Consider the following 144,179-nt stretch of genomic DNA (forward strand, 5'->3'; position numbering starts at 1 on the left):
GAAAAAAAGAAAATGAAATGAAATGGGGTGAGATGGTCCGATCGGACCCCTTTGGAGGGTGGGGTGGGACCCACATCTTCATTTTAAGCCACATATTCAGATTCTCGTAATCTGGATAATGTTTTGGATAATCTGGTTCAGTTCATTTTTAGGTTAAACGTTTAATTCGGCTTAAAACGAGGCTAAAACGGTCGTTTTTCGGCTTAAAAATGAAATTTATATAAAACCGATTTAAAACTTAAACCATGACATTTATTAACTTAAAACGTCATATTATTAATTATTACGCATCTTTTTCGGCTTGATCGATCGTCTCTTGCTCGGTTTGGTATTAAAGGTTTCGTTTAACGTACCGACGTACTATTAAATCGAAATCCTTTTTCGGTGCTTTAATCCACTTATCCCGAAGCTTTAATACTTCGTAACATCACTAAATATCATATATCTCGTCTATAATTGAACCCTCGATTCATTCGGGTTTCAATAACTATCGATCGTTTGATCGCATATTCAATACGGTGAATTATATATTCACGTACAATCAATACAATGAACCATGTATTCTCGTATAATTACCATGGTAACTCATGTACCCGACATTACATATGACGTAACTAACGTCAACCGGTTAGGGTATACCTGGTTTCGTCGGAATCGTTACATATTCCGGGCAGATTTTTTTTTTTTTTTTTTTTTTGGAAACTTCTGGATATTTACGTATCACCGGAACATCTTCTATATGTTTTCTTAACATAATACCGTACACTTTTCTCTGTATCTAATCGCTTCCTCGTCCGAAAGAGAGCTTCTAATCATCTTCTTTTCATATTTGATTTCAGCTTCATGTTGAGTTAGCCAATCCATGTTAACTATTACGTCAAAACTTCTTAACTTTACTTGTCGTAGGTCAATAAGGAAAGGTTAATCGTTCAGAATAATAGGACAATTCCGAACAATTTAGTTAACCATTAGGGATTTACCGTTAGCGATTCTTCAGTATAGGGTTCTATAGTTTCACTAATCGGTATCTTTCCAAATGGTAGGAGGTTAACAGGAACTAACTTCTATCGGCGACCGTAAAAATATCACAGAAGCCTATTGATTTAAAACTACAACATACTTAGTACCACCTTTGGATCATGACGTGCTTTATTCGAATTACTCACAAAAGCACGGCTCCTTGCTTGATCAGAGGTTGATGCTTGTCATGAGGTTCGTCTTCCAACGACACCTTGGTTCAACTTTGGGCAATTTCTCTTGAAACGTTCTGTATTGCCACATTCATAGCAAGTACAACTGTTTGGCATAATTCGATTTCTTTGGATAGATTGTTATTGAAGTTGTTGGGTTCGGATTGGTTGTACACGAATGGGTTGGGGTTGCCGGTTCGCATGCCTTCAATTGGTTCTACAATTGGGGCATTACGTCCATCTTTACCACACCTGTGGCCTACTATCACTCGACATTCTTCTTCGTGCCGATAACCATATTTTCCACATTTAGGGAAGGACCCTTCATGCGGTTCATGTTTTCACACCAGAACTAGTCTTAGTATAATTCTGGGTTGTAGGACATACCTACTTATTCAAAAGCCTATCTCGCCCTATACCTTTATCATTTCTCTTCTTTAACACTCGACGTCTCACCTAACGTCCTTCCAGTCCGCTTCCCATAGAGTCAAATATATCAATACTGGCTTGTGACACAACTCTTCCAAAGGTTGTATATTTTACAGGATTGACTATACTCCTTATCGATGGAGTTAGTCCCAAATATAGCGCTCACTTCGCTTAGTTTCAGGAGTAATTAGCCATGTTACCAGACATGACAATTCCTTCAAACGATTAGCTTGTTCTAAGTGATCAGCACACAACATTTCTATCTTCCATAGCTCAGTTTCCAATCTCTGAACTTAATTACTCGAATAAAAGTGCTCTGGCACAAGAATTTTAAATTCTGACCATAACATCTGAGTAATAATTTTTCTAACTATAATTTTGTACCATCGTGTTCCATCACGATACATCATAATCTACCAACATATCTGTAGCATATTTCACTACACAATGTTCTAGACTCTTACCAATATCCTTAACCATTTCAATCTTTTCTATCCACTCGCTAATCTATTCCTCCCTTTACCCTCAGTAAACTATTAATAATTTCCTTAACACAACCAACAAACATATCCTTCATACCGGATCTAATTCATTACGACTACTATTCATGTTTAGTTTATAACTAATACTTGTAGTCATAATAGTATTCGGTGGGACATTATCACTCTTAGTAATACCACTAAGAATTGAAATATTCATATTCATGTGATTGCTCGATCTATAATTCTGCGATCACATTTGCATCAACACTAGCAGTGATCTGTGATACGACATTCGGTATCATCATCTGCTATCTTTGAGCAATCAACTGAATCATATCAATCTCCATCATTGGAGATACTCTTTTTATGTCATTCTGCCGTACCCATCCCGTACGCAGTAATCAATACTAATCTCACCGTATAACTCGTTACCAGCTCAATCATAACAGCAGGTACACATACACACCAAATATTATCATACATATTACACATACCAGTATCTAGTATATATGTCCCACAAATATAATAACATATGTACTTAACCTGACGTCGATTAACGTTTAAATATGTTTCATAACCCTTGTCACCAACTGACATATAGATCTTTCTCAACAAAGATTAATCTTTAATATGCTTGATTTCAATATCCTTCTGCATGTCAGCATAACCGATACATGCTCACCGTGAGCACCAAACGATTACGTACCACTGAGTTACAATATCCGTGTCTATTTGTATATCCGGCATACACGGTATACCACCTACGAACGAACAACCGACTATGCTATAATGATTCCAACACCTCTTTGTGTATGGGTAATCATTCTATTCGAGTATACATGGGTATAGGCATCTAACGGATGTAAGGATAACATAGGGAGTTGCAAGGTTCAAGGTAATCGCGCAACGCATGTTGCCTTCAAATATTATCAATTACTATTATGGGAAACTCTATCACTTGCTCAGTCAATGTCCTCAGGCGTTCTAGGTTCGCTAAAATCGGTAATTCTCGATCTGGAGGTGGTATGTCTCATATGTTTGAGAGTGAGAATACGCATATATATTTCTATATATTATTTTTATCTGCTCATTTATTATCAAATTTATTATTATTATTATTATTATTTTTTTACCTTAATGGAATAAGAATGGGTTCAGGTACAGGTCCGTCCGTACGTGAGGGTCGTCGGTTCGGGTGAACATAGGGGGTTATTAAGATATACGGTACCGGTGTTGGTAGGGTAAGAGATTTATCAATTTTGGTTGGGAGTGACGGTTACTAGATATTTCTGGTTAATGTCAAACGGGAGATCTAACTTGGTACTATCATAACTATGGCACGATAAGTCAGACTTATGATCAACCGATGGTCTAGAAATTTCAGCATCCTCGGTACTTTTATTATTTCATCCCCCGGTTCCTTATCCGGGTCCTATTTCTCAATACATGTACCCACAAGATATGAACATATATATATATATATATATACACACATTAGCACGCATAAATAATATTATATACTTTACACATATGTTGCCATTTTTACCTATTAATGTACCCAGTGACTTCCCCTGAATTCCCTCGTGCAGACAAGTCTGTTATTATGTTCCGGACCATAATAACTCACTTGTCCGACCGAGTTCATCCCTATACTCGTCACCATATATTATTAGTTGATATTAAGATCCTATTATACTTGAGCTACTGGTTATATTTTAATTATCTTTCAAAGACATCCTAATTCTTTATAACCAATAGCTCTGATACCAACTTCTGTAACACCCCGTAACCGCAGCGGAAACGTAAACGGGATGCAACAGACACCTCTGATATCAACCACATTGTTTATAAAGAAAACTGAATACATTAATATACTTCAAATTACATTATCTCATATTTCATTACCGTCTAGGTGATACACGCATCATACAATACGATACATAATTCTATTTAATATAATGTATCATAACATCCCGCACGCAAATCTTACACACATCAAGCACTTATAACGTAAGCAATCACTTCATCTTAATCGTACCTGAAAAGCATGTGAGAAAACGGGTCAACTACGAATAGTTGGTGAGTTTCACAATTTGAGTAAACCATGATAAATCAATATCATAATATTATATTATCGATGTAATTATGCTGAGCCCACAAGTGAAACCTCTGACTATCCACATACAACCCCGTGGCATACTCCGCCCACGGACCTGCCCCAAACCGCTATGCCTAACATTACGTAGCAAAAATATATAACAACAAAATAGACATGTGCAACTGGCTGGGAAACATCAGCAAATCCATGCCGGACCAGTTGGGTTTGTCAGACCAATAGTACTATTCACACTCTACCGGCTTTTAGCTAATCACTCGTGTTGCGGGGCCTTACAATGTTAGTAACTCAGACAATTACCATCTTAGTAAATTTCCGTACGATTCCCGTACAATGAAATATATATAAATACACGCAAATCCATGCGTTCAGTATGTAATTAAACATTTCAATAGTAACATGCTTTCCGCCCCGGGAAAATATTTAAAAACAATTCAAAAAAAGGGACTCGTGAAACTCACCTGATTCTCGAACGTAAGCTAGATAATTCAAAAGTCCAAGTCTCGTCCTACGAATGCCCTATAACATGCAAGGACAATTTAACTCTAATGTTTCATTTCTAACACTTAAGCGTTTCATGAACGCGCTTCACCCAACTAGTTACATGTGTTTCAATAGTGTACCAATTTACTAAACGTGATTCGACCACTCGTTGGTGTAAGTTTTGTGACTCTTATTTATATAAACTTTATATAAATATTAATATATCATTTTTGCCTCATAACAATAGGTCGGTTTTAATAGTTGAACACGCTCGCTTTTATCATTAAAATATGTACAAATTATATATTTTTGTTTCTAGAGATTCACAAGTCTCGAAATATAATATAGAATTATATTTATAATTTCCGAAATATTGTTTTTGTTCGTTTTTCATAATTTATTATTTCCTTTAAACCATTATATATATATATATATATATATATATATATATATATATATATATATGCAATTATGCGTACCTTTTTTATGTACTTACATATTTCCAACTTTGTTTTTAAATTTGCATTCACATGATATAATTTAATTAATTTTAGACCTTGAATAACTAAGTTTTAGACATCAAAAGAACGTTTCCAAAAGCACCATCTTTTAAATGGGTTTATATATTTTATCAACTAATTAACAAAATCACCCATGTAACATGTAGAGCACAACACCAGTTTTAAGTGAAACCTTTTTAATAAGTTTATTTATGTGCTAGTTTCATAAATTTATCAAGTCTTCGACACAAAATAACTACTTGGGTAAGTATCTAGGCATAAACAATTTGTAACTTTATAAGAACGAGCTTAGTGGAGTTATACTTACTTTGTGACAACAATGTTTGATGAGAGAAAATAAGAGTTTTGTAATCTTAGGCTTCCTAACCATTGCGTGAACTTGAAACGTTCTAGAGATGGATGTGTGTGTATTTGTTTTCAAGAAGAGGAGCCGAGAGAGACACAGATAGAGAAAGTGAAAGGGTTATGTGTTTTCTTTTTTTTTTCCTTATTTGCAACCCTACAGTTTATTTATATTACTAATGATACATGGCTTTGCAAGATTTCTCCTATACCATATATAAAAGAATATGAAGTATGGGATCAATTGAGTGTGGAAGAAGTTGACTAGGTATGGTAAGGGGTGATGTTTTGGTCAAGATGGAGTGACGTGAAGTGTGTCTTTAAATATTGTCTCTCAAAGTCTAATTATTAATTAGATCATGGCATGAATTTGGTTGTTTCTTTTCTTTTATTTATTTTCTTTTTTTGTTTTTTTAAAAAAAAAACACAAAATGAAATCTCATGTTAACAAGTATATGTCGTGCATACATATTATAAAGAAATATTTCAAAGGAGTTTTTGTAAATTAATAATCTTCTTTAACACATACACGTATTCATATGTTGATATTATATTAACTCTTAATATAATGTTAAGTATTGTTTTTATGAGTAATAATTTCTTATATTAATTAATTTTGTTTTGTTTACCAATGTTCGTTTTTCGGTTAAATGTTTAATTCAGCTTAAAACGAGGCTAAAACGGTCGTTTTCGGGTTAAAAATGAAATTTATATAAAACCGATTTAAAAACTTTAAAAACTTAAACCATGACATTTATTAACTTAAAACATCATATTATTAATAATTGCGCATCTTTTTCGGCTTGATCGATCGTCTCTTGCTCGGTTTGGTATTGAAGGTTTCGTTTAACGTACCGACGTACCATTAAATCGAAAATTCTTTTTCTGTGCTTTAATTCACTTATCCCGAAGCTTTAATACTTCGTAAACATCACTAAATATTATATATATCGTCTATAATTGAACCCTCGATTCGTTCGGGTTTCAATAACTATCGATCGATTAATCGCATATTCAATACGATGAATTATATATTCACGTACAATCAATACAGTGAACCATGTATTCTCGTATAATTACTATGGTAATTCATGTACCCGACCTTAAATATAACGTAACTATTGTCTACCGGTTTGGGTATACCTGGTTTCGTCGGAATCGTTACATAATGAAACTGCATCAACTGCAAGATTTCAAGATCTATTTTTAAGACTAAACTTAGAAAACAATGGTGCATCTACTTCAGAACAAAATAATGATGAAGCACCAGAATTTCATGATGCAGAAGATGATTTGATCATTGAAGATCCAGAACTCAATGAAACAAATCTTGACACAAGCATGTCTACAGAGATGATTGTACAAACTCCTTATGTGGAAAAGAATCATCCTTCTGAAAACATCATTGGTGATTTGCATGAAAGAGTGTGACATTCGTGACAAAACAAGGTATACCTTATTCATTACATAGCGAGTAAACGATAAATCGGTTAATTCGTAGTGCTTAACCGAGTAATCGACCGATACTAATTATGTCCCGTATATATACTGAGGGATCATATACTAATTATATATATATTATAGTGGCTAACATATTGATATTTAAGCCCCAGTACGTTTAAAACCATTTAAACAAAAAAGGTTTCGTTTATTGATACGATATGAGTTTAAACGCAATCGTTAATATCAAAACGAGCATTGTAGCATCCGTCAAGCCGAAAAAGATTTATAAAACACTTATATGACATGTTCTAGGCAATCCGTGAAAATATTTTGGATTTTTAAAACGAGTCAGTACGTTTTTCTTATTTTACAAAAATGGGCTGAACAACACTCGTTTTAGCGCTATTTTTCGCACTCAAACTAGTTTTCTTGCGAAAAACCGAACCCGAATTAAATTTTGGACCGACTTTTAAGCGTGGCACGAAAAACGAGGCACCAATGGGCCAAAAGGAGGCCCAATGGGCCCCATTCATGAGCCGGCCGCAAATAAGGGTATATCCCTTTTGTTTCTAGCTTGTTGTATAAGTTAAAAAAATTGGATATTTTAACACACAAACCAACCAAGATCAAGATCAGATGATTTCTTGCATCTTCCAGCCAAAACCTCCAAGGTAACAATCAAAACTCATGAGATTTTTACTTGATTAACAAAGTTTAACCATGAAAAATTAAGTCTTGATTAGTTTTAAACATGTGTAACCATCCAAAAACCCTAAAAATCACCTAAAATCATTTTTTGATGTCAAACATGTTTACAAGTCAGTACCATGTGGATTTTTGGCAAAAAACACGGATTAGAACATGAATATGTCGTTTTTACGGTTCGAAAGTTCGGTTTGAAACCAAAACCGAAACCCTAATTAACAAGGCTGTTATATGGATGATTTATGCTTGGTTTGATGTTGTATGATATGTAGATACACTGAGTTTGTGACCCAAGACCTGGAGAGTTGTTTAAATCATCAAAACTCATCGAAAACCGACAAGGTAAACCCGTAACACTCGTTTAGGGGCTGTTTAGTGTTAGGTTATGACTTTCTTATTGTTAGCTTGTGAAAATTTTCAGGGACATTAGGGATCATTTAAATGAGTCCCTGTTTAAATTTGGTAATTTTCTGATAAACAGAGAATATTTGGCGAATTTATTACCGTTTATTGGCGTTTATTCGGGAAAAATAGTTAAACTTCATCAAAAATTATGAAATTTGGTTTGGTACCCATAAGTGTTATGTGAATATCACTGGAAACGTTTGAGGACATTTGGAGATGTTTAGGTATTTTTTGTGCAATTGTGTTGTAATCGAGTTTTAACAGCCGAAAAACACGCAAAAAAGCATTTTGGCCAAAGAGTTAGGTTCTGGAGATTTTTCAGGAGCTATGTGATGATATTGAGACCACTTGGAAAAATTATCGGATTTTTCAGATGTTGTTTGTTATAAACGGGATATTTATTACTTAATTATAACACATTTAATGAATTTTTATAAATAGATAATTAATCATAAAATTTCTGAAAGTATTTTTATAAAATTATCCATATTTTAATGTATTTTTACAAAAATTTCCATAATTTATATATAAGTGCATAATTAGTTATGAATAATCAAAGATTTAAACTATATTTGTTTTAACGAACCGGCAGTTTAGTGTTTAACGGACTGACTGGTATGTCAAAATGTCAAAAGTGGTCAAATATCACAGTTTTAGGTGAATTTGATAAAAAAGAACTTTTTACGAGAATTCCGGACAATTCGGATGAATTGTACGCGCTTCGTATAATCAAAACCGTAAGAAAACGGAAACGAAACCTGTGATCAATCCAGATACCGAAACCTTAAAATTCTTTTATAAATCAAATCATTTTATCAATCAATATGTTTACATTAGTTTACATGATCTTACCTATTTTCGAAACGCATAAACGATCAACTTGGCTAGGCTCGGAAAACGGTGAAACCGAGCCAAATCCAGTTTTAAACATTTCATAGTATACAACGTCACAATCTAAGACTATGGTCATGTTTTGGGCCTAACAGCTATAACCAGACTAGTTATACAGCCCGATTTGGTTTAAACACTATACTAGTATTAACAGTACGATACCGATTATAGGATACGAGTTATAATCGAGGCATAACACTTATTGACGTATATTACCTGCTCGAACTACAATAAGGTGAGATTCAACCCCACTTTCTAAACTGTTTTACGAACTTTTGGGGTGGAAAGCATGTTTACATATACTTATACACTTGAAAATGTGTGGTGATGTGAATTATCTAAGTACAAACACTTGAAAGTCCCCACAAACACAAGTGATTAACTTCTTGCCAGTGACGTGTGGATATTACTATCGGTTTGACAAACCCAACTGAAGGCGCCGGTGGGGTATGCCGGATATACTTGTTTACGCAGTTGCACATTGTCATTTATACTGATTATATTCTGCTATGTGGTGTTAGACATAGTACATACTTGGGGCAAAGTGGCTGTTAAATGCCAACGGGAGTACATGGGCAAGGGTGGCCATGCAGTGCGAGCTGTCTCGGTTTCGCTTGTGGCTTAGTATAATACATCATACACATACTTATATACATACGTACTGTGAACTTTACGAACTCGTATACTGATATTGTTCGAACTCGTGAAACTTGAAACTCACCAACTAGACGTAGTTGACCCGTTTTAACATGCTTTTCAGGTAAGCCGAAGTTGGAATGATTTTCTTACGTGCTTGGTGTTAGAAGGAAAGTTGAATAGCTGCGAATAGATGCAAATACGTACTAATGAATAAGGAATCGAGAACTGGTTATGTGTTTTTCATCTAGTTTGTAAACATAGTACCTACCAATGTAATATGATGTAAATTAGTTGTTGAATTTCTTTATAAACAATGTGGTTGATACCAGTGTTATCTGTTACATTCCCGTATTACGCTTTCGCAACTACCTAGTCGGGGTGTGACAAAGAGTTACAAGAAGTCATTCCGAAATTGCAAACATCTGTCTTTACTCTTGTTTTCTGCCCCAAATAGAACTAAAGAACATAGCACAAGCATTAAAAGACAATAGTTGGGTGGAAGCAATGCAAGAGGAATTGGCATAATTTAGAGACCTGCATTTGTGGGATCTTGTTGATAAGCCATTTAACAGATATGCAATTGGAACCAAATGGGTTTTTAGAAACAAAAGGGATGAAAGGGGTTTAGTGATTAAGAATAAAGCTAGACTTGTAGCACTGGGATGTCTTCAAGAAGAAGGAATAGACTTTGAGGAAGTCTTTGCACCTGTTGCAAGACTTGAAGCTATCATGATTTTTCTTGCATATGCTGCCTCAAAGAACATTAGAGTGTTCCAGCTTGATGTTAAGTATGCATTTCTAAATGGAAAGATTGATGAAGAGGTGTATGTTGCTCAACCTCCAGGTTTTGAGGATCCAATGTATCCAAACAGGGTGTATAAGTTAAACAAAGCCCTTTATAGATTGCATCAGGCTCCTAGAGCATGGTATGATGAGATGTCAAATCATCTTCTTGAAAATGGTTTCAAAAGAGGAGCCATTGACAAGACACTCTTCTACAAAAGAAAGGGATCAGACTTGCTTCTGTTACAAGTGTATGTGGATGACATCATCTTTGGTTCTACAAATGAACAAATGTGTATGGAGTTTGAAGGGGTAATGAAGTCCAAATACAGCATGAGTTCTATGGGAGAAATGAACTTCTTTCTAGGACTGCAAGTTCAACAGAAGGCTAAGGGGATTTTCATTCATCAAAACAAATATGTGTAGGACATCTTGAACAAGTTCAACTGTCAAGAGTACAAGACTGCTTCAACTCCAATGGACACCAAAGAAAAGATGATTGCAGATGAAAAGGGGGAGCCTATAGATGAACATGAATATAGAGCCAAAATTGGCTCTCTGATGTATCTGACTGCAACAAGACCAGATATCATGTTTGCTGTATGTGTGTGTGCAAGATTCCAATCAAGTCCAAAAGTCTCCCACATGAATGCTGTTAAAAGAATATTCAGATATTTGAAGGGAAGACCAGACCTAGGGATTTGGTATCCAAAGAATCAATCTTTTGATCTGATTGCATATACAGACAGTGATTATGATGGATGTAACATAAGCAGAAAGTCAACCTCAGGAGGATGTCAATTTTTGGGTGGTAGGCTAGTGTCATGGCAATGCAAAAAACCTACTACAGTCTCAATCTCTACTGCAGAAGCTGAATATGTTGCTGCATCCGCCTGCTGTGCACAAGTTCTATGGATTCAAAATCAGATGCTGGACTAAGGTTTGAATTTCTTGAATACCCCTATTCTTATTGACAACACTGCTGCATATTTTACTGTTAAAAATCCAGTTCAACATTCCAAAACTAAGCACATTGAAATCATACATCATTTCATTAGAGTCTGCAGTGAAAAATGTTTTATTGAAATGCAAAGAGTTGATATAAGTGACAATTTGGCTGACCTTTTCACCAAACCACTTGAAATAACCAGGTTCAACTTTCTTCTGAAAGCCCTGGGAATGATCAACTCTGATGAAATCTGATTAAGGATGTGTGCCTGGTTGTGTGTCTCTCTGTGATAACTGATTATTTTGTTAGAGATTACACTTATTGAATGTTTAGTGAATATGCTTGATTATGTTACTTAAGTATGATATTTGAATATGCTACTGAATATGTTAACTGTTATGTGCTTTAACTGTGTATGTATGCAAAATTTGACATGTTTGATCTGATTGATAGGTTTGCATGATTATCAGTTGATGTGCATTTGTGATGTTAGAATAAGTGTCTGTGTTATGATTTACCTGTGAGAGTAAGCTTATTTGACATCACTGCTTTATTGCTTGACTATGTGTTTTATCTGATCATCTGATGTTGATAGGATAGGCTTACACGTGAATGTTGTTAAATGTTTGCTTGTGCTGATAATATTGAGTGTCATTCAGATTTAATTATGTACTGCAACTGTTTATGTCAAAATTAAGTGATTTAATGAAATTTCAAATGAATTTTGCATAAATACTTTATTTTGATCAAAACATGAGCATGTTGTTAATGGTGCAGAGATATGATAAGATTATTCAGTTCAAGGTTTAAAAGAAGCTTAAAAGAAGGATTTTTTAAGAAAAGTCTCAAGTATTGTTTTTGCTGAAAACTATGTCATTTGCCAAATTGGAAGGACATGCACCCGTGTATGTTTGGTCCTTAAATCTCTACAGATTCAAAGGATAGCCATTGACCTGAAAACTGAATGCATTTGGAGCAATAATAACTTGTTTCTTATTCCTTCACTTAAAACTATGTCAATAGCTCTAACTTTGAAAGGACATATATTCACATGTATGTTTGGTCCTGTTGACCACTTTTGGTCAAACAGGATACCCTAATAGATATTGGGGTGATTGAATATTAAACTGTGTTTATTGGGAAATGATAGTACATTGACTACTTAGCTGATCATATGGAATTAATAGGCTAAAAAGACCTTAGTATAGTTATTAACATGTATGGTTACTTTCCCATGATGATGTAAAACCTAAGGTGATATAAACATAATGAATATGCTAATCTTTATGTGGAGATACATAGTTGTCTTTGCATGTCTCAAGATAAATCTTTCCAAATGATAGGCAGAAAAGTGATTACCCAGTCATACACGAGCCTGTTGTTATTTGGTCAACCAAAAATGAAACATCTTTAAATATGACAAAGAACATGTTTTAAGAAAATTTGAGAAAATATCAAAAACAAGTGGAAGAATGAATAAATCAACCAAAAGTTGATATGTGTTTTAAATATTTTATCAAATAAGAGGGTTACAACTAAGAACTACAAAGATGTTGACAAAATCAGTCTCATCTTAAATGAAAGGCATGTTATTAACAGTAAATCCAACGTTCAACCTCTATATATGTTTGAATCTATAAAAAATACAAAAATACAATAAGTTCTGTCATACAAAAAAAACAAGTTTTTGACCAAATACAGGAGGTTGGAGTCAAATTGGGGTGATTTGGGGAAAGCCAAATAAGCTTTGAGAAGAGATATGAGGCATCATAGCACAGTGTTAACCATTAATGCATTATGCTTAAATTTAACCTTAAAAATATCACCAAAGAAATGAAATTCATGCTAAGTTTATACCTGCTGTTAACCTATCTATGTTGTCATAATAATGCTGAGAGTGAAGTATTGAGATAGCTACTTAGTCAATATGATCCCATTCTTGAGGTCTTTTCAGAAAATGGAAGAGAAATATAACTGAAATTTGATCTCTAAATGCACCATTTGCTCTTAAACTATGATCTGAAATGAAAAATATATTTTAACAAAGTGGTTTAAGTCAAAAAGTGTTGCATTTTGCCTTTAATTGGCTGAATATGTAAGTTCGTGTAAGGTTTAATGTTTTATAACCTTTCCGGGCACAAAACAGTTGAATATGTTTGAATATGATATTTCAGGTAAGGTTTGATGATTTATGACCTTTCCGAGTAAGCTTAGTCATTTTTGACTAACTTTATGATTTTCGGGCATGCTTTGAAGTGTTTACACTTTCCGGGTAGAGTACACTGTTGTATTCATTTCCCGAGCAAGCTTGAAGTCTTGAGGTGATTATGTGTTGTTATAGCTAGCTTTTAACAAGAAATTCTTGTTTCGGGCAAGCTATGCATGTTATATGCTGATTGTGATTTCAAGCAAACTTTATGAACTTAGTCAAGTACATCAAGTAAGCTTTGTGATTTGTGTGAATATGTTGTTAGGAAAGGTTTGTTAATCTTTCCGGGCATGCTTAGATATTACTATTTAAGTTTGTCATTTTTCGGGTATGGTTTGGCATGTTGAAATCCCTCGGGTAAGGGCATACCTGATAATTGAATATGTTTATCCTAGCAAGCTTAGTGCTAACATAGGATTTTCGGGCAAGCTCTTTGAAATTTTAGACTATAGCACACTTAAATGTTTATGTGTTTTAATTTCATTCCGAGCATGCTCTGTGATATGTGTGTTTATGATTTCATTGAAATTACAAGTGTTTTCGGGCAAACTTTGTTTTCCGGGCACACTTTATATTTCGGGTACACTTTTGTTCCCTCAATATACTTGGTAATTTCCAAACTTAACTTTCCGAGAACACTGTCTGCTAGAATTCCTTTCCGGGCACACTTTGTACTATATGAAGGTTATTCGGGTATACTTTGCATTAGAATGGTGTTCGGGCACACTATTCTCTTGAATGATTGCTCGGGCACACTATGTTTTCTATTATGCTTGATTGAATATGTTATTTAATATGATAAAATTGATTATGATTCTTATTAGGGTTTATGCTAGATAAGTTTTAATTTGAAATTGAGAAATCTATATGGGTGTCTTGATTGATTCCTAGTAAGGATGTTTATTTGATGTTTATACTTGATTATTTGCCTTGTGATTAATTTCTCATGAAATCTAGTATTTCGGGTAAGCTTTCTTCATTATGTCTTAACTTTAAATTAATTAGCTTGATCGAGCAAGGTTTATAAAAAGAAGGATTCGGGCAAACTTTGTATATTCAAAAATGAAAATTTTCCAAGCAAAGTTTTACCGGGTAAGCTTTGTAAGTGGATGTATACCGAGTAGACTTTGAAAAGAATAATTCCGAATAAGGTTTTACTACCTCAAAAGATAAATATTGTTTTTAATATATCAAGTGGATAATGTTACTGTTTGACAGCTAATAATTCACAAAATGACAAAAAGCATTAAAACCCACTTTCAAAAGGTATATAAGAGGGAGTTAGGCAAAATTTTCAACATTTTTTCTCTCTCTCTCCTTCCACTGCAAACTGCTTACTCTCAAAGAAACCTAACAGACTTATCGCATTCAACTTTAATCCAAACCCTAACTTGAATTAGCCCTCTAATTCCGACTCGGTAAGCAACATTAATGTGTTTTTCGACCACGTTTAGACTATAATGGGCTTTGATTATGTATCTGATTACTAATACTCTGTTTATGTGTTTAGGTTATAAATTTTTCGAAGAATAGGTTCTTGATGATTTTTCTTACTTTTCTTTCTTCTTCATTTTTATACCTTGAAATTATCTAAAAGTACTGAACTTTATAACTAATTTCACTTTGAATATGTTTGTTTATGTGATTCAGATATGGCAGACGATGAACCCAAGTATGTCTTCGAACCAAAACATAATATGTGTGCACTTCTACAAGTCACACCTGACAATGAGCCGATGGCTAGGATGTTAACTTGGATGGCTCGGTCCAATGTCAGTTTCGCATTCACTGAAAGCCCTGTTTACAGAAATCACTCATTTGATTTCTTGAGATCTGCAGAACTGGTTGAGGACATAAATGGTAAAAGAATCGAGGCAACCGTGGCTAGACAAGAGATACATATTACAGGGAGAATGATAAGAAGATGTCTCCGTTTGAATGATGGTGATCACAACTCAATAAACTTCAGCACACCCCACGTGATGAAAATATTTGAAGAGACAATGGGTTATCAAGGAAATGTTCATGATGGACGGTTTCAGAAGGGCATGTTTCTTATGCTGTACAGATTTCTTATTCACCATGTAATACACGGATTTGCTCCAAGAAAGGGATCATGGACCTTGATGAGTCACGACTTGGCAAATGCCACAGTTGGGATTATATATGATCTGCCCTTCAATTTCTCTAAGATGATATTTGAAGGATTAGTAGGAAATCTGAAGAAGCCTGAAAGAAAAAGATTTTTACAATATCCACGATTCCTATAGATAATCTTCAATAGTGAGCTTCAAGATCTACCCACTGTTGGAACTACACACCAACTGCAAGACCCTGACACATATAGAAGAATCAAAAATCCAGGTGTCTCAAATACATACAACTCAAATGTTCCATTTGAGATATTGCCATGGTTATTGGACCATGACTTGCAAGTGATGCCTGTACCTGAGTTAAGCTCAGAGGAGGAAGGAAGAGAGGATGATGACAGTGATGATGATGGAAACTCTGATGATAGAGATGGTAATGGAGATGAAGGAGTAGACGAAGTGAATATTGAAGTTTTTGCACCTATTCAGGGGGGAGCAACTTGAGCACATTGAACAACCAATTATTCCATCACCACCACAAACTCCACCACACCAGATCACTCACACACAACCACAAATCCTAACCTTAAGCCAACCAGAAACATCTACACATACATCCCCACCACCACAAACACCACCATCCATATTTCAGTCCCACATTTCAAACCAAGAACAACCTGATTATGAACATTTCACCACATCACCACCTACAACACCACAAACTGATAGTGACCTTTTGACCTTATTAAAAGAAAATGCTGAACTGAGAAGAAGAAATGAGGAAGTAACTGAGGAAAATGTTATGTTGTTGAAGAGACTAGTAGAAACAAATTTGAGAATTCAAACCCTGGAGCAGGAGGTTGAGAAGACCTCAGCTGCCCTAAAACAGGGGGAGAATGTATCTATGCCAACTGTCTCAGGTGGAAATGATGAAGAAAATGTAACAGTAGCAGAGACTGCTAATTCTTTAAAGTTGATTGTGAATGTGTATGATGATGGAGAGGAAAACTCTGATGAAAGGAGGATTGATGATGATGATGAGTATGAAGGAGATATGTCTGAGGGTGCAGAACAAGACTATGATTACGTTGATGAAAGAAGAGATGAAGAGAAATTGAAAAGATAAATGTTGAAGAGCAGGTTGAGACAGAGGAAAGGATTGAAGAGATAAATACAGAAGAAAATGTGGCTATCACTGATATGGCCACTGATACTCCTACTACTGATGTCTTGATTGACATACTTACAGAAGTAGACACTGAAGTGATGAATGATGAAGATACTGCTACTGAGGAGATTGTGCTCACTGAACCAGAAAATGAACAAGCAGAATGCTCCAAGACAGTAGAGTTTGATGAAGAGATGGATGAGCTAGAAAGAGATATTGATAATTTTCCACCAGAAAGTGAAGAAGATTTAAAGAAAAGGCTGGAAAAGGGAAAAGCCAAAGTTACAGAAGAAGAGCCTGTTAAGGCATGTCCTGAAAAGGATGTACTGTTCAAAGATTATGATGTTGCTGCTGCTGCTGCTCTAAGGGAACAAGAAAACATTCTGAGAGAAACAAGGGACAGAGAGATACTGGCCCAAACTATAGGCCCTGTAGAGTTAGCAGGGCAGGAAACCTTGATCAATCAAGCCAAATTTGCAAAGGAGATCATTGAAGATGTGGCTGATCAGGAGATGATTGAAGAATTTATTATGATGAATAGAGCTGAGGAAGTTGACAATTCCCTAGCTATGGTGGTTAGCAAGTTCTAGTCTCAAAGTCAACAATCAGAAACTGCTAAACCAACCAACTTGAATACTGGTCTGATTATTGAAGAAGAAATTGGTGAGTCCATTGCTTCAATGGCTGCCAAGAAATGGACTGAACAGGTAAAAGAAGATCTGAAGAATAATCCCACTGACAGTTGGTCGGAAAGGGTAAATGTGCCTGAGCCTTATGAAACACTCAATCAGAAAAGAGAAAGGCTTTCTAAACTAAAAGAAGAATTTGCTGAGAAAGTCAACAGATTTGCCAAAATTTATACGAGAAGAAAGAGGGCAGCTGAGCAAACTGAACAAAAAAGATCTGCTAAAAGAGGAAAGTGGGATGATAAAAACCAATATTTTGTTGAAACACCAGATGATGAAGCAAGTCCCATAAGGGCAATTCCTTTGCAGACACTATGACCAAGACAAAAGATCCCAGGTGTCCCTGATGTGCCAACCAAAAATGAACCAGATCATCCACCTTCTGATGAACCAAAAATTGATGCCATGAATGATTTAACTGAAGAAGAGGATGAATCTGAGGATTCTGATGATAATGATGATGATCCTGAGAATGATCAAGGAAAGAATGTCAAAGCTGCCAATGTTGTGTCCCCACGGGTGGAAATGACTGAGGAACATAGGGCAAACATTGAGCTGAGTGTGTTGGAAGCTAAAAAGAAAAATCCATTGGTGATAAAGTTAAGAAGATTTGGTATAAGCTTTGAAACTCTGGCTGCTATGAATGATGATGAATTGAAGCAAAGATTAGAAGAAGAAAATAATACTCTCAAAAAGCTTATGCAACAAAAGAATAGAGATGCCCAGAAATACAGAGATTATCTCAGAAGGCACAACTATCCTGAAAAGGATTTGTCTCACTTTACTTTTGATAAACTCCAAGAACTCTATAACAGTGAAAGAAAAAAGGCGATTGAAAAATGTGTGAAAGAAAATGAGAAACTGGAAAAGATGGAGGAGTTGAAGAAAAAGTTTGAAGGGATGTGTGGTTATTTACTGGAAAGAGGTATGAAGCCTGAGATTGTTGAACATTTATCCAGAGAATCAGTGTTGGACCAATACAACAAACTGAAAAGAAAAGAAAAATTAAAAAGGGTCCAAGCTGAGAGCTCTACCAAACAGGCTGAAGCAACTTATGAACCCCAAGCTAAAAGAAGAAGAATTCAAACTCTGAGGGAGAAGGAAAAAGAACAAGACAGATCAGCTGAAACCTCTGCTCCTCCAGATGCGAAACCTGAACCTGAGGATGAACCATTTATCCCTTGGGAAAATGAAGAAATGATAAACATTCTAAGAAACATAATGATAAATCAAAGAGGAATGACTGAAGCAGACGAAATGTCTTGGAAAAGGAGGATTTGAAATACCTCTTTTATATTAAAAAGGATGAATGGGAGAAAGCCTTAAGGGAAGGAGAGAACCCAAGATATTATGCTGATGGTAGGTTTGTACCTGCTGGATTGGCAAGATCTCCTGGCATGGATAAAATGTTAAATGAACTTAAAGCAGCAGGACACAATGTTGTTGAACTTGCCAATCTACCAACAGAGATGGTTGAGGCTATATACATTAATTTCTTTAACTTGAGGCCTGCAAAACCAAAGAAGTCCATTCCCTTCAGACCTCCTATTTCAAGAAGATTTCCACAAGGAGGAAGAGGTCAAGGAGGAAGAGGTGAGTCAAGCAGTTCTACACAACAAAGAACAAAAAGACCACAGTCTGATGTGGATCTTCCTAGGGAACTGTACTTTGACTCTGTTACTGAATCATTAAAGGTGATTATGGAAAGTAGATTAACAGAAGCAGATTGGCAGGTAGACAGATGAATGATCTGTCAAAATACTTGTATGAAGAAGCTGGAAAATGATTCAAATTCTTAAAAGAAAAGAGGAGTTGGAGGTTGATTCAGTCTCACAAGTAAAAAAGGACTGCAAAGCTGAAAAGAATGGACATAGCTGAAAGAGACTTTCAGATGACCTTCAGAGATGAGAATCCATTGTCCAACTTGAATACATGTATAATTCTGGGAAGAAGAATGAGACGTCCCAATTACACAGTACAAAAAAATGGGATTATAGCTGACATTGAATTCAAAGAGAATGATAATCATTTTGTACTGAGAAATTCGGATGGAAAAATATTGGGGATCATTAAAAAGGATGAAGACTTGACCTGCCTGCACAATGAAGATCTAATGGATATAAGGGACTTGGCTATACCCAAAAAGTCACACTCACTACCAAGCCCTTAATATGTTGAAAATGAAAGCTGCTTCAGAGATAATCAATCAATGACAAGCCATTCATAATGCAAGAAAGAGACAAGATCAATAGAATAGGCTTTGTTTTGTAATGTCTTCGGACAACTTTCTGATTATGTAATTTGCTTATGTTATTTGAATATGTAATTTTGATTTTTGATTTGATGTGTATTTTTGCTAAGTGTAAGTAACCATAGAAATGTTTTGGGTCAGCTGAGGTGTTCCAATCTAGGGGGAGATTGTTGAGTCAAACAATTGACCTAAGGGGGAGATTGTTGAGTCAAAGATTTGACCAGAATGAAGTATATGGAAGATTGGAATCTTCTCAACCTCCTCAGAATTCACTAAGTATGGATCCGGGCACACCTTAGACATCCGAGCAAGGTTTTCTTAGCCGGGTATGATATTTTGTCTATCGGGCAAGGTTTACTTCAAGAAGTCTTCTTTAGTGGATATCCGAGCAGGGTTTGCAAATTAGTGCATTGCCGAGCAAGGTACACTAGTTTATGTAAATCCGGGCAATGTTCACTTTATCTAGCAAGTCTGTTCTTCAGAGCCAAGTATATTACTCTTCCGAATAAGGTTTGGTTAACCAAGTCCAAGAAGCCAAGTGATTGGAAGATCGGGCAAGGTATTCATTAATAAGTATGGTCCAAGTATGCTTGATGATCTAAAGGAATATATCTAAGTAATATTGGGCAAGGTTCAGCTCAAGCAAGGAACAGTACTCCCGAGTACACTTTGCTAATAACTTATTTTATAGCAAAGAGCTGAAATGGATCATTGAAGAACAAGGTTGCTCGTAAGGATTTGTCGGGCAAAGTTTGACAAAGCCAAGAAGACTGAAGTCTACCCGGTGAGTATTTTACTTGGTAAAATACTCTTCAAGTAAAGTTACCCGGAAACTGATTTCGAGTACACTTCTATGTTACCAAGTCCTGAAGGATGGTAGAGTACACAGCGTACTCGGAAAATGAAGATTTATGAAAAGCCTACCCGGAAGACTTGTTTTACACTTAGTTTATTTTGAATATGTAATTTGAATATGTGTGATTGTATTTAGGGTTTCTAGAAGGAATGACAGCTGTCCTAGGTTGGCAGGCCTATAAATAGAATGTTTAGGGAACGCCGCCAAAGAGGGCACAATAAGGATGGACAGACACATTTATTGAGATAGAATATATCGTGTGACGGCTATCCTAGGATTCCTAAAACCCTAAATCGACTATCCACTTTGTATGATGAAAATTATATAGATGGAAATATTTTGAGTGAATCCTGTGTGTGCTTTCTACCTTTGATTATTCATTGCAACCGTATGTTTGTTATTGATTCCGCCTTTAACAAACGGATATCTTTCTAAATATAGAAACCCGTCATTAACTCTCTTGTCGGCACATTAATCTGTGTGAGTTATGACATGATTAAGTAAGATCCAGCTGAAATCGAGGGGCCTGACATAAAAGGGAGTTAAAAATATTTTTCAACATTACTTTTCCCTCTCTCTCCTTCCACTGCAACTGCTTAATCACAAAGAAACCTAAACCGACTTATCACATTCGTCTCTAATCCAAACCCTAATTTTAATTAGCCCTCTAATTCCTACTTGGTAAGCAATAATAATGTGTTTTCCGATTACGATTAGACTAGAATGGGCTTTGATTATGTATTTGATTACTAATACTCTGTTTTTGTGTTTAGGTTATAAACTTGTTGAAGAACAGGTTCTTGAGGATTTTTCTCTCTTTCTTCTTCATTTTTATAACTTGAAATTACTTAAATTAGTGAACTTTATGACTAATTTCACTTTGAATATGTTTGATTGTGTTGTTCAGATATGGCAGAAGAAGAAGTTCAACCGAAATATTTCTTTGAAAAGATACACAACATTTGTGCATTGTTACAAGTCACACCTGATAACGAGCAGGTGGCAAGAATGATTACATGGATGGCTAGATTGAATATCAGTTTTGCTTTAACAGAGAGCCCAGTAATTTATAGAAATCATTCCCTTGATTTCTGGCGATCTGCAAGACTTGTGGATGACATAAATGGTCGAAGAATCGAAGCTACTGTTGCAAGCCATGAAATACATGTGACAGAGAGAATGATAAGAAGATGCTTGGAGTTACATGATGATGACCATAACTCTATAAATTTCAATACAGCTCACCTGATGAGGATCTTTGAACAAACAATGGGATATCAGGGAACTTTACATGATGGACAATTCCAAAAGGGAATGTTCCATATGTTGTATAGATTCTTAATTCACCATGTGATACAGGGGTTTGCTCCAAGAAAAGGATCATGGACTCTAATGAGTCGTGATTTAGCAAATGCCACTGTTGGTATTATATATAACCTACCATTCAATTTCTCCAAGATGATCTTTGAAGGATTGGTAGCGAATTAGAAGAAGGCAGAGGTGGATAGATTCCTGCAATACCCCAGATTCTTACAGATAATCTTCAACAGGGAATTACAAGACTTACCCACACTTGGCATTACACATCTGCTGCAGAATCCCGACATGTATAGAAGAATTCCAAATCCGGGTGCTGCCAACAGATTTAATTCCAACATTCCTTTTGAGATTTTACCATGGTTGTTGAACCATGATTTGGAGATAATGCCGGTTCCTGAGCTGAGCTCAGAGGTGGATGAGGAGATTGATGAGTTGGATGATGAAGATGATAATGATGATGATGGAGATGAAGGAGGGGCTGGAGTAGCCATGGATGTTGGTGCACTTGATCAGGGGGAGCAACCTGAGGAACCAGAACAACCTATTCCAACACCACCACCCATTGACCAACCCATTATACCATCACCACCACAAACTCCACCACACCAAACCACTCAATCCCCACCCCAAAACTTAACCATGAGCCAGCCTAAAACATCAACTCATATATCCCCAACACCACAAACAACACCAACCACTAGCCCACTTCACTCAGATCCATTTATTCCAAGCCCACCTCATACACAATCACCACCACAATCCATTATCCAAACTCAAATCCCAAACCTAGAACAATCAGAACCTGAGCACTTCACTACATCACCACCTACAACACCACACAATGACACAGACTTATTCCAAAGAAATTTAAACTTGTTGAAAGAGAATGATGAATTGAGAAAGAGGAATGAGGAGGTCACCATGGAAAATGTTATGTTGTTGGAAAAGTTGGCTCAAGCTGAAATGAGAATTCAAGCCCTGGAGCAGGAGGTTGAGAAGACCTCAGCTGCCCCAAAGCAGGGGGAGAATGTAAAGATGCCAACTGACTCTATGGTGAATATTGAGACTGAGATGGAAACAATTGTAGAGACTGTGAATGGTTTGAAATTGATTTTGAATGCATATGATGATGAGGAGGAAGATAGTGAGGAAAGGAGATTGGAGGATGATGAGTATAAAGCTGATAAATCAGATGTAGGAGAACAGGATTATGATGTGAATGATGAGATTATGAATGTTGTATGGAATGAAGAGAATGTAGAGGAGACAGTGGATGAGATTGAAAGGATAAATGATGAAGAGATAGTGGCTACCACTGATGTGGTCACTAATGTGTTGTAACGATTCCGACGAAACCAGGTATACTCTAACCGGTAGACAATAGTTACGTTATATTTAACGTAGGGTACATGAATTACCATAGTAATTATACGAGAATACATGGTTCACTGTATTGATTGTACGTGAATATATAAATCATCGTAGTGAACATGCGATTAATCGATCGATAGTTATTGAAACCCGAACGAATCGAGGGTTCAATTATAGACGATATCTATGATATTTAGTGATGTTTACGAAGCATTAAAGCTTCGGGATAAGTGAATTAAAGCACAGAAAAGAATTTTCGATTTAATGGTACATCGGTACGTTAAACGAAACCTTTAATACCAAACCGAGCAAGAGACGATCGATCAAGCCGAAAAAGATGCGCAACTATTAATAATATGATGTTTCAAGCTAATAAATGTTATGGTTTAAGTTTTTAAAGTTTTTTAAGTTGGTTTTATATAAACTTCATTTTTAGGCCGAAAACGACCGTTTTAGCCTCGTTTTAAGCCGAATTAAACATTTAACCGAAAAACGAAATGAACCAGATTATCCAAATCATTATCCAGATTGCCGAAATCTGAATGAGTTGCCAAGAATGGAGAGGTGGGTCCCACCCCACCCCCTTTACCCATCCGATCGGCATAAGGGGATAACCCCCATTGCCTTGTTATTTTTTTTTGACAACAAATCTTCAAGATCTTTGTGTTATCTCCACATTTCCACTCAAAAACCCGGAATTTTAGCAAGAGAAACAAGGTAAAGGTCGAGTTATTTACGTTTCCATCTTCGTTTCTTGAGTTTATTTGCAAGAAAATGAGGTTTCAAGGATGAAAACCGATTCTTGCATGATCAAGTGATGTAAATAGAATTATGTATCGTAATGCATGATGTGTGTATCACCTAGACGGTAATGAAATACGAGATAATGTAATTTGAAGTATATTAATGTATTCAGTTTTCTTTATTAACAATGTGGTTGATATCAGAGGTGTCTGTTGCATCCCGTTTACGTTTCCGCTGCGGTTACGGGGTGTTACAGAACTTGGTATCAGAGCCATTGGTTATAAAGATTTAGGATGTCTTTAAAAGATACCTAAAATATAACCAGTAGCTCAAGTATTATAGGATCTGAATATCAACTAATAATATATAGTGACGAGATCTGGATGAACTTGGATGGACAAGTGAGTTATTATGGTCCGGAACATAATAACAGACTTGTCCGCACGAGGGAATTCAGGGGAAGTCACGGGGTACATTAATAGGTAAAAATGACAACATATGTGTAAAGTATATAATATTATTTATACGTGCTAATGTGTATATATATATATGTACATATCTTGTGGGTACATGTATTGAGAAATAGGACCCGGATAGGGAACCGGGGGATGAAATTATTGCTGAAAATTTCTAGAGCATCGGTTGATGATAAGTCTAACTTATCGGGCCATAGTTACGATAGTACCAAGTTAGATCTCCCGTTTGACATTAACCAGAAATATCTAGTAACCGTCACTCCCAACAAAAATTGATGAATCCCTTACCCTACCAACACCGGTACCGTATATTCTAATAACCCCCTATGTTCACCCGAACCGCCGACCCTCACGTACGGACGGACCTGTACCTGAACCCATTCTTATACCATTAAGGTAAATAAATAAATAAATAAAATAAATAATAATAATAAATTTGATAATAAATGAGCAGATAAAAATAATATATGGAAATATATATATGTATTTCTCACTCTCAAACATATGAGACATACCACCTTCAGATCGAGAATTACCGATTTTAGCGAACCTAGAACGCCGGAGGACATTGACTGAGCAAGCGATAGAGTTTCCCATAATAGTAATTGATAGTATTTGTAGGCAACCCATGTTGCACGATTACCTTGAACCTTGCAGCTCCCTATGTTATCCTTACATCCGTTAGATGCCTATACCCATGTATACTCGAATAGAATGATTACCCATACACAAAGAGGTGTTGGAATCATTATAGCATAGTTGGTTGTTCGTTCGTAGGTGGTATACCGTGTATGCCGGATATACGAATAGACACGGATATTATAACTCCGTGGTACGTAATCGTTTGGTGCTCACGGTGAGCATGTATCGGTTATGCTGACATGCAGAAGGATATTGAAATCAAGCATATTAAACATTAATATTTGTTAAGAAAGATCTATATGTCAGTTGGTGACAAGGGTTATGAAACATATTTAAACGTTAACCGACGTCAGGTTAAGTCCATATGTTATTATATTGGTGGGACATATATACTAGATACTGGTATGTGTAATATGTATGATAATATTTGATGTGTATGTGTACCTGCTGTTATGATTGAGCTGGTAACGAGTTATACGGTGAGAATAGTATTGATTACTGCGTACGGGATGGGTACGACAGAATGACATAAAAAGAGTAACTCCAATGATGGAGATTGATATGATTCAGTTGATTGCTCAAAGATAGCAGATGATGATACCGAATGTCGTATCACAGATCACTGCTAGTGTTGATGCAAATGTGATCGCAGAATTATAGATCGAGCAATCACATGATTATGAATATTTCAATTCTTAGTGTTATTACTAAGAGTGATAATGTCTCACCGAATACTATTATGACTACAAGTATTAGTTATAAACTAAACATGAATAGTAGTCGTAATGGATTAGATCCGGTATGAAGGATATGTTTGTTGGTGGTGTTAAGGAAATTATTAATAGTTTACTGATGGTAAAGGGAGGAATAGATTAGCGAGTGGATAGAAAAGATCGAAATGGTTAAGGATATTGGTAAGAGTCTAGAACATTGTGTAGTGAAATATGCTACAGATGTGTTGGTAGATTATGTTGTATCGTGATGGAACACGATGGTACAAAATTATAGTTAGAAAATTATTACTCAGATGATATGGTCAGAATTTAAAATTCTTGTGCTAGAGCACTTTTATTCGAGTAATTAAGTTCAGAGATTGGAAACTGAGCTATGGAAGATAGAAATGTTGTGTGCTGATCCCTTAGAACACGCTAATTGTTTGAAGGAATTGTCATGTCTGGTAACATGGCTAATTACTCCTGAAACTAAGCGAAGTGAGCGCTATATTGGGGACTAACTCCATCGATAAGGAGTATAGTCAATCCTGTAAAATGTACAACCTTTGGAAGGGTTGTGTCACAAGCCAGCATTGATATATTTGACTCTATGGGAAGTGGACTGGAAGGACGTTAGATGAGACGTCGAGTGTTAAAGAAGAGAAATGATAAAGGTATAGTGCAAGATAGGCTTTTGAGTAAGTAGGTATGTCCTACAACCCAGAATTATACTAAGACTAGTTCTGGTGTGAAAACATGAACCGCATGAAGGGTCCTTCCCTAAATGTGGAAAATATGGTTATCGGCGGGAAGAAGAATGTCGAGTGATAGTAGGCCACAGGTATGGTAAAGATGGACGTAATGCCCCAATTGTAGAACCAATTGAAGTCTTGTGAACCGGCAACCCCAACCCATTCGTGTACAACCACTCCGAACCCAACAGTTTCAATAACAATCCATCCAAAGAAATCAAATTATGCCAAACGGTTGTACTTGCTATGAATGTGGCAGTACAGAACGTTTCAAGAGAAATTGCCCAAAGTTGAACCAAGGTGTCGTTGGAAGACGAACCTCATGACAAGCATCACCCCCTGATCAAGCAAGGAGCCATGCTTTTGTGAGTAATTCGAATAAAGCACGTCATGATCCAAAGATGGTATTGAGTATGTTGTAGTTTTAAACCAATAGGCTTCAGTGATATTTTTACGTTCGTCGATAGAAGTTAGTTCCTATTGACCTCCTATCATTTGGAAAGATACCGATTAGTGAAACTATAGAACCCTACACTGTAGAATCGCTAACGGTAAATCCCTAATGGTTAACTAAATTGTTTGGAATTGTCCTATTATTCTGAACGATTAACCTTTCCTTATTGACCTACGACCAGTAAAGTTAAGAGGTTTTGACGTAATAGTTAACATGGATTGGCTAACTCAACATGAAGCTGAAATCAAATATGAAAAGAAGCTCTCTTTCGGACGATGAAGCGATTAGATACAGAGAAAAGTGTACTATTTAAAAGAAAACATATAGAAGACGTTTCGGTGTTACGTAAATATCCAGAAGTTTTCCCAGAAGAACTTCCTGAATTACCGCCAACCCGACGGGTCGAATTCAGAATCGATATAATGCCTCAAGCTGACCCTGTTGCTAAAGCACCCTACCGACTTACACCAACTGAAATGCAAGAATTATTGGATAAGGTTTTATACGACCTAGTTAGTCACCATGGGGTGCACCAGTGTTATTTGGGAAATGAAGGACGGAAGTGTTAGGATATGTATTGATTAGGGAGAATTGAATAAAGTGACGATCAAGAATAGGTATTCACTTCTTCGAAGTAAATGATCTATTTAACCAACTGCAAGGGGCGATTTATTTTTAGAAAATTGATCTTAGATATAGCTATCACCAAATGAAAAATCCAAGAGGAGGACGTTGCAACAACAGCGTTTCGGACTCGTTACGGCCATTATGAATTCTTATTTATGCCTTTCGGGCTAACAAATGCGCCGGCAGTGTTCATGAACCTCATGAATCGAGTCTGTAAACCTTACTTTGACAAATTTGTCATAGCATTCATTGATGATATTTTGATATATTTGCAACGTAAAGAAGAGCACGAACGACGTTTAAGGAAAATTATGGAAGTGTTAAAGCAAGAGGAGTTGTATGCGAAGTTTTCGAAATGTGATTTTGAATACAGAAAGCATAATTCCTCGGTCACGCTGTAAACCATCAAGGAATACACGTTGATCCGAGTAAGGTAGAAACCATTAAAATTGGCAGTCACCCAAGGCGCCAAAGGAAATGCGCCAATTTTTAGGACTAGCCGGAGACTATCAGCTGTTTATTAAAGAATTTTTAGCATTACCCAACTCATAATCCTTTGTACGACGCAAATGCACAAATTTTATAGATGATAAGAGACCGCAATGTCATACTCAACAAAGATGGGTCGAGTTGTTGAGCGATTATGACTGTGACATCCGTTATCACCCCGGCAAGGCTAACGTCATAGCCGATGTCTTGAGTAGGAAAGATCGGGTTAAGCCATTGCGAGTGCGAGCGCTGGGGATGATAGTCCAGTCGAACTTTTCGGACCTGACTCGAGTCGCTCAACGTGAGGCGTTGAAAGAGGAACAATTGGAAAAGGAGGGACTTTACGGCAATGAGAAGAATTTCGAACAGCGCGTGGACGAAATTCCTTATTTCAAAAATCGGATTTGGATCCCGACCCTCCATGACCTTCGTGAATTAATCATGGACGAAACGCATAGATCGAAATATTCCATACATCTGGGATCGGATTAGACCAATTGATGATACGAATATCTGAAAGGATTTTATTAATGGCCGAATTTGGAGAAAGATATGGTTACGTATGTTGGCGAATATTTAAGTTATGCAAGAGATAAGGCTGCACACCGAAAACCCTAGGGAACGCCACTACGACAGAAAATTCGCCAATGATAGTGGGAATAAATTACAATGGATTTCGGGACGCAAATTCCCAAGATATATCAAAGGCATTATGTAAATTGGGTAATCGCGGATCGATTAACCAATCCTCGCATTTCATCCCAATCTATGACGATTACCACAATGAACTGGTAAGGCCCCGTTACCGGTGACCCTACTTTCGTGTTGGATTTACTCATAAACACAGTTCAAAATATCAGAGTTAATTAAAACATTTATGCGGAATATAAAACTTTCAATAAACATTACATAAGTTATAACTTGTCTCAAAACATTTATTGTCTTTCACATTAAAGCATTAAAATTAACACATCATAGGTCTTCAGATGCCAGATTCTTGTTCAGTGCCATGTGTCTCCTCAAGCGATTTGCCTCATCCTACTCACCTGCGTGCATACTAAAAGTCAGTTACGCTGAGTGAGTTCTAGTTAATCACATAATCATACAATACATTCTTACATTCCATACTTAATCTCTTAACTTTCTTTCATATACACCTAAGTGCTTTTACTTTCATTTTTTACTTTCATACTTTCTTTACATACATAATCGTACGTTCATTCTTACCTTCATACTTTCCTTACATACATAATCATACTTCCTAAAGAGCCTTTCCCCTATAACCTCACAGATATTATAAGGGTCTGGTCCCTAGTTTTCAAATATTAGAAGGGTTCGATTTCCTACCATCACAGATATTATAAGGGTCTGGTCCCTATCATCACAGATATTATGAGGGTCTGGTCCCTAGTTTTCGAATATTAGAAGGGTTCGATTCCCTAACATCACAGATATTATAAGGGTCTGGTCCCTATCATCACAGATATTATAAGGGTCTGGTCCCTAGTTTTCGAATATTAGAAGGGTTCGATTCCCTAACATCACAGATATTATAAGGGTCTGGTCCCTATCATCACAGATATTATAAGGGTCTGGTCCCTAGTTTTCGAATATTAGAAGGGTTCGATTCCCTAACATCACATATATTATAAGGGTCTGGTCCCTATCATCACAGATATTATAAGGGTCTGGTCCCTAGTTTTCGAATATTAGAAGGGTTCGATTCCCTCTTCGTTACCATACAACCATACATCATACCTCGAGTATTATTAGGGCTCGGTACCCTTTTCGTAACCATACAACCATACATCATTATTTCCTTCTTTTATTAACTTTATCACATTTATACGCATGAGCATACATATCATACTTACCTTATACTTAACATTACAACCTGACGGTACGTGCAATATCCGAAGATCGTTCACATACCATCAAGCAATCATTCATACATATCACATATATCACATAGGGCATACACTTATCACTTAGGATAAATGTATTAACAACACATCAAGTATGCACACAGCCCCGAAAACATAACAAGGAATGGGGCTAGAAACTCACCTGAACACGGTTACGTTCTCCGTTGATCGTAATCCCTTTCTTCAGTTGTGCACGGCTGACTGTATAACAAGTATACATATCAATTTAACTATCACTACTTATAATGTATTTCTATCTTTATATGACCCACAACGAACGGGGGTCCGGGGGCAGCGCCTCTGGCAGCGGGGTCTAGGGGCGGCAGCCCCTAGCAGGGTCCAAGGGGCAGAGCCCCTGGCTGGGGTCGAGCTGACAGGTCAGCTTGGAAAAATTTTATTTCCATTAATTGTCTTAACACATTTCTCATTAGATTTTTAATTTATTTTCTAATCGAACTTGACTTTAGGCGAAGTTAACCTTAGGCGAACTTAGCTTTAGGCGAAGTTACCAGCTAGGCGAACTTAGCTTTACAGCGAAGTTGCCATCAGGCGAACTTGGCTTCAGGCAAAGTTGTCATCAGGCGAACTTGGCCTCAGGCGAAGTTACCAGTTAGGCGAACTTAACTTTACAGCGAAGTTGCCATCAGGCGAACTTGGCTTCAGGCGAAGTTACCAGTTAGGCGAACTTAACTTTACAGCGAAGTTGCCATCAGGCGAACTTAGCTTCAGGCGAAGTTGTCATCAGGCGAACTTGGCCTCAGGCGAAGTTACCAGTTAGGCGAACTTAACTTTACAGCGAAGTTGCCATCAGGCGAACTTAGCTTGCAGGCGAAGTTCATCAGGCGAACTTAGCTTGCAGGCGAAGTTCATCAGGCGAACTTAGCTTGCAGGCGAAGTTCGTTGCTTTGAAGGCGAAGTTGCCCAGATGAAGGCGAAGTTGCCCAGACAGCCGCTGTTTTAGCTTCTGATCGGCATTTCGAGCGATTTTAACACCCTTGCTATGGTTCAATATCACCCACTACGCTACCCGGCCATTTTCGGTCGTTTATACACTAAAAAGCTTGGATCTTTAAACTTCAAAGATCAAGAACCATACCTTTTTGGGCTTGTTTGGATCTCGTTTACTTGCTTAATCACAACCAACGGCTCTCTCTTTCTCGGACCTCGCTCTCCCTCTCCTCGGCTGCCGCCGGCGGTTGTAGGTGGTGTGTATGTTATGGAGTGTTTTTAGGAAAATGATGAAATGAAGGTATTTTGGGGTTTTGGGGGTATTTATATCCCTGAAATCCCATTCTCATTTAACCCATCCCAATTAATCCAAGTCCAAGACCCGCTCCTTACCCGATATTAATTAATTACGCGAATCACTAAACATAACTTCCTTTATTCATCATTAAAGTTTTAGGATGTTACAAGTCTCCCCTCCTTAAAGAGGTTTCGTCCCCGAAACCTAACTATTACATAAACAAACTAGGGTAAAATTTGCGCATCTCATCCTCGGCTTCCCAAGTAGCATCTGATCCCTTGCGGTGTTTCCATATCACTTTTACCAAGGGTATAATCTTGTGACGAAGCTGCTTCTCCTTGCGATCAACGATCTCTATCGGTTGCTCGATGTAGTTCAATTGTTCATCAACCTCAATGTCCATTAATGGCACGTGAAACGTGTTATCAGCTAGACACTTCCTCAGATGAGAAACATGGAAGGTTGAATGAATTCTTTCTAACTCATCGGGTAAATCCAGTTTATAAGCTACTTCACCCACACGACCTACAATCTTGAACGGTCCAATGTACCTCGGACTCAACTTTCCTCTTTTCCTAAAACGAATAATTCCTTTCCAAGGCGAGACCTTAAGCATCACATTGTCACCAACGTTAAACTCAATTGGTCGTCGCCGCTTATCTGCATAAGACTTTTGTCTGTCTTGCGCGGCTTTCATTCTTGCTTTGATCTGATCGAACTTTGAAGACGTTTCTTGAACCACTTCTAGGCTTCCCATTTCTTTCTGACCAATCTCACCCCAACACACCGGGGTTCTACATCGTCTACCGTAAAGCATCTCAAACGGTGGCATACCAATACTTGAATGGTAACTGTTGTTATAGGAGAACTCTTCCAGATGCAGATGATCATCCCAACTTCCACCAAAATCTAAAACACAAGCACGTAGCATATCCTCAAGGGTTTGGATCGTCCTTTCAGACTGTCCATCGGTTTGAGGATGATACGCCGTACCGATGTTCAACCTCGTCCCCATAGCTTCATGGAATTTCTTCCAGAACCTCGAAGTAAACCGTGTATCTCTATCAGACACGATCGATAACGGTACTCCATGCTTGGTTACAACTTCTTTGATGAACAAGCTTGTTAACGTTTCTGACGAGATGGTCTCTCGTATGGGCAGAAAGTGAGCACTCTTGGTCAAGCGGTCCACAATCACCCAGATGGTATCATGTTGCTTAGCTGTACGAGGTAGCTTAGTTATGAAATCCATGGTGATGTGTTCCCATTTCCACTCAGGTATCTCTAGCGGTTGCATTTTCCCATAAGGCTTTTGGTGCTCGGCTTTGACTTGTAAGCAAGTTAAGCACTTGCTAACATAATCCACTACATCATTCTTCATTCCTGGCCACCAGTAATCACTCTTCAAGTCTTGGTACATCTTTGTAGCTCCAGGATGGATTGAGTACCTTGACTTATGAGCTTCATCTAAGATTCGACTTCTAAGATCACCATGGTGTGGGATCCACATACGGTCGAACCTAGATTTAACTCCATGAGTGTTTTCCATCAACTCGTCTTACTGGCCATAAATCCTTTCTTTCTTTACTAACCCTTCATCTACTAACACCTCTGACTGTACCTTGATGATTTCTTCAAAAAGACTCGGGTTCATGATCAACTTGTATGACTTCACTGTTGCAAGGACTTCCTCATTCTTACGACTTAACGCATCAGCGACCACGTTAGCTTTACCGGGGTAATACTTAATCTCACAGTCGTAATCCTTTATCAATTCTAACCATCTTCTCTGCCTCATGTTTAATTCTTTCTGCTCGAAGAAGTACTTTAAACTCTTATGATCTGTATAGATAGCGCACTTAGTAACGTACAGATAATGCCTCCATATCTTAAGAGCATGCACTACAGCTGCTAACTCCAAATCGTGCGTTGGATAAGTGCTTTCATGGACCTTCAACTGTCTAGACGCGTAAGCTATCACCTTCCCTCGTTGCATCAACACGCAACCTAATCCTTGATGCGAAGCATCAGCACAAACAACGAAATCCTCGTCACCATCGGGTAGAGTAAGGATTGGAGCTTGCGTGAGTCTCTTCTTTAATTCTTCAAAGGCTTCTTCTTGAAACTTTCCCCAACTGAATACTATCGACTTTCGGGTCATACCGGTCAGCGGTGCGGCTATCTTGGAGAAACCTTCGATGAATCTCCTATAGTAGCCAGCTAACCCTAGGAAGCCTCGTATATCAGTCGGATTCTACGGAGTCTTCCAATTCGTTATCGCTTCAATCTTAGCTGGGTCCACGGTAATTCCTTCCTGATTAATCACGTGACCTAAAAATTGCACTTCTCTTACCAGAACGCGCACTTCGAAAACTTGGCGTACAACTTCTCTTTCTTCAGAACTTCCAATACCTCTCTCAGATGCTCGGCATGGTCAGACTCACTCTTTGAATAAATCAATATATCGTCAATGAAGACGATAACCGACTTATCCAACATCGGCCGACACACCCTATTCATCATGTCCATAAATGCTGCAGGAGCATTTGTTAGACCGAATGACATTACGAGGAACTCGTAGTGTCCATACCGCGTTCGGAACGCTGTCTTAGGGATGTCTGCCTCTTTCACCTTCAGCTGATGGTAGCCTGATCTGAGATCTATTCGTGAGAACCAACTTGAACCTTGCAGTTGATCAAACAGATCATCAATCCTTGGCAAAGGATATCTGTTCTTTACCGTAAGCTTATTCAACTCACGATAGTCTATGCACATTCTCATACTTCCATCCTTCTTTTTCACGAACAAAACTGGTGCGCCCCACGGGGAAACACTTGGTCTTATGAAACCTTTGTCGAGGAGTTCTTGCAGTTGGGACATCAATTCTCTCATCTCCGACGGTGCTAGACGGTAAGGCGCTTTCGCGACAGGTTGGGCTCCTGGTATTAAATCTATCTGAAATTCTATCTCTCGCTCCGGTGGCAACCCCGGAAGATCCTCAGGAAATACTTCTGGGTAGTCGCGTACAATAGGAACATCCCTCATTTCTTTCGTCTCGGCCGCAGCGTTGACGACATACGCCAGGTAGGCACGACACCCTCGCCTTAGCAAACCCTCGGCTTTTATCATCGAAATGACACTAAGCCCAGAACTTTCCTTATCACCATAAACCGTTACCGCACTACCATCCAATGACTTTAACCTTATCATCCTACTCTTACATACTATCTGAGCCTCAAACTCAGACAACCAATCCATACCCAAAACCACATCGAACCCTCCCAAGGTCATGACGTACAAGGTAACCGGAAACTCATGTCCTTCCAATTCTATCTTACAGTTCTTAACCATTTTTGTTATTTTAACCGAAGTGTCACTGGCGGTTTCTACTACAAAAGTCTCAGACACTCGGCAACATTTCATTTTAGCTAGTTTACTAAATGGTGTGGCTACGAAACTTTTGTTTGCGCCCGAATCAAATAATACAGAAGCGGAAACACCGTTCACTAGAAACGTACCTGTGACGACATCCGGAATCTGCTTGGCTTGCTCTTGGGTCAGCATGTAGGCTCTAGTTCTTGGCCTAGCTTGATCGGCATCCTTCCTTCCACTACCTCCAGCTTCACCATCTGTGCACTCTCTCGCCATGTGGCCTGTCTTGCCACATTTGTAACATGCTGTCTTTGCACTGCACTCATCGGCATAATGCCCTACCTTCCCACACTTATAACACACATTAGACCCCATCCGGCATTCCCCACCGTGAGCCTTTCCACATTTGAGACAAACACCAGAACTTTTACCCCACTTGCACTCACCACCATGCATCTTTCCGCAGGTCTTACACGATCTCTTCTCCCACACTCTCTATTTCTTATCTTTGGGGTTCCATAACTGAGTACCGAGTCGTTTAGCAGGAGCGGCCCATTTCTTCTCTTTCTTCCCGTCTCCCACCACCACATCATCCGCAGCCAGGTCTGCATAGACCATCTCTGCGAGTTCGACAGCAGAATCGAAAGTAGCAGGTTTACTTGTCCTGACTAACATGCGGACTCTCTGTGGTAATCCCCTCACATAACACTTGATTCTCTTAGCCTCAGTGCTGACCATATCGGGTACCAACCTAGACATTCGATTGAACTCTGTCGTGTACTCACGATGTGTCATCGTCCCAGCTTTCAAGTTTAGGAACTTCATCTCCGCCCTTTCAACCTCGGCGTCAGCACAGAACTTCTTCATTACTAACTCCTTCAGATCGTCCCACTTCATCTCTTTGATCTCTTCTCGGGTCTTCCTCTGCTCCACACTCTCCCACCAATACATAGCCTCATCTTCAAATGATTGGGTGGCATAACCGACAGCTTGGTCAGGACGACACTCGCTGATTCGGATAATTTTGTCCATGGCGGTTATCCACTGAAGAGTAGCGATTGCGTCTCCTAAACCAGTCAGCTTAGGCGGGTCGCAACCTTTGAAGGACTTATAGTTGCAACCGCCTCGGCCCCTCTTCCTATCATCATCTTTCACATACCTTACCTCACTTGAGTCACCCCTTTCCCTCTCGTCATCCTTCCTACCATTACCACCTGCCCCTTCAACAGTTCTTTCACGGCTTCCAGCAGACCTTCCCGGGGTAATATTCTTCACAGCAGTGGCTACAGCTTGAACAATAGCTGCTTGAATTGCAGGATCCAGTTGAACTCCTTCATTGTTTTCCGGGTTCCTTCCCGCTGCGCTTCCTTCAGCTTCAGTGTTGGAAGCGGTCTCAACCGAAGGTTGCTGGACACGACGAGGCCTGCCGCGTCGTCCAGTGCGACCTCCAGCTCCAACAATGTCTCCGGCTCCAGCCATCGTATTCTAAAAGGGAAAACACAAACATCATCATTCAAGGAACTATTTAGTACAAGGATAGCAAGGCTAACAGGTAATAACAGTGGCCAGCTGTGACTAGCTGATCACATTGCTTTCCGTGTCCTATACACTTCCCATTATGAGTCTATTTGTGCTGGTTCTACTTAAGCAATTAGTCAAATCAACAATCAATTATTCCTATCCCTTTTGTTCACATATATTTTCTTTCTCATTATCATATATCATTTAATCATACAATTTACCTTTACTGATCTTGCTTGAGCGACACATGGCATTCTTGGTCTGGCATCTTCTTTCATTTCTTACTTATATCCCATACTCTGTTTCAGTCTAAGCATGTAGGATGCTTAAATCTCTCGAACTTTGCTCTGATACCAACTTGTAAGGCCCCGTTACCGGTGACCCTACTTTCGTGTTGGATTTACTCATAAACACAGTTCTAAATATCAGAGTTAATTAAAACATTTATGCGGAATATAAAACTTTCAATAAACATTACATAAGTTATAACTTGTCTCAAAACATTTATTGTCTTTCACATTAAATCATTAAAATTAACACATCATAGGTCTTCAGTTGCCAGATTCTTGTTCAGTGCCATGTGTCTCCTCAAGCGATTTGCCTCATCCTACTCACCTGCGTGCATACTAAAAGTCAGCTACGCTGAGTGAGTTCTAGTTAATCACATAATCATACAATACATTCTAACATTCCATACTTAATCTCTTAACTTTCTTTCATATACACCTAAGTGCTTTTACTTTCATTTTTTACTTTCATACTTTCTTTACATACATAATCGTACGTTCATTCTTACCTTCATACTTTCCTTACATACATAATCATACTTTTTAAAGAGCCTTTCCCCTATAACCTCACAGATATTATAAGGGTCTGGTCCCTAGTTTTCGAATATTAGATGGGTTCGATTCCCTACCATCACAGATATTATAAGGGTCTGGTCCCTATCATCACAGATATTATGAGGGTCTGGTCCCTAGTTTTCGAATATTAGAAGGGTTCGATTCCCTAACATCACAGATATTATAAGGGTCTGGTCCCTAGTTTTCGAATATTAGAAGGGTTCGATTCCCTAACATCACAGATATTATAAGGGTCTGGTCCCTATCATCACAGATATTATAAGGGTATGGTCCCTAGTTTTCGAATATTAGAAGGGTTCGATTCCCTAACATCACAGATATTATAAGGGTCTGGTCCCTATCATCACAGATATTATAAGGGTCTGGTCCCTAGTTTTCGAATATTAGAAGGGTTCGATTCCCTCTTTGTTACCATACAACCATACATCATACCCCGAGTATTATTAGGGCTCGGTACCCTTTTCGTAACCATACAACCATACATCATTATTTCCTTCTTTTATTAACTTTATCACATTTATACGCATGAGCATACATATCATACTTACCTTATACTTAACATTACAACCTGACGGTACGTGCAATATCCGAAGATCGTTCACGTACCATCAAGCAATCATTCATACATATCACATATATCACATAGGGCATACACTTATCACTTAGGTTAAATGTATTAACAACACATCAAGTATGCACACAGCCCCGAAAACATAACAAGGAATGGGGCTAGAAACTCACCTGAACACGGTTACGTTCTCCGTTGATCGTAATCCCTTTCTTCAGTTGTGCACGGCTGACTGTATAACAAGTATACATATCAATTTAACTATCACTACTTATAATGTATTTCTATCTTTATATGACCCACAACGAACGGGGGTCCGGGGGCAGCGCCTCTGGCAGCGGGGTCTAGGGGCGGCAGCCCCTAGCAGGGTCCAAGGGGCAGAGCCCCTGGCTGGGGTCGAGCTGACAGGTCAGCTTGGAAAAATTTTATTTCCATTAACTGTCTTAACACATTTCTCATTAGATTTTTAATTTATTTTCTAATCGAACTTGACTTTAGGCGAAGTTAACCTTAGGCGAACTTAGCTTTAAGCGAAGTTACCAGCTAGGCGAACTTAGCTTTATAGCGAAGTTGCCATCAGGCGAACTTGGCTTCAGGCGAAGTTGTCATCAGGCGAACTTGGCCTCAGGCGAAGTTACCAGTTAGGCGAACTTAACTTTACAGCGAAGTTGCCATCAGGCGAACTTGGCTTCAGGCGAAGTTACCAGTTAGGCGAACTTAACTTTACAGCGAAGTTGCCATCAGGCGAACTTAGCTTCAGGCGAAGTTGTCATCAGGCGAACTTGGCCTCAGGCGAAGTTACCAGTTAGGCGAACTTAACTTTACAGCGAAGTTGCCATCAGGCGAACTTAGCTTGCCGGCGAAGTTCATCAGGCGAACTTAGCTTGCAGGCGAAGTTCATCAGGCGAACTTAGCTTGCAGGCGAAGTTGCCCAGATGAAGGCGAAGTTGCCCAGACAGCCGCTGATTTAGCTTCTGATCGGCATTTCGAGCGATTTTAACACCCTTGCTATGGTTCAATATCACCCACTACGCTACCCGGCCATTTTCGGTCGTTTATACACTAAAAAGCTTGGATCTTTAAACTTCAAAGATCAAGAACCATACCTTTTTGGGCTTGTTTGGATCTCGTTTACTTGCTTAATCACAATCAACCGCTCTCTCTTTCTTGGACCTCGCTCTCCCTCTCCTCGGCTGCCGCCGGCGGTTGTAGGTGGTGTGTATGTTATGGAGTGTTTTTAGGAAAATGATGAAATGAAGGTATTTTGGGGTTTTGGGGGTATTTATATCCCTGAAATCCCATTCTCATTTAACCCATCCCAATTAATCCAAGTCCAAGACCCGCTCCTTACCCGATATTAATTAATTACGCAAAATCACTAAACATAACTTCCTTTATTCATCATTAAAATTTTAGGATGTTACAGAACTCTCGCCCAAATTCATGATGGTGAAATGGTATCTCGTCGTGGAGTACCATTTTCCATTATCTCAGATCGAAATAGTCATCCTACTTCCATTATTGGAAGGCGGGGAAGGAAGCATCGAGAGCTTGAAGCTTTCTATGGGTGAAGTAATTATCACCAATTTGTTAAATTGAAAATGGGCATCACTCAAGCCATAATATTTGAATTGATTCGAGAAACAACCAATCGGATTTATAATATTTAAGATAAGTTGAAAGCAGCGCGAGATTGGTAAAGGATTTATGCCAACATTCAAAGGAAACCATTGTCGTTGGAAAGAGGCGACAAGGTATTTTTAAGGCATCACCTTAGAGAGGTCATATGAGGTTTGGCAAAACCGAAAATAGCTCCTTAATATATTAGACCTCATGAGACTATCGCCATGATTGGTCATTTAGCTTATCGATTAAAGTACTCCAGGGGCTAAGTACTATACTTGATGTTTTGCCATATATACGGATTGAAAAGTACCTAAGCGACGAGGCAACGAAAGTACCGGTAATTGAGGTACTCATAGAAGACATGCCTGATATCATAAATAATTCCGTAGAGATAGTAAACGGGAAAACTAAACAGTTTGGACATACCAAGCTTTATTGATTAAGATTAAGTGGAATTCACAGCGAGGACCAGATTATACCTGGTAACGCGAGGGTGAATTCTGAAGGAAAAACCCCCACCTTTCTCTCGAAAGGGGATAGTGGGCGTGTAAAATTTCGAGGACGAAATTTCTTAACGGGGGGAGAATGTAACGATTCCGACGAAACCAGGTATACTCTAACCGGTAGACAATAGTTACGTTATATTTAACTTTGGGTACATGAATTACCATAGTAATTATACGAGAATACATGGTTCACTGTATTGATTGTACGTGAATATATAATTCATCGTAGTGAACATGCGATTAATCGATCGATAGTTATTGAAACCCGAACGAATCGAGGGTTCAATTATAGACGATATCTATGATATTTAGTGATGTTTACGAAATATTAAAGCTTCGGGATAAGTGAATTAAAGCACAGAAAAGAATTTTCGATTTAATGGTACATCGGTACGTTAAACGAAACCTTTAATACCAAACCGAGCAAGAGACGATCGATCAAGCCAAAAAACATGCGCAACTATTAATAATATGATGTTTCAAGCTAATAAATGTTATGGCTTAAGTTTTTAAAGTTTTTTAAGTTGGTTTTATATAAACTTCATTTTTAGGCCGAAAACGACCGTTTTAGCCTCGTTTTAAGCCGAATTAAACATTTAACCGAAAAACGAAATGAACCAGATTATCCAAACATTATCCAGATTGCCGAAATCTGAATGAGTGGCCAAGAATGGAGAGGTGGGTCCCACCCCACCCCCTTTACCCATCCGATCGGCATAAGGGGATAACCCCCATTGCCTTGTTATTTTTTTTTAACAACAAATCTTCAAGATCTTTGTGTTCTCTCCACATTTCCACTCAAAAACCCGGAATTTAACAAGAGAAACATGGTAAAAGTCGAGTTATTTACGTTTCCATCTTCGTTTCTTGAGTTTATTTGCAAGAAAATGAGGTTTCAAGGATGAAAACCGATTCTTGCATGATCAAGTGATGTATACGGGTTATACAAGGGATCTTGGTCCAAGAAAGGAGTTAAACGAACCAAAAACGAATTTTTACGGTTTAAACTTTAGTTTTGAAACAATAACCGAAACTATAGTGTAAGAGGCTTGATCGTGAGTGTAACTTGCTTGGTATTGTGGTATGTTGATTGTAGGATCTCTGTTTAATGGTAGATAAAGCGGAAAGACGAGTTTGTAGCTTGTAGTGGCGGAAAACAAAAGGTATATTCGGTTTATGTTCGGTTATGGATTTTTGGACAGATTGTGGATGGTTTAGAGTTAGGTCATGAAATTTTACATAGGTGTTAAATACATGAGAATATGAGTTCTGTGAAATTTTGGTAATTTTTGGACAAAGAATGAATATTTGGTGAATTTAATGCTCGGTTTTGGCCAAAAATGGTGAAAAATAGTTAAATATCATGAAAAATTCTGGAAAATTTCAGATAAGCTTTTTATAACATGTAAAAGTAACACACAAAATTTTAGGTCAGTTGGAGAAGTCTAAGTAGGCTTTCCTGTTAAACGAGTTCTAGTGTTTTCTAGCTCGGTTTTAATGAAAATGGCATGTAAAAGAAGATTTTGGTTCTAGAAAAATTACAGGGGACTATGTGGATGGCAGGGAACATCCAGGAAAAATTTGGGATTTTTCTAAGTTTCTTTGGTATTTACGACATATTTAGTGTTTAAATGGTGTTTAAAAATAGATAAATAAATATTTAGTATAAAAATTAATTCTGGAAATATTTTTATAAAATTCCCCACTGTCAAAAAGTGATTCGTGCAAAATTTCAAGATCCGAGATTAAACGGATAATTATTTGTGCTAAAAAGAAAATAAAAACAAACTTTTAAAGTTTAAAACGCATAAACCGGTAAGGTTCGCCTAAACGAACTGACCGGTGTATAAAAACCCTGAAAATGGACTATTTTCATATAATTAAGTTAAACAAGTAAAAATAAATCATCCGAAAATAATTCGGATGATTTGAGTAATTTTATCCGATAAAACAGTTTCCGGTGCACTAAAGACGGAAACGGGTCCCGCGGCCAATCTGGGCGTCTAAACCGAGCTCTAATTTCACAACTTTAATTAAATTATCAGTCAACGACTATTTTCATGTCGTGTGTGACCAAACTCAATTTTGGAACATAAAAACGGATAACCGTGCTAGGCACGCAAAACGGGGAAAACAAACTAATATTAATTGTGACCATGGAACTCTAAACGATATCCCAATCTGAGTCCGGAGAAGTGTTTCTGGGTTAACATTGCCCCCGTAATGGGTACAGTACTGGGTTAACAGTGTCCCCTGATGTACCGGTTGATACGGTTAAAGATTATATAAACAATAATTGTATAATAACGATCGTAGGGATCATAATACAGATTGGACGTGTTAACTGATAATGATTGTTGTTACCTGCTTGCATGTGCTAAGGTGAGTTTCACGAGCCCCTTTTTTTCTGAATTGTTTTTAAATATTTTCCCGGGGCGGAAGCATGTTACTACTGAAATGTTTAAGTACATACTGAACGCATGGATTTGCGTGTATTTATAAATATTTGATTGTACGGGAATCGTACGGAATGGGTACAGTACTGGGTTAACAGTGTCTCCAGATGTCCCTAGAAGTGTTTCTGGGTTAACATTGCCCCCGAAATGGGTACAGTACTGGGTTAACAGTGCCCCAGATGTCCCTAGAAGTGTTTCTGGGTTAACATTGCCCCTGGAATGGGTACAGTACTGGGTTAACAGTGTCCCCAGATGTCGCTAGAAGTGTTTCTGGGTTAACATTGCCCCCGGAACAGGTACAGTACTGGTTTAACAGAGGTTTCACTTGGGGGCTCAGCATAATTACATCGATAATATTATATTTTGATAATGATTTATCATGGTTTACTCAAATTGTGAAATTCACCAACTATTCGTAGTTGACCTGTTTTCTCACATGCTTTTCAGGTACAATTAAGATGAAGTGATTGCTTACGTGCTAAGTGCTTGATGTGTGTAAGATTTGCGTGCGGGATGTTAGGATACATTATAATAAATAGAATTATGTATCGTAATGCATGATGTGTGTATCACCTAGACGGTAATGAAATACGAGATAATGTAATTTGAAGTATATTAATGTATTCAGTTTTCTATATAAACAATGTGGTTGATATCAGAGGTGTCTGTTGCATCCCGTTTACGTTTCCGCTGCGGTTACGGGGTGTTACATGTGTTACTAGAAACTCAAAGTGATGAAATTAATGAAGGGAATACTGCTACTATTAATATTATATTTCAGCATAAATAGCTCAGTTCACGTATAACTCTAACAGCGTATCACATTCTCAAATGGTTAGGTACAACATCCGTATAAGATTTTAACCATATAAGAATACAAACGGATAAGTTTGTTGATCTTATACCCCGCATAAGTTAAAAACTAACGCGCCGTATAATCTCATCAAGCTTATACGCTAGTCAGAAAACTAAGTCAAAAACACAATTAAACAATTCAGACAAAGTCAGACCAGAAATTATGGACAAATAAATTTGGAATAACATTGAATATCAATCCCAAAACAAACCCCTAGGAATAGCAAACATATTAGGTTCATTTCAGTCCAAAACTTAAAAGTCACTGTTCATTGCGATAAACACTTCACAGATCTTTCAAAACAGCAAGAAATTATACCTTGAATGATTTTTGTAGTGCGTGAATCAACCACAAATACAATGAGCACACAAAACACAGATTTAAGAATCAAAAAATTGAACAAGAATCGGCCGTGTAAGTCTCAAGAAAGATATGCGTTTAAATAATAAAGAGACTTAGCCGTATAACAACCCTTTTATACTTACACTTATACGTCCGTAACTTACCTTGACTTATACGTCCATATAAGTCATTTGACTTTTGACATTTTTCATTTAAAACCCATTTAAAACAAATTTTCACACATGACTCAAATCATGTCTAAATTAATGACCTTGAATAATCTTTTAACAAGAATTGATGTGTTAGACCTAGAAATACGCACGAGCCTTTGGCTTTGAAACCAATTATTAAATTTTGATTAGAATATAACAAGGTCCAAGTTAATGACTTCGATCAATTCTATAAAGCATTTAAATCCCAATATTGAAAAATTTTGTCAGGAAACAAACTCTCGATTCTGATTTTTGGATATCCAGACCCGAATTACCTTTCACCAATGTCAAAAATAACTCAGAATTTTTTTTAAAGAGCATGTAATAAAAAAAATATAAATCAAAAAGACAAATAATACTGAAACACATATTTTTGTGAGTTGAGTAAGGAATCATATTGATCAATCAATTCTTCCATCAAAGCTTTCAGTTTTATTATGTATGATGTTAAGTCGGTTATGGATATTGTTGTCCACTTAAACTTTTGTTACAAAAGATTCAGAGACATCAATGATATGATTATGGTTCAATTAGGCACATAATATCAGAACATGATCAGTTTCTAATCTTGATTCAGGCTTACTTTGATTTTTACCATGTCACCCCAATTTGACTTAAACCTTAGAACCAAAAGATCAAATCTTTTTTAACAATTTTAACTTTTGGCAATCATAGAAATGGCTTTCCACAACAAGGCATACCCCCGTTATCAAGCAATACACCAAGCTTCCTTTGCCAAGGATGATTATGCACGATTTCTTCTATCGGCTAACATACATCGTATTCCCCTGGTTTCCGTTTTTTAATGGAATTAAGACGCGCGCTAGGGAGGAACAAATGTATGGCTAACACTTTTGATCAAGTCAGTAGTGAAATTTTGTACATTTGTACATAGTGATGAAGTTTAATGACTTATCAAGGGTTCGCTCGCTTGAGCAGGATTTGAAATATTTTCTCGAATACCAAGATGAAAACAGCATAAAGACCTCATGGCTTCAGAAACCTAATGCATCCCATCAATACATGATTGAAGGCCATAAAACCATACACCATTGAAGTACAGACCATGTACCCGACGCTTAAAACACTTTATTAACAATTTATTTTTGCGATCTATTGAAACACCAGGCTTGAGTATGACAGGCTATTACATTTCTGCCTTCATTACCAAGACTTTTGTTAGAATACTAACCCATCTTTCAACATGACAATTTATGTTTATATCACTTATTCCCTTACTTGTTTGTTCAAAAGCCTACCCATACACCGAACATTAAGAAATAGACTTGCATTCTTAAATTTACCGGATTTGGAATATGACAATCAATGTACTATCATTTTCTTTTTATTCTTCAAAACTCATTATGAAGAGCAATTTTCTATTGTTTTTCAATTTTTCACATTTTTCAATGTTTTTGAAATTTTTTACCAAACGCCTCAGTTACTTTCCATTCTTAGGTAAATGGCTCTCCCGAATATTTACAAGTAAATATCAGGTCAAACATATACAAATATATGTCCTTTGAATAAAAGAAACTGACATAATTTTTAACGAGAGGTCATATTTGAATGTTTTTGGTTTTAATCCATACAAACTGAAATCACAATTTTTTCCCAAACCTATTTCTCCCCCTAAAATCAAACCATTTAAAGAAACTATTTACAAATAAAATGTGACTCGGAGAAGGATTACTCAAAGGTCGGAATCCATAACCTCGGTATCACTGTCTTTCCCACCGCCATAGAGTTTATACCATTAAGCCCCAACAAATACAAAAATATGTTTTTATCGAAAGCTTTAGTAAAAAGATATGCTTTTTTCTCATCGGTGTGAATTTTATCCACGGTAATCAACTTCTTATCAAAACAGTCACGGATGAAGTGATACAGGATATCAATATGTTTTGTTTTCTGAGTGACTTACCGGGTTCTTAGTTATGGAAATGGCAGCAGTATTTTCTACAAATATTAGGAGTATTAAGAACATTCGAACTGTAGTCGCACATTTGTTGTTGTATCCACACAACCTGAGAACAACAACTGGAAGCAGCTACATATTCGGCTTCACAAGTGGATAGCGACACAGTGGTCTATTTAATACATTGCCGTGTCACCAGCTTACTACCAAAGAATTGACAGCCGACGGTGGTAGATTTGGCATTCAGCTTGCAACTACCATAATCCGAATCCGAAAAAGCTCTCAGCTCAAATACATCGTCTTGAGGATACCAAAGACCGACTCATGGATTCCCAAAGTTAGGTAGGAGACCCTTGGACGGGATTGATATCGGACACAAAGACAAGTCAGATACATGATGTATGGCCTAGACGCAGTAAGATACATGAGGGAACCAATCATGGAATGTTAGAGTGTTTCATCGACCTTTTCCCCGGTAGGATTAGTACCAATTCCATGATTCACGGCAATAGGAGTGCTACTCAGCGATGAGTTAGCCATGTTGAACTTTTCAAGGATTTCATTAACATATTTTGTCTAGAGAATAAAGATTCCATCATATGCTTGTTTGATTTGCAAACCTAAGAAAAACTTCAACTCTCCCATAATGCTCATTTTGAATTTTGATCACATAACCTCCTCAAAATCTCTGCACAGAACATCATTCGTTGACCCAAAAACTATATCGTCCACATAGACCTGGACTATCGGCAAATGTCCATCCACCTCCTTAGTGAAGAGTGTACAGTCCACGGTGCCACGACAAAAACCTTTGTCTAAGAAGTGTTAAGACAAGGTATCATACCAAGCTCTCGGGGATTTATGAAGACTGTATAAAGCTTTATCAAGTAGGTACACTTTGTCTTTGAAAATAGGATCGACAAACCCCGTTGGTTGTCCAACAAAGACTTCTTTACCTAGTTTACCATTCAGGAAGGCAGACTTCACATCCAAGTGATAGACCTTGAATCCCTTCCAGGATGCAAAAGCTAAGAAAATTAAACTTGCTTCAAGTCTAGCAATGGGAGCGTAGACCTTATTAAAATCAATTCCTTCTCTTTGTTTATAACCCAAAACCACTAATTGAGCCTTGTTCCTGACAATTATGCCATTTTCATCTCGTTTGCATTTGAACACCCACTTTGTGCTAATGCACCTTTTACCCTCTGGTAAATCTACAAGCTTCCAAACTCCAAGCCTTTCCAATTCAACAATTCCTCTTGCATTGCATTGACCCAACTCTCCTCAGTTAATGCTTGCTTGTATGTTTTCGATTCTATTTGTGAAATAAAACACTTAGATGAGAACCGGTTTTGAAGAGGGGCAACATGAGAGTAATAACAGCTTAAACCTTCATACAGTTGACTTCGAGTACCAACACCAGTGTTTAGATCTCCAATGATATTGTCTTCTGGTTGATATGATAAAGTTCGAGGCATAACATCACCAAGAACTATCACATCATCCGGGAGATTCGTGACATTTTCATCAGTGATCACCTCATCAGAAAGTACATGAGTGGTAACCATAGGATCAGAAATAACAGGATCAGATGATGTTTGAATTAACGAATCAATTACATCAGTATGATCTTCACCATCATCATCAAAAGAAGGTGTTACCAGTGTATCATCCACATGAGCATTTCCATCAATACTCGGATCTTCATTAAAGATTGGAACTTATTGTTCACTAGAAATATGTTGAAATAGTGATGTGGCCATGTCATCAGAAATTTCTTCTTCAGGAAAAGAGAAGCAGTTCCACAAAATATCATAGTCAAACATCCAGGAATCACCCTTTCTTTGAATAGATGTTGCATATCTTTGACAATCCACATGTTGTACTTGCACAATACGGTTGATGCTATGTAAAAATACTCTTCTTAAAGGACTAGCATAACCCACGGAGAAACCTTTCACAGACTTTGAATCAAATTTACCATTAGGATCCAGAACAATGTAATGGGATCCAAACGGCTCAAGCCACTTCAATGTTGGCTTACGTTTATAAAGTAGCTCAAAACAGTTTTATCATACTTCTTTACAGTGAGGTCACAATTAAGAGTGTAACAAGCAGAGGCAACAACTTAACACCAGAAACTCATAGGTAGCTTCGAATCCACAACATCACCCTAGCTGTTTCAATCGGAGTGTGATTCTTTCGTTCAGCAACACCATTTTGTCGTGGTGTATAAGGAGATCTAAACTCATGAAGAATACCCCGATCATTAGAATATTGAAGCATACGGTTGTTCCTGAATTCGATACCATTATCGCTTCTAATTCTTCGTATTGGCAAGTTGCATAACATTTCAAGCTTTTTGAATAAGATCATCAAATTGTCAAACGTTTCATCCTTTGACTCAAGAAACATTACCCATGAGAAAGGGGAACAATCATCAGTGACCACCAAGCAGTACAGTTCCCTAGTGATACCTTTCACATTCACAGGCCCAAATAAATCCATAGAACCCTCTCAAACGGTAAGTTGATTGTATTGATAGTTTTTGTCGGGTGTGACTTTTTCTTTGCTTACCCTTCTTGTAACTCAAACACTCCAAACTCAAATGAAAACCTGTAAGATTCATTCCATCAACTAATTAATTATGAACAAGAAAGTCCATTTTCCAAACATTTATGTGACCCATACGACGATGCCATTGAACAGATTCCTTTTCAGATGCTTTGATTATAAAACACTGAACAGTGCCTTGTGTTGATGATGCAACATTCATGTTCAACACATAAAGATCATTTTCTCTTGGTGACTTCATTAAAATCCACTCATCTGGAATTTTATACCCTGGTTTGAGAATCAAACAGTCTTGATTTGGGAAATGAGTTAAAAATCCTTTATCACAGATTTGAGATATGCTCAGTAGGTTATTCTCTAACTCAGTGATGTAGTTTACGTTTTCAAACATTACTTTCCCATTTGATAACGTCCCTTCTCAAAATTTTGACCTCCTTGATTTCCTGCAAATCCCACATACCCTCCACGAATTGAATGTACTTTCTTTAAAAGATGAAGAGTACCAGTCATGTGGCGAGAGGCTCCACTATCCATTATCCAAAGAGAACTATTTTATCTTGAGAGCCCCAATAGAAATAAGAAGTTAGTGAAACAAGGAAACCCAAGACATCTTGGTCTTGGGTTGTTTAATTTTTTCATTCAAAACATCCTAAAAATTATCATATTCAATATCAAACAATAAATCATCAGACGAATAGGAACTGGATGAAACAACTTGTTCCTCAAGATGATTAACTTCCACATTTAAAGACCCATCAGATTGTTCAACCACTTGATCCTTTATAAACACAGAACCTTGATTAGGTGAATTAACAACTTGTTTATCAGGTGAGTTAACAATTTGTTCATTAGTTTTAACCTTTACCACCCAAATTTGACCAACAGAACCTTTCTTTTTATAAAAACTATCATTTTTCTTGGCATTTGAAGATTCACCCACTTCAAAAATCTTTTTAACCACTTCCATGTCTACACCTCTCTTTAAAATATTAACAGGTGGAGGTGTAGGCTTAACGGCTTAACCACAGGAACTTTAACATAAGGTTTTTTATTCACCACATATTTACCCTCTTGATAAAATCTTTTAGGATGCGAATAAAACAAGTGTCCTTCTTCATTGCAACAGAAACACTTTCTCATATTAACTAATTTGTTAACAGAATAACCATGAATCTCTTGATTTTCTCTTTCAGTCTTAATTTTGTAAAATTCATCATTTGATTGTCTTGTAAAGATAGCCTCTTTTTGTGCTTTATAGGTCTCACCTTTCACAAACACAATCTTTTGAAAACCATTTTGTGGTTTTTCAATCTTTTGGTTATCCTCTTTGAACCCAATACCCTTTCGTTTATAATAAAAACTGTTTTAGCAAATCTTGAATTTTGATTATCATTTCTACCAGTTTTACCATTTGATTTGGGTTTTAGTTTCTCAGATTGATTATCACTTTTAACACTTTTTTAGATAAACTTTCAAATTAATCTAGCACAAATTCAGCAGCTTTCTTACCAATCTTACTATTACACTCAGAACTATGAACACATTTATCACCATGTTCATCACTCATAGTATCATGTTGTGGTGAATCAGTCACCACATTCAACGCCTTGATGAATCCTTCGGGTTCTTTTGGAACATAAGAACTCCAGATAGGAGGCGGAACCACATGATATTTTGGAATCTCTTTTGGAATAATGTGAACATATCTAGAAGCTAAATAACTTGTCATCTTTGTTTCAACACGTTCAACTTCAATTTTAATCAATTACAATTCTCTTTTTAATTCCGCTTTTTCATCCACATGCCTATTAATGGCAATTTGCTTGTCATTAACAATGTGAGTGAGCATAGTAATAGTTTTTTCATCTTGCAAAATTTTGCTTTACAAATTTTTTTCACACATTTGAAGGTTGTCATAAGCCTATTTAACAGTTTGAAAATCAAGAACATTTTGTCATAATTATTTTTAAGCAAATTAAAATCTGTTATCAATGAATTAATGTAACACCCCGTAACCGCAGCGGAAACGTAAACGGGATGCAACAGACACATCTGATATCAACAGCATTGCGTATAAAGAAAACACCACTACATTAATTTACACCATATTACATTGTTCCGAGTTTAGTTATCGTCTAGGCGATAGCACATAAGTTTTACCAACAGTACATTAACATATTTAATACAAAAAGATCATTAAGCTTCCACAAAAAGCACGCATCGTCAAGCATGTAGCAATTATTCCAGTTTGGGAGTACCTAGAAAGCATGTAAAGAAAACGGGTCAACTACGAATAGTTGGTGAGTTTCACTAATTTAAACAACAGTGACAAATCATTATAATAATCATATATTAGCGATGTAATTATGCTGAGCCCACAAGTGAAACCTTTGACTATCCACATACAACCCCGTGGCATACTCCGCCCACGAACCTGCCCCAAACCGCTATGCCTAACATTACATAGCAAAATAAATAACAACAAAATAGACATGTGCAACTGGCTGGGAAACATCAGCAAATCCATGCCGGACCAGTTGGGTTTGTCAGACCAATAATACTATTCACACTCTACCGGCTTTTAGTTAATCACTCGTGTTGCGGGGCCTTACAATGTTAGCAACTCAGACAATTACCATCTTAGTACATTTCCGTACGATTCCCGTACAATAAAATATATATAAATACACGCAAATCCATGCGTTCAGTATGTACTTAAACATTTCAATAATAACATGCTTTCCGCCCCGGGAAAATATTTAAAAACAATTCAGAAAAAGGGGCTCGTGAAACTCACCTGATTCCCAAACGTGCGTTAGATAATATAAAAGTCCAAGTCTCTACCTACAAGTGCCCTATAGCATGGAATGCCAATTTAGATCTAATGTTTCATTTTCGATATCTAAGTGTTTCAGTCGCGTTTCACCCAACTAGTTAAACGTGTTTCAATAACGTGACAACTTAGGTGTGGTTCAACTACCCGTTGGTGATATGTTTCGTTTCCCTGAAAGTATATAATTTATATAAAGTAATTATTATAAGTATCGTATGCGCGTTCATGAGTTCTTAAGATTTTGTGTCAACTTTGAGTCCTTTTTATAAAATAATATATTTAGTACCATCTCGAGTATGCATGATAAACATGCATTATTTATATACGAGTAAAATCCTTATTCATTTGATTAGGTTATAGTTTAAACCAAATATGTATGCATCTTCAAAATAGATATTAATGTAGTCTTTTCTAAAAGTAGACTTTCATTTGACTATTATAATCTTTTGTTTTTCCTGTAGCATAGATGATTCCTAAGCTTCTGAAGTGTTATATTTTCTTTTCTTTATTATTATTATTTTTTTTTATGATGTTCACAAATAACATATTCATATAATTAACCAAATCCGTCCTTACAACGAAAATTTTCCTCTAAACTTATACTAGTTTCTTTGTTTCTTATATTTGCAACACCACCTTATTTTTATCAAATTATGTCAAGTTTCGTGTGACACAAGTTTAATTTGTCAAATCTTGAGTATGTTCACAAAGTATAAATACGTTCTCAAATCTTGAGTATGTTTTCAATACATATCATACAAATTTTATTTTGCAATTATTCTAAATCCCTTTCACATACCACTACTTATGAAATACTAGTGTTCATGTTTATATAAATGTCCATAATTTCCACCACTTATTAAAATGTCCAACCTTTAACCTTAAAAAGCATTTTCATAAATAAAACAAGTTTATAAATAGGTGGTTTGTATATTTTTAAGAGTTTTGAGTCACGTTAACTACTTGGGTGAGCTGTGAGCATAACTATCTCAAAATACTTTATAGAAACCAAAGTTAAGAAGATTTAAATGCTTACTTTAAACAAGAATTGATGGATTTAGAGGTGATGAGAAAATGAAGAGATATTTAAGCTCAATTTCCCAGAAACTCCAACATGAAACTCTTGTGATTGTTTGAACTTGGAAGACTAGTTGGTTGATTGAATGTGTAGGGTGTTTGGCTACAAGAGAGAACCGAGAGGGGGTGAAGGATAAGTGGGGATGTGGTATATTTCATTTGTTTCTAAATATAGGAGATTTGAATGAGTTTTAACCACAACTTATACTTATTATTTATTTATTAAGTAGGATATGTATGTTTTCAGTGTATAAATAATAAAATTGGAATGATAAAAGGTGTGGGTCGGTTGGGGTGATCCGAAAAAGAGGGAGATGAGGTAAGGTGAGTTGGTGATTGCTACCAAACGGTATGGGGTTAAATATTAGTTTTGATAGGTTGTACTCCTCATGTCATCACGTTTAGTTTAGTCAGCAAAGAAAGAAATCAAGGAAGTATGGGTTTAAAAGTCAATGAGGTAAAATCTTGGGTAAAGGAGTATGGATCGAGAAGATCATGTACCCGACATGTTTAGTTTAGTCAGCAAAGAAAGAAACCATGTATTCTCGTATAATTACTATGGTAATTCATGTACCCGACATTAAATATAACGTAACTATTGTCTACCGGTTAGGGTATACCTGATTTTGCCGGAATCGTTACATTCTCCCCCGTAAAAGAAATTTCGTCCTCGAAATTTTACGCGTCGACTACTCCTTTTTGAGGAAATAGATAGGGGTATTTCTTCCGGAATTCGTCCTTTCGTTCCCATGTATATTCTGGGCCTCGTTGCGAATTCCATCTAACTTTGACCAACGAAATCTTATTGTGTCTAAGTTGCTTGATTTTCCCGTCTACTATTTCTATGGGTTCCTCTACGAAATTGAGCTTATCACTTATTTGGACACCGTCTAAAGGTAACACCAATGTCTCATCCGCCAGACATCTTTTCAAGTTCGATACGTGAAACACGTTGTGAACTGCACTCAGTTCATCGGGTACTTCTAATCGGTATGCTACGGGACCGATTTTTGCAGTAATATTGAATGGTCCAATATATCTCGGGGCTAACTTCCCCGCCTTTCCAAATCTGACTACACCCTTCCAAGGTGATACCTTCAAATACACTTTATCACCTTTCTCAAACGACAACGGTTTTCTACGGGTATCGGCATAACTCTTCTGCCGATCCCGCGCGGCCTTCAGATTGTTCCTAATTTCGTGGATTTTGCTGGTCGTTTCCTGGACCAGGTCTGATCTAATAACCTGAGTGTCGCCCACTTCAGTCCAGCAGAGTGGAGATCGGCACTTCCGACCATACAATGCTTCGTAAGGCGCTGCCTTTATACTACTATGGTAACTGTTATTATAGGAAATTTCAACGAGTAGGAGATGTTGATCCCAATTTCCCTTAAAATCCAGTACGCATGCACGAAGCAAATCCTCCAGGGTTTGGATGGTCCTCTCAGACTGACCATCGGTCTGAGGGTGGTAAGCTGTGCTTAGATCAATGATTGTTCCCAGCGCTTCTTGCACAGCTTGCCAAAGATTGGAGGTGAAATGGCTATCCCGATCGGAGATGATTGAGATGGGTATCCCATGACGAGACACAATTTCATTTATATAAATCTGCGCAAGTCTCTCAGTGTTATAATTATTCATAATCGGGATAAAATGTGCCGATTTGGTTAATCGATCCATGATTACCCAAATCGCATCATGTCCTCGGGACATCTTAGGGAGATGTGTCACAAAATCCATCGTGATCTGCTCCCACTTCCATTCGGGAATTTCCGGTTGTTGTAACATCCCCGAGGGTTTCTGGTGCTCCGCCTTAACTCTCGCACAAGTCGTACACTTACCGACGTACGTTGCTATATCCTTTTTCATACCCGGCCACCAGTAGAACTCCTTCACATCCTTGTACATCTTATCCGATCCCGGATGTATGGAATATTTCGATCAATGCGCTTCGTCCATGATTAATTCACGAAGGTCATGGAGGGTCGGGATCCAAACCCGATTTTTGAAATAGAGAATTTCGTCCACGCGCTGTTCGAAATTCTTCTCATTGCCGCAAAGTCCCTCCTTTTCCAATTGTTCCTCTTTCAACGCCTCACGTTGAGCGACTCGAATCATGTCCGAAAGGTTCGACCGGACAATCATCCCCAGTGCTCGCACTCGCAATGGCTTAACCCGATCTTTCCTACTCAAGGCATCGGCTACGACGTTAGCCTTGCCTGGGTGATAACGGATGTCACAGTCATAATCGCTTAACAACTCGATCCATCTTCGTTGCCTCATATTCAGTTCTTTCTAATCGAATATGTGCTGCAAACTTTTATGATCGGTGAAGATGGTGCACTTCGTACCGTAGAGATAATGTCTCCAGATTTTAAGTGCGAAGATAACCGCTCCCAGTTCTAAGTCATGAGTAGTGTAATTTTTCTCGTGTACTTTTAACTGTCGGGAAGCATAGGCTATAACCTTATTATTCTGCATCAACACGCATCCTAACCCTCTACGCGATGCGTCACAATACGCGACAAAACCATCGTCTCCATCGGGGAGACTTAAAATCGGCGCTTGACACAATTTTTGCTTTAACGTTTGAAACGCCGTTTCCTGCTCTTCTCCCCATTCATACTTTCGATCCTTTTGAGTCAGGAGAGTTAAAGGTTGGGCGATGCTGGAAAAGTTATCTATAAATCGACGATAATATCCAGCTAAGACTAAGAATTGGCGGATTTCCTTTGGCGATTTAGGCGCTTGCCAATTCTTAATTGCTTCAATCTTACTCGGATCAACGTGTATTCCTTGATGGTTTACAACGTGACCGAGGAATTGCACTTCTTGTAACCAGAAGTTACACATGGAGAATTTTGCATACAACTTCTCCTGATTCAGAAGCTCTAACATTATTCTTAAGTGTTGCTCGTGCTCTTCTTTACTTTTCGAGTAGATCAAAATATCGTCAATAAACACGATGACGAATTTGTCGAGGTAGGGTTTACAGACTCGATTCATGAGGTCCATGAACACTGCCGGCGCATTTGTTAGCCCGAAAGGCATAACTAAGAACTCGTAATGGCCGTAGCGAGTCCAAAATGCGGTTTTTGGGATATCTTCTTCCTGAATTCTAACCTAATGGTATCCCGATCTAAGATCGATTTTTGAGAAATAGCTCGCACCCTGCAGCTGGTCAAACAGATCATCAATTCGGGGAAGAGGGTACCTATTTTTGATTGTTAACTTGTTCAACTCCCTGTAATCAATGCACATTCTAAGGCTCCCGTCCTTCTTTTTCACGAATAATACAGGTGCACCCCACGGGGAATGACTAGGACGTATGAATCCTTTATCCAACAATTCTTGTAACTGATTGGATAATTCTTGCATCTCGGACGGTGCAAGTCGGTAGGGTGCTTTAGCAACAGGGCCAGCTTGAGGTATTAAATCGATTCTGAATTCGATCTGTCGGGTTGGCGGTAATCCAGGAAGTTCTTCTGGGAAAACTTGTGGAAATTCGCGTACCACCGGGATATCATCCACCCGTTTCTGCTCAAAATCCGTGGCCGTCAAGCTCGCTAGATACGCCACGCATCCCTGGCGTATATATTTTAACACCTTGATATGGGATATAAATGGTATCATTGTGCCCGACTTCTCTCCTTGCACTAACACCTCTTCGTCATCCGACACCCGGATCTTGACGATTTTCTTTTCATAGTTTATTTCCACTTTGTTACGTGCTAACCAATCCATTCCCACTATTACGTCAAAACTACCTAATTCTACCGGTAATAAGTCAATCAGGAAGGATTGATCGTTCAGAATAAAAGGGCAATTCCGAACTATCTGATTAACTATCATGGTTTTACCGTTAGCGACTTCTACGGTATAACGTTCTATGGTTTCACTAATCGGAAGGTTTGCTATCGATAGAAAGTTAGCGGAGACAAAACTTCTATCGGCGCCCGTATCAAATAATACAGAAGCGTAATGATCAGAGACGAGGAATGTACCTGTCACTACGCTGGGGTCCTGGCGTGCTTCGTTCGCCCCCATCACAAATGCTCGGCCTCTCGCCGGATTGGACGACGATGCCTGACCCACGGTTTGCCTCCCATTTCCCCCCTGGTTCAGTTTCGGACAGTATCTCTTGAAGTGATCTGTGCTGCCGCATTCAAAGCAAGCACGGCTGGTGGTCATCATTTGGTTTCCTTGCGGGTTTTGTTGTCGGGCTGGTTGGGTCCTATATGGCTGCGCCCAGATAGGTTGCGGTTGTCGGTTCAGATTGTTTAGGTTTGTCCTATAACTCGGTGCGTAGTGCCCATTCCTGCCACACCGGTGGCACACTACTCCCTTGCACTCACCACCATGCTGGTAACCGCATCTCCCACACTTAGGGAACGTCACTTTCTGCGATTCCTGCCTTCCGCCTGAACTAGTCATGGCGTAGTTCTGGGCAGCGGGCCTAGCACGTTTATTTTGCTGCTTCTCCTGGATCCTATTGTCATACGTACCTCGCTTTCCCCCAGCAGACTCTCCTGCCACCTTCAGTGACCCACTCCTCACGAAATCGTATGTGACGATACCAGCTTGCGTCACCGCACCCTCAAACGTCTTGTGTCCCCCAGCGTTGACTATACTCCTTACTACTGGAGTTAGTCCCCATATATTACGCTCAACCCTCTTTGACTCTGGGGTGACCAACCATGGCACTAATCGCGACAACTCATTAAATCGGTTTGTATAACCCAAGTGGTCTGCCCCCTGCATCTCCAGGTTCCACAATTCCTTTTCTAATTTCTGCAGTTCATTTTTCGGGCAGAAATGCTCCAGTACAAGGGCCTTGAGCTCTGCCCAGGTCATGCGGTTTGTCGCTGCCCGACCGCGAGTTTGCACTATTGTGTTCCACCATGTCAAGGCATGGTCCGTGAACGTGCAGGTAGCATACTTAACAACGTAATCCTCAGGGCAATTGCTGATGTTCACAACAGACTCTATTTTCTCAATCCACTTAACCAACCCATTTGGTCCCTCAGACCCGCTAAATTCTAGGGGCTTGCACAACATAAAATCTTAAATTGAACATCCCCTTGTTGCAGGAGTCGGTTCAGTGCGGTTCGTTTCTACACTAGGTATAGGGCCATTACTGTCTGTAACGACCACCCTAGGGGTGCGTCATTACTCGGAATCGGGTTACCGTTCGGTGGAGGGTTAACATTTTGTTCCCCATCATTATTGGTGGTCGTTTGATTGCTCGCAGGTGCTGGATTGGTCGTATTATTAATACTGGCGGCGATGCGCGATACTATATCCGGTATCGCCGCCTCTAACTGTCGAGCAATCAGACGATCCACATCCACTTCTGACATTCGAGCTGACCGTTTTGGTGCCATTCTACACAACATTAAGAAAATACATATAATTAATACAAATTCCAATCTCGATACACAACACATATTCCATTCATTAATAAACATCAGTACATATTACATAAACATCAGTACACATTACATAAACATCAGCCCATAGATTAAGTTTTCATACATCAGTCCTACATCGGCATCATTTCGACATAACCCGCTATGGGTCAGTGCTTGAATGATACACCAAAAGTATCTACAATGATATTCCCAAAAAGAGCCCCCTATGGGCTAGTGGTTGTACTATAACTACCCAAGATTTACTCTATGTTAGCATCGCCACTAACTGCTTACACAGAGTATCAAAAAACGGACCCTGACTACTACCACCCTAACATAACTAAACATGGTGGTATACCAACCACACCAACACAGCCACCATCACCACCAACACCGCCATCAAACCCCGGATCCGTGTCTCCATCCGGTCAATCATCCACTGGGAGTATGCGCCCTCCCTCCTCAGCTGGCCAATTGCGTACTGGCTGTCCAGTACGCAGTCCGCCAAGTGTCTCCTCCTCTGGATCCCCACCGTCAAGGCGGTGGTGTGCTCAATCACCTGCTCGGTGAGCACTCGGAGCCATGCAGCCTCGGTGGAGGGACGCTCATCCCTCTCCAGCCTAGGGGTACCCCACACGGGTGGAGGCACAGGCTCGGGCTGGGGGCGGGAGGACTCGCCCCTGTGGAAAGTAGGTCTGGGTGGGGTAAAGGTAGGTGGGACATAGGGAACACTGAACCGCGTCGTGAGGCGGGGACCGGGTCTGGGAGGGGTAGGGGTGGCCTGTGGTGCGGGTGGGGTGGGGGATCTGGCAACCCTAGTAGCGGAGGACATGCTAGTACTCCTACGGCTAGTCTCACTAGGCTCAGTGCTGGATGCTAAGCGTAAGCTCCTAGAGTCCCCGGAACTGGTCTCCTCCGGGTCCTCCTCCACTGACAAACTTTGTGATCTCGACATCCTTACCTGTACACAAGTTAGCAAACATATAGTTCCTTCCATAATGTAAATCATAATTAATTTACACATACTTATACAACTTTGTCACATAAAAATATTATCATATACTTTCACATATGTTGCCGATTTTACCTATTAAAGTTCCCCGTGACTTCCTCTGAATTCCCTCGTGCGGACAAGTCTGTTATTATGTTCCGGACCATAATAACTCACTTGTCCATCCAAGTTCATCCAGATCTCGTCACTATAAATTATTAGTTGATATTCAGATCCTATAATACTTGAGCTACTGGTTATATTTTAGGTATCTTTTAAAGACATCCTAATTCTTTATAACCAATAGCTCTGATACCAAGTTCTGTAACACCCCGTAACCGCGGCGGAAACGTAAACGGGATGCAACAGACACATCTGATATCAACAGCATTGCTTATAAAGAAAACACCACTACATTAATTTACACCATATTACATTGTTCCGATTTTAGTTATCGTCTAGGCGATAGCACATAAGTTTTACCAACAGTACATTAACATATTTAATACAAAAAGATCATTAAGCTTCCACAAAAAGCACGCATCGTCAAGCATGTAACAATTATTCCAGTTTGGGAGTACCTAGAAAGCATGTAAAGAAAACGGGTCAACTATGAATAGTTGGTGAGTTTCACTAATTTAAACAACAGTGACAAATCATTATAATAATCATATATTAGCGATGTAATTACGCTGAGCCCACAAGTGAAACCTCTGACTATCCACAAACAACCCCGTGGCATACTCCGCCCACGAACCTGCCCCAAACCGCTATGCCTAACATTACATAGCAAAATAAATAACAACAAAATAGATATGTGCAACTGGCTGGGAAACATCAGCAAATCCATGCCGGACCAGTTGGGTTTGTCAGACCAATAATACTATTCACACTCTACCGGCTTTCAGTTAATCACTCGTGTTGCGGGGCCTTACAATGTTAGCAACTCAGACAATTACCATCTTAGTACATTTCCGTACGATTCCCGTACAATAAAATATATATAAATACACGCAAATCCATGCGTTCAGTATGTACTTAAACATTTCAATAATAACATGCTTTCCGCCACGGGAAAATATTTAAAAACAATTCAGAAAAAGGGGCTCGTGAAACTCACCTGATTCCCAAACGTGCGTTAGATAATATAAAAGTCCAAGTCTCTACCTACAAGTGCCCTATAGCATGGAATGCCAATTTAGATCTAATGTTTCATTTTCGATATCTAAGTGTTTCAGTCGTGTTTCACCCAACTAGTTAAACGTGTTTCAATAACGTGACAACTTAGGTGTGGTTCAACTACCCGTTGGTGATATGTTTCATTTCCCTGAAAGTATATAATTTATATAAAGTAATTATTATAAGTATCGTATGCGCGTTCATGAGTTCTTAAGATTTTGTGTCAACTTTGAGTCCTTTTTATAAAATAATATATTTAGTACCATCTCGAGTATGCATGATAAACATGCATTATTTATATACGAGTAAAATCCTTATTCATTTGATTAGGTTATAGTTTAAACCAAATATGTATGCATCTTCAAAATAGATATTAATGTAGTCTTTTCTAAAAGTAGACTTTCATTTGACTATTATAATCTTTTGTTTTTCCTGTAGCATAGATGATTCCTAAGCTTCTGAAGTGTTATATTTTCTTTTCTTTATTATTATTATTTTTTTTATGATGTTCACAAATAACATATTCATATAATTAACCAAATCCGTCCTTACAACGAAAATTTTCCTTTAAACTTATACTAGTTTCTTTGTTTCTATTATTTGCAACACCACCTTATTTTTATCAAATTATGTCAAGTTTTGTGTGACACAAGTTTAATTTGTCAAATCTTGAGTATGTTCACAAAGTATAAATACGTTCTCAAATCTTGAGTATGTTTTCAATACATATCATACAAATTTTATTTTGCAATTATTCTAAATCCCTTTCACATACCACTACTTATGAAATACTAGTGTTCATGTTTATATAAATGTCCATAATTTCCACCACTTATTAAAATGTCCAACCTTTAACCTTAAAAAGCATTTTCATAAATAAAACAAGTTTATAAATAGGTGGTTTGTATATTTTTAAGAGTTTTGAGTCACGTTAACTACTTGGGTGAGCTGTAAGCATAACTATCTCAAAATACTTTATAGAAACCAAAGTTAAGAAGATTTAAATGCTTACTTTAAACAAGAATTGATGTATTTAGAGGTGATGAGAAAATGAAGAGATATTTAAGCTCAATTTCCCAGAAACTCCAACATGAAACTCTTGTGATTGTTTGAACTTGGAAGACTAGTTGGTTGATTGAATGTGTAGGGTGTTTGGCTACAAGAGAGAACCGAGAGGGGGTGAAGGATAAGTGGGGATGTGGTATATTTCATTTGTTTCTAAATATAGGAGATTTGAATGAGTTTTAACCACAACTTATACATATTATTTATTTATTAAGTAGGATATGTATGTATTCAGTGTATAAATAATAAAATTGGAATGATAAAAGGTGTGGGTGGGTCGGTTGGGGTGATCCGAAAAAGAGGGAGATGAGGTAAGGTGAGTTGGTGATTGCTACCAAACGGTATGGGGTTAAATATTAGTTTTGATAGGTTGTACTCCTCATGTCATCACGTTTAGTTTAGTCAGCAAAGAAAGAAATCAAGGAAGTATGGGTTTAAAAGTCAATGAGGTAAAATCTTGGGGAAAGGAGTATGGATCTAGAAGATCATGTACCCGACATGTTTAGTTTAGTCAGCAAAGAAAGAAACCATGTATTCTCGTATTATTACTATGGTAATTCATGTACCCGACATTAAATATAACGTAACTATTGTCTACCGGTTAGGGTATACCTGATTTTGCCGGAATCGTTACAATTAATAACAAATTCTTTTTCTTCATATGACTCACAAATACGTTGAATTTCATCATGAGAATATTTTACCTAACCAGCCATGTTAGCTTAAAGGATAGAAACATCATCCTCAACTAACTTTCTTATTGATTAATCAACTCAGACTTGTCACTTGATTCACTCTTTGATGCAACATCAATCTCACTAGTTTCCTCCTCTAACTCGTCATCACTTCCGAAATCTATCTTTCCATGTGGCACTTCTTCACCATTGGACCATCTTGCAAAACTTTCAAATACATTAGGTGGCAAAAATGATTTAAAAAATTCATTTGGAATTGATTCAAAACTCTGTGGAGAATCCTCAATAGAAAATTCTTTTTCAGCATCAACCATTTCTTCAGTGACATTTCCAATCTCTTTATCAATCTTGTCTTGTTGTTCTTGAGGACATTCACCAACTATCTCTGACACATTAGCTTTGTGGACCACATAATTCCAGTTAAACCCCTCATCAAGTTGATCATGACAAGCCTTTGAAGATGAGGCTCCTTATTTCTTTTCAGCTTGTGTTGGTGAGCTTTGATGATAAAATGCTTGTCGATTGTAGTCTCGACCAAATGGATTAGGAAGTGAATCTTCTACTTCAGGATTGGTATACTCCCTCTTGAAATGTCCTTTTTCTTTGCATCTAAAACAATTGACCTTCGACTTATCAAACCCAAGCTTAGCAGTAGTTCCTTCCAGACACTTTTTCCCAGTGATTTCCCTAAACCTCTGAGCCCTCCTAACCACACTTGCCATGCACCAACGGATGTCAAACATCTCCATATCTTCTGGGTCAATCTGGTCATAATCTTCTTTCATCATATTATAGTTGCCTATACGACCAGCGATTAAGCATTCATATGACTACAAAACATAACCCAAAAATGCCATGTGCTCTTGAACTTTCCCCACAGTCAATCCATTATCTTTCTTGAGATTCACAGCAATATTGCATTGAAAAACATCAGATCTTGGACTAGTGTGTTTTGGTGATTGATCAGGAACATATGATGTTGTTGAACTGGTTCCAACATAAGAACTTGTAAAGTGAGGTATGTTAGCTGGTTTACTTGATAGAGAATTTCCTCCAAAACCACTATTTGTAATATAAGTAGTTTGGATCTTCTTACTTGGAGGAATCACATATTGTGAAGAGTTGAAATACGAACCAATGTCTTGAACAACAAATGAATTATTCATTTTATGTTTCTTTCTCAACTCAAGTTTGTGTGCCTCCGGTTTCTCAATGAATCGAGCCAAAGTGAGTCTTGCATAAGCGACTGGATTTGCTTGTTGAATCAATATAAAAGTATTCCAATCATCAGACAAAGCATCAGCCAACTTATCAATATATTCAAAATCTTCTTTGTTAATCCCTAGTCTTTTCATTTCGTTCACAATATGACAATATCTTCCAATCATTAGAGGCATCGTTTCACTTTTGACCATGGTGAATATACCAAACTCTTTTATGATCAAATTCATCTTTGACTTTCTCATGTCAGCATTACCATGATATTTGTATAAAAATATCCATTATGTTGCAGGAGTTGAAAGATTTCAGATTTGATAGATTGTTGAAATAAGTTCATCATCTTTTTCTCACGCATGAAACTAGCCTTTTCATTCTTCGGTATGATGTACTCAACTTCAACGACCTCCCACGCATCATAGTTCACGGCTTGCACATACGTTTCAAACTTATTAGCCCAGTTAGGATAATCTTCCTTTCTAAGAAGCTTTAGGAACTTGTTTGATGTCCCCATTTCATTTTCCAAGTTTATGTTCTGAATAATCGGTGAAGTATGTGTAACAAACGCGTTTAAATCTTGAATTTTTTAAAAGAACGATATCAAACTTATAACTTCACTCGTCTAACCCTGAACCAACATATAACACAAGAACCAACGTATAAACCTCAAAAACTTATAACCTTGCTACCCGTATAACCTTGATTCAACGGATAACATTAAAAACTTGTAACACCAACGTATAACTTGAAACCAGCGTGTAACCACAAATGGATTACCTCTTATACGCCGTAACAACTTATGTGTTCAAACTTATACGTACGTGTAACTGCCAAACAGAAAACATATACGCCAGACGAAACTGTTGACCATGTTTGAAACAGAAACTTGAATTTGAACCAAAGAAAATCTAATTCACTCTTGCTGAAACATCAAGTATGTAATCACGATCACAATGACCAATCGAATTAAAAAATATTCAATTAATCAGTCAATAATTGATAAATTTGTGTTCGGTATGCTTTTTGACTTTGAAAACTTCAAAAAATTCATCAATTTGACCTTGAATGTACTGTAATCAGTAATAAATATGAGCCACAAGCTCTGATACCACTTGTACGAACATGATCCTCATCATGCTAAACATCATGTAGGTTAAATCGTAATGATTAGGACCGATTCGTTTATATTTACTGTACGATATGATACAGCGGAATTATATCATAAAGTAGTCACAACACCATCACTCTTAAGCTTCACTTATATAGATATAACAATGAGAGTACAAAACTGAATAATTGTCACAACTGTAATGAAATCTAACCATGAAAGCCTATATATAGATGATCAGTGCCAACGTATAAGGTCAGGCACCGTATAAGCTTATACGTCCCCTTACTTATACGTTTCACTTTACATACTTTCATCTATTGACAGTTTAGCCCCAAACAAACATACAAGTGACATAAAAATCCCACTAGACCTAGCATTAGACAAAAATTCTCTAACACATTATAGTTTTTGCACATTCGTTACCAAATTTACAAATTTAACTGACAGATTTTACCCATAACATTTTAAGCTTAATTGTTTAAACTCATATTTTCTGAAAAATGACTAACTTCTACGCGATAGATTCTCATAATATAATGATGCAACAAATGCTTCATATAGACGCTGAAATTGATTCACACTCGAATCGTCCAAGGCTTATGAAGTTAAGTGATTTTGCCAAATGGAACCAAGGTTTAGAGCTCATCTAGGATCCGTACATCCTAATTGTGCACGAAGCCTTGATAACGTTTATAGTCCTCATATGATTGGTGATCCAAGCACCAAGTATGAGGAAAAGCCTTTTGAAACTTATACTCAAGACGAGAAGAAAGCATTGGAGGTTGAAACTAAAGTTTATTCCAAACTAACCAGGGCTTTACCCGATAATATTTTCCTATTATTATATAATATCCATTATCCGACCAATTTTCGTTTTTGGGAATATTTTTAATCAACAAAAAATTTCATTAATCGGTTAATAATAATTTATTATTATTGTTTATTATATTTATTTCTTTTAGCAAATAACTTCCCAATATGTACAACTTTCATCCAAGACTTTAGTTTTAAACTATTTTTGCATCCACACCCAAAGTTTAGGGACCAAATTGCAAACATCTAATAATATTATAATAATCTAAACTATAACCCATTACCCAGGTCCAAACCCGTTAACCCATGACCCATTTAACGCACCCATGTACCAGATTCAGTAGCTTGGACCTAAATTCTTGTTGGGTCACACTAAATGCTTTACGCTTAGTTATTGGGCTTAGTTTTGGATTTATATATGTAAACCGAAATCATATTTTCGGTGGGCTTAATATGTTTGGGCTTAAGGTTGGAATGTGTATAAATATGATGTGATGTCATTTGTTTGGTGATGGACGTAGACGAGTGAGAGAGAGACTAGAAGTAATATTCAGTTTGTAATTAATAGTGGTTAAGCACCCGACTTTGAATAAACGTGTATTTTGAAGCGTTCGTATTGTGTTCTTTATTATTCTTGAATCGTCCTACTGCTAGATTCTTCCTAACAACGGGATTCGTTTGATATCATATTGAAAGATTCGTCTACGGACTTACAATTGGTATAAGAGCCTATTGACATATTCTAGGCTCGGTTGTGATATCAAGGAATCAAGATATGTTCTTGAGTGTGGATGTGGTGTTTGATTTTCCATTGACATACTCATCGAAGGTAGAAGGAGATTTCTTGGGACAGAGATTGAGTTAGTTTCGGTCAAGATTCAAATCCCACAAATTTCAGGATTTAGTTTGTTGCCAAAAACTACTTAGTCAAAGCTGGAAAAAGGGTTGTCGGCTGATTATTGATCGTTTTTGGGCACTATTGATCAATTTTGGGCAAGATTGATCGTTCTCGGGTATCACACTATTGTTCTTGGGACCATTTAAGGGATTTCGACCAATTTCTTAGGTTCTCGGTTACTTGGGTTCTCTGGAAAACTGTGGTGTTCTCGGCTAAGACTATTGTCCTCAACCAAGAGTTCTCGGTCAATTTTCAGGTGTTCTCGGTTAACTTTCAGAGTTCTCGATCAAATTTCAGGTGTTCTCGGTTGAATTTCAGGGTTCTCGGTTAACTTTCAGGGTTTTCGGTTTCCGTTTGGACTTGGGCCTGGACGTCGGTGGGTTTTAGCAGTTGGATTTTTCTGCTTATGTATTTGGGCATGTACCATTGGGTCTGATATTTGGACCTACACTTAACTTGGACAATTATCTTGAACTTTTGTTTAAAATGGACCAATTAACTAATACTTCCACTAATGCTGTTCTACATCAAGGATTGGACTCCATCATGGGAACTGCTAATCGTGTACCTCGTTTACTGTTTCATGAGGGATTGTCGAGTGGAAGTTCAGATTTGAAAAATATGTGATGATGAAAGATGCGAAGATTTGGAGGAGCATCGTTCAAAGTCCTCAACTTATCACTTATCAACAAGAAAATTCAGATTAGGTTGTCGTGAAGCCTGTCGAATTGTTTGTCGACGTGGATTTTGAGAAGATTAAACATGATCAAAAAGCTCTTTCTACCATAACCATGCTACTCTCACCTGAAATTGCCTTGGGATTTAGAGAGCTATAGTCTGCTAAGGTTTTATGGGAAGCCCTTATTGAAGTGTATGAGAGAAATGAGGACACGAGAAGAAGCCGACAAGATCTATTACGACAAAAGTTTAACATGTTCTACCATGTTCTGGGAGAGTCTTTGGAAACACAGCTGTAGAGATCTACATTACTAGTAACTGAAATGCGATCTGCAAACATAAACCTGACCACTATTGAGACAAATAATAAGTTGGTCAACTCCCTGCAAAAAAGCTGGGATATGAATGTTGTTGTGATTAAGAAGACAAAGGATCTTACCATGCTAACTTTATTAGAAGTAATGGCAATCATTAAATCATGTGACATGGATGATAAGCAGCGTGCCATAAATCATTCCAATTCTTGCAATGCGGCCGGCTACAGTGTGGCTTCTAATATTGCTCTTATGTCACAAGACAACTTCTCTATGTTCAAATCCTCTCAGGGTCAGTATGCTCTGCCATAATAGTCTCAAAATAATTTCTCAATGTTTAAGTCTGCTTAAGGTCAATTCACTCAGCCACCACCACAGCCAACTCTCTTGTTCTTTCAACAACCTATTCAACAAGCTGCCTTTGCTGCTAGGCCCTAGCCAACTAATGCATCCTCCAGTTACTCTTCCACCTAGATTCCCACTATCTCAAAGGAGACTCAAGAAAACATTGCCTTGATGGCAGGTTTCATGAATTGTAGCTTCTGAGTTAAATCAAATCCATCCTGATGATGTGGAGGAAATGGATATCTCCTGGTAAATAGCCATGGTGGTGTTTAGAGCTAAAAAGTTTACCAAAAGAAAAGGTAAAAATAATTGGAATGTTCCAGCTAATCAGAAGGTGGGATTTATCAAGGATACTCTGAGGTGCTACAATTGTCATGAGTCGGATCACTTTGCTCGTGAATGTTCAAACCCACCTAAAGTGAGAAACAGAGAAAGGAAACTAGTTCCGGTGAGCAATGCAAGAGGAGAGAATACAGCTGGTTCAAATGAGAGTGAACGGGGATTGGTAGCTCAACAATTTTCTTGGAATGACTAGATGGCAACTCTCAACATTAGCAATCAGACTGCAAACTTTGCTCGGATTGATGTTGTTGAAGAAGAAAATGATGCTAATGAACAAGTTAAGGATCTTCAATTCGCATTCATGGCTTTCACTTCTTCCAGCTTATCCGAGGTAAGTTCTGAATTATGTTCTCAATCTTGTGTTAATAAGGAAGATTTATGTAAATCTCACAATAGTAACTTGATTAGAGAAATGGAGGGAATAAAACATGAAAACTTCACTCTTAAGAAATTCGAAAAGGCTTTAAAAACAAAAAAACTAGAGGCACAACAAAAGGATTTCTCAAAAACTTCAATCCGACTTTAGCATAAAATGTTGTCACCACTTAGATACCAAGAAGAAAATTGCTGATTTAACCGCTGAATTAGAAGCCTCTAAGTTGGAGATTGCTAAGTTAAATAATAAATTTGAAAATTCAAAATTCAATTTTAAGAAATTCGATGTCTCTAGTGTTGTAGTTGAGTCCGTGATTGAAAAACAATTACAATGGAAAGAAACCAAGGGTGAGGGTATTGGGTACACTGTGGTTCCTCCTTGTTAGTGCAGGGTTTTGGCGTCTCGAGTCTTTGTATTTGTTATTATTATAATGGAAAAGATATTTATGTTATTAAGTTAGTTCGTTAATGTAAGGCTAGTTCGTTAAGGATGTTTAACGAACTAGACAGTTTGTTTAATGTAACCCCCATTCGCTAAGGATGTTTAAAGAATGGGCTTGTAGTTAGTTATGTATGTTCCCATTAGTCATGGAATATTGACGAATGGGGCATAGCGAATCAAGTGATAGGTTATGTTTGTTTATTAAGTCTGTAATGTTAACGAACTAGATTCTAATTCGTTACAGGATGTGTAACGAATTAGATTCATCGTCTATATATAGAGGCTTAGTCCTCTGCATAATTTAAGTTTTGATTTAAAGTAACTACACTCTATCAAAATCTTCTCTCGATCAAAGCTTCGTTTAATCTATTAATATCCTATACATAATACACCTAATATATAGTATATAAGCTAATTAATAGTAACCATGAACTAGATCCTATTACGGAATTAGATCTAAGTTTAATTCGTTCTAGATCAGGATTAATCCGTTGTTTTCACAAGTGGTATTAGAGCGTAGGCTTACTTTGTGCACTCTAATTTCTTCAAAGTAACAACGTCGTAGGCACGACCCGGCCAACTAAAGCTTCCGGTTCAATTCTGGAACAGGCTGTGAATACTACTTGCCACACGTTGAATCGTGTTTTGACGATAAAGCGAATCCAAAAGACATGTTATGAACTTTTGACCAAACGAAAGCCTAACTTAAAGTTCTTGGAATCGTTCGGGTGTCCTTGTACAATGTTGAAAAGAGATGGGGGAAAATTTGAAGAAAAGGCTATTGAAGGTTATTTCAACGGTTACGCATCACCTAAGAAAAGAGTATTTAATTTTACTTTAGGATGTGTTGAAGAGTGGTACCACGTTAATTGCCAAAGGTACACTACACATCCTCAAGGAAAAGGACCTGACTGGATGTTCGATTATACAGGTTTATTTGACTCGTTCACTCGATTAACCGAGCAAGTAGATGAAGACTTGGTGCGCGCTTATTTTGAAGATCAATTATTACCTCCAAGATCTTCTGCTTCTATTTATGTTGATGCTTCACAAGATGATCTTACTGATATGTCTTATGTGATTTCGATCTCATTTAATGATGGTCATTTTGTTGATTCCTCCTCAGCTCCTCTTCCTGAATCACATGAGACTGGTGAATCATCTCATGATGCTGAGGAGAATCTAACTATTTTATCTGAACACTACAACAAAAAAGGTTATTTAGTACACACAAACGCGTCCTAAAATGCTATTTTATAGGACCTTTCAGTTAATAGGACCAACGAGAAAAGCGTTTCATGTAAAGGGGTCGTAATAAGTCTCGGAACTCAAAAAGTGTCTTGGTATCTCAAATAAGATTATGAAACCAATTTTATGGTCGCATAATATATCCATTAACAACCCAAAAAGGGTCCCAATAAAAACATATTATGACACTTTAACAATGTAATGACACGTGCTTACCTAATTGTAAACTTTTGATATACCTACAAGCGTCCTTAAAAATTAATTTATAGGACCCTTATGATAGAACATTATACAACCAAGAAAAGGGTCCTAATATCCCAAACAAGATTATGAAACTAAATTTTATGGTCGCATAATATGTCTATGAACAACTTAAATGGTGTCCAAAAAAACATACTATGACACTTTTACAATGTTCTAACGTTTAATAGGACAAAAATTCGAAGTCCTAACAAATCATATTATACAACCCTTTTTTAAACATCCACACACAATTTTACGATACGGTTATGGACATCTAAATAATGATTTTTATTAAACAATAAAAAGACCATCAACATATATTATCCTAATCTATACTATATATAATGAGGCAAACATGGCAAATTAAGACATTTAATTTTAAGTAAATTACAATACTTAATACATAACTTACAACCTAACAAAGCATGTTGAAAAGGGTAATATTGTCTTTTGAATGATATTATCACGTGCATTTTCAATTCATTAAAGATACTTACAATCCCCCCCCCCCAACTCTAATTACTTTTTGTAAATTTAAACAATACTTACAACTATGAACCTTAATCTTTACCTATATACTCTTCTTATTTTCACTTTTAACCAACTTCCCCAACGAAATTTGAACGACCATAACTTTTTTATGCGTTAATATTTTTTATAAAGCATTGTACCATAAAAACGAGCATTTTATTATCTTTAATTTGAGTATCATATTTCTGTAGTTTTTCAGTTAAAAAAATATCATTTTATGTATGAGTGTTTGTGGTTTGCTTCTGATGGTTTTTAAATTAAATCATGAGCCAAAACGTTAGTAACGTCTTTTGTCGTTGAAAACCGAAACCACCCCGTTGAAAAATGGAATCGGTTGGACAAAGGTTAAAGAATAAAATCAATCGTGAAATCAAACCAATGACCAGTTTGAAATGTTTCGCGGTTTCAAACTTAAACGAACACACATAAACTTGTAATATGATTACCAAAGCCGTGATTCCCGCAGCATCGTGCGGGCACCCGTCTAGTGGTTATTGTGTATAACATCAACTACTGAAAGAAATAAAAATTCATTATATTAAATAAGCTTATTCATGGCAAAAAAAACACTAATCATAAATAAGTTATAACATCATCCAACATAAACTCTTGTAACATTCAACAAAGAAATTAAAAGCAATAAAAGAAACAAGCACCATAAAATCCCGAGTCATCCTACGTCCTCAATCCTCACGTACTATCTAAAAATAAACCATCCATGTATAAGCATTAAGTTCCATGTTATTAAAATTATTCGTATCATAAGTTTAACAAATACATACCGAGATGAATGGACAAGGCCATGCAATGGATGCACCAATAGAGTCTTGAATTATGGAAAATAACACATATGGTCTCACCAAATTTTCATCTATTTTTATGGTACTTGAACATTTACCTCACACCAGTTTGGTCCGATCTCTGCACCACCAACTAGCTCATTTGGGTCCAAGCACTTCACCCATCATCTTGCTACATTCTAAGTAGGGTTTATAATGCTTTTGAGGAAAACTTCATCTCCGACCTAGATTTTAGATTTCAACAAACAGTTATTAAAATCGAGTCATTATAGTGCAAAAAACATTTCACAAAAAAAAAAGGTTTTACACTAGCAGGCTAACATTTTATAGAAAAAATTATATGAAAAAAACATCAATAGACATAGTTGTTTTCTAGTGTAGCCCAATGTAACTGTTATTGATCACCAACTTACAATCAATATTAGGATGAGTCTACAAGCTAAAAATTTAACTCAATTTCGCAGCTTCTACATATCCTTAAAAGTTTAACAAAGTATCCAAATTACAGACTAATCCTCTTTTTGACCATGTACTTAATGCTAATTTGATTAAAATTTAGTTAATGTTTGTCAAAGAACCATGTTATTTATATACAAACTAGATTTTTACCCGGCGCAACTATCTGGTAAGTTCAATGATAGAAAAACTGTTGTACAAATTACAATGACCACCTACAAATTGCTTTACAAAAAGCTGGCATTACAAAGATGCAACCATTTACTATTTTACATAGCTACATACCAATTCTAAATTACAAAAGGTGTGAGTAGCAATTGCCTAATACTACAAATGCATATTCTTTTAAATCATCATAACTAAGAAAACATGATTAACACATAATTATAACAACATCTCCAGCCTCATTACAAGTCCTTAAACTAATATTATTTATGTGGTATCAAGACTGCATTTCTATCATCAATAACAACTTTTCATTTAACTCAAGCGAATCAAAGACCTATCATGACTGATGTACCACTTGGTTTACCATTGACATGTCAAATATCATAAATACACACATGCATATCAATAACTTGAAATACATTCTCACGACTAACAATTTTAACATTCATTACTATATTTAGCAAATTACTTACGACATAAGCCAATGATAACTTTATATTTTAGATAAAGTGTAAGAATCACTTACCTTGTTTTGAGAATCCTTAGCATATATTTATTGTTTGCTCAGGCCCATTGACCTCCAATTTGCAATCTTTAACATACATAACAACTTGCAAGTCAAGACACAACGTTTAGATGTATAATATACCTCACAAGAACTCATAATATTTCCAACATATTTATCACAAAAAATTCGTACAAGTTCAAGGCTTAATATTTTTAAACTCTGTATAATCAATTAATTATCAGAAATCTATATAAAATAGTTTTCATGATTTCAAAGTTTCATACAGCATGTATATCTTGCTGCATTTCACATTTTTGACCAGCTTACTGATCTTGTTTTCCCATTTTCTAAAATTATATGGAAACCAGACTCATCGAGGTTTCCAGCCATATAAAATACTCCCCAAATTGATGCTCGGTTGATTTTATATGATTTGAACAAACCAGCCTAAATTCTGAGAGAAAGCTGCGATTTTCAGCTTTGATGTTCTTTTGCCAATTCAACCTAACATTCATATTCAACCCCTTTTCTTGATCTTATACCCAAAGAAAACAATTTAAAAATATTAAGAATATTATATATGGTGACTCTTGATTGATGGAGACCATAACTAACTAACGAAATTGATTAAACTACACTATAGCTTCAAGAACAATAAAATCCAATCTAGGTTAAAAATCCCCAAATTACTTCAAGAACCCTAGAATTCTTGCCCAAATTACTGAAATCATCCCTTACAATAAAACTGATAATTTCTATCGATTTATTAATATCAAAGGTAAAGTTTCTAAACCGAATAACACATCATACAACTCAATTTAACTATGATATCATCATTACCCATGTGAAAGCTTCAAAGTAGAATACTTACCATCAGGAAAATGACTTCGGTTCCTCCTCCGGACTCGTCAAACACCCCAACCGTAAGAAGCATCCTGCCTTTTTCTTGTTTTGATCGATTATATGGCTACCCCCAAATTAACCAGGTGTTTATTTATATACCACTTGTTATATTAAGCCCTCCAACTTTAAACAAACTAGTAAACTGATCTCAACTTTTCTTGTTAACCAACAAGTCTTTAGCTATTAGTTGTTATCTACCATAGTTGTATTTTATATGTTTAATTATACAGAATTATAAGATTTGATAAAACCATTATGTAAAATATATAAATATATTTCACTTCAACGTTCCTTTTATTTATTTATGCAACCATAAGACTCTTATCTTTAATTCCCAAAATTCATTTTAATTATATAATATAATTTTAAATTTTGGGATCTTACATGTAGTCTGACGGTATCTATTAATAGGAAACGTTAATATATTAGCATCATCAAGCAATAAGCGATTGTGGGGTTGAACATGTCTGCTATAACTTTCTATAACTAGTCAACAAATTTAATACATTGCGGCGTGACAACATATTCGGCCATCTTTGTTTCAGTTTTTGCTCGACTTTGCTGACCAATTATACCCGGATGTGCAGGTTTCTCATTAATCTTTGGGTGCGTTTTGGATGCGCATTTTAAAACTAAAATATTTAGAATTAATGCACCTTTAACTCTATACATACAGAACAAAACATGCAAAAATTAGGCAATTTTAAATGTTACAAGTTACTTTTAAGGTCATTACGAAATTGAGAAATTAATATTATTTGAATGCCTAATCACACAGTACATTGGCTAAACTGCAGATGATGAATATATTGAATGGACCAGATACAAGTGGGGCAGGGTAAGTGTAACAGGCACCTTTATATAAATTTATTTATGAGACATACAAAGATTAACCTTAGAATTCTTTCATTGCTCAATGAGTTAGTGAGATATGTGACCAGATACAAATTTTTTTATAAGTTTTTATTAGGTATATATTTTCTTGGTTTTTGCTAAAGATTTCGCTACGGATTTCAATTGCGATAAAATATCCGTAGCTAAAGCGTAGCAAATTGTATTCGTAGCTAAATCATAGCTAATTCGTAGCATAATTTGCTACTGATTATGCCTGTAGCAAAATATCTATAGCAAATACCTATTTTTGTAGTAGTGTGTCCTATTACAATGTATTACAATAACACCAAAATGGTTAAACGTCATGTAAATATTAAAATTATAAGATCCAAGTGTCAAATGTCATATTAAGTTATGTTACATTACAACTCTAGCGAATAAGCGTCCTATAAAACAGATGTTATATGACTACAATATCAAGTGTCCTATTACGGTTTATTATAATAACACCAAAATGATTAAGCATCCTATAAAGGTTAAAGTTATAAGATTCAAGTGTCAAGTGTCATGTTAAGTTATCTTATAATAAAACATTAGCGAATAAGCGTCCTATAAAACAGATATTTTATGACTCAAATATCAGATGTCCTATTACGGTTTATTATAATAACACTGCAATGATTAAGCGTCTCTTATTAAGGTTAAAGTTATAAGATCATAGTGTAAAATGTCCTATTAAGTTATGTTCTTATATGACTTCGACTAGAAATGGTCCTATAACACCGAACATTTATAACTTAACTACAAAGTGTCCTATTAACTTATGTTATAATAAGACCTCCGGTGATCAAGTGTCCTATTACATTACCACATAATGAGACGCCAACAACTGCATGTCTTATAGATTACTTTATTAGGATTTACATTTTAAGTATCTTATTAAGTTATATGATAATACAACCCCAAAGAATCATCCATCCTATTAAATTACTTTTTAGGACACCGGTTATGTAACGTATATTGTAAAAGGACCCCAAATATTCATTTGTCCTATTAAATAGATTTTAGGACCCTATTTTACAAGAGTCCCACACAAAATGTCCTAAAAAGCCCTTTTTGTTGTAGTGGAAACTGTTGTTGTGCCTGAAAATCCAACTCTTTGGATTCATTCTTATCATCCTCAGGACAACATCATTGGTGACCTTGATGTAGGTGTGCCAACACGCCATCAAATTGCTTATTCTATTGATTCTATTTTATGTGCGTATGCTGACATGCATTCTTCGGGAATCATGAATCTTGTAAAATACACTTGCTTTCTATCTCAAATAGAACCAGCAAATGTTCGTGTGGCTCTTGCTAATCCATCTTGGGTAGAAACAATGCAGGAAGAATTGCAGCAGTTTAATCGACTGGGTGTATGGCATCTTATCGATATACCTCATAGAGTTAAGAAACCAATCCCTACGAAATGGGTATTTAAGTGTAAAAAGGATGATCATGGCGTGATTGTCAGAAAAAAAGTAAGACTTGTTTTTCAGGGCTTTCATCAGCAAGAAGGCAAAGATTACATTGAAGTGTATGCTCCTGTCGCACGATTGAGAGCTATACGAATTTTCTTGGCCTATACTGCTTTCAAGAACATCAAAGTTTATCAAATGGATGTGAAGAGCGCGTTTCTAAATGGAGAGTTACATGAAGAGGTGTTTGTATTATAGCCTCCTGGTTTTGAAGATCCAAATTATCTAGACCAAGTTTACCGATTGAACAAGGCCCTGTATGGTCTACATTAAGCCCCGAGAGCTTGGTATGGCACGCTTGCTGACAATCTTACTGATAATGGCTTCAAACGAGGTACTGTCGACTGCACACTGTTTTATAAAAATATTGGTGATGATCTGCTCCTTCTCCAAATTTACGTTGATGATTTAATTTTTGGTTCAACAAACGGCAACCTGTGTCAGGATTTCGAGAAGTCAATGCAAACGAAGTTTGAGATGAGCTCGATGGGAGAGATGAACTTTTTCTTAGGGTTGCAGGTTCATCAGTTTGATAAGGGAATCTTCATTCATCAGACCAAATACGTGAACGGCGTACTAACTGCCGGAAAAACCCCTTCGACACCTCTTCCCGTGGGTCACAATTTATCACCGAATGAATTGGAGGATACTGTTGATCCCACTCTTTATCGTGCTATGATTGGTTCTTTAATGTATTTAACTTCTTCTCGACCTGACATTATGTTTGCAGTTTGTTTGTGTGCTAGGTACCAATCAAGTCCCCGAGTGACTCACCTGGCAGTGGTTAAACGTACACTTCAGTATCTGAGGAGTAATCCTGACATCGGGTTATGGTATCCCAAGGACGATAACTTTGAACTTACTGGGTTTTCCGATTCGGACAATGGAGGATGCAAGATCAAATTTAAATCGACCACGACGGGTTGTCAGTTTTTAGGAAGCGGACTTGTTTCCTAGCAGTGTAAGAAGCAGACAACGGTCTCCACTTCAACCGCTGAGGCAGAATATGTGACAGCCTCCAGTTGGTGTTCACAGGTTTTATGAATTCAAAAACATCTCCGCGACTATGGTTTGAAATTTTTTACTACTCCAATTTTAATTGATAACTCTGCCGCCATCAGTATCACCAAAAATCTTGTGCAACATTCAAAAACAAAACATATTATTATTCGATATCATTTCATACGCGATTGTTTTGAAAAGAAACTAATTGATATTTAAAAAGTGCTCACGGATTTTCAACACGCTGACCTTTTTACCAAGGCATTTGACAAAACTCGTTTGAAATTTTTGCTTGGTCTAAATGGTCATAAAACACTTGCTGAGGTCCTTAAACAAGAATAATTATCTTTATTTTGTTTTTATTTTATGTTTTCTTTTTTTACTTTTATGTTTTGGGTTTTGGGGGTGAAAAATGGAAAATACAAAAAATATTGTGATTCTTGTTTTGTATAGAGAAAAACCAAAAACATTTAAAAATGATGAAAAAGACAAAAATATAGTGAATTTTTAGTATGTACAGAAAAATCCGAAAAAACCAAAAAGATTGTGAATTTTGAAGTTTGTGTTTTATTAAAATTCGAAAAAGAAAAAAAGATTGTGTTTTTATGTATGTAAAGAGAAAACCAAATAGATTTTTGCATACTTTTGCTGAAAATTATGTCAATTACTTATATTTGAATGACATATACTTGTATATGTTTGCTCCTGATGTTTACTTGTAAATGCTCAGGATAGCAATTTACCTGACAATGGAACATTGTTGGGGCGATTGTTATGCGTTTTACTTTATTCTCTCGCTGAAAATTATGTCAGTTATTTAAGTTTGTGGAACATGCTTGCATGTTTTGGTCCTGATTATCGACTTGTAGATTGAAAGGATAGGCATTAATCTATAGACTTCAAGTGATTGGGGCGATTGAATTTATTTTTGTGCTCCTCATATCAGTTTTGAAGCAAAAAGAGAAAATGATAGTACATTGATTATCTGGTCTCATATACATAAAGAAATAAGCTTAAAAGACTGAGTGCTTAACTGCATTGGTACATTGATAGGTCTTAACAAGCTGTTAGAGTAAAGTATGTGATATAAACAAAAAGAAACGCCAAATTTAAAGAGGTGTTAGACAGTAACAAAATTCTCGGTAAGGATGGGAGAAATGTAATAGCCTATCATACTCAAGCCTTATATTTGTCATTAAACTTGATCACTACTGTACATCGTACAAATTAAACTACTGACTTGATCAAAATCCGCTGTTAGTCATACATTTGTTTCTCCTTTATGCGCGTCTCAATACTAGTAAGAAATGGACCCCAGGGGATACAATGTATGTAAGCCTATAGATGGACTCGTGCATACTCAGTCACAGTAAAGGAAACTTGATGCATTGCTCAAAAACTTCTATAAATTCAAATTTTGATTGACAATATAACGGTTTAAGTCAAGTTGGGGTGATACTGTAAAAATCAAAAAGCTTGAACCGAGAATAGAGGCTGATAGTTTCTGATATTTTGTGCTCTAATTGAACAATTAATCATATCACAAAAACGCTTGAAAGTGTGTTATAAGATTTAAGTGGACAACAATATCAATGACCCACTTAACGCTAGCCACAATATCGCTGAAATATAAAACTGTGATGGAAGGACAATTTGGTCAATATGATTCTCTGCTTAAACTCACCAAAAATCCAAAAATATGTACTGCTTTTGAAAAACGTACAAAAACACAAGAATATTTTAATTTCTGTTTTATGTTTAATTTTCGGATATTTTACCTGTAAATATTTTGAAACAAAAATGCAAAATACCAAAAAGATTTTACTTTTTTTTCGTTTACATATTATTTAATTCTTTTGAGTTATGCATTTAAGCGTAAAACACGTTAAAGTATTTCGTCTTATCACGTAAGGTAATATTTTTAAATTATAAGATCTTCGGGATACGGTATTTCGTTGATTTATTTAATGATTTAATTATTATTTTATTCCTTTATTTAATTGATTGATTTATTTATTCAATTTAAAATTAAATAAATGTAATTCGTTACTTAAGAATAACGAATGGGGTCATTTATAACGAATTACTTCAGTTCGTTACATATCTAATTCGCTTCCGCTACTCTGTAACAAATTACCTTAATTCTCCATCTATAAGATAACGAATCAAGCACAAATTTATGCTAGTTCATTATTAATTCGTGTTAAGTGTTAACGAATTAATTCTAATTCGTTTGCCACATGTAAAGATTATGATAACGAATCAATTTAGATTCATTATTTCAAATTTTAAACAAATCATATGACTCGATACCTTGGAAACTATGCAAAGTTGTTACTTATAGGAAACTGTGAAACCCATTCGTTTTCATTCACTATTCACTTTCTTCATCCTTAAGCAACGTTACTCTGGCCAAATTTTCCAGAAAATCCAACATTAACCAAACTTCATTTTGATCCTTATTGCATAATCGCAAGGTAATGGGGATCAAAACGTGTTGTTTTTCGTCAGATTATATGGTCATTTAAGGGGTCAATTGCTTGATTATGCTGTCGGTTTTTAACTTATACAAATAAACTTCAATTTACCTATTTCAAATCGTGAATCAGTCATAAAGGATAACATGAATCATGTATCGATGTGTTTCCAAGATCATTAGGATCATTTGTTCAGGTTTACATCATAGATTATGTGGTAATTGACTCCAGATATGAACATTGACTTTCAGTGTTCTTGTTAATTTTGACTTGGACTCTAATTGGTCAACATTAAGCATTATTGGTGGCCATTCGTTACTGTGTAACGAATTGAAACTCATTCATGTTCAATTCGTTATTAAGGTTTAACGAATCAACTCCATCGTTAAAAATGATTATGAATCACCATTCATTTGTTATTCAATTCGTTATATTTTCACCAATGATTCGTTATAACTAGTTCGAGTAATTTACATGATAACGAATTAGTCAATTCCTTATAACGAAACACCTAGTTCATTATAACGAATCAAATAAGATAACGAATGACATTTTAAATTATTATAAACTAAGGTTTTATATTAATTTTACTTTATTTTTTTTACTAAGTCTCGGGTTTATTTATTTTTAGTTATGGCTGACAATATTGTTCAAGATCCTCCTATTGCTAAACCACAACAAGAACTGGATCTTCCGTTGCTCCCGTACAACAAAAAGCATAACATTTGTATTTTTGCTGACGAGGATGTGTTTGGTGACTTATTGGCTTTTATCAGATGTTCTACCATTCATTATGCTGTAACGGCGAGACCGACAAGTCCATGTATAACAAGGCGTACTTGTGTCCAACATACAAGTACCTACTACATGTTTTAATTCATTGCCTTGGTGGACGGACTGGTGGCTTCGACAAGTGTCTTATTATGTTGCAATCGGCTTTTGTAGCAATGATTTTGAATAAGCCCTTCACCTTTTCTGAGATGATCTTTTATCATCTCAAAAAGAATTGTCTTGTAGTGAATCGACGCAAGAAATTCTTGATTTATCATCGCTTTATCCAGCTGATTGTCCAGGACCTGATTCCAACGTCGTGCTGAAGTTGAGGCAGTTGCTGCTCAAGCTGCTCAACAAAAATGTAAGGGGAAACAGGTGGCTAGTGGAGAACCATCTAAACGACGGGTGACTGCAGGAGCTGGTGTATCATTTGGAGTTCAGCCTCCAAGGTCGTCTGCTATTCAAACACCGACGGTGCGCTTACTACTAGCACCCTGGAATACACATTGATGACCATTGTCACATCGGATCCAAGGCTTGGTATGATTCCCCAATCAGTTTTATTTACATTACCAAGACCTTCTATTGTTACATCAGTGATTTCACTTACACCGACTATGATGCCGACTTCACCTATGGATGTTTCGTTCATGAGGTTCAATCGCCCTCAAGGTCCTGTGCAGCTGGTACCTCCATCGTTTCACGCTATGCCCCAGGAAACTCAAATGAATATGCTCTTGAGTTTGATTCAACTGTACGAGAATCAAATGGTTGCTGACCGTCAGGCTCAAGAGAAACTGTTGATTAATCATTGTAAGCTTATGAGTTATGTCTCGTTTTGTTAAAAAGAGACCAAAAACCTCCATGAGATCATTACTACTCAGGGGGTGAAGATGAGGGAACAAAAGGATCTCATTCTACAGCTAACTTGTAAAGAAGACTCCCGAAAAAAGCTAAAGAATGATGATGAGGATCCTGATACCTCGGGAGCTGGAGGTAGTGAGCAGAAACAAGCTCATGGCTCATCCTCCGGTGTGGGAACTAGTGGGGCAGCTAGTGATATGGGTAAGCAGTTGGTCGTTTATCAGAACTCGACGAATGTAAAACCTATTGAGTCGATAAAGGCTAATAATGTTATATTTATGGATAATACGGGAGTGGTTAGGAGCATTGTGAATGCTGAGATAGAAGTGGGACAGTTTGTCGATCGATCCTTGACACAAGAGTAGATATCTATTCTACTGGGCCTTAATGATGAAGAGCTTGATGCGTTAGAGGCCGAGGATGACGTTGAGGTTGAGAATGACGAGGAAGGCTTACATGATCCTACAATTCCAATGAATACGCCGTTTATTTATGTGGATGAGGATGTCGAGATTGAAGATGTGACAGCTGAGGAATACCGTGATCTATTTCAAAGATCAAACGTTGATCAGGGTGCTCTTATATTTACTGAAGAAAATGTTAAAGCAGCTGAAGATCATTGGATAAAGTATCAAAGGGTAAAGGCAAGACGTTTGAATCAAATCCTGATCCATCTGTTGCCGATATTCTGGGTTGGTTCGCTTACAGAAACAAGAAAATCAGTAAGATTATTGAGGCGTATCGTTATGTGGATGAAGAACAAAATCAGGAAGCAGTTGCACGTGGCAAAGCCAATCAAAAGACTACATTCAAGGCTATGTCTACTGTAAAAGGTGATATCATTTTCTGGCTTTTTTATTCGAATTTAAAGGTCTGTATCGTTAAATGGGAGAATGGTGTTCAGTATTATGAAAACATTATTGACGTTCTCTCATTACCACGTTGGGATGTACGAACCCTCGCGTGTCGAGCTTTCATTAACCGTGGGGGAATTATTGAGCAGAATGGTTTCATCAACATTTGCTCTTCGAGGTAAACCACAGTTTTAAGTTCTTTAAGCCGCATATTCCAATCCACAAACGTATAGACGATAATCGTAAAACCGCCAAAGACGATGAAGAATGTACTAGTCAAGACGCTTAATCAGTATATTTATTTATCATTCAACCGATGGTATTATGATAATCGTGCTGGCGAGGCCGTTATTGTTATGGGAAAAGGTCTGAAGACTGAGCAGATTAAGATTATCGATCCAATGTCGATCGTTAATTTGGCTGAGACAGACAATGACGTGCTGTTCAAGAATAAAATATTTATTGAGTGTCGTGAAGACTATGACCGAGCGATGCAGTTTCAATGTGTCGTTCGTGTGTGTCACGAGTACAGAATTCATAGCTGCTGGGACTGGCAGACTAAGCGCTTCAAATAAATTAAAGACAAGACAAAGAGCTCAATACGAGGGGGTTTCTGTTAGTGCACGGCTTTGGCGTCTCAAGTCTTTGTATTTATCGTATTTGTATTTGTTATTATTATAATGGAAAAGATATTTATGTTATTAAGTTAGTTCGTTAATCTAAGGCTAGTTCGATAAGGATGTTTTACGAACTATCCAGTTTGTTTAATGTAACACCCGTTCGTTAAGAATGTTTAACGAATCGGATTGTAGTTTGTTATGTATGTTCCCATTCGTCATGGAATAATGACGAATAGGGCATAACGAATAAAGTGATACGTTATGTTTGGTTATTGAGTCTGTAATATTAACGAACTAGATTATAATTCGTTATGGGATGGGTATCGAATTAGATCCATCGTCTATATATAGAGGCTGAGTCCTCTACATAATTTAAGTTTTGATTTAAAGGAACTACACTTTGTCAAAATCTTCTCTCGATCAAAGTTTCGTTTAATCTTAAAATATCCTATACATAGTACACCTAATACATAGTATATAAGCTAATTAAGAGTAACCATGAAATAGATTCTATTACGGAATTAGATCTAAGTTTAATTCGCTCTAGATCTGGATTAATCCGTTGGTTTCACACCCATGCATATAATGACAATTACACTGGACTTCCTATTACCCTATGAGAGAGTCTCCTCCCCAGGGTGAGCTCTCCCGGGGTGGCTGATATTTCTTGTGTATGTATGAATGTATGTATGAATGGTTCATCTTTATAAGAATCATTAGACTAATGATATCATACTACCATTTTTTATCTTGTTTGTGTTTCGATTACATATATGTGTTCATCCTATTTTATTGATTACTGTTAATCGAATCAGGCTCTATCCCAATATATCTCATCCGTCCAAATATAATTAAATAGTAAATACGAGTGCGATTCGATCCTAACCCATATTCGAGCTCTTTCGTTAATACCTATTATTCACGCTTCCGCACCGAGGCTCGGGTTTTATCAGTTGGTATCAGAGAAGGATTACCGAATCGTTCAGAGTAACCACTGCACCATGGACGTTAAACGATCAAGTTCGTTGAAATTATTTGATGGTTTGGAGAAAATTATATGGATTGATGTTTGGTTTGATGACTCGTTCAGAGATTCAGCATCAATTTCTTGTTTATTTGGTAAAACCGGTCCAGATCTGATGTAACAGTGTTTTTGGCTCGTTTTAGGGCAAAACAGTTCATATGATGATTTTCTGATATATTGAAGATAGATTTTGGATTTCTAGATAACTTGGATATTGCTTCAACAATTGATTTCAGTTGACGAAACTAGTTTTTCGATCCGAAAAAAATCAGGGTTTTGTGCGCTCGTTATTGTTAATAAGAGTGCTGCTCAAATTTTACAAGATTTGTTGGACAAACAATGCCACTGGCAAAAACTGATATGGAGAATGTGCAAGTCAGGAATGCACAGGTACTAGAGGCAATATCATCATAGTTTGTTGTTGTAGATGGCAGGTTCTGCAAGGGGCAAATCAGTAACTGATGATGCAAAAAAGAACTTTTGACGTCTCGAGCATAAAATATTTGGCCACGAACATTTAAGATTGAGCTCGAGTATTTAAAATGATTAAGTGTTTCTTCGAGCGTATGATGTGTTTAGCCCAAGCACATTATTGTTTGGCTAGAGCACAACTTATCTCATGCACATCTTATCTCGAGCACATCAAGTTCCAGATTCGAGCACCTGATTTCTGAAACCCCGAACATATCCTTTGTCTTCTCAAGAAAACTATCTTTTTGGTCTCGAGCACATATTTTATTTATTTGAGAATACTCTTTTTCGAGCATACTTGTTTTGTCATGAACAATTATGTTTGTGAAGAGAAAACTCAAGTTTGTGTCTCGAGCACACCTTTGCTCACGAGCATGCTCGTGAAGAAAACCTTAATGAAAATCACTGCATATCTTTTTACTCTCGAGCACACTTCTTACTCACGGGCATGACTATGTATGCTCGTGAACAGAAAGTTTGTGTTTGTGAAACAATTTAAAAGTTTTGAAATAACCCTTGAGATATTTGGTGCCGTTGACCATTTGACCAAGTTGTTCTTTACGGAAGATACATACCCAGGGGTACTTTGGTAAATTTTTCTCCAATCATCAACAAGCTTATGGAATTCAAACCTGATCAAATTTCACGACCTCATCAAGAGCTTTACAAGAACAAGTGTTGACCAAGCTTAAGGATTTAATCACTTTGAGTGTCAACCAACATATGAATAATTTTATGTGTTTGTGTCAGATTTTTACAATCTTTATATGGATGGTCAAGATTGTTTCACCCACACTTGATTTGAAGACACAATCATTACACACAATTGCAACAAAATTGGGGGAGTAAAATTCTTTGAATTTCATTACAAATTGATTGCTTCAAATCAAGTAAAAGACTCAAGTTAAGGAAAAGTTGATCAAGATCTAATCCAAGGTTTTTCAAAGATGCGGAGGATCTTGATGACGTAATCAGATGGAATCTGCCATCTCAACATCCACACCACAAACGAGATTGAAAATATGAAGATTATTTGATGATCACATTGAGTGTATTTTCTTTTATGATGACCTTGTACTTGATGTTGATCATTGATTTTCAAAGTCTATTAAAATGGGGGGGGGGGGGGAATTTAAATGAAGGACAACGGGTTATGAAGTAATCATGGAAGAAAATTCTATGGCATCGGTCTATGTAACGATTCCGACGAAACCAGGTATACCCTAACCGGTAGACGTTAGTTACATCATATGTAATGTCGGGTGCATGAGTAACCATAGTAACTATACGAGAATACAGGGTTCACTATATTGATTGTGCGTGAATAAATAATTCATCGTATTGAATATGCGATTAATCGATTGATAGTTATTGAAACCCGAACGAATCGAGGGTTCAATTATAGACGAGATATATGATATTTAGTGATTTTACGAAGCATTAATGCTTCAGGATAAGTAAAGTACGGCACAGAAAAAGAATTTCGATTTAATGGTACGACGGTACATTAAACGAATCCTTTAATACCAAACCGAGCAAGAGACAATCGATCAAGCCGAAAAAGATGCGCGATAATTAATAATATGATGTTTTGAGTTAATAAATGTCATGGGTTAAGTTTTTAAAGTTTTTAAATCGGTTTTATATAAATTTCATTTTTAAGCCGAAAAACGACCGTTTTAGCCTCGTTTTAAGCCGAATTAAACGTTTAACCGAAAAACGAACTGAACCAGATTATCCAAAACATTATCCAGATTTCGGAAATCGGAATATGTGGCTAGAAATGAAGAGGTGGGTCCCACCCCACCCCTCCCTTTAGTCCGATCGGACTACTTGTCCACAAAACACTTCATTTTCTTTTTTTACAAACACAATCCAACAAACCTTCAACTCTCTCAAGATCTTGAATCAAAAACCGACAATTCTAGTAAGAAAAACCGAGGTGAAATCGTGTTATTTACATGTTCATATTCGTTTCTTAAGTTTTCTTTCAAGAAAATGAGGTTTCCAAGTGAAAAAGGGTGAAAACCCGAGATGGAACCGATTCTTGCATGATCAAGTGATGTATACGGGTTATACAAGGGATCTTGGTCCAAGAAAGGAGTTAAACGGACCAAAAACGAATTTTTACGGTTAAATCTTTGTTTTTGAATCATAACCGACACCATGAAAGAAATGGCTTGATCGTGAGTGTAACTTGATTGGTATTATGGTATGTTGTTTGTAGGCTCTGTGTTTAGTGGTAGATAAGGTGGAAAGACGAGTTTGTAGCTTGTAGTGGCGGAAAACGAAAGGTATATTCGGTTTATGTCGGTGTATGTGTTTTTGGACAGATTGTTGGTTGTTTAGAGTTAGATCATGATATTTTACAGGGATGTTCTACACATGAAAATAAGAGTTCTGTGAATTTTTGGTAATTTTTGGATAAAGGATGAATATTTGGTGAATTTAATGCTCGGTTTTGGCCAAAAATGGTGAAAAATAGTTAAATATCATGAAAAATTCTGGAAAATTGCAGATAAGCTTTTTATATCATGTATAAGTCACACACAAAAGTTGAGGTCAGTTGGAGAAGTCTAAGTAGGCTTTTCGGTTAAACGAGTTCTAGGGATTCTAGCTCGGTTTTAGTGAAAATGGCATGTAAAAGAAGATTTTAGTTCTGGAAAAATTACAGGGGACTATGTGGATGGCAGGGGACATCCAGGAAAAATTTGGGATTTTTCTAAGGTCGTTTGGTATTTACGACATATTTAGTGTTTAAATGGTGTTTAAAAATAGATAAATAAATTTTAAATATAGAAATTAATTCTGGAAGTATTTTTATAAAATTCCCCACTGTCAAGAAGTGATTTGTGCAAAATTTCAAGATCCGAGATTAAACGGATAATTATTTGTGCTAATTATCAAACTTTTAAAGTTAAAACGCGTAAACCGGTGAAGTTCGCTTAAGCGAGCTGACTGGTTTATAAAAACCCTAAAAATGGACTATTTTCATATAATTGAGTTAAACAAGTAAAAATGAATCATCCGAAAATAATTCGGATGATTTGGGTATTTTTTAACCGATTTAACAGTTTCCGGTACGCCAAAGACGGAAACAGGTCCCGCGGTCAATCGGGACGTCTAAACCGAGGACTAATTTCACCACTTTAATTAAATTATCAGTCAACAACTATTTTCGGGTCGTGTGTGACCAAACTCATTTTGAAACATAAAATTGGATAACCGTGCTAGGCATGCAAAACGGGGAAAACAAGCTATTAGAAGATTTGACTGTTGAACTCTAAACGACATCACAATCTGAGTCCGGAAAAGTGTTTCTGGGTTAACCTTGCCCCAAGAACGGGTACAGTGCTGGGTTAACAGTGTCCCCAGATGTACCGGTTAACCTGGTTAAAGTTATATTAATAATGAGTGTATAGTAACGATCGTAGGGATCATATTACAGATTGGACGTGTTAACTGATAATGATTGTTGCTACCTGCTTGCATGTGCTAAGGTGAGTTTCACGAGCCCCGTTTTCTGAATTGTTTCAAATGTTTTCCCGGGGCGGAAGCATGTTACTACTGAAATATTTAAGTACATACTGAACGCATGGATTTGCGTGGATTTTACTGAACGTATGGATTTGCGTGGATTTATATATATTGGTTATTGTACGGGAATCGTACGGAAATGTACTAAGATGGTAATTGTCTGAGTTGTTAATATTGTAAAGTCCCGCAACAGTGTTCTGGGTTAACAGTGTCCCCAGATGTCTTTGGAAGTGTTCTGGGTTAACAGTGTCCCCAGAGATTATTGGAAGTGTTCTGGGTTAACAGTGTCCCCAGAGGTTATTGGAAGTGTTCTGGGTTAACAGTGTCCCCAGAGGTTATTGGAAGTGTTCTGGGTTAACAGAGGTTTCACTTGTGGGCTCAGCATAATTACATCGATAATATTATATTTTGATATTGATATATCATGGTTTACTCGAATTGTGAAACTCACCAACTATTCGTAGTTGACCCGTTTTCTCGCATGCTTTTCAGGTACAATTAAGATGAAGTAATTGCTTACGTGCTAAGTGCTTGATGTGTGTAAGATTTGCGGGCAGGGTGTTAGGATACATTATAACAAATAGAGTTATGTATCGTATGGTATGATGTGTGTATCACCTAGACGGTAATGAAATACGAGATAATGTAATTTTGAAGTATATTAATGCATTCAGTTTTCTTTATAAACAATGTGGTTGATATCAGAGGTGTCTGTCGCATCCCGTTTACGTTTCCGCTGCGGTTGTGGGGTGTTACAGAACTTGGTATCAGAGCCATTGGTTATAAAAGAATTAGGATGTCTTCAAAAGATACCTAAAATATAACCAGTAGCTCAAGTATTATAGGATCTGAATATCAACTAATAATATATAGTGACGAGAGCTGGATGAACTTGGATGGACAAGTGAGTTATTATGGTCCGAAACATTATAACAGACTTGTCCGCACGAGGGAATTCAGGGGAAGTCACGGGGTACGTTAATATGTAAAAATGGCAACATATGTGTAAAGTATATAATATTATTTATACGTGCTAATGTGTATATATATATATGTACATATCGTGTGGGTACATGTATTGAGAAATGGGACCCGGATAAGGAACCGGGGAAGGAAATAATAAAAAGTACCGAGGATGCTGAAATTTCTAGAGCATCGGTTGATGATAAGTCTGACTTATTGGGCCATAGTTATGATAGTACCAAGTTAGATCTCCCGTTTGACATTAACCAGAAATATCTAGTAACCATCCCTCCCAACTGAAATTGATAAATCCCCTACCCTACCAATACTGGTACCGTATATTCTAATAACCCCAGATGTTCACCTGAACCGTCGACCCTCACGTACGGACGGACCTGTACCTGAACCCATCCTTGTTCCATTAAAATAAAAATAAAATAATAATAATAAAATGGATAATAAATGAGCTGATAAAAATAATATATAGAAATATATATATGTATTGCTCACTCTCCAACATATGAGACATACCACCTCCAGATCGAGAATTACTGATTTTAGCAAACCTAGAACGCCTGAGGACATTGGCTGAGCAAGTGATAGAGTTTCCCATAATAGTAATTAATAATATTTGAAGGCAACCCATGTAGCGCGATTACCTTGAACCTTGCAACTCCCTATGTTAACTTTACATCCGTTAGATGCCTATACCCATGTATACTCGAATAGAATGATTACCCATACACAAAGAAGTGTTGGAATCATTATAGCATAGTTGGTTGTTCGTTCGTAGGTGGTATACTGTGTATGCCGAATATACGAATAAACACGGATATTATAACTCCGTGGTAGGTAATCGTTTGGTGCTCACGGTGAGCATGTATCGGTTATGATGACATGCAGAAGGATATTGAAATCATGAATATTAAACATTGATTTTTGTTGAGAAAGATCTATATGTCAGATGGTGACAAGGGTTATGAACCACATTTAGACGTTAACCGACGTCAGGATAAGTCCATATGTTATTATATTTGTGGGACATATATACTAGATGTCGGTATGTGTAATACATATGATAATATTTGGTGTGTATGTGTATCTGTTGTTATGATTGGGCTGGTAACGAGTTATATGGTGAAATTAGTATTGATTACTGCGTACGGGATGAGTACGGCGGATTGACATAAAAAGAGTAACTCCAATGATGGAGATTGATATGATTCAGTTGATTGCTCAACGATAGCAGATGATGATACCGAATGTTGTATCACAGATCACTGCTAGTGTTGATGCAAATGTGATCGCAGGATTATAGATCGAGCAATCACATGATTATGAATATTTCAATTCTTAGTGGTATTACTAAGAGTGATAATGTCCCACCGAATGCTATTATGACTACAAGTATTAGTTATAAACTAAACATGAATAGTAGTCGTAATGAATTAGATCCGGTATGAGGGGTATGTTTGTTGGTTGTGTTAAGGAAATTATTAATAGTTGACTGATGGTAAAGGGGGGAATGGATTAGCGAGTGGATAGAAAAGATCGAAATGGTTAAGGATGTTGGTAAGAGTCTAGAACATTGTGTAGTAAAATATGCTACAGATATGTTGGTAGACTATGATGTATCGTGATGGAACACGATGGTACAAAATTATAATTAGAAAATTATTACTCAGATTATATGGTCAGAATTTAATATTCTTGTGCTAGAGTACTTTATTTCGAGTAATTAAGTTCAGAGATTGGAGACTGAGCTATGGAAGATAGAAATGTTGAGTGCTGATCACTTAGAACACGCTAATCGTTTGAAGGAATTGTCGTGCCTGGTAACATGGCTAATTACTCCTGAAATTAAGCGAAGTGAGCGCCATATTGGGGACTAACTCCATCGATAAGGAGTATAGTCAACCCTGTAAAATATACAACTTTTGGAAGGGTTGTGTCACAAGACAACCTTGATATATTTGACTCTATGGGAAGCGGAATGGAAGGACGTTAGGTGAAACGTCGAGTGTTAAAGAAGAGAAATGATAAAGGAAGAAGAATGTCGAGTGATAGTAGGCCACAGGTGTGGTAAAGATGGACGTAATGCCACAATTGTAGAACCAAGTGAAGCCATGTGAACCGACAACCCCAACCCATTCGGGTACAACCACTCCGAACCCAACAACTTCAATAACAATCCATCCAAAGAAATCAAATTATGCCAAACAGTTGTACTTGCTATGAATGTGGCAGTACAGAACGTTTTGAGAAATTGCCCAAAGTGAACCAAGGTGTCGTTGGAAGATGAACCTCATGACAAGCATCAACCTCTGATCAAGCAAGGAGCCGTGCTTTTGTGAGTAATCCGAATAAAGCACGTCATGATCCAAAGGTGGTACTAAGTATGTGGTAGTTTTAAATCAATAGGCTTCAGAGATATTTTTACGGTCATCGATAGACGTTAGTTCCTGTTAACCTCCCATCATTTGGAAAGATACCGATTAGTGAAACTATAGAACCCTATACTGTAGAATCGCTAACGGTAAATCCCTAATGGTTAACTAAATTGTTCGGAATTGTCCTATTATTCTGAACGATTAACCTTTCCGTATTGACCTGCGACCAGTAAAGTAAAGAAGTTTTGACGTAATAGTTAGCATGGATTGGCTAACTCAACATGAAGCTGAAATCAAATATGAAAAGAAGATGATTAGAAGATCTCCTTCGGACGATGAAGCGATTTGATACAGAGAAAAGTGTACGGTATTATGTTACCACTCTAATCTCATCTTGAGATGTTATAATATTTACGACAAGAAGACGTGGTGTATTTAACAAACGCGATTGCCAAAGTAATTAAAAGAAAACATATAGAAGATATCCCGATGGTACGCGAATTTCCACAAGTTTTCTCAGAAGAACTTCCTGGAATACCGCCAACCCGACAGGTCGAATTCAGAATCGATTTAATACCTCAAGCTGGCCCTGTTGCTAAAGCATCTTACCGACTTGCACCAACTGAAATGCAAGAATTATTGGATAAGGTTTCATACGACCTAGTTAGTCACCATGGGGTGCACCAGTGTTGTTTGGGAAATGAAGGACGGAAGTGTTAGGATATGTATTGATTAGAGAGAATTGAATAAAGTGACGATCAGGAATAGGTATTCACTTCTTCGAAGTAAATGATCTATTTAACCAATTGCAAGGGGCGATTTATTTTTAGAAAATTGATCTTAGATATAGTTATCACCAAATGGAAAATCCAAGAGGAGGACGTTGCAACAACAGCATTTCGGGCTCGTTACGGCCATTATGAATTCTTAGTTATGCCTCTCGGGCTAACAAATGCGCCGGCAGTGTTCATGGACCTCATGAACCGAGTCTATAAACTTTATTTTGACGAATTTGTCATAGCATTCATTGATGATATTTTGATATATTTGCAACGTAAAGAAGAGCACGAAAGACGGTTAAGAAAATTGTGGAAGTGTTAAAGCAAGAGGAGCTATACGTGAAGTTTTCGAAATGTGATTTTGAATAAAGAAGGCATAATCCCTTGGTCATGTTGTAAAGCAACAAAGATTTCACAAAGATCCAAATAAGATAGAAACAATTAAAATTGTGCCAAGCGCCGATTTTAAGTCTCCCCGATGGAGACGATGGTTTTGTTGCGTATTGTGACGCATCGCGTAAAGGGTTAGGATGCGTGTTGACGCAGTATAATAAGGTTATAACCTATGCTTCCCGACAGTTAAAAGTACACGAGAAAAATTACACTACTCACGACTTAGAACTGGGAGCGGTTATCTTCGCACTTAAAATGTGGGGACATCATCTCTACGATACGAAGTGTACCATCTTCACCGATCATAAAAGTTTGCAGCACATATTCGATCAGAAAGAACTGAATATGAGGCAACGAAGATGGGACGAATTGTTAAGGGATTATGACTGTGACATCCGTTATCACCCCGGCAAGGCTAACGTCGTAGTCGATGCTTTGAGTAGGAAAGATCGGGTTAAGCCATTGCGAGTGCGAGTGCGAGCGCTAGGGTTGATAGTCCAGTCGAACTTTTCAGACCTGATTCGAGTCGCTCAACGTGAGGCGTTGAAAGAGGAACAGCGAAAAGGAGGAACTTTACGGCAATGAGAAAAGTTCGAACAGCGCATGGACGAAATTCTATATTTCAAAAATCGGGTTTGGATCCCGACCCTCCATGACCTTCGGGAATTAATCATGGACGAAGCGCATAGATCAAAATATTTCATACATCCGGGATCGGATTAGACTATTGATGATATGAATATCTGAAAGGATTTTATCAATAACCGAGTGTGGAGAAAGATATGGCTACGTATGTTGGTGAAAATTTAAGTTATGCAAGAGATAAGGCTGCAGACCCTAGGGAATGCCACAACGACAGAACATTCGCCAATGATAGTGGGAATAAATTACAATGGATTTCGGGACGCAAATTCCCAAGATATATCAAAGGCATGGGGTAAATTGGGTAATCGCGGATCGATTAACCAATCCTCGCATTTCATTCCAATCTATGACGATTACCACAATGAATTCAACTCCCAAATTCCTGATGGGGAAATGGTATCTCGTCGTGGAGTACCATTTTCAATGATCTCAGATCGAAATAGTCATCCTACTTCCATTATTGGAAGGAGGGGAAGGAAGCATCGAGAGCTTGAAGCTTCTATGGGTGAAGTAGTTATCACCAATTTGTTAAATTGAAAATGGGTGTCGATCAAGCCATAAGATTTGAATTGATTCGAGAAACAACCAATCGGATTTATAATATTTAAGATAAGTTGAAAGCAGCGCGAGATTGGCAAAGGATTTATGCCAACCTTCAAAGGAAACCATTGTCACTGGAAAGAGGTGACAAGGCATTTTTTTTAAGGCATCACCTTCGAGAGGGGATATGAGGTTTGGCAAAACCGAAAATAGCTCCTTAATATATTGGGTCTCATGAGACTATCTCCATGATTGGTAATTTAGTTTATCGATTAAAGTACGGCAGGGGCTAAGTACTATACATGATATTTTGCCATGTATACGGATTGAAAAGTGCCTAAGCGATGAGGCAACGAAAGTACTAGTAATAGAGGTACTCATAGAAGACATGCTTGATATCATAACTAATTCCGTAGAGATAGTAGACGGGAAAACTAAACAGTTTGGACATACCAAGCTTTATTAATTAAGATTAAGTGGAATTCACAGCGAGTACCAGATTATACTTGGTAACGCGAGGGTGAATTCTGAAGGAAAAACCCCCCACCTTTCTCTCGAAAGGAGATAGTGGGCGTGTAAAATTTCGAGGACGAAATTTCTTAACGGGGGGAGAATGTAACGATTCCGACGAAACCAGGTATACCCTAACCGGTAGACGTTAGTTACGTCATATGTAATGTCGGGTGCATGAGTTACCATTGTAACTATACGAGAATACAGGGTTCACTGTATTGATTGTGCGTGAATAAATAATTCATCGTATTGAATATGCGATTAATCGATTGATAGTTATTGAAACCCGAACGAATCGAGGGTTCAATTATAGACGAGATATATGATATTTAGTGATTTTACGAAGCATTAATGCTTCGGGATAAGTAAAGTACGGCACAGAAAAAGAATTTCGATTTAATGGTACGACGGTACATTAAACGAAACCTTTAATACCAAACCAAGCAAGAGACAATCAATCAAGCCGAAAAAGATGCGCGATAATTAATAATATGATGTTTTGAGTTAATAGATGTCATGGGTTAAGTTTTTAAAGTTTTTAAATCGGTTTTATATAAATTTCATTTTTAAGCCGAAAAACGACCATTTTAGCCTCGTTTTAAGCCGAATTAAACGTTTAACCAAAAAACGAACTGAACCAGAATATCCAAAACATTATCCAGATTTCGGAAATCGGAATATGTGGCTAGAAATGAAGAGGTGGGTCCCACCCCACCCCTCCCTTTAGTCCGATCGGACTACTTGTCCACAAAACACCTCATTTTCTTTTTTTACAAACACAATCCAACAAACCTTCAATTCTCTCAAGATCTTGAATCAAAAACCGACAATTCAAGTAAGAAAAACCGAGGTAAAATCGTGTTATTTACGTGTTCATATTCGTTTCTTGAGTTTTATTTCAAGAAAATGAGGTTTCCAAGTGAGGGTGAAAACCCGAGATGGAACCGATTCTTGCATGATCAAGTGATGTATACGGGTTATACAAGGGATCTTGGTCCAAGAAAGGAGTTAAACGGACCAAAAACGAATTTTTACGGTTAAATCTTTGTTTTTGAATCATAACCGACACCATGAAAGAAATGGCTTGATCGTGAGTGTAACTTGCTTGGTATTGTTGTATGTTGTTTGTAGGCTCTGTGTTTAGTGGTAGATAAGGCGGAAACACGAGTTTGTAGCTTGTAGTGGCGGAAAACGAAAGGTATATTCGGTTTGTGTCGGTGTATGTGTTTTTGGACAGATTGTTGGTCGTTTAGAGTTAGATCATGAAATTTTACAGGGATGTTCTACACATGAAAATAAGAGTTCTGTGAATATTTGGTAATTTTTGGATAAAGGATGAATATTTGGTGAATTTAATGCTCGGTTTTGGCCAAAAATGGTGAAAAATAGTTAAATATCATGAAAAATTCTAGAAAATTGCAGATAAGCTTTTTATATCATGTATAAGTCACACACAAAATTTGAGGTCAGTTGGAGAAGTCTAAGTAGGCTTTTCGGTTAAACGAGTTCTAGGGATTCTAGCTCGGTTTTAGTGAAAATGGCATGTAAAAGAAGATTTTGGTTCTGGAAAATTACAGGGGACTATGTGGATGGCAGGGGACATCCAAGAAAAATTTGAGATTTTTCTAAGGTCGTTTGGTATTTACGACATATTTAGTGTTTAAATGGTGTTTAAAAATAGATAAATAAATTTTATATATAGAAATTAATTCTGGAAATATTTTTATAAAATTCCCCACTGTCAAGAAGTGATATGTGCAAAATTTCAAGATCCGAGATTAAACGGATAATTATTTGTGCTAATTATCAAACTTTTAAAGTTAAAACGCGTAAACCGGTGAAGTTCGCTTAAGCGAGCTGACTGGTGTATAAAAACCCTAAAAATGGACTATTTTCATATAATTGAGTTAAACAAGTAAAAATGAATCATCCGAAAATAATTCGGATGATTTGGGTATTTTTTAACCGATTTAACAGTTTCCGGTACGCCACAGACGGAAACGGGTCCCGCGGTCAATCGGGGCGTCTAAACCGAGTACTAATTTCACCACTTTAATTAAATTATCAGTCAACAACTATTTTCGGGTCGTGTGTGACCAAACTCATTTTGAAACATAAAATTGGATAACCGTGCTAGGCACGCAAAACGGGGAAAACAAGCTATTAGAAGATTTGACTGTTGAACTATAAACGACATCACAATCTGAGTTCGGAAAAGTGTTTCTGGGTTAACCTTGCCCCCAGAACGGGTACAGTGCTAGGTTAACAGTGTCCCCAGATGTACCGGTTAACCTGGTTAAAATTATATTAATAATGAGTGTATAGTAACGATCGTAGGGATCATATTACAGATTGGACGTGTTAACTGATAATGATTGTTGCTACCTGCTTGCATGTGCTAAGGTGAGTTTCACGAGCCCCTTTTTCTAAATTGTTTCAAATGTTTTCCCGGGGCGGAAGCATGTTACTACTGAAATATTTAAGTACTTACTGAACGCATGGATTTGCGTGGATTTTACTGAACGTATGGATTTGCGTGGATTTATATATATTGGTTATTGTACGGGAATCTTACGAAAATGTACTAAGATGGTAATTGTCTGAGTTGTTAATATTGTAAGGTCCCGCAACAGTGTTCTAGGTTAACAGTGTCCCCAGATGTCATTGGAAGTGTTCTGGGTTAACAGTGTCCCCAGAGATTATTGGAAGTGTTCTGGGTTAACAGTGTCCCCAGAGGTTATTGGAAGTGTTCTGGGTTAACAGTGTCCCCAGAGGTTATTGGAAGTGTTCTGGGTTAACAGAGGTTTCACTTGTGGGCTCAGCATAATTACATCGATAATATTATATTTTGATATTGATATATCATGGTTTACTCGAATTGTGAAACTCACCAACTATTCGTAGTTGACCCGTTTTCTCACATGCTTTTCAGGTACAATTAAGATGAAGTAATTGCTTACGTGCTAAGTGCTTGATGTGTGTAAGATTTGTGGGCAGGATGTTAGGATACATTATAACAAATAGAGTTATATATCGTATGGTATGATGTGTGTATCACCTAGACGGTAATGAAATACGAGATAATGTAATTTTGAAGTATATTAATGCATTCAGTTTTCTTTATAAACAATGTGGTTGATATCAGAGGTGTCCGTCACATCCCGTTTACGTTTCCGCTGCGGTTGCGGGGTGTTACAGTCTAAGGGCGAGATTGTTGGGTCTTATATTTTAGACCGACGTATCGAATTAATATGTGGGTGAAAAATATATTCTTTGGTCTCAACCAAGGGTGGATGGCTTGAAGGCCAAGACATGCTAGACTAGTATAAATAGATGTTTTTATTCATTTATCTAGCATTGAGTGTGTTGTGTATTGATTGCGATCTAGGGTTTTATCCCTATGAGAGAGTCTCCTCCCCGGGATGAGCTCTCCCGAGGTGGCGATATTTCTTGTGTATGTATGAATGTATATATGTATGAGTAGTTCATCTTTATGAGACTCATTAGATTAATGATATCATACTGCCATTTCTATCTTGTTTGTATTTCGATTACATATATGTGTTCATCCTATTTTATTGATTATTGTTAATCGAATCAGGCTCTCTCCCAATACATCTCATCCGTCCAAATATCATTCAAGAGTGAATACGAGTGCGATTAGATACAAACCCATATCCGAGCTCTTTCGTTAAAACCGATTATTCACGTTTCTGCACTGGGGCTCGGGTTTAGTCATATTGCCCGGTTAATCTGGCATTGTGCGTATCTACAACTTATATACTTCCTTATTTGGTTAAATTGTGTATCTCACTTGATATAGTTTGCAATTTTATTTATTATTATATATTCACAAAATATGGTGTAATACCCACTAAACCTACTGTTGACAAAATTATTGTATTTTTAACGCATATGCCGGTTATCATTTGATCTAGTTGCAAGATTTGGTGAAGAACTTAGGATTTGCTATGTTAGAGGAGAGATTATCAAGACTTAGTTAAATTTTGATTTTGAATTATTTTGTTTATATGAATTATGTACTTGTATTTGATTTATATGATTAATGAATTAAATTTTAATAGATATTGTCACTTTTTAAATTATTGCATGATAGTACCTTGAGAGCTGTCAGCCATCAGCTCATGCCTCAGCATTTCCGCCATAGGTTGGGGTGTGAAATTGGAAGTATTAAAATCTGTGCTTCTCTATTCCAACATCTTAGAATAAGAAGTATGGGTAACACCTTGGAAAGAAAGAATGTTATGCTGAAGTTTTAATACTGAAACTTTTGTTTATTGAAGGGAGAGACAGTTGAAGAGATGCTGACAAGATTCTACTATATTATTTCTGAGATGATAAAATAACAGATGGAACCTACTCAATTTGACCAAATTGATACAATCACAAACTCATTACCATCTTCGTACAACCTTTTTGTTGGTGTTGAAAGAGAACAGTTTTTTTAAAAAATGATGAGTTGACTACCTTGGAATTCATGCACAAAATTGTAGAACAAGAATATGATTTAAAGTTTTCGAATTTTTTCAAAGGATAATCAAGATCCTACATTATATGGTGGTTTGTTACTAATGAGTAGCAGCTCGGCTTCAATCACTGCTTTTTATTCTCAAAATTCTCGAGAGTTTCCACTATCTGTTAATGATTCTATGCAGAGCGTATGCTTTATGGTACCAGGTTCCAACAATATTGGTGGATCAAGAACTTCTTTTGCTAGTGTTGTATTCTTCTTCAGCCTAACCATCAAATGTCACACATGAAGGAAATGGAAGAACACTTTGCTTTCTTAAGTGCATTTATGGGTTCATATGAGAAATTGGTGGGTGGTGAAATTACCACAAGTGAGTTAACTGATGAAGATTACGACCAATACGATCCAGATGATTTGGAACTTGTGGATCTCAAACGGAACATGGCCATGATTGTGAAAAAGGTAAAACGGTTTATGCAGAACTGTCATGATTTTGGCCACTTTGCCAAAGACTGTGATAAACCCAAAAAGGAGTACACAGGACCCCAAAACCAAGACATAAGTCCGGGAAAGAGGTATGTTGGTTCTAAAGAGAAAACTTATGGGGGTGAGTCTGTTAGGACGGTTGGTTCACAAGCTTAGCTAACCGCCGAAGGTATAGACTAGAACAAGAGATTGTTGGGAAGTGAAAATGTGATGCGTGGGAAAAAACACATGTCTATGATTGTGTATTCTCTTGTGTTTAAGTGTTATTATATATCGAACACGAGTACTTTGAGTGTTTTTATGTTTACAGGTTTGCAGAGCTTAATGGAGCTAATTTGGAGTGTTTAAGGATGGATAAATCAAGAGTACATGAAAAGGAGTGATCAAGAGCTTAACCGGACGATCGGGAGTTGAAGAAAACGCAAACGACGAGTTGGAGCAGCAGCAACCATAGGCTATAGGCTCCTGGTCGTAGCCTACGCCCAAGGACAGCCTTAAGGTAGTAGCCACAGGCCGTAGCCCAGCCGTAGGCTAGAGCGGTCCAGCCGTAGGCTACGGTAGCCGGGTCGTAGGATACAGCCATGCCTGACGGAAAATCGGGTTTTGATATTTTTCTTTCATATTTAAGGGGTAAAAACCCTAAGGTCGATTATCTTTCATTCTCTACTACCTGGGGCGATTGAGAGGCTATTTTTCACCATCACAACACCTTTTAATAACCATGTTCACTCATGCAATCATCTTCCAACATCATAATTAAGAGAATCAAGATCGATATGCAAGGATAAAGACTTCATAACTATCTCCAGGCGTAAGGTCAAGTTGTATGTTGGATTTTTGATATTCTAAAGTTTAACTTTGAATTTAGATTTGGTTAATCATTCGGTTGATCAACTCTTTATATTTTCTTGTGTGCTTAACAATTTTCTAGTAATTGATTGCCTAATCTTTTGTTAGTTAATCGATTTGTGGTCATCAACAATTAAGATTGAGTTCTTTTTGTCATTGACCCGTTTATCATTAACCATAATATTGATTTTGTGTTTCAAAACTTAAAACTGATAATCAACAAGATTTTCATTAAGCTGTGTCAATAGTTTGGATTAAGTTCTAACATTTAGCGTAGCCAAATATTAAGTCTTTTGGTTTACATATAATAACAATAATATATGCAAATAAATTTGTCAATTTTCTAACTTGCTTCATAACCTGAACCCTGGAGTTAGTTTATTTTCATATTATTGTTTTGCAAACTACTTTCTAAACAGCTTGACATAGTCTTTCCACCCTAATTAATCAACAAATAAGATATGAGTTTTACTTACACTTTCCAATGATTGTTGTAGAGACGAACTTACATACCCGTACTAGTTATAAAAATACTTGTTTTTGATTAGAGCAAGACATTTATATCAAAATGGAGCCGTTGCCGAGGAATCAATGCTCAAAGTGCTAGTTTAGCTTAAATTTTAGTTTTTGTTTTAATTATTTCTTCTTTAATTTTTCACGGGTGTTAGTGTTTTTGTCTGTGTAGGTGATTTTACAAGTTAATGCAGACGAGATATTCCCGTGAGAAAGAGCCACTATAGTTTTATACAGAAATTGAGATAACAGCTAACAGAAATCGAGCAGCTCAGAAACCCAATGTAGACCGAAAACAAGAAACTACAGTGCCAAAAAAAGAAACCATGAGTACCAAAACAACATAGACCCGAATGACTACCAACCACATAACCAAGACCGGCCAAATAACCAAGAATAAGCAGCTCCTCAAACCAACATGCCACCTAACCATAACCAAAATGTTACCCGTAACCGAAACTGAAACCTATTTAAACGAGGTGGATTTATCCGTAACCACAGGAGACGGTTGATTAATGATGACAACTTCTCAATCAGATTCGCCCATTCGCCCTACTAACCCGTCAAAGACAAGCTGAGTTTAGAACGGAAAGACTCGAGATTAACTAGGCTCATGTACGGGTGGAAAATTGGCATATAGGGGATGATGCGGGGTTCGATTATGATGATGAGGAAGAATTTAGGGATGAATATGGGGGTCAATATCAGCAGCAAAATGTCCAGAATGACTAGAAAGTTCATCAAAATCATCTAGAAAATCCACGAGATCGAGCACCGAAACGTCAGCATAATCGTGAACAACAGGTACCGTATTATGAGTTTGATAATGGACTACCGAGAGCATATATCCCACCACCAGTCAAATGAGTTCAAAGTCACCTCATCCCTTAAGTGGCCACGAAACCTCTAACGATCGCTATTCCTGTCAGAAATGGAAGGACTTTTTCGGTAAGGCACATCAGTTTAACGGGGTGACCTGCGTTTTAATGAAAGGCTACTGAATAACCAAACCTACACTTGAATGATTTTAACTCGATATGTGCGCTTATCTCAAGTCAAAGTTTTACCGCGGAAGAAGTGAAGATGGTCTTTTTCCAGTTCAGTTTGAAGGATGCAGCAAAATATGGTTCTTATCTTTGCCGTCATCTAGTATCTATACTTGGGGGGATTTGGCGCTAAAATTTTAAGATGAATATTATGCGCCATAGAGATCTAGCGAAGCCTGAAACGCAATTCGGAATTTTCAGCAACGCATAGGTGAAACCTTCTGCGAGACATTTTAGAGATTTAAACTGTTTTTGAGGACTTGCCCACATCATGGAATTGTCTTATGGGAATTGATAAAGGCTAACAACAACCGAGCCTCGGTGCGGAAGTGTGAATAATCGTTATTAACAAAAGAGCTCGGATCTGGGTTAGGATCGAATCGCACACGTATTCACTCTTGAATAATATTTGGACGGATGAGATGTATTGGGAGAGAGCCTGATTCGACACGTATATGTAAAAGAAACACAAACAAGATAGAAATGGTAGTATGATATCATTAGTCGAATAATTCTCATAAATATGAACCACTCATACATACACAGTAAATATTAGCAACCCCGGGAGAGCTCATCCCGGGCAGGAGACTCTCTAATAGGGATAAAACCCTAGATCTCAATCAATACATAATACACTCAATCACACTAGACAGATGAATAAATACATCTGTTTATACTAGTCTAGCATGACTTGGTCTTCAAGTCATCCACCCTTGGTTGAGACCAAACTATATATTTTTCACCCACATATTAATTCGATGCGTCGATCTAAAATATAAGACCCCACAATCTCCCCCTTAGACCGATGCCATCGAATTTTCTTCCATGATTACTTCATAACCCGTTGTCTTTCATTTAAATTCTACCCCTCACTTTAAGCGGTTTTGAACTTCAATGATCAACATAAAGTAACAAGGTCATCATAAAAGGAAATACACTCAATGTGATCATCAAATAATCTTCAATTTTTCAACCCCATTTGTGGTGTGGATGTTGAGACGGCAGATTCCGTCTGAGTACTTCATCAATATCCTCCACATCTTTGAAAACCTTGAATTATTGCTCTTGATCAACCTTTTCTTAACTTGAGTCTTTTACTTGATTTGAAGCAACCAATTTTCAATAAAATTCAAAGAATTTTACTCCCCCAATTTTTTTTGCAATTTTCTTTATTCAAAGTGTCTTCAAATCAAATGTGTGTAAAACAGTCTTGATCATCCTTCTCAAGATTGAAGAATCTGAAATAACTAAATGAAAATATTCATTTGTTGGTAGACACTCCAAGTGGTTAAATCCTTAATCTTGGTCAACACATGTTCTTGTAAAACTCTTGATGAAATCGTGAATTTTTTGTGAATTTTGCCCAAATTTTGCTCTAAAATATTCAAAAATGACCAATATGCCCCTCATTGACCCGGTACAGTCAACAACTGATTTGACTAGAAAAATCTCTTCCAATAGTCAATCGTACCTGGGCAAACATCTTTCATTCAGAGCACATGGTCAAAAGGTCAACGGATAAGCAAATATTACATCTTATCTCCATCTTGGCATGTTTGACTTAAGAAAGTCAACTGCTGAAACTATGCCAAACATTCTTCCCAACACTTGATATGATTCACAAACACAAACTTTCTGTTCATGAGCACACATATTTCCCTTCACGAGCATGCTAGACCAGAGTCATGCTTGTTAGCAGGAAGTGTGCTCGAGAGTAAAAAGATATGTAGTGTTCAAACAACATCATATCAACAACAATAACTACCAAACAACCCCTATTTGAATTGTGTAGCAACAACTTGTACAATCAATTACAACAGCTGTAACAAGAGCATTATAATTTGTACCAGCTTGTTAGTTAATGCATTAGCAATTGCTATACTTCTTTTCCAAACCAGCAAAATTTGTTTGTGACTAAAAATCTAAACAACAGCTAAAACGCATGTTATCTTTCCGATCCTGGCAGAAACACTTAAACGAGCAGCATCGTGGCTAATGTCACTACATAAATTCCAAAACTTCCCTTTTCATAAATAATCCATATCTGTAGCTGCAAATTATTTGAGTACGGTGCGAAACAACCCAATTACCTTAACTTTCGCTGCAACTACTCAAGACTTAGTAAATAACCCCTTAGATTTGCTCAGGAATTGAACTTGCTCGAGCTTAGTACATGCACTGTCAACTTAAGTAGTAACTCGAACACTTATTTAATACATTTCGTCTACCCGTTCTAAGTACTCGAGAAAGAAATTGCAGTGTAGCTAAGTATTTGTGATATAAACTTTGCAATGTTCGTGAATAAATAAACTCATAACAAAATGTTTTAGAGTCCTAACTGTTAGTGAGGTACGATAACATAGTAGCAGCAGCTACTTGAAATGCATTAACAGCTTCTTCCATATGCACACGTGTTTGTGAATTAATCATGTAATCAGCAAATTATAGATTTGCCCCGTCGGCTAACAGATTGTACAATTAAGAGCAAACTGAACTAGCAGCTTCAGCATATTAACATAATACCATACTACTTTGTGTATGTAATTATAATCAAATCAACAACTTAAGAAATTGCACATTCTACAGCTGATATATTACAAAACTAACATTTGCTGCAACTGTTGGTAAAAATATTAAAGATACTCGGAAGTAAACATCTGTTCGAGACCAATCTGTCAGTAAAATGCTCGAAATTAACTGCTTGTGTATAAAATCTGCAAACTATACCAGCTGCATATCACTTTGTAACAGATATGAATTGACTGAAATATCACTGCAATTTAGCTCAGCAACAGTTGAAATATTGCTTTCATATCAGCGGTATGCTCGAACATATAAAAATCATATCAACAGCTAATATCAACTCGAACCCCAATTAACTTCTCGTGACTCTCGCTGCTACAGCCCCTTCAACTCGTGAATATGAATTAAGGCGAATTGTTCATGAGTAAGAACCAAGTACTCATGAGCACACAATTAGCTCGAACATATGTAAACACGGTTTCCCCCAAATTTAAAACATAAGAACCCTAAAATCTTAGATCCGAAATTAATCACTTAATTGGAAAAATTAATCATTGAAGTCAAATCAAATCATCATGAAATGAACATTCTAACAACAATCTAACATCAATTTCATCAAACAATCGGATCTAGAACATCAAATATAAACTGGTTCAACCTAAAACGAACCGAAAACAGTAGCTCTGGACAAAACTGAAAAAATATAAACGTGAAACCGATGATGAATCTCCGAACTAATCATCAATCCAAAAATCAATCCACATAAATCATATTCGAATCATCAAATTTCACCCAACTCAATGAAAAAACCCACCAAAACTTCACCCTACTTCAAAGTTTAACGTTCATGACGGATTCAAAAGTGAATTCATTCAAATTCAGTGGTTAGACTAAACGATTCGGTAACCCACTCTGATACCAATTGACAAGAACCAAGCCCCGGTGCGGAAGCATGAATAAATCGTATTAACGAAAGAGCTCTGATATGGGTTAGGATCGAATCACACTCGTATTCACTCTTGAATGATATTTGGACGAATGAGATGTATTGGGAAAGAGCGTGATTCAATTAAAAATAATCAATAAAATAGGATGAACACATATATGTAATCGAAACACAAACAAGATAGAAATGGTACTATGATATCGTTAGTCGAATGATTCTCATAAATATGAACCACTCATACATACATTCACACATACATAAGAAATATCAGCCACCCCGGGAGAGCTCATCCCGGGGAAGACTCTCTCATAGGGATAAAACCCTAGATCTCAATCATACTAAACAAATGAATAAAATACATCTATTTATACTAGTCTAGCATGAGTTGGTCTTCAAGCCATCCACCCTGGGTTGAGACCAAACAATATAATTTTCACCCAGATATTAATTCGATGTGTCGGTCTAACATATAAGACCCAACAAAGGCATTCCATGATAGTCTCTCTAATGAAGATGTTCGAGACCTCCAAGCCACAACTAATGGATCTTTTCTTACAAACGATAAAAATGTGGATTGGGGGCATCTTGAAAGACATGCAAATAATTCAAAAAGACAAGCACAGTCGAACGGGATGGCCAAAAGAGCAGTAGTAAAAGCGGTTGACAATCTTGGTTCAGATGACAGAATGAATAGGTTGGAAAAGAAGATGGACAGATTTTTGGATGGAGGTATTCAAGAAACAGGTAGATCAGGAAAAACTATCCGGTATGTGAAGGTTTTTGTGAGTTAGGTCATGAAGTTGTGAGTTGTGGGGTTGAAGACATTGAGGAAGAGTATGTCAACTATGTTCATGGTTAAAGGAAGTACAATAATATGAGTTCAAATACTTGTCATCCGGGCCTTAGAAATCATCCAAATTTCAGCTATGAAATCCAAACACTCAAAAGAACATGAATTTTCGGGACAGTTCTCAGAAGACAGGTTATTAATCGAACCAGAAACAATTTGGGAACAGTTCTGGCAATGGTCAGAGTGGGTACAATTAGATATATTCTAAGGATTACAATAAGGGTTATAAAAAGAGTTACGGCAAGGTAATTCTTCGGGTAACAAAGAGGATTCGATTAAGGATGTGATGGAGTTATTGAAGAAAATGAATGAAGATCAAGAGACTCAAAACAAGGCTTTGAATTAGAGGTTGGAGCTTAATGAGAACGCAAATGCTGCAAGGGATAAACAGGTGAGTCCATTGGCAGAAGAAATGGCAAGCCTAAAAAGAAATCCATCCAAATTACCGAGTGACACTTTGAAGAACCCGAGCCATCAGAATAACAGTTCTTCAAGTGGAAATAGCACCTACATTAACCATGTAAGTACACTTAGGAATCCACCATCAACCTTCGTTGAAGGAGTGGTGGAAGACTTTGGTGAAAATGAGAACAGTGATGATGAGGTGGAAAACGAACCAATTAATAAACCGAAAAAATCAATTAATAAAACTTAAACGAACCGGTAAAGGAAAAAAGAAACACCAATCGACTAGGATATGGGTCCCACGGGTAAAACTGTTCCGTTTCCTCGGGAATTGGTGAATCCCGCAACATCATCACTGAAAAAAAGAGGGGCCCATAACAGGAGGAAAATGTAGGAGGTAATTAAAAAAGCAAAAATTAATTTACCCCTCATTGATATTATAAAACAAGTCCCCACATATGCTAAATATTTAAAGGACTTGTGTACTCATAAACGAACTCAGAAAATGCCCAACCAGGTTAATTTAACAGCTAATGTGAGTTCGGTTTTGATGGGAATCCTCCCACCCAAGTTACAAGATCCAGGAACACCAATAATACTGTCACACCCCGACTAGTTAGTTGCGGAAGCGTAAAACGGGAATGTAACAGATAATACTGGTATCAACAACATTGTTTATAAAGAAATTCACAAACTAATTTACATCATATTACATGGGTTGGTACTATGTTTACAAACTAGATGAGAATCACATAACCGGTTTACGAGCTTCTTATTCAATATTATATATCTGCGTCTATTCACAGCTATTCAACTTCATTCCTAACACCAAGAACGTAAGCTAATCATTCCACATTTGCTTTACCTGAAAAGCATGTTAAAACGGGTCAACTACGTCTAGTTGGTGAGTTTCAAGTTTCACGAGTATCAACGAAATCAGTATACGAGTTCGTAAAGTTTACAGTGTGTATGTATACATGTATGTGTATGATGTATTATACTAAGCCACAAGTGAAACCGAAACGAGCTAAAACACATGGCCACCCCTGCCCATGCACTCCCGTTGGCATTTAACAGCCACTTTGCCCCAAGTATGTACTATGTCTAACACCACATAGCAGTATGTAATAAGTTTAAATGACAATGTGCAACTGGGTTAACATGTTCCGGCATACCCCACCGGCTCTGTCAGTTGGGTTTGTCAAACCGATAGTACTATCCACACGTCACCGGCACGAAGTTAATCACTTGTGTTTGTGGGGACTTTCAAGTGTTAGTACTTAGATAACTCACATCACCGCACGTTTTCAAGTATATAAGTATATGTAAACATGTGTAACGATTCCGGCAAAATCAGGTATACCCTAGCCGGTATATACTATTTATGTGTTATTTAATAACGAATATATGATTTATAATGCGCTTATACGAGTATGTATGATTCACATTACTGATTATACTCGATTATACAGTTAATCGTATTGGAAATACGATTAACCGAATAACGGTTATTGAAGCCCGAACGAATCGAGGATACACTATAGACGAGATATATGATATTTAGTGATGTTTACGAAGTATTAAAGCTTCGGGATAAGTGAATTAAAGTACAGAAAAAGAATTTTCGATTTAATGATACGTCGGTACGTTAAACGAAACCTTTAATACCAAACCGAGCAAGAGACGATCGATCAAGCCGAAAAAGATGCGCAATTATTAATAATATGATGTTTTAAGTTAATGAAAGTCATGGTTTAAGTTTTTAAAGTTTTTAAATCGGTTTTATATAAATTTCATTTTTAAGCCGAAAACGACCGTTTTAGCCTCGTTTTAAGCCGAATTAAACATTTAACCGAAAAACGAAATGAACCAGATTATCCAAAACATTATCCAGATTACAGATATCCAAATGAGTGGCCAAGAATGAAGAAGTGGGTCCCACCCCACCCCTTTCTCGATTCCGATCGGATGAGGGGTATATCCCCTTATCCTTTGTTTCTTTTTTTCATCCAACACAACTCAACAATCTTCATTTCCTCTCAACCTATGAACTAAAACCCGAGATTCTAGCTAGAAAATCGAGGTAAAGATCGTGTTATGTACGGGTTTATCTTCGTTTCTTGAGTGTATTTGCAAGAAAATAAGGTTTCAAAGATGAAAACCGATTCTTGCATGATCAAGTGATGTATACGGGTTATACAAGGGATCTTGGTCCAAGAAAGGAGTTAAACGGACCAAAAACGAATTTTTACGGTTAAATCTTTGTTTTTAAACCATAACCGAAACCATGAAAGAAATGGCTTGATTTTGAGTGTAACTTGCTTGGTGTGGTGTTATTGTGCTTGTAGGTGTTGTATCTAGTTGTTAGCAAAGGCTAGAAAGCGAGATCCTTGCGATTTGAAGCTATAAACACAAGGTAGTTCGGTTTTTGTATGATGTTTGAGATTTGGACAGATTGTGATGTGTTTAGAGTTAGGTCATGAAATTTTACAGAGGTGTTATATATATGAAAATATGAATTATGTGAAATTTTGGTAATTTTTGGACAAAGGATGAATATTTGGTGAATTTAATGCTCGGTTTTGGCCAAAAATGGTGAAAAATAGTTAAATATCATGAAAAATTCTGGAAAATTCCAGATAAGATTTTTATAACATGTATAAGTCACACACAAAATTTTAGGTCAGTTGGAGAAGTCTAAGTAGGCTTTTCGGTTAAACGAGTTCTAGGGTTTTCTAGCTCGGTTTTAGTGAAAATGGCATGTAAAATGAGATTTTGGTTCTGGAAAAATTACAGGGGACTACGTGGATGTCAGGGGTCATCCAGGAAAAATCTGGGATTTTTCTAAGATCGTTTGGTATTTACGACATATTTAGTGTTTAAATGGTGTTTAAAAATAGATAAATAAATTTTAAATATATATAAATTAATTCTGGAAATATTTTTATAAAATTCCCCACTGTCAAAAAGTGATTTTTGTAAAATTTCAAGATCCGAGTCTAAACGGATAATTATTTGTGCTAAAAAGAAAATAAAAACAAACTTTCGAAGCTTAAAACGCGTAAACCGGTAAAGTTCGCCTAAGCGAGCTGACTGGTGTATAAAAACCCTAAAAATGAACTATTTTCATATAGTTGAGTTAAATAAGTAAAAATGAATCATCCGAAAATAATTCGGATGATTTGAGTAATTTTAACCGACTTAACAGTTTCCGTTACGCTAAGACGGAAACGGGTCCCGCGGCCAAACGGGACGTCTAAACCAAGCTCTAATTTCACAGCTTTAACTAAATTATCAGTCAACAACTATTTTCGGGTCGTGTGTGACCAAACTCATTTTTGAAACGTAAAAACGGATAACCGTGCTAGGCACGCAAAACGGGAAAAATGACTAATAGTAATTTTGACCAGTGAACGCTAAACGATATCACGATCTGTGTCCTGAAAAGTATTTCTGGGTTAACATTGCCCCCGGAACGGTTACAGTACTGGGTTAACAGTGTCCCCAGATGTACCGGTTAACACGGTTAAAGTTATGTAATAGTGATTGTATAGTAACGAACTTAGGGATCGTATTACAGATCCGGACTAATAGCTGGTGTACTGTGATACCTAATTGCCTACGATAAGGTGAGTTTCACGAGCCCCTTTTTCTGAATTGTTTTTAAATATTTCCCGGGGCGGAAAGCATGTTACTATTGAAATGTTTAAGTACATACTGAACGCATGGATTTGCGTGTATTTATAAATATTTGATTGTACGGGAATCGTACGGAATGGGTACAGTACTGGGTTAATAGTGTCCCCAGATGTCCCTAGAAGTGTTTCTGGGTTAACGTTGCCCCCGGTATGGGTATTGTACTAGGTTAACAGTGTCCCCAGAATGGGTATTGTACTGGGTTAACAGTGTCCCCAGATGTCCCTAATATATGCTTATTATAATGATTTGTCACAGTTGTTTAAATTAGTGAAACTCACCAACTATTCGTAGTTGACCCGTTTTCTTTACATGCTTTCTAGGTACTCCCAAACTGGAATAAGTGCTACATGCTTGACGATGCGTGCTTGTTGTGGAAGCTTACTGATCTTTTTGTATTAAATATGTTAATGTGTTGTTGGTAAAACTTATGTGTTAACGCCTAGATGGTAACTAAACTCGGAACAATTTAATATGATGTAAATTAATGTAGTGGTGTTATCTTTATAAGCAATGCTGTTGATATCAGACGTGTCTGTTGCATCCCGTTTACGTTTCCGCTGCGGTTACGGGGTGTTACAACATGCTTTCCACCCCAAAAGTTCGTAAAACAGTTTAGGAAGTGGGGTCGTGAAACTCACCTTATTGTAGTTCGAGCAGGTAATATACGTCAATAAGTGTTATGCCTCGATTATAACTCGTATCCTATAATCGGTATCGTACTGTTAATACTAGTATAGTGTTTAAACCAAATCGGGCTGTATAACTAGTCTGGTTATATCTGTTAGGCCCAAAACATTACCATAGTCTTAGATTGTGACGTTGTATATTATGAAATGTTTAAAACTGGATTTGGCTTAGTTTCACCGTTTTCCGAGCCTAGCCAAGTTGATCGTTTATGCGTTTCGAAAATAGGTAAGATCACACAAACTTAAGTAAACATGTTGATTGTTAAAATGATTTGATTTATGAAAGCATTTTGAGGTTTCGGTATCTGGATTGATTGCAGGGTTCGTTTCCATTTTCACACGGGTTTGATTATACAAAACGCGTACAATCCACTCGAATTGTCCGGAATTCTCGTAAAAAGTTTGTTTTTATCAATTTCATTCAAAAATACGATATTTGACCACTTTTGACATTTTGACATACCAGTCAGTCCGTTAAACACAAAACTGCCGGTTTCGTTAAAACAATTATAGTTTAAATCTTTGATTAATCATAACTAATTATGTACTCATATATAAATTATGAAAATTTTTGTGAAAATAAATTAAAATATGGAGAATTTTATAAAAATATTTTCAGAAATTTTATGATTAATTATCTATTTATAAAAATTCATTTAATGTGTTATAATTAAGTAATAAATATCCCGTTTATACCAAATAACATCTGAAAAATCCGATAATTTTGTCAAGTGGTCTCAATATTATCAAATAGCTCCTGAAAAATCACCAGAACCTAACTCTTTGGCCAAAATGCTTTTTTACGTGATTTTCGGCTGTTAAAATTCGATTACAACACAATTGCACAAAAAATACCTAAACATCTTCAAATGTCCTCAAACTTTTCCAGTAATATTAAAATAACATTTATGGGTTCCAAACCAAATTTAATAATTTTTGATGAACTTTAACTATTTTTCCCGAATAAACGCCAATAAACGGTAATAAATTCGCCAAATATTCTCTGTTTATCAAAAAATTACCAAATTTTAACAGGGACTCATTTAAATGATCCCTAATGTACCTGAAAATTTTCACAATCTAACAACAAGAACGTCACAACCTAATACTAAACAGCCCCTAAACGAGTGTTACGGGTTTACCTTGTCGGTTTTCGATGAGTTTTGATGGTTTAAACAACTCTCCAGGTCTTGGGTCACAAACTCAGTGTATCTACATATCATACAACATCAAACCAAGTATAAATCATCCATATAACAGCCTTGTTAATTAGGGTTTCGGTTTTGGTTTCAAACCGAACTTTCGAACCGTAAAAACGACATATTCATGTTCTAATCCGTGTTTTTTGCCAAAAATCCACATGGTACTGACTTGTAAACATGTTTGACATCAAAAAATGATTTTAGGTGATTTTTAGGGTTTTTGGATGGTTACACATGTTTAAAACTAATCAGGACTTAATTTTTCATGGTTAAACTTTGTTAATCAAGTAAAAATCTCATGAGTTTTGATTGTTACCTTGGAGGTTTTGGCTGGAAGATGCAAGAAATCAACTGATCTTGATCTTGGTTGGTTTGTGTGTTAAAATATCCAATTTTTTTAACTTATACAACAAGCTAGAAACAAAAGGGATATACCCTTATTTGCGGCCGGCTCATGAATGGGGCCCATTGGGCCTCTTTTTGGCCGATTGGTGCCTCGGTTTTCGTGCCACGCGTAAAAGTCGGTCCAAAATTTAATTCGGGTTCGGTTTTTCGCAAGAAAACTAGTTCGAGTGCGAAAAATAGCGCGAAAACGAGTGTTTTTCAGCCCATTTTTGTAAAATAAGAAAAACGTACTGACTCATTTTAAAAATCCAAAATATTTTCACGGATTGCATAAAACATGTCATATAAGTGTTTTATAAATCTTTTTCGGCTTAACGGATGCTACAATGCTCGTTTTGATGTTAACGATTGCGTTTAAACTCATAGCGTATCAATAAATGAAACCTTTTTCGTTTAAATGGTTTTAAACGTACTGGGGCCTAAATATCAATATGTTAGCCACTATAATATATATATAAGTCGTATATGACCCCTCAGTATATATACGGGTCATAATTAGTATCGGTCGGTTACTCGTTTGAGCACTACGAATTAACCGATTTATCGTTTACTCGCTATGTAATGAATAATGTATACCTTGTTTTGTCACGAATGTCACAAATACCCATTCAAGTTGGTGATCTTAAAATGACGAGCGCGTTGTTGGATCTTGGAGCAGGAGTGACTATTCTCCCAGGAAGCTTATATGACCAATATGATTTTGGTCCAGTTAGAAAAAGTTGACACCACCGTGGTGTTGTCCAATTCGACACTTAAGCTTCCTAGGGGAATTGTTACTGATATGATAGTTATGATCGATAATTTTACTACTCGGTCGACTTTCTGGTTATAGATTAATTCACAATTGACCCGAAATGGCAACCGAACGTGATTCTCGGTAGGCCCTTTTTGGCAACAGCAAATGCCTTAATAAATTGTAGAACAAGAGTAGTCGACATGCCTTTCGGGAAGAAAAATATTCGGTTAAATGTTTTTTCAAATATCTCTTACCCTATGGTGAGTGATGAATTTTTCTCAACTGAAATCATCGACGGGTTGAATCCTCATGAAAATGAGGAACATACCACAGAGGAGTGTGTTATTTGTTGTAGGTCAGCAGTAGAGCATTCACACCAGTTGGAGGAAGAGGAAAGAGCAGTTAAGGTTTATGCTGCAAGTATATCGGGAAACCACCATGGTGTCAATAGGTGGAGAAACTAGTGGACACTATTGACTCTAAATTGAGACCTTCACTTGAGAGTCCTCCGGTGATTGAGTTAAAGGAACTCCCAAAACACCTCAAATATGTGTTCTTGGAATAAAATGATACATCACCCGCCATCATCGCATCAAATTTAGAAGATCAAGAAAGGGCATTGATTGAAGTGCTAAAAGAACATAAGGCAACACCTCGGTGGACAATCACGGGCTTGAAGGGATTTAGTCCATCTATCGTGATGCATAAAATTATCACGGATCCCGAGGTGAAACCCGCACACGATGCACAAAGACGGTTAAATCCGAACATGCGGAAGTTGTGAAGAAAGGAATCTTGAAATGGTTGGACGCAGGAAATATTTTCCCAATTTCTGATAATATGTGGGTGAGTCCAACGGAAATGGTTCCGAAGAAGGTGGGTATTCAGATAACCCGTAATGAAAAGGTGAGGAAATTGCCACCCGACCGGTAACCGGGTGGCTAATTTGTGTTGATTGCTGGAAGTTGAATGTCGTTACGTCCAAAGACCTTTTTCCTCTACCATTCATTGACCAAATCATTGAAACATTATAAGCTTAGAAATTTTATTACTTTTTTGATGGCTATTCGGGGTACAATAAAATTGCTATTCACCCGATGACCAACATAAGACCACCTTCACGTGTCAATACGACACTTTCGCAAATAGGCGAATGCCTTTTGGCTTGTGTAATGCCCCAGCCACCATTCAAAGGTGCATGATGAGTATCTTTTTAGATATTTTCAGGGAATCACTTGAAATTTTTATAGATGAGTTTTCTATTTTCGGCTCATATTTTGATATATGTTTAAACGAATTAACAAAAGTTTTAAAAAGATGTGTGAAAACGAAGTCTTAAGTTGGGAAACGAGACATTTCATTGTTCAAGAGAGAACGGTTTTGGGGCATGTAATCTCGAGTAGGGAGATTGAGGTTGACCGGGCTAAGGTTAATGTTATTTCTAATTTTCCACCTCCTACTAATGTCAAGGGAATGTGGTCAATTATAGGACATGCCAGATTCTACTGACGGTTAATAAAAAAGTTTATTGTCATCACAAAACCATTGTGTAATTTGCTATTAAAATATTTACCATTTTTTTTGATGAAATTGTTTAAATGCTTTTGGTGTTCTTAAAAACAACTTGGTTGAAGCCCCGATTTTTCTATCACCCGATTGGTTACTTCCTTTTGAAAATATGTGAGATGCGAGTGATTATGCGATCGGGGTTGTTTTGGGTCAACGGGTGGATATGAAATCCATGGCCATATACTATGCGAGCAAAACCCTTTCCGATGCTTAGATAAATTATACAACTACGGAAAAGGAGTTGCTTGAAGTAGTATATGCATTGGATAAGTTCAAATCTTATATTTATGGGAGCAAGGTTGTTGTGTTTTCAGATCACAACGCTGTTATATATTTGATGGAGAAGAAGGACGCGAAGCTGCGCCAAATCAGATGGATTTTGTTGCTCCAAGAGTTTAATGTGGAGATTCGTAATAAGAAAGGAAGCGAGAACGTGGTTGTTGAATACCTATCCAGATTCACGAGTCAATAGGAAGAAAACACGAGGGCTATTAATGAGTTATTTCTAGACGAGTAACCGTTTGTTGTTTCTACCTTACCACGGTATGCTGATATTCTTAATTTTCTTGTTGCAGATGCCATTCTAGACTTCTGGCCAAAGAATAAGAAGAATCACTTTATGTCTAAGGTGAAGCAATATGTGGGAAGACCCGGACTTATTTAAGATTAGGCTGATCAGGTATATCGGAAATGTATTCCAGATGAGGAAATTTGAAGTGTGTTGTCACACACACACTCACTTGCATGCGGTGGACTCATGTGTTGTAAAACACACTTGTTTTCTGCACCATTTTTCATCATTTTAGTCACTTAATAAAATAATAATTAATGACTTTAACTTGTTTGGACATGATCTTACAAATTTATATATCTTTCGTAAGTTACGGGTTTTAAAGAGAAAAAGAACCGGATATATGGAAGACGAAAAGGGCCTTTATGATCAAGTTTTGAAGACAAAACTCAAGGCCCGACCCAAGCCCACTTGTGGAAAGCCTTTCATGGATAATATATATTAAACAACAAAAGTGAAAAAACCCTAACCCCCCCAACTCAAACTTGCAATCGGCAGCAGCAACCAAGGAGGAAGAAAAAGAGTTATTAGGGTTTTGACGGCTAGGGAAGAAGAAGGCAACCAAAGAGAAGTTGGGAAAGCCCCATATGAGAGTATAACATTCATATACTTTATTTTCTTGTTCATTGTTTATAACTATCTTCTTCTTCATCATTTGGTTAAATCTCTTGCAACTGAGTTGATGATTAAATTGTTATTGACCATATTTGATTGTGGATTGAATTTAATTATGAATTGGTTGAGTATTATGATTGTTTTCTTGAGTATTTACTACTGTCCAAATAACATGAGTGGCTGAACTTGTTAGTTCTACCTAGGTTTGATGATAATTGTTCGGTTTTGATGATAATTGTTTTATGGGCTTAAAGTACCGCTTTTAAAACACCCATTGGTACCACTCCTTATTGGTTGGTTTATGGGAAAGGATGTTATTTACTTTTGGAACTTTCCCATAGTGAATTATGGGGCGTGAAGAATGTTAATGTAGATTATAAGTGTGTAGGTAAATATACGAAATTGAACATATGTGAGCTGAAAGAGCTGCATGATGAAGCTTATGAATGTGCTTCGGCATATAAAGACAGAATAAAACAAGTGCATGATACCAAGATCAAGAGAAAGACTTTTGAAGAAGGACAATAGGTCTGGTTATACAACTTAAGAGTAAAAGTGTTCCCAGACAAGTTGATGAGTAAATGGATGGGATTGAAATAGGTGATGCGTGTCGGCTAGTTTGGCGAGGTCGAAATTGAAGAAGTTAACGATCATTTATGGCAGGTGGTGAATGGGCATCTATTGAAACCGTATTTGAAAGACGGGGATTTGAATAAGAACATACATGAGTCGATGGTGAGTTTTATAGCTACTGCGCCGACATATTCAGCCGACTGTTAAGGGCCATGTAACGTCGGTCTATAGACTCTAAATTCAGAGCTTCTCGGGAGGCAACCCGAGCATGTTTTCTAATAATATATATATATATATATATATATATATATATATATATATATATATATATATATATATTTACACGAGTATCCGCGCGATGCGATAGGAAACAAAAATTCTAGTACTCATGTAACAATTACGGATGTTCAAGGTTCGTTTGAAACCTCGAAAACGTTTTAACCAATCTGTTGGGTCAAATATTTGACATGAAAAGATAAGGTGAAGATTGGAATTTTCTCAACCTCTCTGAAATTTGCTATGTATGGATACCGAGCACACTTAGGCCTCCGAGCGAGCCTTAACTTATCCTAGCAAGGTATTATGCATTCCAGGCAAGGTTATCTTCTTGAAGTCCTCTTAAATGACAATCTGAGTAGGGTTCACCTTGTCTAGCAAGGTATTTCTTCAAGTCAAGCATGGTTTGTTTTCGAGCAAACTCTTGGCTAAACCAAGCTAAGGAAACCAGGTATTTTGGGAGATCTAGCAAGGTTTATTAATTAATAAACAGTGGTCGCAGCAAGCTTGAAGTAAGTTGATAAAGAAATGTTCTTAGGACTTATTCTAGTAAGGTTGAACTCCGAGCAAGCTAAAGTACTACCAACACACTTGTGTTTGTTCAATAAGATTAACGAAGAGTTGAAGGGATTCATGAAGAACAAGTTTGCTCATAAGATCATATCGAGCAAAGTTTGATATGGTCAATAGGATTGAAGTCTGCTAGGTGAATATTTTCTAAGGGAAATATTCTAAGTAAAGTCTACCCGAAGAACCGTTCCCCAGCACACTTTGGTTACCAGGTCTGCTTGAAGAAGACAAAAGCCACAAAGCTTACTCGAAGACTGTTTTATACTTAGAATCTTTTGTAATATGATTTTTTGATTATGTATCATTGATTAAGGTTTCTAGAAGGAATGACAATTGTCTGGGCAGGTCTATAAATAGAATAATTTAGGGCACGCCTAGACAGAGGTGAGATAAGAGAGAATTGACAAGACGGCTGATATTATTCCTGACTATTGAGAGTGACAACTGTTCTTTAATACGTACGAACAAAACATTCCTTCTGAAACCCTGATTGATTTTCGTTCGTATTGATCTTTCTATAAATGGAAATCTTTTGACTTACAGTTGTGTTTGTTACCTTAGTATTTATTAAGCAACATTTAGTGTGTTAGTGTTTCCTCCATTAAAACATTATCGTTCTTACAATAACTAGCAACTGTTAACCTTCTTATCAACATTTAACCGTGTGGGTTGTGACATTGAGTTTGTGAGTGATTTAGTGATATATACTGGACCGACAAGTGGTATCAGAGCTTGTTATTGCTGTTTGGGTGAAGAACTGTTGCAGATCTAAAGAAGAAGAATGACGTCAGCAGAACACTATATCATTGAAATGTGACATCGATGTCCTGTTCTTCATTTTTTTCCAGATCTAATATATTTCGGTGTTTTCTTTCTCTCATTTATATTAAAGTTTTATTCTTTACTCTAGATCTTGCTCTAATCTGACCAGATACATCAGATCTAAAGATTTCAGCTATAGATCTGATTGATTTTCAAATTAGTGTTTTAAATTTGTTCAAGTTTTTTGCAAAATTTTCTCTGTTTTTCAAAGTTTTCTTTCAAATTACCAAAAAGATGTCTAGTTATGAGAAGAAAAAAGTCTCAACTAACAAAATTCCAAGATTATATGGACAGGAAAATTATATCAAATGGAAAGTTCTCTTTGAAGCAGCTGTTTGTTATAATGATGTGGAAATGTGGAACTATATCAAGAATGGACCTTATGTGCATGTGGGAACAAACAACAACTAGCTTGTTGAAGTAAGAATGAGAAAGGTTGATGATAGATTTCTTGCCATGTTGAAATTAGGGTTATCTTGGGAGATACCGACAAAGGTTGCTCACCATACTCCTACCAAAGCCATGTATAATTCCATACTAGAAATTTTTGAAGGCAACTCATAATTGAAGAAAATCAAGAAGGAGAGGCTTAAGAAGCATCTTGACAGATTCAACTACAAAGATGGTGAGAGGCTGAAGTCAGTTTTGGAGAGATTCCTAACATTAGTAAATGAAATCAGGACAACTGATTATGTGATCACTGATGTTGATTTGAATACCAAGCCACTATCATCTCTGTCAAAGGAATGATATATCGCAAGCAAGTTTATCAGGCAGAAACCAAATTATGATGCTCTTAAGCCTGATGATGTAATATGCTTTTTTCAAGCAATTGAGATTGAGATGATTGAGAATGAAATGATAAAAGAAGACAAATCTTGTTTTCAAGTATCTAATATACTCATTGCTCCAATGGGAAACCTGTCTGTTAAGAACCAACAACAAATTCCAATCATTGAAGAACCAAGTGAACGTGGTGGTGACACTCTAAGAGGCTTTGTTGATGGAAGTTCAAGTAGTCAGAGTGGACAGTCAAGGTTCAATGTACAACTGAATGATGACAATGACACAACCTCAATGGCTAATGGGCACACACCTTATGTTGGTGGTATTGTTGGGCATGGAATTGAATATTATGCCTAGTTTTCAATGTTCACGGACTCATATAATGCTTTTGTTGCCAAGAACATGATCCATACCAGTTTTTTTCAAGATGATCTTGAACAAATTGATGTTGATGATCTGGAGGACATGGATCTTAAATGGCAAGCTGCTATGCTAGCACTTAGAGGCAAAAGGCTGTTCAACAGGAATGGAAGGTCTCTTGTGTCAGGTCCAAATGAAAGAATAGGTTTGGACAAGTCTAAAGCAATATGCTATAACTGTCAACAACCTGGACACTTTGCAAGGGAATGCAATCAACCAAGAAGCTTCCAAAACAATCAATATCAGAACCAGCAACCAAGAAACTAGTACCAACTTCAGCTAGGGAAACAAAGAAACTACAACAACAACTTCAACAACAACTTCAACAACAACCACAACCAACAGCCAAATAACAACCAACAAGTTGTACCTCAAAACCAGATTTATCAAAGAAACCAGAATCATAACCCTCCACCAACTCATAACAACAACTAAAGAAACAACAATGTCAATCAACCTAGAAACCAAGGAAATGTGGCAGTTGCTGCTCAACAATATGGTGGATTTGACTGGAGTGATCATGCAAGTGAAATTGAAAAAGCCAATCTTGCATTTATGGCTAAAATAGAGAATGAAGATGAATCCTCCACATCACAGGTACATTCAAACTCCACAATTGAATTACTTGAAACAATTGAATCATTGAATGTGAAAGTAGGGAAGCTTGAAACTGAATGTTCAAAAAGCAAAGCTTGATAAATGTGTAAGAAGCAAGTGATGTCACCTATGAAGAGAGAATCAAAAGCCTTGAATAAGATTGCATGGAAAGTTACAGAATTCAGTCAAGGAATGTGACTAAAATTGAAGGTTGAAGAAAATGGTGATAGATGAAAAAGTGAAGTATACCAAACTTTAAGTAGAGAATGAAATTTGTAGAATCTTGTATCAACTGGAAATATTTGTGGCAGTCTAAACAAGATCAAAGAAGAAGACAAATATAAGGTTGTTCCTCTACCTTTCAACAACAACTACTCATTAAAGGTTGAAAAAGAGAAGAGAGAAGCATACCTTAACCAATTCAGAGATGTGTTCAAAGACAAGGAAGAAATCCTTGAAAAACTATGATTTGGTTGAAGTGAATGAGAATGGAGATTTTGTTGTGAAGGAACAAGTGAAAGATGAAATGTCTGTAGGGATTTAAGTGTCAAAAGATGACTTTTGTTGGAATCGATCTGCCCAAGACACATATTTGAGTTGATGTGGCTAGTACGTTATGATCCAAGTCGGGTCATACCCAATAACAAGCTAGACAAACACCGCGATATTTATTATTAGATATGATCTAAGTAATAATTATCATCACTTATAATATTTGGAAAAACGTTTTTCTGAATATTTTCACTTGTGTGATAAATAAATTATGTGGATAATTTATATGATGAGAGATGTTATTTATTTGAATAAATAACATATATGTAAAAGGAAAATACAAACAAAAATGGATTGTTGTTTTTTTGGGGGAAAAGACCCTAGTGGGCCGGCCCTCCCTCTCTCTCTCTCTCTCCTCTTTTATTGTTCCAAGACATGCATGTGTGGGTATTGGTAGATCATAATCCTTGGAGAACTACAACCACACATTCTCTCTCACACAAAAACTCTATCTTCTCTTTTTCTCTGCCAAACACCATAAGGAAGAACAAGTAGAGGTTTTGCAAAGTGATAAATCCTAGCAACATTTGATGTTTTGTTGGATAGCTTGTAAGGGTATACTAGCTTGAGGATTTCCTCCACTGTAACTCGTCATTCACAATATCATCCTCTTTAAATTTCTGGAACTCAAGAGGTATGTAATCGAACACCCTATGGTTGGATTTGTTAACATGTAAATCGTATTTGGATCCGGGCATTGGGTTTTATATAAAAACGGGTTTTATATAGATTGGTAAACAAGATTTAAAACTTATTATTTCCGCTGCGTTGACATTGATAATCTTGTGAAAACCCAACAATGGTATCAAGAGCCGCTTATATGATTACATGATTAAAAAATGAGATCTAAAGTGTTCGGGTTTCATGGTATTTTTACCATATTGGTCGAAAACTTAAGGCATATTGGTTGCCCCTTGGTTTTTCGAGATTGTACCATACATGCATATCGTAAATCTGGAAAAATTAGTCATTTGTATAACAGAACTTTTGTTTGGACAAAACTTTGTTCTTCAGCTCAGGCCGAGAACCCCTTGGTTGGAAACCATGGTTCTTGGTCTGGCTGAAAACACGACGAGACCAGTTCTAAGTTGGCCGAGAACTCATGGTTGTGAACCATGGTTCTCGGTTGGCCGAAAATACGTTCTCGATTGGACGGAGAAATCATGGAGGTGAATATGGTTCTCGGTTGACCGAAAACCATAGTTCTCGGTCTTGGCCAAGAACTATAGGTTCTTCGCTGACCGAAATCTTGGGGCCGAAAACTCTGAAGCTTTGGTCTTTTGGCCGAAAACTCTGAGGGTCAAAGGGGAACCATTCTGGTCAATGGGCTGACCTTTTTGTGTGGATGTTCATAACCTAGCCATGACCTTGTGTATATTGAAGTGATGTGTTGTGATTTATTCAATTTGGTTTTAATATTTTTCTTTATTCGGGTTTGTAATCTATTTATTCATTTCAAATGGTTTGTAATAATAAGTAGGATAGTTGTATTTCTTTCACTAGAAAAATGTATTAGGATATATTTTGTAAAGGACGATGCAACTACAATACCTCTTTGGTTGGAGCCCAAATGGAAGCCTAAATAAGAAGAAATGATCACAATAATAGGTGGACAATTGAAGCATATGAATGCGGCTTCAAGTGGGAGTTCACCATCACATACCTTGTGTCATGCTCATCCCTTAGGAGAGACCTTATGACACACTTGTTTCGGTCAACAAGTGTTGTCAACTTTAGGTGGCTATGGTTATGGACTTGTTTTGTTTTTTTATGCTTGTGTGGTTTATGTATGTTTTTTTTATCATATTTGGATATGTATGTTAACAATTAAACTCAACAACTTGCATCAAATTGATTCCATTGAAATTATTAACTTATAAATTTAGTTTTATTAACTATTAATGATTTCATAATAAAATGGGTTTTATTGAAAGGAATTGAGAAAATTGGTTTTCAACAAAGTACCATACATTTGAATGCATGCAAATGGAAGGTACATAAAATAGTTTCCAATCTAGAATTTTGAAAATTAAAATCCCTTTTAAAACAAGTTGAACACCATCCTTTTATAAGACACTCAAATCACTTGGGAACTTAACGTGGGATAAAGGTCACCTAACCACTTGTATGTGTGAATTCACACGTGTGTGTAAGTAAGACGACTTGATTTGGAAAAAATGTGAATAGGGTCACCAAGGCATGGCGTACAAAGGTGTTGATGGGATTAAACATGCCAAGTAAACAGATGATGTTTAACCAATCCCATAAAACTAGAAGTTGCAAAGGGTTGCAATCGTCAAACGTTGACTACCTTGTTAATTTGAATAATAGGATAAAGGTCTCCTAACTACTGTTTAAATGTAACGTTAGGTTCAAGATTTTAATCATTAATTATCTTGGAGACATTAAAGGGTATTAACGATTAAATTTATTAATGATATCGAAAATACTAAATTGAGCTTTGTTAATTTATAAATGGCCGCAAGCAACCCACCGAACGCTATTATCCCACCTGTGCATAATCTATCACTGAGATCTTTTCTGGACAAGGATCGTCTGAATTACAACAATTTTATGGATTGGTATCAAAACATGAGAATTATTCTCAAGCAAGAAAAGAAATCTTATATTTTGGACGATCCTATTCCTGATGAACTTGATGTTAATGACTTGGATGCCTACAATGATTGGTTAATATACACTGAGTATTCGGTGCAAGTTTTTTGCCTCATGTTGGGAACAGTGATTCCCGAGATACAAAAGGATTTCGAGAATCATGGGGCATATGACATGATCACCCAGCTCAAGGAAATGTTCATTACACAAGCTAAGGTGGAACACTTCGAAATGGTTCGAGCGTTTCATGCATGTCATATGGAAGAAACCCAATCTATCTCATCTTATTTGCTTAAGATGAAAAGCCACATTGATCGGCTTGAACGGCTTGACTGTCCCGTCTCAAAAGAGTTAGCCACGGATATGATCCTTATTGGCTTAACTAAAAGGTTTGAGACATTAGTTATGAATTATAACATGAACGGATAGGACAAGAGCATTGGTGAGCTTCACGCAATGCTTAAAACAGCCGAAGCCGGAATGGGTAAAAAGGTTTTACCCGTTTTTGCGATTAATGAAAGTGGCTTAAAGAAGAGGCATCATCCAGAACCCAAGGAAAAGGTTGATAGTGGTAAGGGGCAAGTCAAAGGGAGGTTTAAGGGAAAGGAAAAGGCGGAACCAAAACCGAAGAAGCTAAAGTTTAGCGCCGAGGATCTGTGCTTTGGTTGTGGAGAGATAGGCCATCGGATGAGAAATTGTCCAACCAATCTCAAGGAGATGAAAGCTAAGAGGGATGCGGGGCAAACCTCAAGTACAACTTTCATGATCCATATTGATCTTAATATTGTTTCTTCTAACACATGGGTATTGAATATCGGATGTGGAACTCATATATGCAATTCATTGCCGGAGTTCAAAAGAAGAAATGATTACAATAAAGGAGATATAAGTCTCTTCATGGGCAATGTAGCAAAGGTTGACGTCCAAGCCCGAGGAGATTATGTTTTGAAGCTTCCAAATGGTTTGGAAGTTATTTTGAAAAACATTTTGTACTCCTAGTTTGACTAGGAATATTATCTCTATTTCTTTATTAAGAGAATTTGGTTATGATTTAAAGTTTGTAAACAATGGTATTTATGTTTTCATGAATGATGTCTTTTATTTTAAAGCAATGCCGTCTAATAGAATTTATGAATTAGTTCATGATAATACATCCATTAATAACTCGTTGTACCAATCTAGCACCAAAAGACTCAAATTGGATTTGAGTAAGACTTTTCTTTGGCATTTTCGCCTTGGTCACATAAACAAGGATCGCATTTATACACTTCAAAAGAAGGGTCTTTTGGAATCAAATGATGATTCATTTGATAAGTGTGAATCTTGTTTATTAGGAAAGATGACCAAGGAGCCCTTTAGTGGAACTAATGAAAGGGCGAAAGACTTATTAGGTATCATACATTCGGATGTATGTGGTCCTTTTAAGACAATGACAAGGAATGATGAAAGATACTTCATTACCTTCATCGAAGATTATAGTCGTTATGGGTATGTAATCTTGTTAGGACACAAAGATGAAGCCTTTGAAATGTTCAAAGTCTTCCAAACTTAAGTACAAAATCAACTCAATAAAAAAATCAAAGGTACTTCTTTCCGATAGAGGAGGTGAATACCTCAATGATGCGTTTCTAGATCACCTTAGAAGTTGTGGGATTGTCTCACAACTTACTCCACCCGAAACACCACAACATAATGGTGTGTCCAAAAGAAGGAATCGAACTCTATTGGATATGGTCCGATCTATGATGGCTAGAAGCACATTACCTCTATCATTTTGGGGTTTCGCATTAATCTCTGTAGCCTGTATTTTAAATATGGCACCAACCAAAAAAGTGGAAAGGATACCTTTTGAAATATGGCATGGAAGGGTTCCATCATTATCATATTTAAAGGTATGGGGCTGTGAGGCTCATGTCAAGAACAACACCCACAATAAACTTGAAAGTCGATCCACTTAGTGTATTTTTCTAGGATATCCCAAAGATTCGATAGGATATTATTTCTACAATCGAAGCCAGCATAAAGTGTTTATTGCCAGAAAGGCTGAGTTCTTGGAAAGAAAGTTCCTTATGGAAAGAACTAATAGAACTGTGGAACTCGAGGAGGATCGAGAACCACAAGCCGATACACGTTTGGTTAACACTAGCAATCAACAAGAGGTTATTGAGAATGATTAAATGGTTAATCAAGACACACAAAACGTTCGCAAATATGGTAGAATTGGTACCCCACCCGAAAGATATGGATTTTTCATGGATGGATGCTATGTGGTGGATTCGGATGAACCCACTACATACCGAGATGCAATGTCACAATCTGATTGTGATAAGTGGCTTGAAGCCATGAACGTTGAGATGCAATCCATGCATGACAACCAAGTATGTGACTTGGTTACGCCACCTCTAAATTCAAAACTGGTTGGAAGTAAGTGGGTTTTCAAAAGTCTATTAGGATATTGTTTTCAAAAGTCTAAATTCATTGATTATGATAAAACTTTCTCGCCTGTTGCGATGCTAAAGTCTATTAGGATATTGTTTGCCATAGCCCCATATTATGATTATGAGATATGGAAAATGGATGGAAAAATCACTTTTCTTAATTTGCACCTTGAGGAAGATGTATAAATGGTTCAGCTGAAGGTTTTGTCGATCCACAACATTCTAATAAAGTATGCAAGTTAATCGAATCAATCTATGGATTGAAACAAGCATCTAGAAGTTGGAATCACCGTTTTGATGATGAAGTTAAGAAATTTGGATTCATCAAAACCGCTGATGAGGCTTTTGTATATAAGAAAGCTAGTGGGAGCATCATTACCTTTCTTGTATTATATGTCGATGACATACTACTATTTGGATATGACATTCCAACTTTGGAAGATGTAAAAGCCTGGCTTGGAAGTTGTTTTTCCATCAAGGATCTTGGTGAAGCCGCCTATATTCTGGGAATAAGGATTTATAGGGATAGATCAAGGCGATTGATAGGTTTACACAAAGTGCATAGATTGACAAAATCTTGAAAAGGTTCAAGATGGACAACTCTAAGAAAGGTTTGGTATACCTATTCAAAGAGAAACAATATTGAGTGCATCTCAATGTCCAAGCTCAAAGGATGAGCAAGACAAAATGAATGGAATCCCATATGCATTTGCTATAGGTTCATCATGTATGCCATGATATGCACTAGACCGGATGTGTCATAAGCTTTGAGCATGACAAGTAGATACCAACAAAATCAGGGAAAAAGCCATTGGATGGCGGTTAAGAGCATATTGAAATACCTTAGGAGGAATAAGGATATGTTTCTAATATATGGCTCAGGTGAGGAGGAACTCGTTGTAAAGGGTTACACGGATGCGAGTTTTCAAACTGATCGAGATGATTCTCGATCACAATCGGGATATGTTTTCGTTCTAAATGGTGGGGTTGTCTCTTGGAAGAACGCAAAACAAGATATGGTAGCGTTGTCCACCACTGAATCTGAATACATCGCCGCCTCAATGGCAGCTCAAGAAGCTGCATGGATTAGAAAGTTCGTGGACGATCTAGGGGTAGTCCGTACCATTCAGGACCCTGTAGAAATATTTTGTGAAAACGAGGGTGCGATTGCTCAAATCAAGGAACCCCATGTGCATCAAAAGACATGGCACATTGAGCGGAGATTCAACTACATAAGGGATGAAGTTGAAAAAGGAAAGATATGTATTCGCAAAGTTCACACTGATCAAAACATTGCGGATCCACTCACGAAGCTCCTAGAAAGGCCAAAGCATGAAGGTCATATTTGTGCCTTAGGACTTCGATATTCTAGTGATTGGATTTGATCAAATTTTGTATTTGGATGTCGGAACCTTTTAAACTCAATCATATGGTTTTGGTTATGATTATTCTTTTGAGTTATGTTCCATTTTAGAATGCTTAAATCCATGAATTTAGTTAATTATTCTAAATTTCCGTAGTCGAACACATTTGTGGGAACAAATGTGAAGGTAAGACTATTATGAACTTGGATTGGTAGATATTCATGAGGTATGAATATAGCAAGGGTTTGCTGCCAAGGTTCATAGATTGTTATGGAATAAATATTGGACTGACCTTCCCTCAAATATTACTGCATGGAATCCTTGTGATTTGTGCTCATAAGTAAATTTGAGTAAAGGCGAACATCATAGTATTAGGTGTTGATATTCACCAGATATCATACTTTGACATAGTTCTTTGCTTCTCTGAAATATGTCTGTTCATAAGGCTAAGCTCAAGCATAGTATGAGGTGATAGTGAGAGACGTATTTAGTCAATAGGGGATTTGTCCCTCTTATTCGTTGAGAGTTAAATGTCTAAGGCCTGATGAGTTAAATCAACAGAAAATGATCACTCTGTGTCTCTGGACTTAACATGACATGTGTGGAAAAAGGATAAATGATAGTTATTAAATGGCACTTCGTCATGCGTATTAGGGGTAGTAGAACGTTGTTAGGCAGTATTTGCTACTTGCATCAATCTTCTAGGTATCTTGTGCAAGTGGGAGATTGTTGGAATCGATCTGCCCAAGACACATATTTGAGTTGATGTGGCTAGTACGTAATGATCCAAGTCGGGTCATACCTAATAACAAGCTAGACAAACACCGCGAAATTTATTATTAGATATGATCTAAGTAATACTTATCAACACTTATAATATTTGGAAAAACGGTTTTCTGAATATTTGCACTTGTGTGATAAATAAATTATGTGGACAATTTGTTGGGTTTTAACAAGATTATCAAAGCCATATAAACCCTTTTATATGAAAAACGCAGCGGATAAAATAGATTTAAATCTTGTTATATTGATTGATATAAAACCCAATTTATATGTAAAACCCAAGCCCCGGATCCATATACGAATTACATGCATACCAAAACTATCAACCATAGGGGGTTTATGTAATAAAACCTTTCAAGAGGCGAGAATATGAAGGAGATGACGGTTTGAATGGCTAGCCTTCAATGGAGAAGAGCCTCAAGCTTGTATACCCTCCAAGCCTTCAACAAACACCTTGCTTGCTAGGATTTAATCACTCTTGCACTTGAAAGATACCCTCTTGTGTTCTTCTTCCTTGAACGATTTTGAGAGAGAAGAGAGAGAGGAGAGATATTTTGCATGTAATGTGGTTGGGTAGTTGTGTTTGTTGTCCCAAGAAGTATTAATAAGAGAAAATTGATTTTAAACAAAAGGGTGGGAATTCCCCCCCCCCCCCTCCCCCTCCAAAAGTGGGCTGGTCCTACCAGAAATTATTTTCTCTTTCCTCCTGAAACCAGACTAATACTCCATGTACTAGTCTTAGGACTAATATTCCACATACCAGTCGCAGGACTAATACTCCATGTATTAGTTCACAGGACTAATACTCTATGTATTAGTCACAGGTCTATTTAAACTTTGTGACATTTAACACTTTTAACATTCCATAAGTTTTATGCAAAATACCACAACCATTATCATATATATATCATTTAACCAACTTAAATAATATCATAAGATAATCTCTCTAAATAAATTATCCATATAATTTATCGATTCCTCAAGTGCGAATATTTAGAAACCCATTTTCTAAATATCATAAGTGCTAATATTTACTTGTTAGATCATATCTACAATAAATATTATGGTGTTTGTTTAGCTTGTTATTGGGTATGACCCGACTTGGATCATAACGTACTAGCCACATCAACTCTAATATGTATCTTGGGCAGACCGATTCCTACAATCTCCCACTTGCACAAGATACATAGAAGATTGATGCAAATAGCAAATACCGCCTAACAACGGTTTACTACCACTAATACGTATGACGAAGTGCCATTCAATAACATCATCCCCTTCATGTCCCTTACTTGAAATGATTTAAGTGAATCTATCATTTATCCTTTTGCCACGGATGTCATGTCAAATCCAAAGACACAGAATGATCATTCTTTGTTGATTTAACTTAGCAGGCCTTAGACATCTCACTCTCAATGAATAAGAGGGACAAATCTCCTATTGACTACATACGTCTCTCACTATCACCTTTTACTACACTTGAGCTCAGCCTTATGTACTGACATGTTTCAGAGCAGCGAAGAACTAAGTCAAAGTATAATAGTCGATGAATATCAAGACCCAATATGTACCTCAGGTCGGAGGATACTATGATGTCGCCTTTACTCAAAATTACTTATGATCACAAATCACAAGGATTCCATGCAGTAATATTTGAGAGCGGGTCAGTCCAATATTTATCCCATAAATATCTATGAACCTTGGCAACAACCCTTGCTAAATTCATACCCTATGAATATCTAATCATCCAAATTCATAATAGTCTTACCTTCATACTTGGTCCCACAAATATGAACGACTACGGACATTTAGAATATTTAACTTATTCAAGGATTTAAACATGCTAAAATAGAACATAACTCAAATGTCATAATCATAAACCATAATCATATGAATGAGTCAAAATAACAATTGTTCTGATATCCAAATACAAAATTTGATCAAATCCAATTACTAGAATATCGAAGTCCTAAGGCGCAAGTATGACCCTCATGCTTCGGCCTTTCAAGGAGCTTCGTGAGTGGATCCGCAATGTTTTGATCAGTGTGAACTTTGCGAATATGTTGGAACCCGATTAATTCATATCAGTCTAGTAACAATAACAATAACAGATCTCAGATCTGTGTATAATCGATTAATACGTTTATATGGATCTAGCTCATACTTACCTTAGATTTACTGTTGTATGTGTTTATGTATTATCAGTATCTGTATATAGGTAGTTCGTATAATATTAAGTTTAAGATCGAGAGAGCGATTGGACTGGGATTCGATAATTAACTCTCAAAACTTTTTCAATTAACAGTGAACAGTGTTCGCTATATATAGAAGATAGGCCTGGTTCGCTAGTATCCTCTAGCGAACCTGACACTACTTCGTTACATACATTAATTAGACGAAACACCCCCTGATTTGTTAACATCCCCTAACGAATCAGGATGGAATACGCTTAATGTCTCAGTTCGCTAACATCCCCTAGCGAACTTGACTTTACACATAACGAACTAGATAATAATTAATCTAATTAGTACATTAAATAATAAACAAAACGTTAACGACAATTACAAAGACTCAAGACGCAAAACCGTGCACTAACAGACACCCCTTCGTTTTGAGCTCTTTGTCTTTAAATTATTTGAAGCGCTTGGACTGCCAGTCTCTGCAACTATGAATTCCATGCTCATGACACACACGAACAACTCGTTGGAATTGCATAGTCAGGTCATAGTCTTCTTGGCGCTCGAACAAAATCTGCTTCCTGTGGAGCACGTCATTGTCTGTCTCTGATAAATTAACCAACCACATCGGGTCGATTATCTTGATGAGCTCTGTCTTCAGTCCTCTACCAAGAACAATGACGGCCTCACCAGTACGATTGTCATAGTACCAGCGGTTGAATGAGAGATGCATGTCTTGAGGCATCGCCTTCACAGGAACCTGCTTCATCATCTTTGGCGGCTTCACCTTCAGGACAAGTTTTCTCCAGCCAGTCCTCCGATCAATCTCGTCAATACGCTTACGTCTTGGGACCTGGGGCTTGAAAAACTTGAAGCCATGATTGACCTCGAACAGTAAGTGTTGATGGAACCACTCAGTTGTTAGGTAACCCCCACGATTGATAAATGGACGTCTCGCGAGGGTACGAACATCCCACCACGACAAAGTAAGAACATCCATTATCGTCTCGTAATTCTGAATCCCCTTCTCCCATTTGATTATACATACTTTAAGCTCATAATCATAAACCTAGGAGACAATATCACCATGTACCTTGGAAACAGTCTTGAAGGAGGTCAGATGGTTTGCTTTGACCCAAGCTTCATCTGTGTCTTTACGTTCCTGATCTACGTAACGATGTGCCTGAATAATCTTACCAGCAACTTTAAATCTGAACCAACTCAAGATCTCTTCAACAGACGGATCAAACGGTTTACCAGTATAAAAACCCTTTCCTTTGGACTTCTCTTCAAGATGGTCTTCTGCTTCTTTGATTGTTTCTTCATTGAATACCGGAGCACCTTGATCAACGTTTGTGTGTTGATACAAGTTTGGATACTCCTCAGCAGTTACGTCTTCCATCTTAATATCCTCATTCTTAAAAATAAAATCCGTATTCATCTGAATAGACGGATCATCTTCTAAACCTTCTTCATTTACCACCTCAACATCTGGCTCAGTTTCTAACACGGTTAATTGTTCGTCATTAAGCCCAAGCAGTATGGAAATCTGCTGCCTTGTCAGAGACCTCTCCACAAACTCCCCAACCTCTATCTCATCCCTGTTAACCACACTTTTAACTACCCCCGATCCATCCACAAATATCACAGTATTAGCCGCAATCATCTCAATTGGTTTAGAAGCAGTTGGATCATGATATATAATAATCTGTTTACCCGAGTCTTCACCACCACTTGTACCAGCACCGGAAGATGAACCATGCGATTGTTTAGGCTCACCTCCTGCACCAGACTCATCAGGGTCTTTATCATCATCTTTGATTTCTTCAGGGCATCTTCTTTGCATGTCAGTTGAAGGATTAACTCCTCTTGTTCCTTTAATTTCACCCCCTGAGACTCAACAATCGCACGAAGCGCTTTAGTCTCCTTTTGATAGAACGAAATGTAACCCATCATCCGTCTTTGATTCTCCATTAGACGTTCTTGATTCTGACGGTCAGCTGCCATTTGGTTTTCATAAGGATGTAGAAGATTTAGCAGCATCTCAGTCTGACGGTTTGATGGCATGTTATACAGAGATGGATGAACTGGTTGGATTGGACCTTGAGGTCGAGTGATTCTGATAAACGAAACGTCACTTGGTGGAGGAGGAGGAGGATGTGGAGGCCTCATGGATGGTGTTGGGGGGACAGTAGACACCGTAGCAGGAGGCCTTGGTATTTCTGATAACGCCATTTGTGGAATTACACCAAACCTTTCATGCGGTACCAACGTTGTCGTCAATGTAAGTATCAGAGTGCTAGTAGTAGTCGGCACTACCGATCTTTGAGGCGTTGAATGACTAGGTGGTGGCACACCTATAATTACCCCAGCCCCCTCCAAAACGCGTATTTTCTTCAATGGCTCACCAGTTGCCACCGCTTTCCCTTTCCTCTTTCGTTCTTGTTGAGCCGCAATGGTGGCAGCTAAAGCAGCATTTACTGCCTCTTGTTGTTCTTGAAAGGCAGCATCACCAGCACCACCATCACCATCATTTCCATCATCATTTCCATCATCTTCGTTCCCACCTTCTCCCCCTTCACGCCGGAATCCGAGTCATCATGGATCCAGCGCTCATCAGGAGGACATACATAATTCGGATTGATTATATGACCGATCATCTGTTTATCTTTTGGCCTCTCCTTTCTATAAGTTAACATTCGATGCACAGTTTCAGCAGTCATGTGTTCCATATGAAGTATATCGTTCACCAATGTCTGATCAATAACCAACTTCGGGATCAAAGCTTGAATAACTAGCTGTAGAAAGCGAGGATCGTTAAAAACTTCTTTGACTGAAGTGTTTACTGAACTTGTTCTTTCAAATGGTCAAAGACTAACTCTGAGAAATTAAACGGCTTGTTCATAATCAAAGCAACAAAAGCTGACTGCAAGCTGAGTCTACATTCGTTAAACCCACCACGACGACCACTCATACAATGAAGTAGAACATGTAGAAGATACTTGTATGGTGGACATAACCCGTTCTTGTTCAACATAGATTTATTAATGTCTCCACCATAACACAAGCGTGTGAATAAACCCTTGACCAACGGTTTGTCAAATTCACTCTGGTTGTTATCATTATCACTAAATAGAAGTACACGGCGAATGACCTCAACATCAATTGTAATCAAAGTTTGATTGATTGTGGCTCGAATGTGTTTCTCCTCTTCAACATACTCAGCTGTGTTCCAACATTGCCCGATAATACTCAGATACACCTTCGGTCTAGCAGTTATAGCATAGTGTATCACTGAGCGTCTTAAGAAAGCTAACATATCCCCAAACACATTCACATTTGCCACATCTTGATTCACGTAAGCACATATATTATGTTTCTTGTCAAATGGTAATAAAATAACGTCGTCTTGTTGCTCTTGTTGTGGTGGTTGAACTTGTGGAGGTTGTTCTGGTGGTGGTTGCTCGTGTTGCCCTAGATCGGCAATTGGTGGATCTTGATTTACTTGATCAGCCATGTTTACTGTATAAATATAAACAAATATGAGAAATGTGAAGACGTAATATGTATTAAACATCAATATATGTCTAGTTATTTATAAATGGTGTATATTCATTGTCAAAAGATATGTGTATTAATTTATTTACGCGTTTAGATGATTTAAATACTTTAATTATTTAATTAAAATTGAATGTCATTCGTTAAATATCTCACTGATTCGTTACTATACAATAACGAATCATGTGATTCGCTATCAGGTAAATAAGCTAATGAAGTAGTCTTAACGAATTACTTTTCAAAATGACGAACTAAGAATCTAGTTCGTTATACTTTTAACAAATCCACATCTGATTCGTGAACTCCATTCTTCGCTAACCTAGTTCGTATATGTCCTTAACGAATTGGACACGAAACAGTTCCAATTCGCTAAGGAGAATGAATGGTCCATTAATTAGACCTAATCTTTGACCTGCATTGTCAAAGTCAAAATTAAGATGAACACAGATAGTCAACAATATGAACCCAGAAGCAATTAGTCCATAACTATCATTGAATCATCAAGACAATGAACGTGTTGAACTCGGAAACACACAATGAAGCTCATTGTGATGAGATTGAGACTCAAAACCCAGAGATAATGAGGTTAACCGGAGCAAACAGAAACACAGAAACTATGAAAACATAATCAACTCGGCAAACTATAATCAAACGTCGATTAAAGTCCACCAAGGGTATTGGAATCACATTCCGATTACATTCAAACATTAATAATCTATATTATCACAATGGCGCATAAACAAATCAGGGTTTAAAGACTCGGAAAACCCTTAGACCACAAAAGTACATAATTTATCTATCAAATCACACTCATTTTTGACGAAAAACATATCGCCGTGACCATCTATACCTGAGAAACACAAAGATATCCTTGAAATGTCGAAATATGAAAGTCGAGATTTCATAGAAAATTTTGAATAGGGTGACTTTAGGGTGAAGGAAGAAGACGAACAGTGAAGGACTGTTCGTGTTTCTTGTCCTATATAGCTTAACACGCTACCCGAGGTACACAGTGTACGATTTACGCAATTCGTTTGAATTATGAATAACGAATTAGATAATTCGCTATTACAGTTCGTTACCTTAGAATAGCGAACAAGCCATGATTCGTGTCTTGATTCGTTAAATATGTATAACGAATAAGGGATGATTCGTTACAGAGTGCGGAAGCGAATTAGGTGAGCGAACTAGAAATCAGTTCGCTAAAGAATCACCTAGTTTGTTATCCATAATTAGCGAAGTAGCTTTTAACGAATTACTAACTTTATTTAGTTTTAAATTAAATAATTAAATGAATTAAATAATGAATTAATTAAGTAAAAATTTTAACTTAAAAGAAATACCGAGAACTGTTTTATCCCGATAACTAAGTACCTTAAATTTGTTTCATTATTACGAAACATAACTTAAAAGCATTAAATAATATGTAAAGTACGAAAAATAAAATATTTTTGGTATTTTGTAAGAAATTAAAGAATGTATTTACAAAAGAATATCCGAATTAGAAAATAGACAACCTTTTTGTGTTTTTCAATGATTTATCAAAAGCAGTACATATTTTTGTGTTTTTGTTGAGTTTGAGCAGAGAATCATATTGATCAAAATGCCCTTCCATCACAGTTTTATATGTCAGCGATATTATGACTGGCGTTAAGTCGGTCATTGATATTGTTGTCCACTTAAATCATATAACAAACCTTCGAGCATTTTTGTGATATGATTTATGGTTCAATTAGCACACAGAATATCAGAAACTATCAGCCCCTAATCTCGGTTCAAGCTTAATTTGATTTTTGCCAAATCACCCCAACTTGACTTAAACCATTATAATGTTGATCAAAATTTGAATCATTTTGAATATTTGAGCAATGCATCAGGTTTCCTTTACTGTGAGTGAGTATGCATGAGTCCATCTGTCGGCTTACATAAATTGTATCCCCTGGGGTCCGTTTCTTATTGGTATTGAAACGCACGCAAGGGAGGAATAATTGTATGACTAACAGCGGATTTTGATCAAGTCAGTAATTTAGATTGTACAGAGTACAGCAGTGATCAAGTTTAATGACTTTGGGTTTGCTCTTAGAAGCGAGTGAAATATTCATGCTTATGAATACCCAGATGATTAAGCCGTATAAAGACTCACAGTGTTCAGAATCCTAACGCTTGTTATTTGCTTTATTATATTTTTGGGTGATCAACAATGATAAGGCTTGAGTATGATCGGTTATTACATTTCTGCCATCTTCATCGAGACTTTTGCTAGAGACTAAAACCTCTTTCAGTTTGGCTTTTCTTTAAGTTTATATCACTTACTTTACTCTAGCAGCTTGTTTAAGACCTATCAATGCACCAATGATTAAGCACACAGTCTTTTAAGCTTATTTCTTTCTGGATTTGGGGTCAAATAATCAATGTACTATCATTTTCTCTTTTTGCTTCAAAAACTCAAGATTTTGAGGAGCATAAAACAAAATGATTTAAATTGCCCCAGTTAATTTAAGTTCATAAATTAATGGCTATCCTAGTCATCTACAAGTAGAGAAAAGGACCAAAACATGCAAGCACGCTTCACAAACATAAATAACAGACTAAATTCTCAGCTAAAAAATAAAGTAGAGTGCTTAACGAACGCCCCAAATACTTTCCATTTTTCAGGTAAATGGCTAACCCGAATATTTACAAGAAATTATCAGGACCAAACATATACAGGTATATGTTCTTCGAAATAGAAGTAAATGACATAATTTTCAGCGATCATAAGCAAAAATCTTTTTGGTTTTTCTCTTTACAAACTAAAAACAAAATCTTTTTGTCTTTTTCGGATTTTTCTTTACAAAGACATGAAAATTCACATTCTTTTTGACTTTTTCAGAAATTTTTCTGTACAAACAGAAATCACAATCTTTTTGGAATTTTCTAGTTTTAAAATGTTTTTGGTCTTTCAGATATTAAAATAAAACAAGAAAGAACAATATTTTTGATTTTTCTATGTTTTCTAATGTTTTTGGGTTTTCAGATATACAAACTCAAAGCACAATATTTTTGTATTTTCTAGAATTCACCCCCTAAAACCTAAAAACAGAAGGAAATTTAAACTAGAAAAATAATACAAGTAAAGATAATTATCCTAATTTTAGGATCTCAGCAAGAGTCTTCAATCCATTTATACCAAGCAAAAGGTTAAAACGTGTTTTATCAAATGCCTTGGTAAATAGATCGGCTTTTTGAAAATCAGTGTGCACTTTCTCAAGATCAATTAATTTCTTTTCATAACAATCCCGTATAAAATGATATCGAATTTCGATATGTTTCGTTTTAGAATGTTGTACGGGATTCTTGGTGATACTAATAGCAGCAGAATTATCAATCAAAATGGGAGTAGTAAGAAACTTCAAACCGTAGTCGCGAAGATGTTGTTGTATCCACAGAACCTGGGAACAACAACTCGAGGCTGCAACATACTCAGCTTCGGCGGTTAAAGTGGAGACCGTTGTCTGTTTCTAACACTGCCAGGAAACAAGCCGGCTTCCGAAGAATTGACATCCCGCTGTAGTAGACTTGAAATTGATATTGCATCCTCCATAATCTGAGTCTGAATAAGCGGTAATATCGAAAGTATCATCTTTGGGGTTGTCACACCCGGCCCTGAGCGGCGGAAACAGCCGGGCGCGCGCGAGTGGGAATTGATACTTAAGCACGGGCCATTGCAAACATTCAAAGTAAGATTTTCATTGCGCATGAAAAGTTTAATACAAATACATTACATTGTTTAAAAATTACATAAAAACATCCAAGTATAAAAATTGTTGAAGATTTCCACGCCATATCCCCATGCGCGGCGGGAACAACCACGCGCATCGAAGGGATAGAACTAAAATCTTCCAAAAAGCTAGTTTAGATGTTCAGCGTGAGGTGCTCTAAGTGTGACTCCATGCGCTACCTAGTTATCTCCTGAAAGACACGTAAAAACATTTGAATCAGTATAAACTGAGTGAGTTCACAAGTCTTAGTAACTTGATAAATCGTATTGCATCATAATCTTGATACAAATCATTCTGAAACATAATTCTGATAGCATCATTAAAACACATGCTTGGTAAGACATAGTTATATCAACATATTCTGATAAAATCGTTCCGCGGGTTACGCGCGAACATTTCTGGGAACTGTGCTCGTCTATGCAAAGTGGCGCTGCCACTACGAGCTAAAATAAGTAATACCGTCCCGCGGGTTACGCGCGAACGTTTCAGGAACATGTGCTCGTCCATGCAAAGTGGCGCTGCCACTACGAGCTAAAATAATAATACCGTCCCGCGGGTTACGCGCGGACGTTGTGCCGGAAAACAAGGCGCTCGTCCATGCAAAGAGGCGCGACCCCTACGAGCGGGTTCAAACCCATAGTACTGCCCCATGACCATACTAGGCACTCGTCCATGCAAAGAGGTGCGACCCCTACGAGTGGGTGGATCAAACCAGCAGTCCCTACCCTTAGAGTTCCAATGGTAAAGTGATCACTTACTCGAGTTCTAGCGCACATACATCGAAAACCTTAGATAACCGTTTGCATTACTCATCATGAAACATAACTTAAACACATAATCGCTTGCATAGCTTGTAAGTATACCATGATAAAACATTATTTAAGTACGTGTCCCTCGCCCCGAAAACAGTTTAAAAATAGTGAAAACAGTGAAAATAGGGGCTGTGAGACTCACCTGTGGTTCTTGTTAAGGGATTAATCGAGATTCGGGTTTTCTTGGTGTTGGCCTTGGAATCGAAGGTCTAGAATACGATTAAATAACAAGTATATATATTAAGATCAAGAAATAGGAGAATATAAGGGTTGGAAAGTAGATCTCAAGGTTATAACCTCGGCTTACCTAGTAACTGGAACGGAATCGAAAATAACGGATGCTCGGGAGATGATTAGTGCAAGTTTGCAGTTCTTTGAAGTGTGTTTTGGGTGATAATTTAGGTTACAAATTTATAGGCAAACTCAAGGGAACACAATCCCTTGCTTTAGGGGATTGAAATCTTTTCATATCTAGGTGTAATGATGATAAAGTATGGAAATTATTATTGTTTATTGTTTACTTAAAAGTGGAGGAGTGGACAAAAGATCTTGATTTGATTTGGACAGGACATGCAGGTCTGGGGTTGGTGAGAATAGGGTGGCTGACAGTTGACTTTTCATGTTACAGTGTGCTTTTTCAGGTACTTTTGTCAGTGTACAGTAAAAAAAAGTGGAAAATCTCTGAAACACGCTACTGTTTCCTTTTGGGCGGGAGTAATCTCCTTATGTCTGGAGAATAGACTAAGTGTTCTGTGCGCATCACTTTGTGCGCATAGCTTTCTGCGTGTAGGACATTTCTTTGCTGCGGGTAGGTGCGTAACCTTCTCGCAGTTGGGGATATTGAGTTTCATTTGTAGATTCTCCAGGTGGTCTTGGTATTTCAACATAGTGATCAGTCATGTTGAAGTCAATTCCATCTTGGAGCTTCAGACAAACTAGCTCTCAATGTTCCCGCCATGCGGGGAGGTTAGTTCCCTTCCGCACGCGCATAAACGATGTAGGATGCACCCGCCTTAGCATCATGCGGGATGGTCAATCCATAGACAACATAACGTTAAGTTACATGAAAACATAAAGCCAAAACATTCGCGCATGGCGCATATAACATATGCTCACGCTGGTTCTTAACATGGTGCGCTCGCGCAGGGCGCACATAACAAATGCACGCGCTGACTAACATGGCGCGCTCGCGCAGGGCGCACATAACAAATGCACGCGCTGACTAACATGGCGCGCTCGCGCAGGGCGCACATAACAAATGCACGCGCTGACTAACATGGCGCGCTCGCGCAGGGCGCACATAACAAATGCACGCGCTGACTAACATGGCGCGCTCGCGCAGGGCGCACATAACAAATGCACGCGCTGACTAACATGGCGCGCTCGCGCAGGGCGCACATAACAAATGCACGCGCTGACTGACATGGCGCGCTCGCGCAGGGCGCACATAACAAATGCACGCGCTGACTAACATGGCGCGCATCATATTTACAATCACCTAATTATTAGGTTGATTACTTAGTTTAAGGGATTGGGAATTTACCGGGTGTCACATTCTCCCCTCGTTAAACGAATTTCGTCCCGAAATTTAGGAGACGTTGCTGGCAGAAGCCATGTTCTGAAAGAGGTGTGGGTATTTCTTGCGCATTTGGTCTTCTCTTTCCCAAGTGAATTCAGGCCCACGCCTCGAGTTCCATTGAACCTTTACTAACTTGATTTTGCTCCTGCGTAACTTTTGTTCTTTCCAATCGGTTACTGCTATAGGTTCTTCTATGAAGTGCAGCTGTTTGTCGATGTGAATCTCTTCCATCGGCAAAATCAACGTTTCGTCAGATAAGCACTTTTTGAGGTTGGACACATGAAACGTATCATGAACTCCACTGAGTTCGGCGGGTAAACGGAGTTTATAAGCAACCGGACCGATCCTTTCCAGGATCTCGAATGGTCCAATGAAGCGCGGATTCAACTTTCCTCGCTTGCCGAAACGGGGGACTCCTTTCCATGGAGAGACTTTCAAAAGTACTTTATCCCCTACTTGAAACTCCAATGGTTTCCTTCGCACATCTGCGTAGCTCTTCTGTCTGTCGCGCGCTGTCTTAAGGCGATCCCTTATCTGAAAAATCTTGTCTGATGTTTCTTGGATCAATTCTGGACCAGTCATTTGCTTGTCACCTACTTCAGCCCAGCACAGTGGGGATCTACACTTGCGCCCATACAAAGCTTCGAACGGCGCAGCCTTAATGCTTGTGTGATAGCTGTTGTTGTAAGAAAATTCAACCAATGGGAGATGAGTATCCCAGCTACCTTCGAAATCGATTGCGCACGCGCGTAGCATATCTTCCAATGTATGGATTGTTCGCTCGCTTTGCCCATCCGTTTGAGGATGATATGCCGTACTCATGTCAAGACGAGTACCTAAAGCCCCTTGTAACGATCTCCAAAACCTTGATGTGAACCGACTATCTCTATCAGAAATGATGGACACTGGGACTCCATGTTTTGAAACTACTTCTCGAATATACAGTCGGGCTAACTTTTCCATCTTATCGGTTTCCTTGATAGGCAGGAAGTGCGCTGACTTAGTTAGCCGATCCACAATAACCCATATTGTGTCATAACCCCCAGGTGTCCTTGGCAGTTTGGTGATGAAGTCCATAGAGATTTGTTCCCACTTCCACATGGGAATTTCTGGCTGTTGAAGCAACCCTGGTGGTTTCTGGTATTCAGCCTTTACCTTCGAACACGTCAGGCACTTACTGACATACGTCGCGATGGCGCCTTTAAGATTGGGCCACCAATACAGCGTTTTAACATCTTGGTACATCTTGTCTGCGCCAGGATGTACGGAATACCGCGTCTTGTGAGCTTCGTTCAATACCTGCTCGCGCAATCCTCCCTTGAGAGGGACCCATATGCGGTTAGCGAAATATAGATTGCCGTTCTCTTTAAGTTCCAAATTCTTAACCATACCCCCAAGGTATTCGTTTTTAACAAACTCTGGTTTCAAAGCTTCTTGCTGAGCGTCTCGGATGCGGGTAGAGAGATCTGCGTGAATGGTCAACCTTAGAGCCTTGACTCGTAGCGTTTTTATTCGCTCTTTCCTACTTAGCGCGTCTGCTACCACATTCGCCTTTCCAGGGTGGTACTTAATCTCACAATCATAATCGTTCAACAACTCCACCCATCTTCGTTGCCTCATGTTTAAATCCTTTTGATCAAATATATGCTGAAGGCTCTTGTGATCCGTAAAGATTATACACTTTGTACCATAGAGGTAATGGCGCCAAATCTTTAGCGCGAAGACAACCGCTCCAAGTTCTAAATCATGCGTTGTGTAGTTCTTTTCATTGGTCTTGAGTTGGCGTGAGGCATACGCTATGACTTTGTCTCGCTGCATAAGGACACATCCAAGTCCCTGATGTGAAGCGTCGCAGTAAACAACAATGTCATCCATCCCCTCGGGCAAAGACAAAATTGGCGCACTACATAACTTCTGTTTCAACATTTGAAATGCTGTTTCCTGATTTTCGCCCCAAACAAACTTCTTGTCTTTCTGAGTTAGCGCGGTCAGAGGTAGAGCTATTTTGGAGAAGTTCTCAATGAAGCGTCGATAGTAGCCAGCTAGTCCTAGGAATTGCCTCACCTCAGTTGGGGTTTTTGGCGCTTCCCAGTTTTCGATGGCCTTGACTTTGGAAGGATCAACGTGAATTCCTTTCTCGTTTACAACGTGACCGAGAAAGTGAACTTCTCTAAGCCAAAACTCGCACTTGGAAAACTTCGCATACAACTTTTCTTTCCTCAACAATTCCAAAATCAATCTCAGGTGTTGCTCATGCTCGGCCTTGGTCCGTGAGTAAATCAGAATATCATCTATAAACACAATCACAAATTTGTCCAAGTATGGTTTGCACACGCGGTTCATCAGATCCATGAACACAGCCGGCGCATTAGTTAGCCCGAAAGGCATCACTAAGAACTCATAATGGCCGTATCTAGTTCGGAAGGCTGTTTTCGGCACATCTTCCTCATGGACCCTAAGTTGGTGGTATCCTGACCGTAGATCTATCTTCGAATAATAACTGGATCCCTGCAACTGGTCAAATAAGTCGTCAATCCTCGGTAAGGGGTACCGATTTTTGACTGTCAGCTTGTTCAGTTCCCTGTAGTCAATACACATTCTGAACGAACCATCCTTCTTCTTAACAAACAGTACTGGAGCTCCCCAAGGTGAAAAGCTTGGGCGTATGAAACCCTTATCCAATAGTTCCTGTAACTGATTGGATAGCTCTTGCATCTCAGATGGAGCTAATCGATAAGGCGCTCGAGCTACTGGCGCAGCTCCTGGGACTAAATCAATACGAAACTCGATTTGTCGCGGCGGCGGTAATCCGGGCAAATCTTCAGGAAAAACTTCTGGAAATTCGCGCACTACTGGTAAGTCTTCAATTCTTCGCTCATCTCCTTTCTTCTCTACGACATGCGCCAGGAAGGCGTAGCACCCTTTCCTTAGGCACTTTCGCGCCTTTAGGCACGAAATCAGTTTCGTCGCAACTCCCCTTCTTTCCCCTTGAATTACCAAGGTTTCTCCATTCAACAGTGGGATCCGAACCTGCTTCTCATGGCAAATAACTTCCGCGCGGTTCTCAACTAACCAATCCATACCTACCACAATGTCAAAACTTCCCAAATCTATTGGCAACAAGTTAATATTGAACCCGTGACCTCCCATGACTATAACACATTGTTCAGTTCTTTCGTTCGCGCATAACTGCCTACCATTGGCTAGTTCTATAGTATAAGGCGTGTCTAGCCTACTGGTTGCTAGGCCTAGGGAATCTTTAAACTCAGCGGATATAAAACTTAGGTCAGCGCCAGTATCAAATAAGACGGATGCAAAATGTCCGTTAAGCAAAAACGTACCGGTTACCACATTCGGCTCTTCTTTAGCTTCGCCTGCGCCGATCACAAAAGCTCTCCCGCGAGCTTGGTTCCCCTTTTGCGGGCAATCCCGACTAAAATGCCCTGGCTTCCCGCATGCGTAGCAGTTGTCGCTTGCTCCAGCTTCTCTGACACGGCAATTCATCGTCTTGTGCCCTGGTCTGCCACATTTGGCACATTCGATTCTTGCGCATTCACCCTCGTGGTGATACTTGCATTTGTTGCACCATGGGCGAGGCCCGCTGTATCCTTTTCGTGGTGGCTCCGCGGCCTGAATCGCGTAAACCCTTGCGCTTTCCTGCTTCTTGAACGGTGGCTGCTTGGTGTCGGACCCTCGGTGGTGAGAGTTCCATTTCCTTTTGGGATCAGAGGTTCGCTGCTCGATTCCGCGCGTAGTCAACATACCCGCACGGATCGTATCCCTTGTAAGGGTAATGGCCCGCGCTACCGCCTCATCAAAGGTTGGAGGCGCTGCGGCGTTGAGCGGAACCCTAACAACAGGAGGTAACCCAAAAATATACCTCTCGATCTTCTTTTCCTCCGTGTTTGCCATGTCTGGCACCAACTGGCAAAGTTCGTTGAACCGGTTGTTGTAGGCGTCGATATCCGTTCCTACCATGGTGTGGTTCCAGAATTCCTGTTGTAGACTCTGGATTTCTGCGCGAGAGCAGAACTTCCTCATCATCATCTCCTTCAGTTCCTCCCAGGTCTTGTGGAGAGCAACTTCTCGCCCCAATGTTTTCGTTTGAAGCTTCCACCAAGACGAAGCTGCCTCTTGGAACATACAGGTCGCGTAAAGGACCTTCTGGTTCTCACTACATCCGCTAATGGAGAGAACTGTCTCCATCTTGTCAATCCAGTTGTAGAGCCCAATGGCCCCTTCGGTTCCCTTGAATGGCCAAGGCTTACAGGCCATGAATGTCTTATAGGAGCATCCTTTGTCCAAGGCTCCTGATTCGGGTTCTGGGGTCTCATTCTGACGACCCTGACTTGATTCGGCCTTGCTGGCCTCATGTGTCGCAATCGCTTGCGCGATTATTTCCGCGAGTTCCTCGGGTGTCATGGTAATTCCCTTGGCTTTAGTTGGAGGCATTCTCGCTTTAAAAGAGTGAAAATATCAGACTTAGCGCATGTACTCTGAGCACATAATGTTATCATTATTTACTAGACAGTGTGACCCGTGTTCCTAAGTGTGTGTATAGTTTCTTTTGAAAATATTTTCTTTGAAAAATATTTCATGCGATTCCCCAACGGTTATAGTCTAGGTTAAAACTTCTTTTCCTAGTTCGCTATAACCAGTGCTCTGATACCAATCTGTCACACCCGGCCCTGAGCGGCGGAAACAGCCGGGCGCGCGCGAGTGGGAATTGATACTTAAGCACGGGCCATTGCAAACATTCAAAGTAAGATTTTCATTGCGCATGAAAAGTTTAATACAAATACATTACATTGTTTAAAAATTACATAAAAACATCCAAGTATAAAAATTGTTGAAGATTTCCACGCCATATCCCCATGCGCGGCGGGAACAACCACGCGCATCGAAGGGATAGAACTAAAATCTTCCAAAAAGCTAGTTTAGATGTTCAGCGTGAGGTGCTCTAAGTGTGACTCCATGCGCTACCTAGTTATCTCCTGAAAGACACGTAAAAACATTTGAATCAGTATAAACTGAGTGAGTTCACAAGTCTTAGTAACTTGATAAATCGTATTGCATCATAATCTTGATACAAATCATTCTGAAACATAATTCTGATAGCATCATTAAAACACATGCTTGGTAAGACATAGTTATATCAACATATTCTGATAAAATCGTTCCGCAGGTTACGCGCGAACATTTCTGGGAACTGTGCTCGTCTATGCAAAGTGGCGCTGCCACTACGAGCTAAAATAAGTAATACCGTCCCGCGGGTTACGCGCGAACGTTTCAGGAACATGTGCTCGTCCATGCAAAGTGGCGCTGCCACTACGAGCTAAAATAATAATACCGTCCCGCGGGTTACGCGCGGACGTTGTGCCGGAAAACAAGGCGCTCGTCCATGCAAAGAGGCGCGACCCCTACGAGCGGGTTCAAACCCATAGTACTGCCCCATGACCATACTAGGCACTCGTCCATGCAAAGAGGTGCGACCCCTACGAGTGGGTGGATCAAACCAGCAGTCCCTACCCTTAGAGTTCCAATGGTAAAGTGATCACTTACTCGAGTTCTAGCGCACATACATCGAAAACCTTAGATAACCGTTTGCATTACTCATCATGAAACATAACTTAAACACATAATCGCTTGCATAGCTTGTAAGTATACCATGATAAAACATTATTTAAGTACGTGTCCCTCGCCCCGAAAACAGTTTAAAAATAGTGAAAACAGTGAAAATAGGGGCTGTGAGACTCACCTGTGGTTCTTGTTAAGGGATTAATCGAGATTCGGGTTTTCTTGGTGTTGGCCTTGGAATCGAAGGTCTAGAATACGATTAAATAACAA

The 144,179-nt window shown here is 37.4% G+C and overlaps 1 long non-coding RNA gene across 1 annotated transcript; it reads right to left on the reverse strand.

Annotated features, from left to right (window-relative positions):
• Positions 1-102,898: 102,898 nt before the first annotated feature.
• On the reverse strand, positions 102,899-103,548 carry LOC143628249 (uncharacterized). The gene is made up of 3 exons (XR_013152718.1): positions 103,397-103,548; positions 103,169-103,348; positions 102,899-103,098 (listed from the first exon to the last, which is right to left on the reverse strand). It is a non-coding gene; the product is annotated as an uncharacterized LOC143628249 (long non-coding RNA).
• Positions 103,549-144,179: the final 40,631 nt, after the last annotated feature.

Source organism: Bidens hawaiensis, unplaced genomic scaffold, assembly GCF_021521415.1.
Source record: "Bidens hawaiensis isolate Kalapana, Puna unplaced genomic scaffold, B.hawaiensis_p1.1 tig00004857_1, whole genome shotgun sequence".
Taxonomy (NCBI): Eukaryota; Viridiplantae; Streptophyta; class Magnoliopsida; order Asterales; family Asteraceae; genus Bidens; species Bidens hawaiensis.